The sequence below is a fragment of the Leuresthes tenuis genome, unplaced genomic scaffold (assembly GCF_036924035.1).
Source record: "Leuresthes tenuis unplaced genomic scaffold, fLeuTen1.0.hap1 SCAF_7, whole genome shotgun sequence".
Lineage (NCBI taxonomy): Eukaryota > Metazoa > Chordata > Actinopteri > Atheriniformes > Atherinopsidae > Leuresthes > Leuresthes tenuis.
The window spans coordinates 4,558,529-4,702,707 of NW_027325361.1; the positions used below are offsets into that span (position 1 = coordinate 4,558,529).

The window sequence follows — 144,179 nt, forward strand, 5'->3', positions numbered from 1 at the left end:
TGCAGTGACCCGAACAGTTCTGGTGCACCTAGCAGACCATATCTCCTCGAACACTTAAAAACTCCCATGAATGTCTCTGTCTTCTCCCACACCAGTTTTTAAATGAAGAGGACAAAAAAAGACTTGCTTGTGACGTTGTCTCATTCTGTGGAAAGCTAAGTGGCAACCATGTCTCCACAGGGGTGCCGTGATGAAGTCACTTTTTCTGACGGTACAGAGTTCAAATTGCCTGATGGCCAAGTTTTCAAAGGTCTCCAAGGCCAACAAATGCTTATGGTTCAAATTTTCGCAGTCTGCTTGGAGACAGATCATTCCTACATTTAATTTGAACATTTCCCTTCTCGTTCTAATTATGAGGAGCTTAGTTCAGTAACAAGAAAAGCAAGGAATCCAGCAACAGTTGGTATTCTCCCCACAGAGCTCTGATCAGCACTGAGTCAAACAGTCTGTGATAACGAGTACTGTCATAGACTCTGATTACTTACAATATACAGATAAGGGAAACTGCATATCACTTTTAGATGGACAAAAAACTAAGTTATCATTCCTTTCCTCCATATACACCAGTTTTACTATACACCACTTAGAGCCCCTTATAAGATACCTTTTTGCTGTCATCTTTAAAAATAACATGGTCAAAAGTCTTACATCCTTTTAATCTGAATCCATCTGCATCTTTTCACCATCACTTCTTAGCTTTATGAATATAATTTTTTTGTACTTTTCTTTCTATCAAAAGCTTATTCCTAACATCTTGTCACGAAGGAACTCAGTTAACAAGTACAGCAACAGATGAGCGTTATCTCTTTTATATTACAAATAGATTAGCAAGTAAAAGATGATGTAGACTCTAAGACCAAGATAGCATAGAAGGAATATTGTCTGGGAAGTGCTCATTAAGTGGAGGATGTGCCGTCTTACATGGATGAGCACGAGGCATTCACCATCTTATATCAAACACAAGGTGGTGCTGCACAACAATGCAATGTCAGACCAACAACCAACACACACACACAGAGATGAGTTATAATTGTTGTTTGTTGTTGAAATAGACATAAACTGAATGACATTGCAGGAAAAATAAAACTATCAAATACACAGCAAAACCACATAAGCCTCGGAGAAACTGACGCTGTTTGACATCAATTACCATATGTGAGGTCAGCACTTCAAGGATTCAGATTAGAGGCTGCGTCATTGATCAGTGGATTTCTAAACAATGATACGGAACAGAGGGCTGTTGGCAGTTATATGAGGAACAACTGTGGCTATTGGCACAGAGTCATGACGGAGAAACAGTCTCAGTTTCAGGTCTAACTCCTTACACAGGGAGTATATAATGACCTCTTCCGTGTTCCCGAGATCTGGACAGTTTACAGGCACGGTTGATGACATCATGCATGTGATTTTTATAGTTATGTATTAAATTTCAAAGTAAAAAGCTTTGCAGAGTGAGAGAAGAAACATGTGTGCAAGGGCTAATACTGTACTCAAAATTCACGTGTTTGGATGTTTTTCAGACAAATCCTGTCCTGTTTACACACATGATTTACTATAACTAGTCCTGCCACAGCGTTTACAGTGTTGCTGATTGTGAAATGAAACCATGCCAATATGAAGTCTTCAATCACTCAAACTTGACTCCTTATATAGACATTCTGATGCAATCCAAAAACCTGTCTTCGTGTTCAAGTGCTCACATGCCTGGCACTCTACTGTAAGTCTCCACTGAGGGCCTATTTTCAGAAAACAATCAAGCTTCCAAGAGTTTTTGGCACTTTAGATGTTCAAATACACTTAATATACCATCAGGAAAGCATCTGGTTGGTCTGTAGCAGCACAATAAGAATCCAAAATCGAATGTTAAAAACATAAAAAAGTGTATACTGTGACAGGAAGGACAAGGAGTCCTGCAGCAGATAATTTGTCCCCACAGAGCCTCGATTGAGTCAATCAGACGGAGATTAAAAGAAGTGACAGAATGAGCTGATATGGCTTAATTCTACTGGTGGCTTCCCAAACCACAATGTGCACCTTACCTACAACAAACAAGTGACAACTGTAGAGACTTAAGGTCGTTTTTCTCAGCAGCAAATGTCCGATTCTTCTTGTTTACCATAGTCCTGTAAAACCCAAATCAAATGACCTGGAAACCTGAAACTTGATGTTTTTCACTATTGTGGAAATGGTCCCACATATGGTCACAATTTAGAGCTCAAATACAGAATGCATTGGTGGCCCTGGAATAATCAAGTTGTGATTATAATGAAAATGCAACAAATCCTCTAACTGAAACGATCATATTGGTACTTTGTTCATAACCTTAAATAAAACCCATAATGGTGATACTGTAAAGTACTCCAGTAAAGCTAGGGCGGAATAGAGTTATTTTATTAGAGTAGAGTTACTGTCTGGAGATGCTTTATGCGACCACATATTGACATGCAGCCTTAATGGGTGCAGCAATATGAACCACATGGCTGCATGTGATGTGAGATTGACACCGAAGTCTTTCAATCGAAGACATGACTTTTTTTCCCCTTCCAGGTTGGGTTAACGTTACTTGGTAAGATCATAGAGGTTAAAGCATTATTAGGTTAGACTTCATCTACCTGCTTGGACAAACATCACATGGGCCCATTCTCTTGGAATGAGCACAGTCTCCTATAAAGGCCTTGACCCATGGTCAAAATGATTAAAAAATCCTTAATTTGAATTATTCTGTAGATGTCCATGTAGATTCTCTGTGAAATTCTTTACAGCTTTGAAACATTGCAAATTGTTCAAAATCTGTCAGAGATACACGTGCATTCTGTGAGTATCTATGCTAGCTATTGTTAAATATCCTCACAATACCTTTAAAAACTGAACTCCAGCAGAGTGGATATGGAAATGTTTCTGTTTGTTGACTTTACATAAAAATGAAGGTGGATTTTCAGTTTATAGAACATGCAATGATTTTTTACATGAATAGATTCAATATGAAAATAAGAATGTGGGTAACATATATTACAATGTTGCACAGCAGGGACTTTTTCTCTCAAATAAACGTCTACCTGCTGTTTTAAAGACTCTATTGTCAGAATCTGCTACCTTCGTAGTGATGGTGAAAGTATTCTGCCAGATAAATCTGATATCTTAGAAAAACACAGTCAACAAAAACATTTCCATTAGAACCAGTACAGGTCACATGACGACGAAACCCTGCCTTCTGGGGACATATTGGCCCGTTTTGTAGCACAAACTAAATGTTTTGGATCAGTTATTCAGTTCTGAAGTAATGAAATGGAATAAACTTTGATGTCCAATGAAAGTTGCGACAGTCGAGGTATCAGTTTAAAGAATGTTGGGATGTTAAGACCTTGTAGATGAAAAACAAGCAAAAAAAAAGCTAAAGTGATAGAGACAAGCTTTAAGTCACTGATATTTCCCATTGCTGTTCTTCTGAGATCAAGTGTTCGTTGTGCTGGTGAGCCAGTCCTCCCTCGAGGAGATACAGCTCAGGTCAGTGAACGTACTCTGGTACTGTTTGTGATCACCACAACTTCTCATGAGCTTAACATAAGATGCGCTAATCTAATTTATTTTGTGTGTGACTGTAATATATAAAACAAGTTCTTCTGGTTTATAGCCTTGTTAAAATCTCAATATTAAGTTTTTTTTGCCTTTTTTCTAGAGTGATACAGGACAAATCAATGGCTGGGGATTTCTGCTTTCATCTGCAGACCGTCACCTACAATGTCGGAAAGCCAAACTCAGGCAAGCCTGTGCGTTCAATGCAGATAACTGGAGTTACCAGTTACTCGTTGCGGGTTGGAGCTGTGCTGGCGCCGGCTACTTGCAGCCAGGACTCAGTCTGACCAAGCCTGCAAGCACTTACGCCAGTAGTTGGCTTGAATGTGAGCAGGAGCTGAATGGCAGATTCATAGATCCTCATTCCCTGAAAGAGAAAGAACACGCAGAATTATACAGTTTAACAGTTTAAAGAAAGTTTCACCTTATCCTGTGAATAAAGCAATACCTACAACAATATAGGAAGAGAAACACTGGACAATTTTGGAGCCAAGGAAGTGTAGTTATTTTACCAATTTTGATCTCTCATTGTAAAACTACAATGTTTTGTGTTGCAGACCAGAGAAGACCTGATACATATTTCACAGTTAGACTAAGCTATGTATGCTTTTTCAGGGTTTTCTGTAGCACCAGCTTGCTTGACTACGTGTTTGACATGCACATGTGCTGCACGAATGAGTGTGAATGTGAATGTTGTGTTGTGTAACAGCTCTTTCAGTGGTAAACAAGATTAGAAAAGTGCAGGTGCTGTCCATTTCATTGGGTGATAGTGTATCAGTGTGTGAGTTTGTTTGCCATGAAGAAGTCAGACCCTGATGGATGTACCTTTAATACGTTAACAGTTCAACTCTGACAGGAGCCATTCCTTACATGGTAACGTTGACATGGAGATGGTAATCTTTACATACGTGAACTTATTACAGAAGTATTATTTCCTGCCATGTTAGAGATTCTCTGTCAAAGAAGGGGTTTGAATGGCAACTTTCCCTGCTGGCTGTTTGAATCCTTACCTGCAACCTCACCAGCCATGTAGGAAGTGAAGCTAACATGAAGTCACTCATTGACAAAGTAACTCCTCAGTAATGTATACAGGAACAAAATCTACTTGTTGATCTAAAAAAGGTGTGCTTTTCTCTTCTGAACTGAATCACAGATGCTTGGATTAGTTAACTGCATGAATTTAAATACATTTGGACCCTAGTGGTTCAACTATTTCCTTGTTTTGCCATTAAATCCTGTCAGTTTTTTTTCTTACATCAGTGTTTAAGTACACATTAAATCTTCATTGTTGTGTAAAGTGCTGTTGCCCTTAAATGTGACGATGAACCACAGTTCAAACGAATAGGCCTGAAATAGCTTTTTCCATTACGAACAGCGAGCCAACATCATGACAGCAGCCTATAATGCCCCAAATTGCACACCTCGTGACAGGCTAATGGAGGACTTTGTGTGACAATTTAATTTGGCTGTGAGTGGACACACACACTTACATAAGCACAGTCACGTTCATTCATACAGACAAAAAGGATACTTGAATTACAATTTCCTTTTTTTTTTTAAAAAAACATTGCTTTATGCAGAGAAACTCAAACGGAAAGAATTACCCTACAAAATAAATCAGTCTATTAACAATCACTACCTGAACATAGATGATAAATGGGCCACATTATTCACATATAGCCAACAGATTATTGTTAACTAGCTCAATCCTATAGTTACAGTACACTAACTTGACTGAAGTTTCAATCATTGACAGAGAAGAAGAACATTTAAAAAACGGCTGCAGACCACAAGTTTTTCTTTTCTTTTTAAGTTAAAATAATCATGTTTATCTCTGAATTCTTGCTGTCAGGCAGTCCAGGGGATATCCAAATACATAGCATGGAAAATACATGCCACCTACGTTGGGACTAGATAATTACCATGCTCTGCATCATGCTGCAAGCAATATCAATACAGCCACATTGCATTACAAGCTGTTTACTTTCCTTCCTTCTCTGTTATTTACCTCTGATATATTGCACTGGACAGAAATACAAGGTCTGACAGGTAATCACTGATATTAAAAACATGGTGGATGCACAGTAAACCATATGTGGACTGACAATATCATCATAAGCATAGATTGCCTTTTTCCTTCCTGTCACATTGCACAGACCATGTCCCAGAACAACAGCTGCGGCCTGTGGTTACAAGATGCCGGTCTGTTGGTCACATGGCACTTAAAAGCCTTACAGGCTATGTCCAGACTCCCGGTCTTAAAGTTTGTCTCTGGAGGGGTCTGTGGTCAGTCTGGCTCCAATTGTACTCAGTGTTTGTGTGACATAACCACAATTGTAATGACATTCAGCAGAGGATGGGGTGTGTGTTTTCTACAACTACAGCATCAGCGTTGAGGGCCCTTATACTGCTATCACCTGAGCAGTTTTGAAGAGCTGCTTTTGTTTTATACAATGAATGTTGTAGACAGCAACATAATGTAATGACCAGTAAATTAATTAAACTCTGTGCTCATTTTCTACTGTATATTTTCACAACAGGGCCATGTTTCCCACTGTTCACTGTACGTGTTTGGGAACTGAGGAGACCATCACTAAGATCTCAATAACTTTGTCATTATGGCAAGTTTCAAAAGGATATTTCTTTTTATTTTAAAGATTAATCCATTAAAGTATTACACAAAAAAAGCAAAAGGACCAGCTTTGTGCAGATAGTGATTTCCAGTATGGAATTGGCTTTAAGTGGTCATTTTCTAAGTGGTCAATTTCTGATGAGGAGAGTTGTGGTAAACAAACTATCCAGGCTAATTAAATGTGAGAAGCGTCCAACCCACAGCTCCCAATTTTGTGCCGATGTAGAGCTTTGTTGGCAAAAAATTACATCATATAATCTGGTATAAATCTAAACACACAGGGATAAGTAGACATAACCTCATGGTCTGATGAATGAGACCTATGTGGAAGTGCCCATGAATGAGTATTCATGTAACTGAACTGAACTGAACAACAAGCAGGGAACTCCTCTACTCGATTTTTTACAAAGTTAAACAGTTTTCTGGTGAATTTCTGGTGTCAGTCACCTCTCCCTTTCTCCAATTTAGTGATGGTTTTTTTTGTAAAACATGATCTTATTCGAAGTAAAGTAGACGTTAAAGTAGGATATCATCTTAGCATTTAATGTGGTGATTTGGTGTGTCAGTTGCAACCCCTAAAGGATAGCTGGCAATAAGCAGCTGTAGAGTAGTCCCATCTTCATCAGGAAGTGACTCTAAAGGAGTATCCAGTGCCTTAAAAAATGGACTCAAAGTGGTTATAGCCAAGTCAGTCTGTAATGAGTTGGGAATTAGAATGTAGGTGCTTGTGTTTGATGTACCGGGGATGATGCCCAACTCAGTGCTTTATAGGAGCTAACAGATTATGTCATGGTGACGTTGTTCACTACCTTTATACACAGTCTTAGGAATCAGCAGTGCAATGACAATGAAAATTGACATTGAAGCTTTTGAAGAAAAAAAGTCCAACCTTGAGGATTGTTTCATCATTTATCACAATTCAAAAGTGTTTTCCATTGACGAAGTGTGCATGACTTCTTGACAAAGAGACAAAACATTCTATAGAGCACTTGATCATCCTCCAAAGACATACAATTACACAAAAATGTATGCAGGCGTGCATGCAAGCTTACCAATTTCTGCACAGCACCAAGCACTTAAAATTTACACAGATATAGTATGCTCACAAGCACTCGCATCTCAGTGATGCATCTATCATCGCACTGTCACCACGTGAGATCAAAGCTGTGAATAAGGGCCATCTAGCAACAACCTTTTTAGATAATCTGCATGCTGTTCCTCACGTAGCCTCATCACGGCTCATTATGGCCGGACACGAATGACTTAGTGACCAGGCCTGTAAACAATCACTGCAGTAGCCCTTTGCATAAGCACTGTGAGTTCTGCGATATAGGTAATTTAACTGTGGCTGGAACAGTCTACTCCACTGTTTGGGTTTGATATGCATCCTGTGACGGCTGAGAGTGCACAAAGTAATCCTTTTTAATTAGAAGCAGTAAGTGTTTGAACCATCATGCCAGAAATCCTTTCTCTGACAGGACAACTGTTCTTGTCCTGTCTAGGTCCTGATGTGGATAGCTTTAGGAGACCAAAATACAATCAGATCATTAAAAGATTCTAGAAATTTTACATTAATGGGTTACAGAATAATAAATAACAGATAGTCTATGAGAGCAAAGTGTACAAAAACCAAAGCTAGCCAGACAGTTGAGATGAATATGTCTAAAGGCAAGGTTCTTACTTTCTTTGCATGTCATTTGGTTTGTTTAATTTTCTACATCCAGGGTCTGAAAGGCTCTTTTATTGATAACTGGTGGGATACAGTTTTTCTCTTTGATTGTTTCATATTGTTTTTTCAATCACATTAAAAAACATCCCAGATATTAGTACTAGTCAGCAGGAGTCCGTGGACGTAAAGAGTAACCATGAACTAGTCTCAGTAGCTTGTTGTAGCAATAATTCACTAGGGAGTATATTTTCTTTTTTAGTGGTAGTGTAACTGCCAATCAGATGATCACTCAGCCAAAGCCCTTTGTACTCTGGTCACAAACCCTCCCCAGCATCCATTAACATTAGGCTTTGGAGTGCATTTGTATTAAATCAGTATTTGGTTCTGGGTCAAATGACTGAGATATTAATGAGCTCTAGCTCTGATCAGCATTGATGAGAAAAGAATACAGGTCTACATGCTGATTTTCAGTGAGAGTGCTGTGCTTCAGCCGTAAGAATGAGCAGAGCTCCCTTTTTCTTTGGCCGTTAAACACAAATTTATTGATCAGGGTTGTTGGCTGCGCATACTCAGCTGTGATCCTTAGGCGATGATACCACAGGGCTTTGTCCTTGGCTTGATCTGCTATATTGTGTTTATGCATAACTGCTTCACATTCACTTGTCCAACAGCATTGTTACATTTTCAATAAACAGCCTCTGTAGGATTCTTATGAACTGATGTACAATCTGAACCTCAACATAACTAGGAGCCAGGAAATTATCACGGACTTCAAAAAATCAAGAGACTTTGGACCCACAGTCATTCATGTCAGCGGTGAGGAAGTGGTTGGAGGGCACAGCTTCAGGTGTTTGGGAGTCTACATCTCTGCAGACCGCATGTGTTCTCCGCATGTCTTTTAACATTAATCACCAGGCCCAGTAGAGACTTTACTTCCTTGGGAAGTTAAAGCAGTTACACCCATTTCAACAATGACACAGTGCTGACACACTGCTGCACAGTATGGTCTGGAGACTGCATTCAGTGGAACAGGAAGGATCTGAGACACATAAAGCCAGCTCAGCAACAGACTAAAAAGCTTTTTTTCCCCAAAAGATAAGCTCTGTCATCTTATGTTTACCCACTTCACAATCTGCAAGTAATTTTATTGATTTATCTTTTATTCTGATCAATTTCATTTGCAAGACAACTGGCAGCTCACTTTCAGTCCTGCTGTGTGGGGCTGATGTCCAGTCAAAAACAATAGACTGTCATGATTATTTTAGCAAGTGCTTTTCAGAAACTGTGGTCCAACACAACTTGCAGGATATAATGCAATGCCAAACAAAACCACATTAGTTGTCAGTATTAGTGTCCTAGTAGTTATTGAGAGGATTGAAACAGTATTTTGTACACATTACTAAGATCAACAGAAGATGAACGTAATATCTTCAGAATTTCAGAGCACATTGTCACGATCTAATATGACCCAATAAAGACCTGATACAGTCGCTGAGGTGTTGTTTTCATCGCTAATTGTTGATCTATGAACAGGATGATGCAAAAATTATATTCATTTTCATAAGGCTTTTTTGATGAACCTTCATTTCTGGTGTGTTCTTTCTTTAAAGATAAGGTCTTTGTTGGAACTTGTGATTATGAGGTAAATGTCACTACAGAATATAATAGCCCCAGGATAATGACACCGACACTTTTAGATTGGATTCCATTATGCCTCATTGACACTGTGCAAATCTTTCTGGCACCGGGTTCATGGTCTGGTCTCACAGGTGAATGAGGACGAAAACATGATTGAATATGTTCTGCCTTTTGATTTTCAGATGAATAAGTATCAACTATCACTCTCTTCCTCAGAGTGCAAGTCTGTGATCTGCACATTTAGTCGACGTTCAGATTGGATCATGTGGATATAGGTAGAAACTGGCTTTACAACAATATAGAGCAGTGTTGAACTAATAAGACCAAAATTCTCCTGTGACCATGACAGTCATTTTATTACTTACTCACACTTCTTTCTCAGGTTCAATTATTATTTGGATGTAAAGATTTGAAATGGGAGGATGTATTGACTGGTCGAGCTGTAATTGCCGGGCTAAAGGTTAAAAGGTCGTAAAGTGTATGCTGTGCTGACGCAACTTCCCATGGAATCATACATAGAGAAAACTGAGAGGAAACGTTTGCATTCACTTCGTGCACTGTTCATTAGGACATTATCTTGTTCTTAAATTGGACTATAGACAGGACTTTTTGATTGTTAAAAGTAATGTGAACCACTTCTACTAACTGTAGTCAGTCAGAAAAAAGCAACTGTAAACAGAATGCAGTTAACAGCCAAAGTGAACTGACTGCTCTTTCTTTATATTTCTACTTGAGATTAACCCATCACGTTGAATGGTTCACATGCAGCTCTTGAACACATGCAATTACCCTTTGATAACTTCCCTCCACCAAACTGATGACAATGAGGCCCAATCATGCCCCCTGTGAGGGGTTGTTATATCAGTGGAGTTGAGGAGAGGCCTGGATGGGATAATTGACTGAGACTGAGCCACTTTATCGAGGCCATTATCTGTCACCTGCTCTGGTTTATGAGCGTCCATATCCTGCACCCTGATGCTACCTTGACTGCTCTTGACCTTTAGAACCATTATTGGAATAGTAAATTTGATGCGCTCCACAGACTATTAAACATAAGGTATTTAAACTGATAACAGTTATCCTACAAGTGTGTTACCTAAAATAACTTCCAGTGTTAGGAATGGTATCAGTGCTGGTGAAAACAAAACTCAAGGCTCACAGGAACAACTCAGCTGAGGTGATTTTGTTTTGGAAACACATTCTGCTGTAAATTCATCCATCCATCTTCTACACTGCTTAATCCAACTGTAGGGTGGTGGGGGGCTGGAGCCTATCCCAGCCATCATTGGGCGAGAGGTGGGGTACACCCTGGACAGGTCGCCAGTCCATCTTAGGGCCACACAGAGACAAACGAGACAAACAACCATGCACACTCACACTCACTCCTAGGGACACCAACTAACCTAATGTGCATGTTTTTGGGGGGATGGGAGGAAGCCAGAGTACCCAGAGAGAACCCATGCATACACGGGGAGAACATACAAACTCCACACAGAAAGGCCCCTGCGGGGAATTGAACCTGGCACTGTCTTGCTGTGAGGTGACATACTAACCACCAGGCCATCGTGCAGCGCCTGCTCTAAATTCTTTCACAAAATCAGACCTGAAACGTGTTTTTACGTGTTGGAAGAAGGAACAAATCAATACAGAGAGAATGAATGTGTTTTTCCCTCCTTTTTAACAAGTGACATAGCAAAAATAAACAATATCAAAGTGTAAAATAACAATTATTGCAAAAATAACCAAAGAAAGCACACTGTGCACTTCCTGTTTTGTTTGGGACTCCTCGGGAGGTGCAAATATGTTGCAACCGCTTTCAGAAAGGAAAGGAAACGTGATTTGGCAATGTCCAAAAATGCTTTCTCATATTAAAGGTTGACTGTGTCGTTCTGATCTGGCATGTTCTTTGTCAAATATCCTCATTTTTTGTGTGCATGGTAAAAATGAACCTGGTGAACTCAGCCCTGGCTCTCTACATGGTAAAAAACACATCTCGACATCTCGTGGACAGTGTACAGTGTACAGTGGACATCTCGATTAAATCTGCTGTGCTGGTGTACTTCACTTTGGCTAGTTTAGATGTTGTCTGTGTACCATTTTCAGTAAAATGTGTGGTTAAAAGAAAAGTTGGTGCATCACGCTGTGAACTTTAAAAAGCTTACATCCTCCTAACAACCACTAAACTTCTCAGTTTTAAGATTAGATTAGTCATCGTAGTAAATTCCATTAGCTATGTTCTAAATAATTTAAATGAATGGATGGTTCTACAGATTTTTTCGGAGACTGGGTTGCATTTCCTTTCACTGAAAAACAGCCCGAGTGAAGCACCAGAATTAAAGAACCATGTCTGAGAACTTTAATCCATCAGCACTGGAGGTCGTTTCCTCACATTACCTGCAGTCAAAGGTACTATGAGATAATAAAGTTGATACAGTAACATCGGATTAAAGTGGTGATTTTGTAAAAAGAAAGAGAAAAAAGTGTAAGTACTTTGGGTGGTAAATACGTTGCTTTACCATCGGACAGCATCATACATCAAAATGATCGTTATCCTCCTCAATGCAACTGGCATTACATGACTGGCTTTTATCACATGCATGTTTTTGTTTCAGTTGGATCTTGATCCTCTGGTCTTTGGTATGAAAATCAGCTGAACATCATCTTCCACATGAACTGAGAATATATAGATTATAGAATATAGAATAACTACATTATAGGTTGATAGATTCCATATAACGCTTTTCCTGTCATGTTCCAACAAAAGACCTGACAGCTGAGAAAGAGGCCCCTCCGAGCTCTGCAGAAGGGGAATGGGACAGGCTACAGTGGTGGGACGGCGGCACGGACTCTTCAAGAAGAAGGTTGTATAGTTTTTGTAATGAAGTTGAATCAATCGTTACTTTTGTTTTGTTTGTACATATTTTAAGGGGGTTTGTTTTAGTCGGTAATGTTGTAGTATTTTGTCCAAACTTTCCCTCTTTTGTTTTTCTCTCTGGTTATATAACCCCCACATTTATGTATCATTTGTCAGGTCAGTTTTTTCACTTTTACTGATTTTCTTAGCTGACCTCACTTTTAGTTGGATTCGAATGTGATCAATTCCTTTGCCTAGAATGTTGTATTATATTAAGATTTCAAGAAAATATTTGTCATTTGTTACTGGTTTTCATCAAATAGACCAACATTCGATCTGGCACATATTTGTGCCGGTTTGCAAGGTCACTGAAAACGATTCAATACTTTATACAGGCAACATATTGGTAAGTTATTTGATTATAAACCTCATGTAAATTTTCCATCTGAGTAATGTCAGTGTAAAATATATTGTTCTAGCAGCACAGTTCATGCATTTCATATGACCCACTTCTTTCATTGGCACAGTTTAATCCACAAATTGTTAAAGGTTTGTGAAGAGAAGATGACAGAAGGTTTTGTGATGATTAAGGTGAGTGTAAGCTGTTTTTGTGGAAAGCAAGTTCAACATCAAGAGTCTTTCTTTTACCTCATAGACATAAAATATCAAATCTTTAAGAAAATGTCACACTGATCAACATAACCATTGAAACAATAAACTATAACATCACTTTATACCAACTATACAAAGTGCTGGAACCAAAGGTTTGATTTTCCATCTCTGCAGCTGAAACTGATTCTGGGAAAATTTCACTGTTTTCTGTGCATGTTCCCTGTGACACCCGCAGGTCTGTGCGTGTTTGTGTGTGCTTGTGTATGAAAGGGATAAACACACAGAGCCATCATCACCTCGCTGCTGTGTAAGCCTGGCCTCTGCTGTTCTAATTACATCTCTGGATCAGTGCTGGTTAGCAGCAGGAGGCTGCGAGGCTAGATTAATAATCAACTCCACACTGACAGAAACCCAACAGACATCTTTCATGCAGCCCATCATCATTGTTTTGAAAACCAAACCATGAGGAGAAAAAATTATATCGTAGTCTGCCATATCGAAACAAATCCTGCTCATCTGGACGAGCCAAAGGCTTGAATATCTTAATAAATGCTCCGTTACTTACCTTTTGCGTGAGTGGTTCAGCTCTACAGGAGGTGATATGTTGCCCCCTTTCCGTCCCTTGGTGACAGTAAAGTAATGGAAAAATAATTGCACTGACCACAGTGTCAACATCTTTCACTGCCCTGGTTATGAGAACAAATGGCTTAAATGACCCTGACAAAATCTTTCAGCCACACAACGTGAAAGACAGCTCTGAATCCGTCTTCTGTGCATGTCACATGGCTAGTAAGTGAACCTTGAGCTGAATACTTTGTCACGCCGGAATGATTTCAAAATAACAAAATAATGTTTCAGTCTGCTTCATGGGATTATCATGGGAAGATAGCTTTAGTCACTATTTTTCTTACCCAAAATAAATAATTAAAAGTTTCTTCATGTTGAGCATGTCACTTTTTCACTCATCAAAATGAAAATTAAAGCCCATTTTCCCATGGCTCTTAGGTTGTTGAGGTTACCTCCTGAAGTTGCATGTTAGGGGGGTTAAAATCTGAGTAAAATTAGCCGCTCTATTTGAAACCTTTCTTCAGAAGGAACCCTTGGCTGTTCTCCATGGTTTAAATGCTTACATGTGTTGTGTGCTTTTACGCATTTTGATGTGCGTAACAGAGGCGACAGGAAACAGAATGACAGAAGTGATAGCTACAGTCGTGCATTAATCAGACTTTGAACTTACATCTGCTTGCTTATCACTTAATCTATTATTTATTGCCTGGGAGAAAGGCTGCAGATGTTGAATAGATTTGTCCTTTCAGGTCAAGATGAGGTTGCTGATCAAAGCAGTCCACTCTGCTCAGTGTTACTGGGAGGTGACACTCTCTTAAGAGAGATGTATCAAAGGATGATATTACACATTCTACACATCTCAAGCATGATTTCATTGAATTATTACAAATATTTCTGCTTAGTTAAGGATTTAATAATTTTTTAATGGAAAAAAAAAAACAAGCCAAAAGAATGAGGTTTGTAATCGAGGTCTTCCACCTGCACCCCTGCAGGTAATTCACTATCCGAACGGTGTTGTTGTGCACAAGGCTGCAGCAGGTGTTAACTGGGAAAATGATGGCCACTTTAATGGCATACATTAAAGTTTCAACTTTAATGTATGCCATATAAATTGCAATGGGATTTATACTTCATACAGGACAGAAGAGGCATTTGCACATTTTTTTCCCCCTCGTGACAGAACGACCTCTAAAGAACTTGAATCCAGTGTCATAAGTGTGGCTGATGGAACTTTGTCTGCATCAGTGCACCGTGAAGACGCACCATGTTGTTAAAACCTCAAGTGTGCATTGATTCCCACAAGGCTGTTCTCCATCAGACAACAGATATCCTCATTTGCAAATTAACAAACCAAATATCTTCAGTCACATCCTGTAGCAGTTAAACAGAGCATGATGTGTGCTTGAGACCTTCCGTCTACTTTGTTGTCAGGACAAAACTGTCAATGTGCATAACAAAAATGATTGATATAGTTACTCTTCTAACAGGAAAATTAGAAGCAGTGCTGCAGCAAAAAGCATTTCATGGGTTTCATTCAGCGGAATGATTTTCAGTTTCAGTTGTTTTGGCGATAGCTCCCATTACTTTATGTTATATCATCAACCTCAGCACTTTCTTTTACACAGAAGGTTCTCATAATATTTGGAAAAAAATGACTGACAAAATGAAAATAAGCTTGACAACATCCTCAGAAACCACTTCAGACTATTTTCAGACTGGTCATGAATGTTTAGAAATGCAAAGTAAGTGGATTATCTGCCAAAGTACATATAAAAGCCACAGATCCACAAAGTCCATCCATCTGGAAGTTGGAAGACTAAATGTCTCTGATCTCAATGGATAAGAAAGGATCTGATAAATGCAAGCTGTTGTTACACATTCTATTGGATTTTATGAGGCATTAATGTTGTGCTGGTATGGGAATATTTAGTGAGAGAACACAGCAAGATAAGTTATATATCTTATTTTTTAAAGAGCACCCAGTGTTTGTGTGTAAACCCTCAGTTTCATATCGTTTGGTGGAATGTGTTCCAATTAATGGGTTAGCTTTGCCAAAAGTCAACTGATGGATATTGGTGCCTTCTTGATGTATTTCAGATCATCAAATGATGAAACCGACACTAATTACTGCTGCCCCAGGAAAGATACATTTAAAGTTTGTCGCACTGCAGAAGAGAGGTTCATTATTGTTGCCATCTTCAGAAGTTTCCATTTAATAGCATGTCCAATTAGAGACAACATCAAGTCTTGCCAAAGTTCAGACACATGTCAACATCAAATGTTTGGCCGAGGATGCATGAATAAAGCCATAATAGCCAAGTACTTCACAGACATTAGTACTGAGGAAAATAATTCATCAGTCTGAGAAACAAATGGAAAGAACACAGGAAAAACAATCATCAGACTCAATCAGGACTTTGGCTAAACAAATCCCAATGTGGGATCTTTTGGAGGTAAATAACTGGTCTTTTTATTCATATTTAACAAACACCCACCTCTTAAAATTCTGCCTCTCCTGGAGTGGGTACCAGTAGTCCTGAATATCTTCCAGTTGTAAACTAGCAAGCTGAGGATCGGTGAAGTCAAAATGCTTCTGTTAGTGTTTTGTAATCTTCTCCAGTGAATGAGCATCAACCGACTCTTTGTCTGGGTCCTCAGAAATTTCCTTTGCTTGTGCTAGGATAGACTCAAACAAGGGCACTAACACCTGATTGTAATTCTATTCATTAAACCCTCTGAACCTACTTCTGCTTTGGATTTAGCTGCTTATCTTTGTACTTCACTGTACCTTCCTGAGATACTTTAAAGCATGATAGAAAAAGGAAAAGGAAAATGACCCAATGCAGAACTTACGACAGAGTTGTTATCATGAATAACACGAGATGCTGCAAAGGCAGGGAATGACATAGGATTAACCTGAAAACTGAAAAAAAAGACTGACTGATTGACTGACAAAGGGGGAAGCTATGACGAAGAAAATAATCTGGTGCTAAACAAAGGGAAACCTGGAGAACATATTCTGACGGAGGCGATTACCAACAAGGAGCAGGTGAGGCAATCACTAACCGACACCCAGGTTAAAAGAGCAGATTACACAGAAGACCAAACCTTCTAAGACAACACAGGGTGTAAGGTAACTAATGAGTAAGAAGTAAACTGGTAAACCAAATGAAGGAAAGGAGAGGGTGTTCAAAGTTCCCCACCAGCCCCTCAAAAACTTTTGTTCTTCTCAAGAGTGGCAAATACCATCAGGATCACGTTGTGAGCATCAACATCATCACACTGCGAGACGAGTGCAAATGTAAGAGCTGTATTGCACTGGAGAACTGAGGAAGCAGCATGTAGACACAATGTTTTGTAACACTGCTACATAATACTTGTATGGAGACCAACATGTATGTTTTATGATCATGTAATGAGATCATTTTACACTGAAAGCAACTCTATGAGCCCTCCTGCCACCTTGTGAGGATTTATTGGCTCATTAGATGACAGATTTGAGCCTAACTCATCCGGAAATGTTCATTTGAGTTGTATTTCTACTTGTGGGGTGATACTTGAATGGATGCCATTATGTGTTGTGGGTATGCACAAACTATCCCTATGGTTAGTCCTCTCAATGTTGTTTTTAGATGGGAAAAATCTCATGTTGTTTTATGTCAAATGAACACAAAATGGTTTCACACGCTGATCTCATCACAGTAATGTAGTGAAAAAAGAAAAACAACCCTGGAAACCAGCACAAAACATGACATTAATCAGTGTGAAACTCAAGCACAAAGACTGTGTTACTGAAGGGAAACCTCTGTCTGCTCCTAACTGAATCACAAGTGAACCCTCTATCAAACCAAATGACAACGCTTTCCTGCCGAAGCCTCTCTGAATGCAGTAAACTCAGCTCTGCAGACCTCTGACCGTATTGATGCTCGGGTTTTATCTTTGCCCTGCTTGATAAAGCGCTCTGTTTTTTTCCACACGGAGTTGACTTCACAAGTTTCTCAAATTCCTGAATCACCTCACTCTGACAAAAGCACCTTTTGTTGGGGTTAAATAGGATCCCATCTGTTGTAAATTTCCTGCATATTCTTTCTCTCCTCCCTCTCTCTTCTCTGCCTTTCTTTCGGTCTCTCCCTTGCTGCGTGTATTGTGATTGGCCAGTTTCCTCTTCATGCAACATGTTGGTATAAATCGCTGCTGGGGGTGGAGAAAAGTGCAGCCTGTTGTCTAACCCTGGAGGACGCTACTATAAAAACTCTGCTGCTCACATCTGTACAGTTCCCTCCTTGTTGACTTTCTCAGCAGTACTGACTTTGGATTTTTAACATTTGACTATGTGCAAAGGACTCGCAACACTCCCTGCAACATGCTTGAAAAGGTAAGCCCAGTATAGTTGTCACACAAGTGAGCATAAGTGTATTCCTGGAAAAATAACTCATTTATTTACATGCTGGATCTTTAAATGATCTATTTATTCTCCATGAGACCAAAAATGTATATTTAAAACCTGTACATTTTATTCTATTCAATGTAGAATGAAATCTCATACTCTTGTTTACTTAAAGCAAATCTTCAAATAAAGGGGCCTTTGAGTAGACATTAATACAAACAAAGTGAAATGTTCTTAAATGTGTTTCTCCACAGTGCCAAAGACATCAAGCACAAAATAAGCTTTTTACTCCAGAAGCCTGAACCACAAGCAGCAGATCAGAAGGAGACAAAAGAGAAAACTGCCACTGCTGCTGCAAAAAGGTCAGAAAGAAATTATCTGTGTATGTGTGTGTATGATATATTGTTTAAAAAGTTGGGCTTGCATTTACTTTAAGTCCCTCAAAAAGAAAATCTAACCATATTCATATTCTGAATAAAACTGCAAATGGTCCATTAAACACGAACAGCTGCATATTTCCATCCAGACAAAGATTGTGGGAAACACTTGGGGAGATAAAATAGGATTAAAATGGGATTGTCCTCAGATATGAAATTATCAATGCTACTTAATAATGAATACTGAATAAACTGAACATTTTGTCTTTAATCACATAAGGAATCTTAATGACCTCATCTTGAGGTTTGGACCCAGGACACACAACTTGATCACCAATCTTAACCTAAACTTCTTAAAAAGAAAATGGTTCCCTTGACTTGGCTAAAGATTTGTCAGGCGTGTTTATCTCACGGCCTTAAAATCTTCAAACTGTACATCTTCAATATTGATGATCCTTTTAGCTGAGATTTCATGCAGTTGTCTGAGGTTTGTTTGGAGAGAGATGAAGAGGTGATGAGAGAAGAGAAGGTCTGTTTCATGTGGAAAGAGTTACTCAGTTGGAAAGCATGTTTTACTGAGTGGGAAATAGATGATTTTCTGCCTGATGTCATACTTGCTCATGTGGCTTTGCTCTTGTCTCTTTGCACTTGTGTAATCTGGAGTAAACCGATTAAACCTTTATTATGATTGATACATTAATGTTTCGCCTGAGGAATCAAATCTGGCTGATTCTTTTTGGAAGAGTGGATTTTGTTTTGGCCCGCAGGTTGCGTTCCCATGGGAAGCCTTTTATTGTCGTTTATGAGACTGCTCTGACCTTTCCTTTTCACTAACATATTATCCATCCAGTGAAACGGACAGATAATCAATATTTAGATGATGTAAGTCATGTACATGCATACGGATTACTGTGTTGATATCATCGAGCTGTGTCCAAGGTCATAGAATCTTTAAGGACATTATGCTTTGTGTTTTACCACCTAAATGACAGGTGATGAATGGAGATTTGATGAGAAATGTTATGATCGCTGATTATTAAAATGGTGCTGCTGGATTATGGGTAAACCCCTTTAATTTAGATCAAAAGAAAAGCCTCTTGTCTTATCTTTCTCTGCATTTCAAGTGCAGGTTTTTTAGGTGTGATGGCGGAAAGCAAAAAAGGTGTATTTTCCCTCAATGGGTAAAAATATTCCACAATATTATCTGATTTATATTTATTTATCATCACAGTGGAAATGAAAATGAAAGACACATAAGAAAAATTTCTGTGTAGAATTCAAATGAAAAGCCTAAAATTAGGCTTAAAAATGAAAATGAAAATGAAAAATCAAAACAGAATTAAAATTGACATAGTTTTCATCTTCATTTTGCTATATTGAGTCTTTTTTCTTTGTTTTAGGTTGCCTGATGCGGCTGAAGTGGAGAAGTGGAAGGAGTCTTTCAGCCACGTGATGACCAGTGACAGTAAGTCACATCTATCAAAAGAAATCACTCTTTGCTCAAATCAAGCAAAAAATGGATCAAACCCAAAGTAAACAAGAACAACTTTGCCTTATCCTAATGATACTGACAGCAACAGCCAGGCAGCAGAAAGTCTGGGTTTATAAGTGATGATTATTCTCATGTGACATAATGGTGATCATGGGAATGCTATCAGAAAACACCCAGACCAACATACTCATCATGCATGGTAGCCAATAAGGTTTAGTCCATCACAAATTGATCTTTGCTTCACAGTTTGAAAGCACAATGTTGAAAATAACTAGATACAGAGCAACTAATGGATTGTTGTTCCCCTGTAAGGGGCATCACATCACTCAGATAACAGCTTAAAGTGGTTTTCTTATCAAAGGGTGGTAAAGGAGACTTGGATGTAGGGACATAAAAATGCTAATAGAGCACTCGCTCATACATACGTACACACACTCCTCAACTCATTCTCATGCTCTGGTTTTTTGCTACGTGTCACGAGGCACGTCTGAATGGTCCCACAGGGTGCTCTGACCAGTGCACAGCATATATTTATGTGTGTGTGTGCAAGCCCTCTGAGAATCACACTGTGAATGTGTGGATAAAAAAGAAACAGAGCAATGGCCTTGCGGGAACCAGCTGAGTTCTGACCTGCAACGTTCCATGAACTCATCTTCTGACCTCCACCATCGTCATGTCTTGTCTCTGCCTTAATCTGTCAATTCTCATTGCTCCAGCTTCTTTTGTTTATCATATTGTGACCTAAACGGTCTCTAGAATCTGCTATCTTAGTCATGCAGGACTTTGGACCAGTGCAGCTGTCTCTGTTGAATTTTATAACATTATGACTTTCTGTAAGAGCTCAGATCTATTTGTTCTGTGCTCTTCCATCAGTTGGGGACCCATTGTCAGTCTCAGGGATTGCATGCAGATATCTGGATAAAATATGACATAATTCTGGGCCAAAATCTCCATTAGTAATTGTTTCAATCCATGTAATTCTTAGAAAAAAATAACAGTTTTAATACTGTTAAGATAAGAAGTCATGTCAGTGGGCTATTACACGTCAATATCTGCACTCATGGGTCTGTAAAGTGTGCTGTATTGTAAATAGAAATATCCATTTTTGTTCTTTCTGCTAGCTGGTCGTCTGGTCTTCACTAGCTTCCTGAGGTCAGAGTTCAGCCAGGAAAACATGGACTTCTGGATCGCTTGTGAGGACTACAAGAAGACTCCATCTTCCAAGCTGGCAAGCAGAGCCAAGCAGATCTACCAGCAGTATGTGGAGGCAGATGCTCCTAATGAGGTAATGACTTTGATTTATTTACACAATGTCAAATAAAGTCTGTAAGCATGCTCGGCACAATGAAAAACAAGCAGTAACAGAAATGTAAAAACATTAACATAATAATCCTATAAGCAAAGTCACAAAGTGCAAAACACAGGGGGGATACTGATCCAAAAAATATTCAAAAAAGGTAAGACACAGTAGAAAAGAAATGAATAAAACACAGTAGAAAGCCAAAATCACATTCCTTTTCAGTGAAGTGAAAAGTTAACACTAATTGCAACTGAACTGAGTATGCACATAAATCTTACTGCTAATGACCATCTAGTCATCTTCGTGATCAAAAAACAGTCTGATGATTCATGCTAATCTTAGCAGGAATTTTAGCATCTTGTGGAGTTGAATGGCATGCAGGGATTATGTTTTTGCATTTGGCAGACGCTTTTATCCAAAATGACAGGTAGGCTGTTAGGGTAAAGGGGGTCTTGCCTAAGGATCCCTACTGGAGTTAGTACCTTTCATGCAGGGCATTTGAACCCAAGTCTCTCACACAACAGGTCGAAATCATACCACTACACTAACCAGTCGATGATTAAAGACATGTGGCGTATTTTTTTTATGAAAGTGCTCTCAAAATGCTTATAGATTTAGTCTTAGTTTTTAGTCTTTCCTTTCTTTTAATCATTCAAGGTAAACCTGGATGCAGCAACCAGAGAAAAAACAAAGCAGAAAGTTGAGAGTACCAGCCCATCTTGTTTTGACGAGGCTCAGAAGATGATCTACAACCTGATGGAAAAAGACTCCTACAGGCGTTTCCTCAAATCCAAACTGATTCAGGATCTGTGTGGAAAAGAGATGGACAGTGCTCTGGAGAAGAAAACCTGTAACTGGGCTCACAACAGGCAGGTATTAGCTGGTGGTGCCTAAAGAAGAAAAAAGAAGCAAAGATTTAAAGCAGGTGCCAAAGATTGAAAGTGTACGAGTCAACTAGATTAGGAAAGACTATAGATTAGGAAAACAAAGAGTGGTTTTGGAGAGGACTTTGAAGGTTCATTTTAGAAGAGTTTTACTTCTACTTGCTGTTAAATTACTGAGCGTGTTAGGTAGTATATTCATTAAATAGATATAATGTTTCCCATTTCTGCATTCACAGTCAGCTGTCTCATAATTTTCTGAATCAGAGAAGTTGATAAGGACAGACTGAATGTTTCATTTTTCCATTTACGACTCTGATAACAAGTTTGTAAATATATGTGCATTGACAGAAGAAGCTTCCGGTTTCCCTGCAAAACATAACCTAGTCTCAAACTGGTCAGGCTATAACAATAATAACAATGGAAACAATCAAAAGCTACCTCCAGCCAAAAGACACACTTTCAAAACACTCTGTGAACATGAAGAAACGTAGTCGATGGCAAAAAGATGAAAGAAAAATTAAAGTTTTTCCGCTGACTGTTTGAAGACATCGATTAAATGTTCAAATTTCGTCCATGAATCACTGTAATAGCACTGATAAAAGTGAAAAATTTCACAATTTAACTGTGAAGATAGTGTTTGGAGACTACAGGGATGATAACTAGCTGCAGCTGCACATCCTGTAGTTAATTATTTTCTGAATTCAGAAACCAAATGCAAAATGTAAAGAATGACAAATCTACAAGAAACACAATGAACATACTATCTAACAACAACCACCATAAAAGTAAACGTCAACTGCATCGCTGTCTTTAAAACATATTCAGACCTAAAGAAACGGATGTAACGCTTCCACAGCACAAAAAACAAAGATATGCAAGACATAGAAAGCAGAGTGAAGGCTACGTTCTGAAAGAGCAAAGCAAACTGAAAATGGGCTAATCGATGTCAATAATAATGCTAATAATATTACAGTGCTGTAATTCTAAGCTTCTTCCAAATAATTGAATTACTTCAATTTATCTTATCTGTAAGGGACCAACAACAATAACTTTTTATGGACTGTAGAGGGCAGAGCCTGATGGAGAGAAAACTATGGGAACACATTACAGGCTAACCTACTCTTGATCTAACTGGTCTTACACCACAAATGCATCTTGTAACTTCTGAATAGCTTAAATTTAAGGCCTCTTGTTGACAGTACTTAGTCTATGTTCATCATTTTCAGGACATTTAATATGAAACAAAGACTTGAAGGGTTTTCGTGTAGACCACATTCCTCTTCCCATTGCAATATTATCATTGCATCAATGACTCTTTCAAGCTACAACTGAGCGAATAATCTAAATCCTCACTGACATTTCTGCACAGTGATGTGGCTGCGTATTAAAAAAAAAAGGTAAAAAAAAGTGGTCCTTGAGATTCAGATTCAATTTCACACTGAACTGAGCCTGCTGCCATTATATCAGTGAATTGGAGCAGATCATTCATTTAAAGTGTTGTACAGCATGGTGAATACTCGTATCTCTAATACTGCAAAAGCCATGAAATGAGAGGAATCGGCCAACTTCTCTGGGAATGACACAAAATTTACATAATAGCAGTAAAACTGACAAACCAACCAGTATTAATGGTATTCATCCTAAGCAGATATCTATACAGTCTAAAATATGACTAAATAATAGCACATTGCACCTCACCTTGTTGGATTAAATAAAGAATTATGTATTCATGCACTTTGCTGTTAGTTTTTTCAATTTAAAGTCCCCTCATCCAATAGCTGTTCCTGTTTTTTTTTACAATGTCTGTTTTCATTGCATCGTACATCTCAAAGCTTAACCCTGGTAACAGCTGGCTTTGCTGTATGGACATCTTAAAATGATCTCCACACTGTGAAAATGGTGGCTTTGTCTACTCCTAGTGGGAAATTTGAGCATGCTTTAACGTCAGTGGTAGTGTTTTTCTGTCGCATGCTAAATGGTTTCTATACAGTTGGAGAAATTAGATTGTCAACATGTTAAGTCGAACTATTTTGTTCAAAGACATTTATTACGCAACTCAATGAAGTGTTAACATTATTAGAACATATTATAACGGCCTTGCATACTTTAAATGTTAATGGAAATGCATGCTGTAATGAATAGAAATCTAAAATGTTATAGAATTATCTTTTTGTCCAATCAATGTCATGTCTGTGATTATTAGGAAATAAAATTGTGTGTGGGATAATCAGAACTTGTGGTGTGTGGTTCTTTGTCTTGTTTAAGTTTGTGCAAAGAAAAAGTCCTCTGATGGACTGCCAACCTGTCCAGGGTGTACCCTGCCTCTCGCCCACTGGCATCCGAGATAGACTCCACCTCCCCTGCAACCCTGAATTGGATTTTAGAAAATGGATGGATGAATGGATGTCTCCATGGCATTTCTGAAATACATACTTGCAAAGTACTTAAATTGCTTTATAAATGGGACCGAGTTCACCGACTTGAATACCAAAGTGATTTCATGGCAATGTGGATAGATGACAAGACATTTCATACAGACGAGCCTTTTGTGAGTCACTTCATCCCATTATAACATGACTTGGTTTAAGAGGATTATGCTATTCATAAGACCAGGCTGAAGGATCTCACCCCTTCACAGTTCATGTCATACAAGTGAATATGGTATGAGATGGAACTGGTGTATTATTTATATGCGATTGTATGATGTATGACTTCAGGCTCATATACCGTATATATATATATATATATATATATATATATATATATATATATATATATATGTTATATATAACATTAACATGTTATGAAGTGAGAGTTTAGAACATATGAATAAAGTGAGGAAATAATGATGAAATACTTGTTGGAATGAATTTTTAAGTTTTGCACCGGGACACTGGTGGTCTTTATTTTTCAATGGTGAGACAGAAAGGTGGAAAGGTGGTGACATGCAGCCAAAACCCACAGTTTGAGACTCAAACCTGCACCAGCTATAACGATGAGCTTCAGCCTCATGTGGCGGCTCCTGTGGAGATACCTATTTTAGTGGCAGTGACCTCAGGAGTCTGGTCTGGATTCAAAATCTGAGAGGTCACCAGATAAGGGAGGTTGACAATTTGTTATACATACAGGTGGCAGGCTATGCTTGTCTTTTAATAAAATGTTCAAAACAGGCATGAAAATGGAAACCGAGTCAGTGAGGCAAGAACTGGAGTGATGAGACCAACTGAAGACGAGTTTCAGGTAACCGCCACAGCTGGATTAACTGTGTTCTAAATTAATTGAGATCAAGGGATTCTCAAGAAATTTCAAAGCCTTTGGCCCGAAAGATCTAGCTTGATCCTTGCAACATTACTCAGCTAAATGAAACATGATGGAATGAGCTTTGAAATTTTTGGTTCAAAATGTATCAAAGACTAAACCAACATTTTAGTTTAGTGTAATTTTCTGGTTTGTCTGAGGCCTGTGACGGTCGATAGAAAATTTATCCTGATTGATTCTGCAGGGACCATGAATACCTGGACCAAATTCTTTTAATCATCTCTGGGACATCTTGTGGGACACATGTTGATCTTATTGTGGGTACAATAATTATTGACCTAAGCCAGAGTGCTAATGTTATTGAGAGTTATCTTCATAAAAAAGGTTTCACTGCAATCCATTTGGAGACTCTGGCTTAAGGAAAGTGTTGCAGCAGCAGGCGGCTTGATGATGCAAGCGTATTTTGTTATATTTTCTATGACAGGTCCAGCTGTTATTTAGTTAAATACAGTTCCACACAGAAGGATTTTACACGCAGATGGTCATAGTCAGAGATGTTTACTGTGAATCAGCAACTTTTTCTACTTTTCTGGTGTGACAAAAAAAAACTGGACGTCTGACCGCTAATGTAGGCAAAAAAAATCCATTGAGGGAATATCTTCCTGAGCAATGGTGTCCAGTCCGTTGGATAATCAATAGCTCGACACCTTACAAGGTCACTTTGTTAACTTTTCCTCTGTCGCCCATCTGTACTGAACATTTTTATGACGTGACCATACCTCAGCCCGTCCCCTAATTATCCATAATAGCCGACATGAGGTAGCCTCTGCCATCTCCAGTAGTGACTGCATAGTGTTTTCAGATTATAGATTATTATCTGGATGTAATATAATTAACTCATAACGACCAGAGGACATTTTGCCCTGAAGAAAGAACAAATTTTACATCAAGATGATAATGAATGAAGACCAGGAGCTGAAACAAATGCAACGATTGAAGCAGACTTGAAGTAAAAGTCAGAATTTATTAAAGATGAATCTAACTGATATCATGCAATCAGTAAGTGTGCAAAGTTCACAAGTAAAGAGACAAAAAAAACAAAAAGAATCAGAATGTCAAGAAACCAGAAGCATAATAATGTTGTTAAAGGTGAGGCAAAAAACAGGGAACAGCTGAGGTAAAACGTTATTACAACATGAGGATCAAAAGGCGGGAAAGGTCATCATGAAGGAACTAGCAACACAAGGATCCAGGAGCATCTGTCCAAAGACAATTTGCTTCAGCCTTTTTGGTTTTCCTGTAAACCGCCCTGTGTTTATTTACAAATTCCTCCAAAATGCTGCAAAGGTCGCAGTTGTTTACTTCGACTGTATTCACACAAATAGCCGAACCTCATGCCTTTCTAAGGGCAACACATTTGTGAACACGGTGTGCTTCACAGTAAATAGCCTTGGTTAAATCTAAGCTGCACATCTAACTTTAACAGTTAGGGAAACTACAAGCATGCATAAATATTTACTGCCGGTCATTTTGTCATTCTGCCTTGCTGCTTTGTGAGTGAGTATGTTTTTTTTGCTGAATCTGTAGATGTGTTTTTATTATTTAGCAACACTCTTTTGAAGGAGTTTCAAAGTGCATTTTTACTCCAAGTTCTACACAAATGCTTGAAACTGGTTATCTGCTCCTCGTTGCAGACTCATTTATCCACAGAGAAGGTAGCTGCAGTGAGAAATATAAATGAAATTGAAATATTCTAAAAGAAAAAAATCCACTGAGGGCTGATGTGCATGTATGAATGCTTTTTTGCAATCTAAAAGGAATGAGTGTGTGAGTATTTAAGAGGGCTGCTTAAAGGGACCAACAGCTCGAATCTGGGACAAACCTTGATGTTTTTCTCTACGGTTACAGATGATTGTAGTGTTAAAGGAGGTCTGCACTTGAACATAACTTGAAGGAACGCATACAATAATGAGACTGATTTGTTGTCGACACTGACATGTTTTCATTTTGCAGACACTCTTATCCAAAGTAATGTACAAATGATGAGCACCTCAGCAGCAATATGGAGTTTCGTATCTCACCAAAAGAGACCTCAGATTGGTGGACACCCACAGGAATTCATGTGATCATTAGAGTGAATGCTTTCAGACTCCTTCAGAAAATTAGCTAGTATCCTAATTTGCCCATACATAATAGAATAGTTGTTGACCATGATGCAGTTTTATTTGTTAGGCTGGTTTCAACCCAGCTCTGTGGTGTGTGCAGAATGTTATAGTTTTCATCTTGGCACCTCAGCCACAGCTGGAGCTGCATGGTGGCTACGTGCCATGTAGCTTTCGCTGCTAACATAGCAACATACTGACAACACTCCTTTAACAAATTGCTGTCAATCTGTGTGGGCATCATTGGATACATGTTAAAAATACATTACCTTGATTTCTTACATGGGAAGTCTAAGGCTACAAGAGTAACCCTGCTGTAGTTAAAGCAATGTCAAAGTCATTTTGGGTTCACCCTACAGTTGTGTGGGAAAACAAACCATCATGTACAGCCCCAGACACACATTTGTTGTGGTGTTGAAGAAGCAACAAAGATGCCATCAAAAGTCACAACTCAAAAGCACATGGTGTTGCTTTAAAGTAAGCCAAAGCAACTAAACCTCAACCAATCAGTTTTCCTTCCCTGTGAAAGGACACAGCTGAACAGATTACATGTTGTAACAGCTTCTTCAACCACTGTGAGATAATCCTGATTTATCACAGGTGGTGTAACTCATTCTGCTGCTCTCCACTGTGACCTTTGATGATTCATTACAAAAATACTGGAAATCGACAGAGAATATTTTACTTTTGGAAACCATATCCGTTCTTGTTTAATTGGCCTGATTTTTAGATCAACGTCTGTGAGCAGAGAAGCTTTTCTGCTTTACATCCAATCAGCTACACACAGCCTTGCAGCCTTTCATCTCACTGCACACACACTTAATCATTAGAAAATGGTTTGTTTTTTGCAGTATTGATTATTCAACTCCATTATAGTTGATTTCAAAGGAAATAACTTCACTAATGTAACAGCTCATTTTTAAACCTAGACCTTATTTCTGGCATGAAATACTTTTATCTACTCACTGAGAACAGTTTGGCGAAAGTCGGCGTCCATCAGAAGCTATTTAGATAACTCGTAATAGGCGTATATCCATAAAACAGCATGAACAGGGCAGGCGCAATACAGCCTCTAAATAATGCAGTATCTGTCTTTATTTCACCAATACTTTAAGACGAATGAATGAACGAACATGAACTATAGCTCTGTTATTTCTACACAGGCACTCTACTGGGACCACTTCATCGCGAGTTATCTAAATAGCTAATTCTGTAAAGTGTCAACCTTAATTTGAGGTTTTTTTCCACACAGTCCAGAGCATTGTGACACATATATGTTTAGGTTAATAACCTTATTCTCCTCCTGTGCATGTGTACTGGGACAGGAACAGAAGCCAAGTCGAGCAGTAACCGACTTAACGGTGTATGTGAAGTCTAACTCCTCTAAATCCTAAAATGGCATTTCAAAATTAAATTACTTGAAAACATCAGTGGCTGACACGTGACCCAAACTCAGCAGTTCCGCTGAACGTCCGTCGTCCACCCCTTCACCGTCCAAATGCAACGTTTTTTGTCTATTATGTGGTGCAACAGTCTTTTCCTAACTATTTCAGAAGAGGGGGTGAAACTTTCTGCTTGGAGACATCGTCCTGGCCTGTCCACTAGTCAAGCCCTCGAATATCTAATTCTGACTCTCCAGTCTATGTCAGATTTTTCAGTCTGCCAACGTGGTTGTTATGCTATGTCCAGTTTAACGTTTGGCATCCTACTGTGATGTTTAAAACTTTCGGATTCTCCCTCTGTTCCTCATGAAGTCCACTCCTTCCCAGTGACCCAGCTTCTCCTGTCTGCTTTGCTTTACTTCGCTTGCTTTACTGTACATTTTGTATCGACTGTTTGGCTGCAATTAAATCAATATTATTTAGTAAGGTATGAACAGTTAAAGTGTGTTGTGGTGTGTGTTTATTCACACCGACAAGCTGGTGATTGACATCAATACACAGTTCCATGATGCTTATTTTAGCATGAAGAATAGGCTGCAGTTGCAGTGTGGCTCATGTGGCTGGTGTGCACAAATTTATCTGTTTACATGGTAACTGAAGTGAACATCCTTGAATTCTGCACACACCATATTTCTGGTGTAACAAGGGGACACAGTTGTTTTGTTTCAAGATGTTTTTTATTTTTCATGAGATGTTCCCTTTCATTTGTTTGGCAGTCTTAGAAATAAGGTAATGTTTGTCTTGGTTTTGGGCTTGCAAGGCACCGGCGACTTGTTCAGTGTTTAACACCCTGCTTATTCCCAATTTAAGCGGGAATAGGCTCCAGCACTTTTGGAGAAAGTGGGTATAGATAATTGTTTGGATGGATGGGTGTTTCTAACAGCTATTCCTGTTGTTTTATGAGGTAAATGAGAAACCATTAGAAAGTAATTAGATCAAATCCACTGCCTTTATACAAATGAGCTAATGGTGCAACCAAAGTCTGATACCTAATGTTGTGTTTCCTTTATTTATAGTCATCATTGTCCTGTTTTTTTCCACAAAAGTACCCAAATGTTATCAGGTAATGTCACTATTCAACCTCAAGTGTTTTCGACATGTATGACTGGCTGACCTCCTCACTTTGACAGGTTCCATCTATACCCCTTTACCCTTCTTTTTAGGCATTTTCAATCACACACAAGTTTCAGTGTGTGCTGCAGGTGCTCTAACAAACTATGTGCTGTTGCATCTTGGAGGTGTACAACTTCATCATAACAATGTCCCTTGACCTTTGACCCTGTTGCTCATTTTTTGTTGCAGGCTGAGGAATGGAATTTGAGTAAAAAATATGAGATTGAAGATGCCTGTGCTCCCTTCAGTATTCAAGCTTGTTTATACTCACGTGACACCTAGATGAAAGTGATGTATCATCTGCTGATCATAGATATTGTTAAGTGGACAGAAAAGCATGTGGGTGTGTGCCAGGTGTTAAGTACCTCTGTATCTCACATTTGAGCCTTTTCCTCCACTGTAACTGGACCTTGCTTTGTGCTCTTTTGACTGTTCTTTGATACTATACCCCTGCCAGTTTCATTGATTGATGAACTGTGTACTGAAGCTTGCCTGAAGCAGAAACTGTTTTTTATTATGTCTGTAATGTGGGGAGTAGTGCTCCTGAGTCTGATCTCTGTATGGTTACCCAGTATTTAGAGTTGCATGAGCTACATTCCAGATGTTAAGAACCATACCAGTTAAAACTGGGACATTGAAAACAGTAATGCATTGGTCACATCAAAAATAAAAAAACAGAGAGCTCTTAATCATTGCCAGCATGTCACACACCACCACTTCCAATACTTTACAGAATATGATTGCAATGCACCACATACTAATAAGCATAACTTTTCTCTCAACTTCCTGAAATTCTGGTCTGTAAACCAAATTAGGAATTAATCTTAATGAATGTAGGCTTTGGCATCATTTGTGTTTCAGGGGTAAAATCCCACATATAGGCTGAGATTCAGCAGATAGATGCAACATGAAAATGTTACACCCAGCAGTGTTTTTTTGTGTTTTTTTAATGCAGTAATTAAGCACTTCTTATGGAAAATCTCAAAACTTTATCGAACGCCTCTGATGTCTTCATTATTGGTACTTCTCGGAGAACCAGAGAAATGGTTAGAGATACTTACTGCTGGTAACAAAGAAAATGAAGAAGTACTTCTGGCCATCTGTCAGTGCTTTGTTGCACTTGTAAGGTTTTTGTAAGAGTGTACCAGTGTAAGAGCTTGTTGTGAAAATGTAGTTGAGGAAATGCTGTGATGACGAAGACCTATTGTAAAAAATATATTAAATTTTTTTCTGTTATGGCCACTCTCAGAAGAGTAAAGGCAAACTAAGCTCTAGTTTAAATAGCCACACCCATTCTTGATTTTCCATTAGTCTCAAACGATTGGAGTTATCCAAGGCTTCCCTAGAATTGTGCCATTTAACCAAATGTACAGAAGAGCTTGTTGTGACTGACCTGACTGCGGCACACAAGAACACTAAAATGATGAGATTTAATAATAACAAGACTTGCATTGTCTGGGGCAGGGCCATACACTGTGGAGCCACTAAACTGTATGGCGTCTCTCTGAGAGAATCCATTTAGACTAAAAGCATTAGAATTAATACAATTGCAAGCAAACTTTTCTATTAGAACACAACCCATCCTGTTTAGAGAGGATACAAATAACTAATAAAAGTGAGACCTATGGCGGCAGTAAGATTTAGCATCCACAGGTGCACACTAAAACTTTCAGAGCTCTTAGTTAAAGCAAGACTAGGACTTAGACTACATCTCTTCCGCATGCTTTTAGGTGCAGACACCAGAGATTCAAGTCCAAAATGCATTAACATTTTCAGCACATGACTTCCTCTCTCTGTTCGCAACAGAGATACTGATACTCATGTCTAGCAGAGCTCATACAGGTCAAGGGAAATTTGTCTTGTTTCTGCAGAGACAGAATACTATCTTACCAGGAAGGTTTCCAAGTGCGATGATAAAGAATTAGAATCAATGAATATAAGAAAACACACGAAAATGGCTTCAACCCACAGTGGATACCATTTTTCCAAGTATGAGATATTGAACCCAACATTCTCCTCTGTGTTTCTCACCTGTCAATGTTCATGAGGTTTCTCATAAAACGGTACTTTTCACAGCCTTGTTCATTAAAAAAGTGTACAGATTCCATAATGATTAGAGACAAAATTTCACACTCACACACACAAAAGAAAAACAATTTCAGCTTATTTGAGCTATTCCGGAAGGCTTTCCTTTGCTCTTAGTTATGCTCAGAGAGGTAGTCTAATGATGTTCAGTGGGTTTCATTTGCTGTTAAGTTCTGTATCATGTATAATTAAACCCTATCAAAAAAAGATAATGCAAGGAAGGCCTTGTCGTCTTCATAGAATGTCAGTAGAAGGGAAATCCCATCACAGTTTTGAGACATTTTTTACAATTTCCAGTTCTTCCCTTCTCTGTTTCTCTTCTGCCAAAACAATGGCTATAACATTCTGTGCGGACACCTGAAGAGATATTTTATCTATGAAGAGGACAGCAGCATTGCTTCTCATCACTCAGTTGTGACTAGAGGAGTGGGGGCCGGTGGTTCATACCACCCTCTAAAACCATATAACCATCATTTATATAACCATATAAATGATAAAACTGCCTCTTCCCTATTGACTCATCCCATCATCAAATGAAAGGTTTAATCACTGAACACAACATTTTCATTTTGAAAGAGGAGAACAAATCTAAGTCATCATGTTTGGATTATATCACACAAGACCTGCTTTTGTGTATGTTTCTATGTCTGCAGCTGTAATAATAGCCTTGGTCTGGACAAGCTCAGTCTCTCAGGTCTGAGAGGAGCTTCATTTGGCGTTAACTTGCTTATCGCTGGATGTTCTCTCCGGCCTTCCAAACGCCAAGCTGCTGTGAGACCTGATAATTGAGACCTGACAGGAGGATCTGGTGCACTAATATGATCATCGATACAAGGAGCCACGTACCCGTTGACACATGCACACGCAAACCACTTATCTCCATCACAACAATACGCATGCACTCCGTACACACAGAGCCTACATCCCTGGGGCTGCATGTCTGGATGTCGGGTTTATTTTGTAGACAAGACAGGGCCACATTGAGTTTACAGAATAAATGTTCCTGCTGCTGAAATCAGCATAGTTTTTTATGTTGGGGCTTTATTGACCTTTTTGCTGTTGGTAATAACAGTTTTTCAGAAAGGGACTTCCTCCTTCTTGTCAAAACTGACAGTTAAAATGAATAATGAAGAGAACATGGAAATAGAAATCTGCCCCATTTGGAAACACACATCCGAAGTGATATGCTTTTGATTACAGAGTGAGGACGTTTTAGTTTGTGAATGCAGCACCAGAGCGACTAGATTATTGAATAGATAGAGCTGTGTGTATATAATCAACTGTGCTTCCATGGAAAACATTATTCTAACAGATCTTTCCAAATGATGCTTTCATGGCAACATACAAAGGTTCAGATGTTTTTAAATAATGAAGTGTGATTTACATAAGAAATGGCAAAAAGCTGGTTCATATTCTATTTATTTATTTTTTGTAATACTGAAAATATTTAACTTCAAAATTGTAATCTCCAAAAACAAGCTTAACAGGAAGTGTGTCGCATGAAACCAAATGAATACTTAATTAAAATGAATGAATATCACTAAAGCCAATCAACATTTTAGTCAAAGACGGAAGTCTGAAACTAACTTTCGGACAAACCAACAGCTACAGCCTGAAGACCAGCGCAAATGACTATTAAATATCCATCAAGTTTGGAGTAAAATGTAAATTACTGCTCCCTGCAGTTGGTCCTAACTCCAACCTGGCTCAACTTACTGTTCAGCATTTGCCCCAGAGATGCTTATTAGCATATCGATAAATATTTATCCGCAGAACCTTTTTCCCTCATTTTTCTGTTCATAAGCTTTTGTGTCGATGTTGGAACACTTTAAATAAAATTTGTGCGCTTTTTATCAAAGACAAACAGTTGAAAGACAAATCTCCAGAGAACCCAAATTGGTTTGTTAAGTGAATTTTAAAGACCGTTAATGCATTAATACGTTTTTATGCATGCAAAAGGTCCCCAATTGCCTGACTGCTCAACTGCAAGATCATGCTCCTCAACTGTCTGAGACCTCTCCTTTGTAGCCCAGGCTGTTGTGCCTGTGCGAAAGGACATGATCATGAAACAGGTTTGCATTACTCCTACCAAGTGGCAAGCTTGGCAGACCCCAAATGAAAGGTTTCACTGGCGCACTTTGGCCTGCAGACGTCCAACCTGTTACGTAGACCCATAAAGTAAAAATGATGTACATGATTGGATGAGAGATTCTGCATAATTATTTTGGCCTACTGTCTCAGAAAGAAATATTATACACTTATAAAACACAAAGCTGAAATGAGCTTTGATGCAATGCGGAAATTAGCTGCTGTAACAATGAGGCGTTTTTTGTTAAAAGTTTTAACAAACAGGAAACTTTACATTCTGCATCAAAACAGCAGAATCTTAATAATTCACATTTGTCATCTGTCATAGATCTGACGATACGTGTACTTTTAAGCTGAAACAATGTGGGTGGATTTGTCATACTTTCAAACTTTTGTTTTCCATAATGGTTTGATGTGATTTATCTATGTTGTTCAGACAACTTTTACATGAACACTAATTTGTTAATAGCTTTAAATAATGCCACCTACCATTCTTTATGTTTTAATTTGACCAGATTTGTGTTGGGATGAAGCTCAGTTTGTAGCAATGAGATAGTAGTTAAGTCCAGTTCAGTTCTGGCTGGTAACCTGGTCTAATCAGGTTTGGGTCCAGTTCTGTGGACCTGTGAAGATCTTGATGAGCAACTGTCTTGCGCTTAACAATTTTAGATCAATCAGTGGGCCAATCAGAAAATTGAGCTTTTTCAGAAGAAGAGCTTTAAAGAATCACAAACTCAAACAAAGATGACAAGTTGTCCTTTAACAATGCATAGTATGAACATAAAAATACTATCTATACTAACCTATTCTAGTTTTCTCACAAATCCATTAATAAGCATATTGTAGGGTTTTAAAATATACAAGATGCTTAATCAAACAATAAAATGCAGCTGGCTGAGCAGGCGGCAGGTCAGGAGCTGGTTAGCTGATAAGTGGCAGGTGTGAAGGCCAGGCAGACAAACAGAGGGCAGCTGGTGGATAGGAGAGACAGGACTGGATATGGCAAATAAGAAACCTGTCCACTCCTCTACAGATTGTCACTCCAGATCAAGTCAGAATAGCAGCTGTGAAGAACACACTCTATTGCCAAGCAAGATAGGAATCAACAAGTAAACTATGAGCCATGCTCTGCACAAGGCAGTTCTGCCTTCATCACCATGGAAACTATGGACACTCTGCTCCTATAATGTTGATTGATTTTATCACGTGCTATGTCCCCGTAAGAAATAAAAAAACAGTGACTGTGATTTCAGCATAAATTACTTTACAAACTTGTATACACAACTGTATGATATTGGTGAAGCTGAAATTTGGCAATTCAATTTAGACAATATCCTCTTCAGTTTCTAGTTCAAGGGCTTGCTGTTATGTGACCGTATTTGATATGTAGGCCAACACCACTGCTGACTCACTGTCGGAAGGCTTTCAGTTTGCTTTCCGCCAATGCCATCTGCTTTGAGTTAATATGAGAAACACGCAAAGGACGAATTGGACGAGAGGTCATCGCTGCCCTCATTTTGTACACAGATGGTTCGTCACTTTTACGTAATTTCCAATGGAAATGATTTGGATAGCAATGAAACCATGATCGTACCATGCAATATTCTATTCTTCTATTTATTTTCGGGTGTCTTCTTTATTTTACTTAATTACTCTTTGAACCAATCACCGAAACAAATTCCTTGGCAATAAAACTGGCAATAAAACTGATTCTGACCATACTTACTACTATAATATATAACCAAACCATACTAACACAAGCAAAACTTCATATTATACTTTATACATTACTTGAAAAGAGGGCTGTCACCTGGGAAAGGCCAGGTGAAGAACGGCCTCCCTGATCTGAATCTGAGTGTTGTTTATTTTTTTTGGACTTCATGGAGTGTCCATTACAAACACCAAGTTCAAGCAAAGGGTGGTTCATAAGTGTACCTGCTACCAGGAAACCTTAGGCCGCAGGTCGATGATTGACTTTGTATTCGTGTCATAAGACCTGCGGCCGTATGTCTTGGACACTCGGGTGAAGAGGTGGGCAGAGTTGTCAACTGAGCTGCCGGACAGATCTGGTAGGCCCAAGTGAGTAATGAGGGTGCATTGGCAACATCTGGTGGATGCCCCTCTCCACGACGTCTTACACCTCTGGGAGAATTTTTCTCACACTCCAGGGAGGTTGCTGACATGGAATCTAGAGATGGACGGACGGATTGGGGCTTCGTCAGCTGTAATGAGGGCGCTGCTCTGGTCTGTGGTAAAGGGGCAAAGCTTTTCATTTGGTCCATCTTTGTTCCAACCCTCACCTGTGGCCAGAGATCAAGGTAGTGACCGAAAGAACGAGATACAAGCGGCTGAAATGGCTTTCCTTCGGAGAGTGGCTGGGCTCAGCCTTAGAGATAGAGTGGGGAGCTTGGTTGGTTCAAGTGGTTCGGGTATGTGGTTAGGATGCCTCCTGGTCGCCTCCCTTTGGACGTTTTCCAGGCATGTCTTGCTGGGAGGAGGCCCCGGGGAGATTGGATGATTATCTTTTCCTGCCTTCTTGCTGCTCTCCTGTGACGTTGTGTGTTGTTGCAGGGGTTAATCATCAAACCATAGAAATTCTTATGTTTGAGAGTTGCCAATGCTCTGAAGAATTATGATGCATCAAATTGATTTTTAATTTCATGCACTGTGGGAGAAAGACACATTGCTCTCAGGAAGATTTGGGAGGTCTCCTTTTGTGTCCTAAATTCACAGTATGCTAAAAGGAAATCTAATTTCTGAATACTCCTACATATAATGTGTGTATGTAGTGAATTCTATTTTTCCCATGCCGCACAGTTACTGTTCTCCCATTCCTTGACACTCCTGGAAATGTTAGATTCATCTGTTCTCTGGAATAACTGGAGCTCTGTAAGCTTTTAAACAGATTTTTGTTTTGGTTACCTCTGAGTCATTTCTAAGCATCATTACTCAAACAATCACCAAATCAGAATCTAGTCGTGTTGGCAGTCTCCTTGCAACTGTATTCCCAAAACTGAAACCTAAATACCATCACAGACACTATCCATTTTAGGGAATAACATCAGTTGAGGGGAACATCTGTCTCATGTGAAAACAAATGGAAGCACATGGCTTCAGTCTTCAGTGAGCAGAATTTCATTTTCAGCTCAAAGGGTTTAGACCTTGATCCCCTGAGGGGTGGACTGTGGACAGACACCCAGTGGACGTGGCCTTGTTCAGAGTTGGACCTCACTGGAGAGTTCACAGAATTCTATATATTTTTGTATTATTTTATACAGAAAAAAGTCCTGAAGCAATGAGTTTTAAAGTTTTGTTCAATGAGAAACTAAGTGGGCACTTACTCTTCTTTTTGTGTGCTAATCGGTTCAAAAGCACCTGAGCCCTCTTGCCTTTTAATGATGCTTGAGTAAAAAAAAACAGCATTGCATAGTTTTATGGTCCTTATCCATCAACAAAGATTATTTTCACTGTGTTCACTCTGGGTACTTTTTTTTATCACTTCCTTCACTCGTATCCTTTCCTCATGATTACAAGGAAAGGCCTCTGTTTTCTTGCTCTATTCTCCACTAGAAGGCGGTTCACTTTGTTCTGTCTTCTTGAGGTGCATTCAAGAAACTGGAAGATTGTCCGTGACGATGTCAGGGGGACATGAAAAAGAAGCAAAATCTTAAAGTAGTAGATTTTAGTAGTAAAGAGACTATGCCAGGCATAGATGCCAGGCATCCACTGTCCTTGTGGGATGGTGTGGATTTATGTAAATTTATAGTATGTGAAAGTTTGCATTCTGTTGACAGAGACCAAAGTTATATTTAGCACCTGGGTGAGGAAATATTAAAACATTAGCATGTGCGTGTGTGTGTTGGTTAGAATTTGTCCTTTCAGCTGATCTGTATGTCACTCTCTGTTCTCTCTCTGCTGTTGTGGATACATATAGGGACATGCAGTACTCACATCAACAAAATAAGGGGTCTGTATGTAGTGCATCTCCCTTAAAAATCTCTGGTATATATGTGCATGAATGGACAAGACAGCAAAGCAGAGCAGGTTTTCTCTGCAGAGAAATAACCCACCATACACTTCTACTGGGCCATGAAACGTGATTGAAGGCTATTCAATTCATAGACAACTTTGATCTGAGATAAACCTCAGTACGTGATAACCAGAGATTGCTGTTTGTCCATTGATGACAGGTTGATTACAAAAGCAGCTTTGGGTAGCAAACCAGTATCTAACGGGACTTACATGTTTCAAAAAGCAATAATTAATGTATTCCATTATGTGGTGTTAGAAGGACTTTACGAATGAGGAAATGAAACTGTTCAGGCATCGTCAGGGCTTGAGAAGAATAGAAAAACTCAGTTTGTTGAGGAAAACTGGTGAGCAAGTGTGTTACCATTGTAACTGATGCAGAATTACAATGTAGTGAAGAGTGAAGGGTCTAGTTCTGGGATGTCAAACACTGCTCCTCAAGGGCCATTGTCCTGCAGGTCTTAGATATTTCCCTGCTCCAACACACCTGATTCAGATTGATGCCTCATTAGCTGGTTTATGCAGAATGTAACAATTTTTTGAAGAGATCCATTTAGTTTGGAGTTTGACATTCCTGGTCTAGTTGCTTTTTATTGTTTGTACTCATTTTGTCTGTTTTAATTTGGTGTTATAGAAGCCAGCCTGAGCAAATGAGTGGAATAAAACACTTTTTTTTATTTACTGTTGTATGAAAACAGACATTTTCGGTGAGTTAAGCTTCCAAGCCTAACGACGTCCCTTCTCTCCTGGTGAATTTGGAGAAAAGTCAGTTTATGTATTAGCTCAAATGAATGAAGGAGCTGGTCAATGGTTCCAATCAGACAACCAACGTGTTAGTAGTTGGGTTTTATTAGAACTTTAATTTGCTAGTACATATATGTTCTACTAGCACACTGTTTTAAGAGCAGTGATAGGTACTGGTTGGCTACAGAATAACTTATTTAGAAATTTAAACGTTTCAGAACAACATAATCCAAGAGATCAGACCACTGAGACACCTGGAAATGTGACAGTATAGTGCACATGTAAATGCTCAACTATGTGTTTGTCAGAAATGTCACTCAACTCCCTGTGGGACCAAAGGCATGTGACCTTTTCCATTAATTCTAAGAACTGCTGTAATAACGGATGTGTCCATGTAAGCTTGTGACAGTGTTTGTGTTGGCAGGCGGCTCCTCAGCTACATCTGTTTCCGCTCTGCTCTGCAGTCATCACTGACGCTTTTTAGTTGCACAGTTTTCCAGTTAAATTTTGAAAGAGAAATTGAAATGCTTTCTCAAATTCAAAAATTAACTGAGAAAATGGAGCAGAACACTTACAAGAGATGTGCCTTTTAAGGAGGATAGGGGTCACCTTCTGATAATTCCCTTAAGAAAATGCTGATAACAATTTGAGAGGTTTTTTTCTACTCTGGCCATGAAGGAGTGTAATAGCTATATTCGTGAAGAGCTAAAACATAATGCAGTTTAACAACAATAGGCTAAAACATTTCACCATGATTATGGTTTTCTAACTCATTTCACTTCATGTGAAATGTTAATGTGATGTCCACAACAGACTACACATACGCTGCCTTTTCTGGATTTTCAACCCTGACTTGTGATGTTGGTCTGTGAGCAAGCTGAATAGAGAAGATGATGAGAGGCAAAGTTCAGCCGGGCAGTACAGCTAATGCTGTTTGTTGATTACAACCATTAAGGCTGATGGAGCACATTCATTTCAATTAAAAACATTAACACAGTGAATTACTTATTAGATACCTTCAGGAATTAATTTCCACTCCTAAGCCAATGGACATCGAGTACACATCTGGACCACTGAACACACAAGTAAATCACACTGATGCCGTATGTGCTGCAGGATAGCCAATGCAGGGAGGTGTTAATAATGATTAATAATTAAATAAACTACGATGATTAGATATTACAAATCTGGTAAAGATCTGTGTAGATAATGGCACAAATATATTTTCACAAGGCCAGTGGTAGTAGATCTGCAGGCTCCAACTTTTCAGATAAAATGTTTTCTATGTTCAACTTCTGAGGACAGAATGCTAAAACTTGCTAATCAGCACAAAAGACAGATGCACCTGAAGCGTTTGGTCAAACCAAGAAATCTCATGCTTTGAAAATTTGTTCCAAATCAATTTTAAGATAATGGTGCCACGTATTCTCTCTTTACGACAGCTTTTCATTGTAATCACAGAAGAGTCCATATACACAAACTTTACAAAAAGTTATCTAATAAAACAACAAAAACAAAGTGACAGTTGAAGGTAAAATATTATGTCCTTTATAACAGTGAAAAGACCCAGAGAAGAGTCTTAGCCAGCTCCATTGTTGTATTTTAGAATAACTTAGTAGTTATTTACACACATATAAATAAATACATCTTCAGAAATTGTATGCATATATATTTTTATGTGATCCACTACAAAACGTACATGCAAACTACATTGAACAATACATACTAAGCACTGTTAAAACCCTCATTGAATTTATTTTTCTTTGACGTTGCAACAGTTCAGGCTATGACATCAGACTGGTCAATCTGTGTCATAAGAAACCCTTATCAAAGATATTCAAGATTTATAAGCCATTTTTAATTTTTTTTGGATCCAATGCACCTTTAAGCAATACATTCAGAAACTAAAAGAATACATTGAAAAGTTAGGAAATACATCATTTCTGATGTTTGTGCGACATAACTGCATTTTAGGGAGAAATAAGGGCTAAAACTGCTGAATATGTAGATCATATTTGTGTTGGTTAAAACATAATGTTAAATATGAGAAAAATTAGAAGAGTAAATGCAATAACACTTCATAATTGCTACATTCAACTAAATGTGTATATTCGGACACATTACACACTAACACTGATTCCTGCATTACATCTGTTCATGCTTCATCCAAGTGTCAGCTGGTAACGAGTGTTTTGTTTCAGTATAGAAGAGTGATTAATAACTTGTTGTTGAACATTAAAATGGTTCACCTGGAAAAGTAACATGAAAAGTAGGTGTAAGTTTGGTTTAAACTGTTTTTCATTACAGTGCTCCTACACATTTTCTCACCAGCTTAGAATTTTGATTTGAAATTTTCAATATGTGCCGCATGACTTGTCATTGAAAGCTAATACTCTGATGATTATTTATACATGCGAGGATTATCAAGTGCTGCAAACTTTCAAATTCTGTCTCCCATGTTTTAGTCTGGACCTTTTTAAGGGACTCATGTATACATACAACTTTGGTATCATCACATGGGAAAAAGAGCTTTCATCGCATAAAACCACTGCTGTGTTTATTCCTTTTTCTGAGATTCCCTCCTACTTGATTTTCCCATCTTAGCAACTTGCAGTTTAGTGGCAGCCAAGGAGCTACACCACTGAGCCGACTAGCCAGCACTGTCCTCAAGAATGGCTCCCACAGGATATATTTCTACCAAAAGGTGGGGTTTGGTGACAGTCCAAATTTGAGTGAGAAAGCGCAGCAGACAACAGAAAAAGTTGATATTTAATAGTTGATAATCACCGGCCATGTGTCAACTACTGCGTTTTTTAACCACAAGCACAAAGAGTGGTATGTGATGAAAATATTTTTAAAGATTTAACTGCCTCCGCTGTGTTACAGCTTCCACAGTAATCAGAATTATAGGTCATGTCTTTTCCAGGCACTAAAATTAGCATAAGATGTTCGAGTCTTCTTGAGAAAGCCACATAAAACAGTTTAAACAATTTGACATTTCTAACATTGAGGATGAACCTCAAGGTCATACTATTTCCATACAAATTTTGTGATATTTCAGTTAGATCATGTCCTTTTAACTTGTCTACAGTATGTGTCTTACAGTAACAGTTTACCTTGTGTTAAAAACAACTGACCATTTTCTTGAGTTGTGCATGAAGGCATGTTTGTGTGTAGGCATAACTGTGGGAGGCAGGTGTTGCAGGCTGATGTGGAGTAGCTATTTACTGAATCCTAATGCGACAAAAAATGTTTTATGTAGACAGCCCTGAATTAAGGCTAATTTACCTCAGAGGGTTGTGGTTCTTAAAACTGCTTCCTTCTTGTAACTACATTATGTAACATGCCCAGCTGCACCTGTGATGTCGCTTTTCAAAACTGTCACCTGTGTGATACTTTGAACTGTAATTGGTCCACTAGGGATGATTTTGTAGACCAAAGAGTATTTGCTGATGGTGAGATCTTATTTCCACACTGGGACACTCAAATCTCAAACCTCTTCTTTTTAGGTGGTATTGTTTCTGCTTTGACTCAAAAAGTAATTTCTGAAGTCTAATTTGACTATAAATCTGTCAAACTGTCAACACTTTGATGCACATTATGTGGAGTGATGTCTTCAGGGGATTATTTCAGGAGCATATTATGTTCATGCATCCTAAAGTTAGATAACCGAATTTATGGCCTCATTACAAAGACTATGTTCCTGTACTTTTACGTTTCACATGTCAAAATGTTTTGTTTCATAAATTAATATTATTCTGGGAGAAATTGGGAATGTATGTTATCAATGGTCCTAATTTGGATAGAAATTCAGGAACAATTGAGGGAGCTGGGGGAAATGGGGCTATTTCAAAGTGCAGTTTATTACTTTTGCTAAATTTGAAATATAATTTTGTACAATTTGAATTTTGTAAAATAAAAGTCTTCAAGCTGTCTTACACAATGGTAGTTTATTCAATTTAGAAATCATCATTTGTTTCTGATTATTTTCAGTTAATAATCAACTGCTATTTGAAACCTCCCCACCACCCCACCCAAGCTCCCCAGACTGCTGCTAAGGCTTAGTTGACCAGGAGCTCCTGGTACTGCTCAGACCGGAGAAAACGGCCGAAGGAGTCTTTCTCCATCAGGGCAAAAATCCTCTTCTGGGCCAGGTCAAAGGTTGCAGGGGAGAGATCCACCAGATTCCTCAGGGTCACATCCTTGGTGAAGTGATCAATGTTCACCTATCGAGGGAAAGATCTGCTGTTAGAGGCAGGAGGGACAATCAGGCAGTGACAAATAATATCAAACCTGATAAAACAGGATTATACATATGATTATCAGCCCAAAAGAAAGACCTCAGGGAGATGAAGGGTAAGAAAGTGTTTCCATGTTATCATTGTGCAGTTTTAACTGGAATTATGTTGTGATATTCAATAATTCAGTCTGTTTTAACTGTTCACGTGTTACAAGTTTCTTTGTAGAACTTAAAAATAATATAAGTCACTGAATTTTTGTGTGGACTTGGTTGAAATGCTTGAAACACAGCTTTGGCCTTGGCAGAGGATGCCCCATCTTAATGTTTTTTTTGTTTCAGTTTTTTTCATCAAGAGCATAGTGCAGATAAAACTGAAATTGTAGGAGAGGGTTAAGCAATGACTTTCCTCACAGGCTTGTGTATCTTGGAAAACCTGCATCTTTTTCTCTACCTATTTGTTTTTGTGGACCCTCTCCAACCTCCCAGCTTGAATAACCTGCAGGAAGCAAACCCATCCACAGAGACTTAATCTAAACACCTACAGGATGCAAACGATCTATAGCTCACATCCCAGAAACAGACACTCCAGGACTCCTCTCATGTTCTTTACACACGCTCAAACTCGTCAGAAAGCACAAGGAGGACCCAGTCGATATTAGGTGAGTGGTCATGAAGTTAGCACTGATCTTTGCAGTAGATCATGTATGTAGAATTGAATATTGAATCTCATTTTATCTTATTGGACTTGACATTAAAAGCCTTATTTGGGAGAAGATCAGACTATTCCATAAAAAGATAAAAGGTGTTTCTGTTTTTGTCTTTAGAAAACAGAACATTTTTCTCATCCTCTTTTATACTGAGTAAACTAATCCAGGAGTGAGTTGTACATTTAGTATCACTCATTGCACCATGCTTACAAACATCCCTACTCTCAAGGATTGCTCCTTCACTGAGAGCATCTTATGAGGACCAGGGATTTATATTGTAGAACTACAGAACTGGAAAATATTTGCTTTTTATTGAGTAAAATTGTAAATCCATGCTGTCGCTTAAGTTAATTTCTAACTTCAGATTTAGAAAATGGGTGGTCTGAATCAGTTCTTGTACTATATTATCTAAAATTTGATGTTGCAGCCAAGTAATGGGCAAAGCAGTCTCAGTGAGCATGTTTCTCATTTAAGTAAAAACTCAGAAGTAAAACACTGGGGCCCGTTAGCCTTTGCAAACTGTATGATTAACTTGAAAATGAGCTCTTTATATTCCATGTAGAGTACAGGTAATAAAAAAGGGCAAAGTCAGAAGGGTTCCTGACCTCTCTGGGTCCCTCAGACTGGATGAAGTCCTCATAGATCTTCTTGGCCTTGGCAGCCATTTTCAAAGGGCTCTTGATCTTCTTGAAGTCCTCACAGGACATCCAGAACTCAATGTTCTCATCACTGAACTCAGACTGCAAAAAGCTGCGGAAAGCAGCCAGGCCATCTGATGGTAGGTGATGAACAGATTCATTATAAGGCATACAATTTCCCAATGCATATTTAGCTATAAAAGATGTGAGCCAAAGTTTCATAATACCCACATCACTTTAACTTGGCTTGCACAATTGTGAGCATAATGTCACAATCATGAGACGACCACAACAGCACAAGAATAAAATAAATCGTAATTTAATTAGGAGACTGTGAATCATAACTACATTGTTGATGAGTTCTCGTATTGTTGAAACATGATGAGTACCAAAAAATTTACTCATCATATTTATTCCCATGGTGAAAAAGGAAAAGGGCGCTCAGACAACCATAGCAACCACTTCTCATCACTATTATTAATGCTAAATAACAGAAATGACAACTTTTTACGAAGACTGCTGTGACCATTTAGAAAAACCCTTCAGTCACCAGTTTATTTCTCTCAGATTTGTCTCTGCTTGAAGTTGGACTGTAAAATGCACAGCAACGCTGCAAATGATTCTGTTTAGATCGTAAAATAGTATTCAGCATCAGAAACTACAGCAGAACAAGAACCTGTGAGAAAAGTCACACCTGTTATCAAGCAGTGATTCTGTTGCCTCTCACATACCAGAAACCAAACATCACTGGAGCATTTTTCCATTACGGTGAAGTCATGTTTGAGCAGAACCATCATAGTACATTTACAGAACAGTCACTTAGAGGCCGTTATTTGATATATAACACGGGCAATGTTACACATTCTGTCTCTGAAAAGGTTGTGTGTGATTTTCAGAAGTGAAGCAGAAATAAGAGTCAACATAGCTAAATTGTGAAATCAGTGGTGTTCTTGTTTCATAACACAAATCGACCCAAAAAAGATATAAAAACAATATTTCACACAACATAAACAGTGTTCTCAATGTTTATGTGGTGTGTATTTTCCAGTGACTTCTTTACACTACAGCAGTAATTACAGAAATCAAACCACATGTTACTCCAGAGTTATGTTTACAAATCCTTTTCTGGTGAAAATTAATCGAAGAAGGGGTTTAGTTAGTCCAAGAACAAGCTCAATAAAACAGCCACTCATTTCAGTCAGGGCCATTGTAATTCAACACAATGCCTTTGAAAGCTCCTATTGTCTGAACAAGCATGTGCTGCAGATGATAAGCATACTGTGACGGCCTCAGGCTTTTATCTTCAATCTAAATTGCTAGCAAGGCTCAAAATAGCACACAGTGGTAATCAAGCTTCACCTTTTTTATTTTCTTTTTTTGATAGACCTTCAGTACAAGGACTCACAAAAAGAGAAGCACACATGCATAGGCACTGATGACAAGCAGTTAATGTATCAGAGCATATGACCTTATGTGCAGTTTTAATGGTTTCTTACTTCAATTTCAGCAGAATTTAATGACAATGTCATGTTAGTTTTAATTAGCTTCACTACATTTATTCTAACTGCTTCCAAAAGTGTTTTAAAAAAAGTAACACTGAAAAATGTATGTAATTAAAACTGCACAAAAGTCAGCTTGGAAATTAGATACAAGTTTGCTGGAGTCATACATTCACTGTGTTTGCTGCTACATTACGCCATTTGTAAGTTGAGAAGCAAGGAAGCGGGCAGTTCCATATATGAGAGAAAATAACTCACTAAAACTCCCATGAGAATTAACAAGGAAAAAGCTATAAAGAATACTGTTACTGCAAAATGTCATGTAGATAAATAATCATGTCACAGCAGTTAGCAGCAACTGTGCAATAAATCAGCACTGGTGGAATCATTTAGACTTGTCCCCAGAGATGTAACAATAACACACATTCAACCTTCATGAGCTGGTATACGCGTACGAATGTATACGCACATTCATTTGAGCATACAAACACTTTACAAACTTTTCTCTCTGCCTTGTACTGTGCTGAAGGAGCCACTTAGAAAAGAATTTTGCCACCCACTGAGCTCCTCAAAGAAAATGTTTATCTGTGCACGTTAGCTGGTCAGTGACATCTGTACGTGTTGAAATGCAAGGCGGCATCGAGTGACTGATTAGCTGAAGAGTTTAAAGTATGGCTAAATACCATTAACCATTAGAGTTAATCATCAGTCTTGCTGACTCTCAGACACTGAGCACTTTATGAGGTAAACAGTGAAGCCAGAGGTTGGTTTCTGGTATGTTAGTTGATTGTAAATGTGTTTTCCCCTCTTCAGCATTGCTTAGATTTTCTTTTAGCCTCCACCTAAAATATCTGTTTTGCACTTTAACCTTTAGAAATGAAGTCATTATGTAACTATTTCATTTTCTAAAACCTGTTTTCTTCTTTTTGCAGCAGTGACTGTGGATCTCAATCCCAATAGAAACTATGTAGAATATGTTTATCCACATGTTCAAAATATGGAATATGGAAGTGTTACCAATTCAATCCCACTTTGAGCTAAAATACATTTTTTGTACAATATGACCCTCATCGTCATGGATACCATTTTATGGGTTATTTGGCTTTAAACTGTAACATCACTCGATCAGAGATAAAATCCAAGCTACTTGGTTAGGGTTAGAATATAATCGTGGTGGGCAGGGCTAAAATACATTATTTTTTCAATGCAACTTGGACATCATGAGAGACAATTTTTTTGTGTTTTCTTTGTGAAACTAATGTTTTGCAATGGGGTAAATTTAGCTATTAAACATTTAGTCTTGAAATCAGTTTTGGTTGTGCATTACTTCATTACAGAATAATAATCAATGTTACATCTGTCTTGCCTTGAATGGGCTTAAGTTGAAATAAATGATTGGTTATGACTGACAGATGAAAAAAAAATATTTTTGTGAGGATTTCATGGAATTGTAAAATTTGAATTCTGGTTGTTTGACCTAGAACATTTGAATGGGCATTCTTTAATTTATGTGGAATTATTATTTGGAAAATTTGCTGTTTGTTGTGTCCTGTGAGCTCTGGTCATACAATAATTACAAGCATGAGGCAATGAAAATAATTCTCTATCTATTCAAACCACAATGGTCACATGAATGTCTAATTAACCATACATGTTGCACAGTTTTGATGGAAACCAAAGCCTGCATGGTCTGCTGTACCTGTTTATTAGACAGACACCAGACATCAGGGGAGATGTGTTTTTCCATGTGACACTGGTTGGAGTGAGCAGTTACATAACATAGACCCCAGGTTGGATAGTATGAAATCATGATGCTCTTTAAAAGTCCCTTTTTTGTAATACTCTCCACAATGTTTTCGATTTTGGGCTTTCAGCCAGGAAAATTGTTTAAACATCTAAAAAAAAAAGATAAAAAAGTAACAAAAGAAACAAACGAAAAACATCAAAGAAGCAACCAAACATCTTGTGATGAAATTAATTATTTCATTATTATTGATAATGAAAGAATTATATTATTTTATACAAAAACAAAGAGTTATCTACATCAGCCTAAAAAGAAAATATTCTAATTTGGCATTAAAGTCTACTTGTTTGAAGCTTTTGAAAGGAAAAAAAAAATCTTTTACATTTACATTATTACAGACTCATAAGCTCCTCTATCAAACTACACAAAATGTGAGGATCGGCGTTTCAGGTTGGATTCTATATTCTCAACAATAATTGTGTAAAGTGTGATTGTTTGTTTGTGTGCGGATGAGTGAGATTATGAAAGATCAAATAGAAACAAAGGAAGAGAGGAGAGACCTACAGCTGTTATTCAGGACTCTGTCCAGACTCTCACGCCACTGAGCAGCCTCCTCAGGAGTGGGCCTGAAAAAAAAAAGATGAAACAAAAATACTTCAGTTCAGCTGCGGGAAAACTGACCGAAAGTAGCACAGAAGCTCACTAAAGTGCAAAACTGACCTGTGGTGGGAAAAGATTTGTTTAGGGAAAGCAGGTTTTATCTGTTGTTAGCACTGGCTGCCAGTTGAGACTAACAGCTTGAATTTAAGATTAAACAAGCTGCTGCTAAAGAGCAACACACTGGAAGACAGCAAGTTGAAATTAGAAATGACGAATGTTCTAATTATTTGTAAAGACAAAATTAATTACAATAAGCTTTTGAAAAAGGCAATTTGTTTTGGTGCTTGGAGAGATAAATCAGCTCCCAAAATGTATTGAATTGAATTGAATTAGACCACTTTAGCAGTTTGATTGTCAGCTGGAAAAACATTACCACACATTACATAACATTACCATCTGATATAAGGAAAAAACTTATCTCTTCATCCACAAACGTAAGCTATGATTATTCATATATCTTACATATACGTATAAACACTCAATGAATGTATCGAGCGTCAAAGAGAGAGACTCAGACCTTCGATCTCAGCATCTGCCAATTGATTTAAGTCTGGAAAAAACTTGTGTACATGTGTGTTTGTCTTGTATACACTAGGATTTAGATACTGAGCTGAAACTTTGAACTAGCTCAAAGGGGTGTTATGGATATTTAAGTTGAGGCTCGATTCTGAAACAATGAGGCCCTTTTGTTGTCTGTATGGCAAGCTTTTCAAAGAGTCTGCAATGTCTGACACTCAGCTGGAAAGAACAGTAACAGGCTCATGATTGGTGAGACTGCGTGTCTTACGGGAGCACATTCTCATTTCCAATTTGTCTCATACTGAGAAGGGTTGCTTACTGGGCTGGCTGTGCAAAAAAGAGATGTCACTGCAGATCAACAGTGCTGAGATAAGTGGAAAGTTCCTGCATGTGCACAATCTGAGCTTGAATCAAATCATATGGATTAATGGCTATTCATGGGTATAATTACTCATTCTGCTCTGAGCTGAATGACCTTCCACGATCTCTTGAGTCAATCTAAATAAAGAGGTCAAACAAGTTGCAAGAAAAATAAATATCAAACCAAAATATAGCCTCAACTTAATTCTCACCGGCTTTCCCCAAAGCTGCTCTCCAGCAGATCTTTAGATAAAAAAATATTCTGCTCACTTCAAACTAAATCACAGAATGTGTCTGTTTAACCAGCTCAGCTGAAGGGCTTTATCTTTATTCATATTTAATTTTTTGATAGTGTTAAAGTCAAGGAAAGTACAAAGTAGAAAAAGCTCCCACAAGACTAAAAGAAGAAAACGAGCAGAGCTCAACATCTAAATAATCCATCTCCTGGCAGTCTCCTCAAGGTAATGCTGTTTGAGGTATCTGCTTTGTACCATCTCACGCTGACATCTGAGCCCACTCGGTGTCTGGAGAGGTTTAATCTCTTTTGATCTGCACATTTTGCGACTGCTTGCGGCTCTGTTCCCCCACTCTAACATCAGTTATCTGGTTAACCTTCAGGCAAACATTGTCCACCTCACAGACCCTTGTTTTTCAGGAATAAACACTCACTTCTGAAGCTTCTCCGGCTTCTTCTCAGTCTTCTCAGGATAAGGGATGATGAGGTCAATGGCATTTTCTGGCTTCTGCAGCAAAACTCCCAATTTTGTCTTGATCTCTTTAGCCCTGGGGGATGGAAAGCAGAAACAGATGTAAAGTCTTTGTTTAACCCCTTTGGCAGGTAATAAGATTCGCAGTGAACTTTTAATATATCTAACATCTTCTCTCTAACATGACATGGTAGTTAAGTTCACCAGTCTATCAGCTGGCTTATTTATGATTTCAAACAGTAACAATCCAGATTTATAACTTTTTGAATAAAGAAGCAACACAAGGGTGAAACCTTTCAGCTTTTTCTCTAATTTAGTCGTAAAGTTGCCTTTTTGAATCATAATAATTATCTTTGAAACATTGCATAAATATTTTTGCACTGACTCAGTGGGCTTAGAAAAATGTCTGACCTTCTCCCCAGGTTTGAGTGCCATGTAATTAGATAGAATTATCCTTCTCTAAGTTGTAAAAGATCTGACATGACATGAATAAAAAACCTCCTGTTGTCAAAAGACCATCGCAACAGGATAACTAGAAAATAATAAATTACAGGCAAAAACTTGGAAGTTCACAAAGATTTTCAGATGTTGCTCTTTATCTGTTGTTACTGTTTGACGAAGGATATTCACTCTTAGGGAGTCTGGAACTTTTAGGGACAGAACCCCCAGCAGATGAACAATTGTTACAGGTGGAAATGTAAGATAATGATTCAGGTCTTACCTTTCTAGGCAGGTTTGAGGTAAGGCAGCTAATCCTTTACACATTTTTCAGTTGTAGTATGTCAGAGTGATTTAAATTTTTTCTGTTTGCCTTGTGTAAGTCTCTGTGAGTTCCTTTTGCTCTCTGACTCTGACTTTCAACACTTGGGGAGTTTTATACAGACGCCCTTTGGGCTGTGGGCCAACAGCTAAGCCAATCAGACTGGAATGTGTACAGCGCAAGCAGCGAAGGAGCCTGACTGAGGAAGGGTGGGATTTCTGATGTGAATGCCTGTTTGCTTTGAGGTTTCAATTAACCAACAGATCCTGGACCCTTGTGCAGGATGCAGAAAAGGAAAATGAGTGTGCACTCACTGACATTACATGTTGCTACGGTGTTATCAGTGAACCTTTTTTCTTTTAAGAAAAATAAGGCCGTCCTGTTAATCACTGAATGGTGTTTAAACCAAAGCAGCTTAAACTTTTAAACATTTAAGTTGGTTTGGTACCAAAGACATATTAAAGTTCCATACCACAGCCTCTGTTTAAAAGCCCATTGTGCTGCTTGATGTAAAAAATGATGATAAGCAAGAGCAATGTATTTCAGCAGCCACATCAAAGCTGTCAGCAAGGCAGCTTTTTACCAACTCAGAAACATCAACAGAATTAAATGTTTTCTCTCCCAAAAAGACCAGGAGAAACTCATCCATGCATTCATCTCCAGTAGACTCGATTACTGTATTGGTCTTTTAATTGGACTTCCCAAATAGAGCATCAAACATCTGCAGCTCATCCAGAACACTGCTGCTCGAGTTTTAACCAGGACTAAGAGATCTGAACACATCACACCAATTTTAAACTCTTCACTCTGGCTTCCAATCAGTCACAGAATAGATTTAAAAAAATCCCAGAACAGTTTAGGCCCAAAATACATCTGTGACATGTTCAGAGAATGTAAACCCAGCAGAGCTCTTAGATCCAAGGACTCAGGTCAGCTGGTCCAGTCCAGAGTCCGGACTAAACACGGAGAAGCAGCATTTAGCTGTTATGCTGCAAACAAGTGGAACAAACTGCACCAAATGTAGACATTTTTAAATCCAGGTCAAAAACACAGACTGTTGCTTGTTTTTAATCATTTTAATTCATTTTAATTATTTTATTTGTTTCTCTTTATATTCTTTTATGTATTCTTGATGCTTCTTCCACTCCCATGCTGCAATGCTTTTATTTTATGCAAAGCACTTTGAATTTGCTTTGTAAATTAAATGTGCTACACAAATAAAATTTGACTTGACTATTCATGGAAAAACATTTTCACTGACTTTCCATTGCTAGAGAGCACGTTTTCCATTTGATTCAGAAAACATGAATTAACTTCAGTTAATCAATTAATATTTTCAGGCATTTGGCAATAAATTCTGTCTTTATACACAAAAATGTTCTACAACTGAAAAAAAATTGAATGCTTTCCTTTAGTCATGCCAGTCATAGACAATGTCGAGCACTTAGAAATTACCCCTCTGTTTCTCTGTCATTCATTCAGTTAAATCTACGTGAGGAATTAAGACTTAATCAAATTTCCTCATGTAAAAATGGCTGAATTTAAAGTAGAACCTGTTTTATGCTCACTGATGCCACAACACATGTTTTTTTGGGAAATTTAAACAAGTAAGACCAGCGACGTGTTATTGTAGTTAATACTCTCCATTAAGGCTGCTCAGTATTATCTTCTATCAGTAACTTGACTATGTAATCATGGTTGGACATGTTATTCCTCAACCAAGTCATAACAAAGATAAAAGTGAGAACATTTTCCTTTGATTTGTATGCTGATCACAATTCTAATCTTCTGAAGCATCTTATTTAAAATCTATTGAGTTTGGTTTGAGGCAACTTTATTAAACTCAACATCATTAATCTTTTGTGTATGCATTTAATAAAAACTCTGCCTCAGAGCATCGATGATTAATGTTTTAGACAAAAAAGGAGCTCCTTACATGTCAATGTACTGTAAGGTAACAGCCCAGTTATTATGCTGCAGGATTGTAATTCTGCAACACTACATATGCTGTTAAAAACATACTTTTACCTGTTTTAGGGAGCTGCATCAGCAAAGTGCAACAACCTTGTTTATTCACCAAATATGGCTGACTAACTTGAGAAGATTTATTTTTGTATTTTTTAATTGGATAGTTGGTGTACAGTACAGAACATTGGAAGTAAACAATCTTCTGCTATGGGGATGAACCTCCATCCAAATATATGAACCAGAAGAGCCCTGGAAAATTCTAATTCTCACACAGTTTAACATTACAAGCAAATAAATAAACTGCTTCAGTCCAAAGAACATTCAAAGCACTGAAAATGAGGGTGCAAGTTTCCCAAATGAGCCTGGTGTGTTCTCTTGGCCATGGTTTGCAGCCTTTAGCTATTACAGGGGATCAACTTGTGGGCACAACAACTTGTTCAGAAAGTGTAGAATTCAGCACTGCCTGTACTGCAGCCAAACAATAGAGCCTCGTCAATTACGCAACAGCAGCACTTATCAGAATTGACTGAAATATCAGGCTGACTTGGTATCAGTGTTTTTATCCCACAACTATAAACAAAGTCTGGTCCAGAGCTGATGGCTTAAATTTTCTTAACTGAAAAGACTTGAAAACCTAAACGGTATCTACTGTAGCTTCAGTACATTACTGCTTAACTTAGAAATAACCTAAAAGTCAGTGACTGCATCAAAGTTACCCAAAAAGACGGTGGGATGATTGAGTACCCTCATAAAACTAAATAACTCCAGGAAACAAACTGGATAATATGAAGCTTAATTCCCGTTCGGACTTTTAACAGACTACACAGTTAAATGACTTTCCAATACTCGTAAAAACCATATTGCTTCTAAACTGGAAGCTCTAAACTGTTGCTTTTTTGTTTTTGCTTGGTAGCTTCTGTATTGCCTTAACAGACAAGCCCACAGCTACATAGGACATTTGCTTTCATTATAGAATTTCCTGGAAGCTAAAGTTCAGGAAGGAAAAGCCCTTTGACTGGATGTGTACTCAGGCCAACAGCTATGGCTGGACTGCTGTTCAAATAAACTGGCAGCAGTTGGCATCCAGGTGCTTTGTCCATCATGCTGACAGAAGCTTTACGCTCAATTTATAGATGTAATTGCCATTTTAAAGTGCAGAAAACACCATGTAATTCATGCTTTACCATAGTAATGGCCTCCAAATGGCTCAATACAGACATGCAGGATGAGAAGATAGTTGATCTTCTGGATAATATGTGTAAACAGCATCAGATATGACGCTGTACCACTGTAATGAATTTATGCAAAAGTTACTAAGCTCTTGATCCCAGGATCAGAGCAGTGAACTTGAACGCAAAAGCACATGTAGAAGTTCTTCTAGATTAAGTATAAAAGCTCACTAAAACTGCTAAAATACTAAAAGATAGAACAGAAGTTATGCTCTGAGAGTTGACTGACTACATGTATTTGTTGTTCTTGCATGCAGTAACATCTGGTTTTAGTTCACTGGAGGTAAAAGAACAATCGGCCCTTTGAACTCAAGAGAGCTCTCACTTATCACCCCATTTAAAAACAAGGAGAACAATATTTGCATCACAATCATTGTGTTTTTGTTTGAGCTTGGTATTTGCCATGATTGCGGTCTAGCATAGATGAAACTAAGGTGACTGCTTCATGGTTGCCAGATGCTGTTTTCTTTCCAACAGACAGACAGTCGAGTGTAATCTCGGTCTGACGTTATTCCAAAAATACCAGCGAGATCAAATCCTGTGCTAATCCCTGAGCTCTATTATGACTCTTTGGCTCAGATTCTAGAGATTACACACAGTTCTCCTGACGTTTCACTCCATTCTGACTAAAAGTCAACAATGGATGCTCTGAGAATACACACTGCAAAGCGATGGTGCACTGCAGGAGACTGTAAATGTCTAGATTGGAGGAAAAAAGCTCCGGCAGGGGCTTTGTGTTAGAATGTGTAGAATTGTGTAAAGTCTATTGTTGTCGCTTCCTTTGGCCGAGCCCAGATCAATACTAAGAATGTCTGATGCATCACAGTAGACAGTTCGGTCAACACATTGTGGAGATAATGTCTGTGTTAAAAGCTCTTTTTGGAAAAACAGGAGTTAATGAATTGGATGTAATTAGCTGCACACAAAATTAGCATGATTTCAGAATCTGTGAAAATGATTTAATTGGAAAATTTTGACAAATTAAAGGAAATCGGCAGTGAATGCACTCTTGCCTCAGTTATCATGTTATTCCGACAGAACATAGAAGTGCTTTAAAAGCTCTTTGTTAACAAGACTGCATAACTGAACACAAACAGTATAAGACGCAAGTATAAACGTATAAAGTATAAAAGTTTCCAGCTCACTCCATGTTTAACAGATTACTTCCAGCTACACCCAGCAAAGCAAAGTGTTACATGCTTCCTCTGACTGAGCATGATTCCTCTCCCAGAGACAGACCTGAAAATAAAGACGGTTAATTGGCTGCAGGAAATGGGGTCCCTTTGAGACCCCGAGCCAGCAGGCTCACAACACTAGCAAACAGAAAAGAAACATTTAAAAACTAATACTTATTCATTAAACTATTATGGCTACTTGTACAAGATGAGACCATAACACATAAAAAGAAAATAAAAGACCCATGACAATTTACCACTCAAAAGGCAAAAGAAGGTTTTTGTGACGTTAGCCCCTTTTTTGGTGTAAGGTTTGATCAACGATTCCTTAAAAATGTTGACTGAAAGTTCACGTGTCACCCAGACTTTCCCAGGACTGGCAGTATAAATAAAAATAACCTATTTGGGAATCATGTGGTGGAAGCCACAAACCTTGTAGAGATTTTTGCACCAGTCACAGGCATAAATTCAATAAATAGCTGAGTTAAAAAAAGGTGGGGTTTGCCAGCTGAATGAGAAATATGTAATAGATTAATTTTTACAGCAGAGAGACACGGGGGGCCACCTGTAACATAAGGTGAATTTTTGTTTTGGCCTTGCTGCATGTTCACCAACTCTGTCCTCTCTTGAGTCATGCAGGCACGCTTCATATAATTCAATCTGCTGTCTTACTCCTGCACCTGATTTTGCTGCACAACTGCTGGTCTGTTTTCTTAGTTTTTTTTAGATGTAGGCTATGACATGTTGTGGCTGCTGGTTGTTCTTGAAATTGCATTTCTTTTTTCACTCACAGCTGAAGTTACCTCTTGTTAGTGGGATATTAGTTGTGAGTCTGAAGCGTTTTTCATTCAGCCTCTGCTGGCTAATATGCTTTCATAAATTTGTCTAGACTTGTCCTAAAATCACACTTTGCATATGAGTATCTGAATGCTTCTTGATGTAGAGACATATATGCATTTAATGAGATGGCCACAGGGCCAATGTTCCTTTACTTAATAGTACTCCATAACACAATGTACCATATGAAGGGGAGAATTAAGAAGAGGCTGTTATAATTGGCTTTGTTCTTAGACATTATGTATTCATATTCTATATTTTATTAAATAACCTATGTTCCTAGCTGGTACTTTTCCACTCTGCTCGTACTGCACAATAGATGACCTTAAACAGTCCAAGACTTTAGGATGACATAGCAAGACGAAACAACTGGGTCAGACAAAACATCTCTATTGGAGTAGATAGGTCTGGTACATTAGATCCACGCCTAAAACAGCACTCACACACACACACTGTTTATCACTTCCAAAGAACACAACGAGGACAGTGTTTGGCCTGTTCAGGCCACTAAAAACTGGCCAATTATACAAGTGTGAGAGAAAGCTGAATATAAATATGGAATGCTTCTGAAAATCGGGGCTTGGCCTGACGGGTTTCCGGCGGGAGCTCTGTCACTCCGAGTCTAGCGCTGCAATATACTTTACACGTGACCACTAATAAATACTTTGTTTAATAAAAGATTTCTCCAGCTTGTTCTTGGGCTTCCAATGAAAGAATCGGGCTGACAAGGTCATGGAAAAAGTGACGAATCAACGTGAAATGTTTAATTTTGACCGTGAACCTAAACTTGCACTACACTGACTATATTACTGCTCTTAGGGAGCGTTCTGTCTCTGGATTATTTGAAAATGAATTTGTGAAATCATGCGAAATGTTTGCTATTCGTTTCTGTGCAACAAGATATATACCACCTTCACATCAAACATGAAGTTCCTGCTCATATGCTTCACACCAGAAGGCTTAATCCGTTTACATCTAAACTTTTAACTGCCCCCTTAAGAGTGTCCTGGATGCATCTTTTTGGCAGCCAACAGCTTGCATATTTGCATATTATATCGCCTTTTGATTATGTTTATGCATTTAGCAGACACTTTTTATCCAAAGTAACTTACAAATGAGGAAATAACATTACAGCTAACATCAAAGCTAACAATAAGCTACATAGAAGGGAACTACTAGTCAGAGTCTGTCAGAGGTGACAGTGTATAGAGGGAAGTACAAGGTAGGAGATGCTCTCCCAAGAACTGGGTCTCCAAGAGTTTCTTGAAGATAGACAGGGATGCCCCTGTTCTTGTAGAGCTTCCACCATCATTCCACCATCATGGAACGACACATGTAAAGAGTCTGGATTGTCTTAAGCGTGGTGTAGGCACTGCAAGATGACAATCGAAGTGACCGAGTCGTGAAGTAGATGGGAGCTGTTCCATTAAGCACTTTGTAGGCTAACATCAGTGACTTGAATTTGATGCAGCTAAGGGCAGCCTTTAATGATTAATCTTAACATCTTAATATGAACTAATACCATGTCTCTTTCAACTCAAAACTGAACAAAGTCATCATGTGTTTTCAACATGTTGATATTAAAACACTTCTTAGATGTTCAGATGGCAAATCTGTTCTCAAACAAAACAGTGAACTCTGCTCTAAGTATAGGCTTATTTTGTGCCTATACTGTTGTTTGAGTGATACATAAGTTAAGTAGTAAGGACTAAACTGTTTGGAGATATTTCCAGCTAAATTAGGGTTACAACTATTTTTGTCTGACTGTCTGCAGTGTTGATTTAGTCTTTTTTTAAATCATAAGTTATATTGTTATGCTCCCTGTTTGCAGTGCAGGCTGAATAATACTGGATGCAATTGCATTTATTTATACAAAGGCAGCGATAATATGGATATCTTCCAGTTTATTAGTTTCTTCTGGAGTAAAAGGCTGACAAGAAATAAACAACAAGACAAAAACAAAACAAGACAACAACCATAAATCCACTCCAATACCTTGATTTCCTTTCCTGTCCTCTATGAGAGAACATGCGTTTTAAATAAAGAACATTGTGTGCTGCAGTTAATTCCCCAATGCACAGGATGTGATATAACTACCCCATGTGTTAGAAAGAGAGGGAAGTGGGTCACATAGGTTATCATTAAAACCATTAAAGTCATGACACATTTAGCATATTCATAGTGATTCTTCTACATGTTCGTGCTCTGATTTGTCTTTTTATTGATTATCAAACTGAATAGAAATTAAGGGCAAATGTCAGGATCTGCTGAGGTGGCCAAGCTCAAGTTCAGGCATGAGGCTGACTGAATAAGGAGGTGTCCAATTTCTCAGTGCTCTGTCCACGGAACCACGAGAGGAAATTAAATCGCTTTTCCCACAGCTCCATTAATTGCTTTCGTTAAGTTGTTTATTTGCAAAGGCTTTTCCGGTGAATCTGAAGCTTAAACGGGGCACAGCAAAGCTACAAGTCATGTTTTCTCTTGAATTATGAAGAGTTTGTCTGTGGCTGGTGGCCTGAACACGGGGGGGGGGGGGGGGGGGGGGGGGGGGGGTATCTGGGGATAAATACTTACACTGACTTGTATTAGTTTGCATTTTTGCCTTAGAGAAATAAATTGCATCTTTGTGAAGAGAGAACATTGATTTTCCATTGGAAGGTCACCCTTCATGCTCACAGTGGAACTGTTGCTGAGCTGCTTTTATATAACATAGCTAAACATACCCTCCACACTTAGAGCATCACATTAAACCCAATTCCTCTTTTTTGCAGTACTTGTGCATTCAGAAACTTCTGATTCAAGTTGTTTCGAACTATTTCAATGTAAGCTTAAGTTATATTAAACAATTACAGCTAAAGCGTGTAACAAAAGTGTTGAGACACACCTCATTCCTTCGTATATTGCTGGGAAAACAAGACATCGGTGCAACGATGTATCAAAATTTGTGCAAACAAATCAAGGCAAAAACTTAGTTTGTACAACTTTTAACAAGCTTCATGGTCAGTACTTGGTATGAGCATCTTTATCCCTCAGCCTGAAGGCTCTTAGACCAGCCTTTTGGTAACTTCTTTATGTAGTCTTCAGGAATAGTTCTTCAGGCTTCTTAAGGACATCCTAAAGCTAAAGGGGGATTTTTTTTCCCCCATTTGTTTGAGGACATCACTTTCAGATACTGTTAATCTGCTTTAAATAGTTTTTCTTCCATTTTATTCAAATTTGTTTTTGGAAAAGAGCTTTCTGGGAATCACTTTGTGCAAAAATATTACTTTATGTCTGTAAAACCGTGTTATCACTGACTTTCTTCATAGATGCAACTAAAGAAATGGGAACAGTTTATGTGTTTTTGCAACACAGTAACAAAGTACATAAGGACACAATTTAAATTTGGTTCTTTACTAAATTCTGTTACTTGTACAACAACACTAGTGCTTTCTTAGAGTGAGGTGCCTTTTTCATGCTTGAGTGATTCATTGGTCAGTCTTAAGTGGCACAAAAAGAACAACACATCCTCTGAAAATGGTCAGGGACTCAGTGACTGCACTGAAAGCCTGGAGAGAAACTTAAAACGATTTCAAGAAAGTCTGGCACAATTAAGTGAGGAGTGGCTTCAGACTTTTACACAGTAATGTGTGTGAAACTTTGACAGTAAAAATACACCGGAAAGCTTGTATGTCTGGACAAATAGCCTCCACATTCATTTTCAGATACTGATTTAAACTGCTAATTTAAATGAACAATGATTATCACATTGTTTAATTATCCTGTATTCTAACTGTGTTTGCTTCTCATAAATCTGACCACAAATCAGACCAAAAAGCCAGAAAATTGGAAACAAAACAACAAGCCAAACCAAACATTATGGTGAACTTAAGCCAGGGTTCAAAACATAGCAGCAGTCTGAGGTGAAGCTTACGGCATGGAGGAGTTTTTCACCATGTGGTGGGAAAGCCTGTTTCCTATGGAGCTCACGTACATTATGTTTGTCATGTTAACATTGTTGAGGGGTTAATGCACTGAAGAGCAATTCAAGAGGAGGTTAGAACTGGTGGCTGCTTCAGCGTGCATGGTTACTCATTGTAGGTCTGCGCTGTGTGTTATTGTATTCGTCACTAATGGGCTCAAAGATGGGAACTCAAACAGTGATGTTGATGTTGTCTCAGGCAGAAAAGGTCTTTTTTCCTTTCAGACTGAGAGGTGCATTTTCCAGTCATCAGTCACACAGTACGGACAGTAATGATTCTACCTGAAGTCAATTTTTTACAATCCAAGGATATTGCTGTAATTAATTATCAAAATTTGGTAAAGGAAATTTCAAACATGTCATATACATATATTCTCTTTTACTAATAATAATGTCCAGCCTTTGTGCAGAGAAAGCAAGACTCCCACATCAAACGTTTGATAATCATTCATTTATAGACGCGCATAGAGAGGCTTCATGTTGAAATGCCGAACATGAATTGTTACCACAAGTTGAGCAAACCTGTCGCCAGGTAAGACTGTCTATACTATTCATCAGTCTCATGTTAAAGAAATATGCTGAATGAGCACAACTTTTTGACTCCACTTTTAAAATGATGTGTCTGTTCCGCAGACAGAAGCAAGCGTCTCCTCTATTGACAGCTTGTGTGTGAAGTTGTGCCTTCTTTTTCATGCTTGGTCACCATGGTTACTGACTATTTCTGGTGTGGATGCATTCAAGTGAATATTTTGACACTTGTAAAGCAACAGTTGTGTTAGAATGTGTTCTAAGTTACTCAAAAGTGTTATTCTTTGTGCAGCTGTCAGTCTCATGGGGTTTCATATCTGTTTCGTTAGATTACTGTTGGCAGCAACAATAGCAACAATTGCAGCATGAGTAAAAGTGTTCATCCAGTTGATAAAGTCCTGTTCGTGTTCTATAAAGACTGTCTAAATCTGTGATAGAAATTAATTTAGTAATTTCATCATTGCCTAAACCAATTTAAGCTTGGCACTGTATTATTCAATTGTACAACTTCCAACATTGTATTGAACACCTCTTCTACACATATATGCTCGCAGTCCGCTTTACAGATGAAATGTTATCATCTTGCAGAAAGTGTCGTAATACTTGCCACAGAATACTTCATGCATCCATAAAATAAATAAATAATTAAATAAAAGTGTGCTGGATGCTTTGCTCTGGAATATCCATGCAAAGCCATGGTAAACTTCGCTAACTTTACCTGGAAGGGTTTGTACTGAATGACATTTTGATTTGTGACTTTTGAAGGAGTTCCAGACAGAAGTGTTTGATGGACGAGGTTTTTGCTTTGTGTGTTTCTTTTGTTCGAGCACCATTTGCATCTACGCTCAGGGAAAGATAAGTTGAACTGGAGCGTGAAGCAATCTGTTGTTGTTTTCATGGCAGTTTACCAAATGACTCTGTGATTACTGCCACCTTGTGGTGGTAGTAACACACTACTACCAGTGGCCGTTAAAATATAATAGCTCTACAGCAACAAATTTATACGTAGTTATAATTTCTATAGCATTATAGATCAGTTACTCTTTGAATTGCCCATCCCTTCTTCCCTCACTAATGGGTTTTTAAAGAGATTATGTTTATCTGTGTAGATTATATTGGTAATTATTCAGGAAATCCCAACTTCTTCTCACTTTCTATAGTCCTTATATGTTACAGTTAGATAAAGGTTGTGGGCATGGCAAAAGAGATGGTTACGAACATCGTAAGGTTTTTAACTTCTTTATGTGCTCATAAATAAATAGAAAATTGAAATTTTTCACAAATTGAAGTTTTTCACACAAGAAAATGGTTTTCTTTTGGTGCCAAGAAATTCTGTTGCGTCAGATCCTTTAGTTTGGGTTTGGTCACCATGAAATCTTGAGTTGATTACAACTATTTCTCAGGGCTCTGGCTCAGTTTCATAGGGTTGGTTGAAGTGATGCTACATTAGTTAAGTTAGTTTTCATCCGGTCAACAAGACTTAACAGAGACAAAATATTTGCTCATAGAACAAGATTCGGTATGTTGACCTAACCCTTATTTTTAGGAGGACACAACAGCATTAAGTTTATTAAGTTGTTACATATTTTTCAGTCCCTGCAGTTTAAATTGCCTGTATACAGAAATTTCACGTGAATTATGAGGACTAAACTGCCTGCAATGTATCATTAAGATTTTCTCATAATTCCTATTCAACCATCTCTGAATCAAACCATGAAAAAGTACAAGATCCACAAAACAAAGCGTCCATAAAACAAAATCCAGAATTAAAGTACTTTTTGTCCTAGCATTATTTAAAAACAGCTAATGAAAATACATCTCTTATACAGAACTGGTGGATAAAATGGCAGTTTGCATATACAAACTCTGGTTAGTTTGTATATGCAATAAACAGTACGGCAATGTTAGAGGTGGAAATTTACAAAACAAACCCAAAAAAATAAGAAAAACAAAAAAATATGTGAGGCACATGCGTGAGGCACACAAAAGCAAAGGTTTATATTCCAACTTTACTCCGACAACACAGGAGTGTAAATGACTGAAGTTGTAGTTCAGCTGTGTGAGAGATCCTGTTGATGTGTCCTCAGTGAGCTTTGGCCACTGTTCCTTTCTGCTGATGCAGATTGCGTTACAAGCTGTCATAATTTTCCAGACCATTGACCTTTGCCACATTACATAACATGCAACATAGCATTTTGCTGAACCAAAAAAACAGGCAAATTCTGTTTTGGCCTCATCTGAACTTTGAGTGCTGTCTAATTCCCACACATGTTTACTATTTGACTTTGTTTAAATGTTTTTTTATTTGTATCCTGATACATTAAATTAATTTGACACTTGAGTAAGCTCTTGGTTCTATCTGCAACGTTGCTTAATTGATAAACGTGCAAGAGGAATTTCTTCTTCTGGTCATAGTTATTGAAGCCTCAACAACAGAAATATGTCAACATTAGCGCTCTACGATGTGATTAAGATTTTTAAGATCAAGATTTAGACTTTATCATCATGACGACATGTAAATACACAAAATTACTCCTCCACATTTAACCCATCCAGGTTGGCACCTGTTCAACACACACATGGTCACACACTCATACAGACACATGCCATACCTTCTGGTTATTGGACGACCCATTCTAACCACTGAGCCTCCCATTTTAAGATTAGAACTGGTATTCACAAATGTTCAGAGTAATGACCAGAAAGATATCACGTACACACACGAGAGCAGAGATTTTAACAGAGATTAAATAAACAAATATACTTTTTTGTCCTTGAGGAAAGTTTGGGCTAGAAAACCATTACATTCCCCCTGAAACAAGTGTAAAACTTTCCCAGCATGCAATGCTCAATACAACTTTTAGAAAGCGTCTTAAAGTTGAATTAGGTGAAAAGTGAAGACAGAAAAGCAGAAGTGAAATGTCTCCGTTCCTGGATTCATATGCAGCAACACTCTGCTGCAGTTCTGTCCAAAGTAATTCAATTACCTCCTGTTGATACGAAGGATCTTTACCCAAGAATGTGTGATGTAGAATGTCCAGGCCAGTTTGTTTGGTTTCTCTGCTTGATCTTTCACAACTTTTTATGAAACCGCCTCTTTATCATAGCTTCGTGTATCGTTTGCTGACAAGATGAGAATGTTTCTGATGCTTCAGAGTGAGAAAATGATGAGTGGTTTAATATACAATTGAGCTGTTTGGTCTAGTGGTGACTAATGTGGGTTACTCACCCCTTTGAGAAGCTCACAATATAGAGTGAATGGAGTGAAAAATAAGACAAAACAATATCTTTCTTCCCAAAGTTTGAGATATTTTTGAGATGGATGAGGCAAAATACTCTTTGAATCACTTTTTTTTCATTGTTGACACTCAGAAATACTGAGAGTCACTCATTTAATCTTCAACAATAAAATGTATCTTAGACGCTTACAAAAACATACTAATTTAACCCTCTACCATCTGGTAGAGCACATAATTCACTGACTATACCTTATCAAAGATTAGAGGAGGTGAACCTACCTCAACCATCTCTAAAAATACTTTTTTTAGCCAAATTCGTGCAGAAGTTCAAGGGTTAATATAAGATTATTATTCAAATACTGAGGCACCAACTTTAAGAGATTGTGAGCTGATAAAGTTGAGAGGAAAGACAATTATAGACAGTTCTAATATAGAGATCTGTTAAAATGTTTTCTAGTCTTTTATTTTTAATCATTTGAGCATGTATTGAAAGAAAATCCTTTTTTCAAAAGAGAAGAAAAAGCTTTTTGATGGGGCTGTTTACTCAAATAGACCACAGCATCGCTGCATCATACATATCTCGGTCAATAACTCAGTTTCTCTCCTGTGCATGTAAACAGAAGGTTAAATAAAATGGCGAACTCCAACTCGCCTGTGCATGTTAGTGTGCTCTGCGATACCAAAAGTCAAAGAAGAGGACAAGATTTCCAGCTGTTTCCTGCAGGAGTTGAACTTGAGTCACTCAGGTAAGTATTTGCAGCCATCACATGTCCCTTGTGTACCCTCTGATTAGCACTTATTTGTTGCTTGATAAAGGTAATGGTCAAATTTTTGGTCAAAAAAAGGATTAGTTTTATTTCGCATGTAGAAGATGAAAGTAATTGTGGTTATATGAAAACATAACTTGGCAACATGTTTCGCTGGTGTGAAATGCAATAGAAAATCATTTATATCCTTCTAAAATGAAGAGAACTGGAAGAATAAACCTCCAAATTTCACTCAAATGCAGATCTTAAACAATAATACCTTAATAAAAAAGCTTGAATGAAGCCTTCAGCCTTCACATTATACCCTACTGCCGATTATAAGCCAGTTTTAAGGACTTACTGTCCAACTTTCCAGAGAATTTACTTCTGTGAATTACATACAATGTTCGATTTCATTACAAACCATACACAAATAAGGACTGTCAAGTATTTGAGTCTGTGACAGCTTTTCTTTGCTTTAGGCTTGAGTCTGATCCTAAGAGGACAGAGGATGTGAACCCCGAAGAACTGGAAGTTGCTAGAAGGAACAGTCTTTCCTTTTCACTAGGGACCCGCACCAGGAGATTTCCCACGCTTGCGATATTATGTTGCTGTTACATCCCTTGACTCTTATCTCCCTGTTCTCGCCCACTCATCTAATATGGTTACCACGAAACATCTTGTCTCTCTCCACTCCTTCCTTCATATTTTAGTTCTTAATTATTACGTTTCACCTCTCCTTTTCGGGGTTTAACAAATACTGTATGACAAGCTACTGTTTCTTTTTGACAAATGTGGAGTGGAAAGAGAAGGTTTCAGCATTTGTGAAAAATGATTTTCTTCATCTAAACTGTGAAATGATGTTTGCCCTTCTGGTGTTGTTTTACAACCCAGAGTATAGAATATCTAATGGACTGTCTAATGATAATTACATGATTTAGTGATGCAGGTGGCACAAAATCAATCAGTTATCGGAGATGTTTTAATAGGGATTAAGAACAATTTAAAAATTATTTAAACATTGAGATGGGAGGGAAACATGAAGAGAGTAAGAGAAAACTCCTTGGAGGTCTGGGCCACACTGAGGTGCGTATGCACAGCACATGTCCAGCCCTGGGGGAGACAAAGAGGAATGTGCCCACTGTGTTATCAACTCCAGATTTGCTTCTTCATGGCCATCAAGGGGGTCGTGTAGCTGTCTTGATGATACATATGGGATTTTGTGTGTTTGCAGTACCTATTTTAATCTTAAGGCCACTGAGATCAGTACAAGCTATACGAAAATGATCATGGCCGACCTAAGGATGGACATTACATGCACATGAGTATGCTGGCTGTTAATAGTCAGGCTGCAACCAACATTCAGGCACGGTGCACATGTCCCCTGTGTTTTCTTTAATGTCTGTTTCTTCTCTTCACACATATAATCTTTATCCTTTTCATTTCATTTAGGACATGATTAATGAGAACGCCAGTGAAATTGTGCATACTTTGAGCACGCAATTTAAGTTGATATTTTTAGTCTGTTTTAGTCTATCCTACACCTCTGCTCAATATATTACCCATTCTCTTTTGATACACAGTTAAAGGTAAGAAATATAGGACAAACAGACAAATTAGGGCAGTGTGTTAAGTTTGTTGTGCAGTTTTTACTGCCCCCCAGTGGATACAGGGGAACCTGTTTTATGGAAGTAAGCCCCTCTTTATTGATAGACTTGCTAACTTGTGAACATAAATGTGCAAAGCTAATATTTATTGTATATTCCCTTGTTTGGCAACATTTTTATCTTTATTATGAGACACATTTTTAAAAGCTAAAATTTGTGATAAAAGAAAAAAAGTGTTAAATAAATTAATTAAATAGGCAAATACAACTAATGCAAACGGTGTATTATACTTTTATAGCTTAAATGGGAACTCCAGTATTTTTAAACCTAGACCTTATTTCTGGCATGAAATACGTTCATCTACTCACCGAGAACAGTTTGGTGAAAGTCGGTGTCCTTCGGAAGATATTCAGATTCCTCGAGATCCATATAAAGGAGTGAACGGGGCTTAGACGATGCAGCCTCTAAATAAGGCATTATCTGTCTTTATTTCAATCTAGGTTAAAAGATATCGGAGTTCCCCTTCAAATCCTTACATATGAGCTAATACCGGCTTTATCAAATGCAGATTTTATAACCTCAATATCGAAGACATTTTTCTCCCTCATAATGTTTAAGTGTCAAAAAGCAAAATGTTTGGTAAAAAGACTGCTATCAATTAAAACACTCTCTGTCACACAGGTAATGTTACATGACAATTTTATCTGGAAAACTGGAGCATCAAACAACAATGTTTAAAGGGGAAATCCTATTTGATAAAGCGAGTGGTTTATTAATTGTTGTAATAACGATACAAACCACTAGAGGTCAGTGTGATTTCATATTTAAATAGACGCTACTGCTGCGGGAGGGACAACCCTTTACAAAGCGTGTTATGTACTTTAACTTATAGCTGTGTGAAATCCTGCATCATACAAAATGCCAGATTTAGTTACTGTGAACACAGGACTCTTGTATTATTCTTTTTGATCATATGGTACAGAAAAGCTCACAAGTACGACAATACTGTAATAATCATAATTTCAGAGGCTAGTCATAACCTCATGCTATAGTGTCAGTTTTCTGGAGGAGCTGGCTCAGCTGAGTGTTAGCTTGGAGCACAATGGATGCTATTTATAGGAATACAGTACATGCAGCAAAAGATGAAGGGTACAATTGTGTTCCATTCATTCCAGTCTTAACAGCATGTGAATTAAACTCTGAATTTTCATAATGTCTTTATTGTTAGACAAAATTATTTCATCACTTATTCATTAAGTGCTTGAATTACATTTTAATATTAATCTGACTAAGTGCTGTCTGACCAAATCTGTCTGAGACTGGTAATGTCCCAGATGTCTGTTTCCCCCCACCGACGACAGGAAAAGATTTTATACCAGGACTGCCCTGCTCGAGAGTTATTTTTAGTTGAAAAGAGATGAAATGGCATCTGTTCACATAGGATTTGTGGTCAGATTGAGGTTTAGTTCTTCTTAAAAGCAAGCAAATGCTTTGGTGAGTAGAGAGCTTTGTAAAAAATCAAGGGGCAGCCCAGTGTCACCACGGTCCACAACACAAAACCAAGTAATTGGTAATCTCTTTGGTTATATATACAGTTAGGGCAGGTCATGCCCTCCAGACATTATTGAAGAACTGAAAATGAGCTTTTTAATGTGTAACAAACATCGTGAAACAGTCTATATGTGCTTTGCATCATGCTAACGTGTCTCACTCACTTGATTCCACACATACTTCTTCAAAATCCTCACTTGGAAAAGCCAAGATACAGAAAAGCAAAGAAAAAAAAGACCTTAAGAAGCCTTTTGGATAAGAGCTGAAACAGCTTCAAGATCCAAGAAGGAGTCCAGTTGCCCTTATTCAAGTTCTTAGGACGGGGCAAAAAGTGCAATATGACAAATCATTGGTTGAATTCCACTCTAAAACAACATCAAAATGTGCAGAGAACATAGAGTTATATTTATTTGGACTCACCTTCCATCCATTTTATATACCCGGTTAATCCGTTTCAGGGTCGCAGGGGGGCTGGAGCCTATCTGAGCTGTTAGTGGGCGAGAGGAGGGCTACACCCTGGACAGGGCACACTAATAGTATCTAATTTGATGTTTCTGAACAATATTCAAGCTTGAGCTTCATCAACTCCTCCTTGCTAATTTATCAGCTGTTCTTTTTTGCAAATAGTTAGATGATCTTGGAGTTTAACATTTCACTGTACATTAAATAGCTTCATTTGGCATTACAAACTAAATTAAATCATTTTGCTGACCCCTACATTGGTTATTTCTTATTAAGTGTCTGAACTAACTGAAGCCAGTATCACTATTGGTCATTGCTGTGTGTGGATCTAGATAAAAATGTCAAAGGGTTAATATGGAAAAGGAGGCAGTATTATGAGATGTACATATGGATCAGACCTGTGGACCAGCTGTTGTCCACCAAATAATGGCTCCACTCTACACTGATGACATCTGAATACACAAACTTGACATTCAGCCACATTTTGTGCTCTGCCTGTGGTCAAGATACACTGTACCAAAGAAATCATGATGGTAATAGATTACATTTTAATGAGAGCAAATTATATAAGCAGCATCAGCGTTGTAGTCACAAGCATTATTATCTAACTACCGGCTGTGGAGAGCTTTGTATTATCCCTCTGTTATGACTTGTGTCCGCTTGTTTGGTTGGCAAGCAGCAGCTGTTGTGTTTTAGTCAGGTAGCAACTTCCCTGCAATTTATTATCTGATGTTGATGACACGGGCAAACAGTATCTAAGGTATTAACAAAGTTTTACGGCTCTTCCTATTACGTTCATGCTGTCACATCACCTCTCGTGCTTCCTGTTTGCCAGAAAGCTCTCTCATTCATTGGATGCTGGACAGAAAGCCCAGAGCAGGATTCTTTATGACACCGAGTAGAGGCGTTTCCAAGGTGAACAACAGTTTTGTTCATCTACAGAATGAGTCATAAAGATGATAAATACCGTATGTCATTGTCATTTGTAGATTCAATAAGATCACACAAGCTGTCTCTGTGTATTTGTACAAATTACGTACAAACCTGTTTGTATTAAATGTTTCATCTGTGTCACTAGGGTAAATGAGATCCTAAAGATAGCCACGATGAGGCCGAAAAGCATCATTAACTGGTTTATCGATCAGACTACTGTGTTGCAACTAAATATGTAGCTCTGCTAAGCAACTAATCTTATTGATTTTGTTCAATGAGGACAATAAAGTTATGCATTTCCACACTTTATTTTTCAAATATTTCAACTGATTTTCTTGTAGGTAAAAAAGACAATCATATAAATATCATATACATTAAATAGCACATTTTCTTCTTTGTTTGGTAAAAATGTAACAATAATAAAAAATAAATACAAGTACTCCACAGGTCTGGTAAACATAGAAGTGTACAACTTTGACAGAACATTTCACATCACAACTAAAAAAAAGTTTGCCTAATGGCAAATGAAAGTGCTTTTCCCACTTCTGCTCTTCTTCTTTGTGATTGTCAGTCTGTTTATCTTTCTCATGACCTCACCCTCCTAACTCCATGCGGACTGGCCCGTCAGTCGACTTTACGACAGCAGCCTTCAACTCTGCAGCCTCCCCTCGTCTTCAAAGAGACGGCCTCTGCAGTACAGGGCCATCCTCTGCGGCTTTCATTGTTGCAACCTCTGCGTCGGCTTCACAATGCCATGCCTTTTTTTGCATTCTCACATTTTCAGGTGACTAACAGTCCCTCTTAAGCTCACGGAGAGATTTCACACCTTTTTTTCTTGCTGTGACTGCTTGGTGGCCTTGGTGCTTGGTTTGGCTTGGCATACTAAATCTCTGTAGGCTGGAGAGCGGAGGAAGCGAGGGTAGCAATCTTTGGCCATTAGCATGTAGATCTTGTACTGTGCTTGATCAAAAGTAGAAGGTGACGGGGCTTGCATGTTGGCTTTGGTGATGTCACGGGTTTCATGGTCAATATTTATCTTGAAAAAGAAAGAAAGGGGCACAAAGTTAGACTGAGTTTCATTTAAGATTTTGAGAAGAATCTTAGCCATGAGAATTTTTTTCTTAGCTGTGAGATTTGGTGCCTCCTTACCTCTCGAGGAGCTTCACTGCCGATGAATTCATCATAGATCTTCTGGGCTTTAGCAGGCAGTTTGGCAGCACACTTGGTTCTCCTGTAATCCTCACAGGCAAAGTAGAAAGCAATGTTCTCCTCGCTGAACTCTGTTATGAGGAAGGTTGTGAAGGCACACAGTCCATCTGTAAAGAGACAAAAATGTGATTACTAATTATACACAATGGGTCTAGATGCTGCATAACTGTGTGTGCGTGCGTGTGCAAGCACAATTTACTGGAAATTCAACACACTTCTTTCAGTTTGACAAATGCACAGATCTGAAGGTTTACTTACATTTGCTGCACAGGAGTTTTTCAAAGGACTCTTTCCACCTAAGACATTCCTCCAGGGTTGGCCTGAAAATAGGAGAAGCATGTTTAGATGTAACCTAAAATTATATCAAACACTGAACTATAATCTCGTCTTGCTGCTGCTGTACTCACTTATTCTTTCCTATCTTGGAACAGGATAGAGTCCAGCTGGGTTTCTGTAAAATGCTTCCCAGCCTTGCTTTCAGCTCCTTGGCCCTGAGAAATAATGAAAACAGCTTAGATACATTTTTCAAATGATCTTACTTGCATATCCACAGAAAAGCCTATGCAGGTTGAAAGACTTTAGCTTTTCAAAGGCTTACAGACAGATGTAAGGCTGCCTCTATATCATATGATCCATATCTGAAAACATCACTCTTTGCATGAAGCAGGATGTACCTTTCCAAGCAGCAGGTAGGCAGTGATGCAAGTCCTTTACACATAGCAGCAGGTTGGAGCTGATGCGGGTGGTGTCTCGAACAGGTGGTGCTTAAGTATCCGTTTAGTAAAGCTCAGTCAGCAGCTCAGTTGTCTGTGCCTGAACGGAGTCGGAGCAGAAGCTTTATAGTCATGCCGCCCCCCTGCCTCTGACGCGCTATCAGCCCTGTGAACCAATAAAAGGGAAGCAGAGAGACCCACAGTGAGAAACACTCGCATGCACACACAAACACTCAGACTTAGAAAATAGGAGAGGATACACAAGGACAAAGCTGGGAAATTACACGACAAAACATCCAATGTTTTCACCCTTCTCTTTCAAACTAATACTGTATGTCAATACAGAGTGTTTTTCTTTGCAGATAAACTATAGTAATCTCTCAGTAAAAACATTTTTTTCAGTTCTAGATGTACATATATGCTTTTACATATTTATACCACTAAAAAGGTATAAATCTCATACTATTCATAAACCTTTTCACATGTGTTGAGTTCCCAAATTCAATCACCTACTGAATGTGACTCAAGTGGCTCCTTTTTTAAAATATTATTCATGAAACTGAATCTTTAGCAGCTTTTAGGTAGCTTAGTTTGGGACAGTGGCTGGAACGGATTACATTGTTGGCATGAACTGCACTTTTTATATAAACGAATAAGTCATCACGGACCAGTGGAAGGAATCTGGAATCATATAGGGAGAGTTTAGGGTGTCCTGTACTACAGTATGTTTATGTAAGGGTCATCATTCAGAAATACAGTTACAGTACAGTTTATACCAAAACTAACATTTTATGATTGAGCCATTTCATCAGAGTCAACAAGAATTTACACACAGTGAAGATGTATTTTTATTCAGGAGGTTTATTACGATCCTATGACTACCAACCACAGTCTGTGCCGCCTGTATATGTATGCATCTAGTTATGTTTATAAGCAAGAAACATGCCTATAAATGATATTTGTTTACCAGATGAGAATGCCTGGTGAGCAAATATCATGCCTCTGTTTCCATTACAAAAATATCTTTGTTTTCATTTTCTTTGCGACACGTCACACAGAGTAAGAAATCAATATAAAAGGCAGTGAAGGATATTCATATAGGCCTGTATTGATTTCCCGCTAAACATAGGCCCTATGACTAAAAGGAATGGTGAAACTATGATGGTATAGCCAATAGCAACACAATTTTTTTTCTTAGTTAAATAAATATCTGCAGAATACACAATGATGCCTCAAGCAAAACAGGTGGCAGTTGCTAAAACATTACCTGTTAAACTGAACAAAAATGACTTGGTAATATTTATATAAAGCACACATGACTGAATATAGCAGACAGTGAAACACAGGATTATCCCCTGCTGCTAACTACTGATATAATCAAATAATAAAGATTAAACTATATTACAAGCTGTCAAAGGAGCTATAATGTCAATGAAAAGTACATTTACAAGAATTAAGGAGGAGACACACTGGCTTTGATGAACATTTAGTATCAGCCCGTTGCTTCTTTAGAGCTCTTTAATGCCTGGTTTATCATTCTTTAGTGTTAAAGACAATCACATTTATGATGTTCATGGGCCCTGGTGAAGGTATTCATGCCCAATAATGAAAATACTGTGGTAACAACAATTATTGTCTGTGTTTGAAAAACATTACTGAAAGCAGACAGGATGCACATCCAGCCGCTGCACACAATATAGCTTAATTGAGACGGTTTACCACTGTTTACTGCAAAATACAGAGTACTTTACCCGGAACAATTAGGTTTAATCTCTATGGGGTGGACTAAACTGGCAAAGGCTTCAATATAACATATTCATTCACATGTAGAATTTCTGTGTAGGAAGCAGAATGATTCATTTAAAGAGAACATTTTTACTGAAGGAAGCACTTTAGATGCCACATCACTGTTTAAAAAAACAGTATCTAAAAAAAGTGATAAAAGAATTATAATACATATGTCAAATTTAACGCGATAACGTATATATATATATCTATAGATCTGTGTGTGTGTGTATATATATATATGTATATGTGTATATATAATCTGTAAGGCTCATCACGAGGGTCATTTCAGATAGTGCTGACAAATTCAAAACTTAAAAAGTTAGGTTAAATCATTATAGTCCAGACTGAGGACTGTAAAGGCAAAAAAATACTGCCCATAACACAAAAGCACTGAACAGGGAAGCTCACATTGTACCAAGCCCAGGCACCGATGATTAGATTGCGTCAGCTAATGTTGTGGGGATGGCTTTGGCTGGGAAGAGAGATAGCTGCACGGAATTACCCAACCTGTCTAGATTCATTTTGGAGGATTTAATTGCAACATTTGTCACCTTAAGAGAACAAAGGTTTGCCTGTGGAGCCTGGGGGAAGCCGACTACCTACTCACCCACTTACCCTGTGACATCAGCATGTTCCCTTTATTCAGAGAGACAAAGGCAGAAACAATTGTAAGGGTGACAAAAAATTAAATAAGGATTGTGTAATATTGTTGAACAGCATGCTATGACCATGCCAAGGTTATAAATGACTATGAGAATATATCAAATATCACCTTTACTTTGGTTTTTGCTTTTAAATTTGTGTGTAATCAAGGTTACAAAACCGACAGGTTCAATATGTGGGACAGAGCTTTGAAAGGAAGCTTTAACATCTAAATTCTTTGAAATTCTTGCAGTGAATAGCAACACTGTCTTTTGTTGTTTGATCATTCACCATCTTGTGATGCATTTGGGTCGTTTTGAATTATTTCACACTTGCATATGACATTACCACAAAATAAGCCTTTCATAGCAGATTTGCTGTCTGATGAAAATAGCAATGCTCCCTCTGCCCTCTGTTTTAACTGGACTGAGGCTGTTATTATAACACCCCCTCAAGTGAGTTAACCGGTGATTTAGGATAGTTGTTTTATCTAATAAAAGGTCTTTATATAATAAAAAAGATGGGATGGGAGTAAACCTGTCAACTTCATTACAGACACATAAAATGTTCTCTTTTTTTGTTCATGGGTTTCGGAGCCTCCATGTGAAACATTGGAGCCAGTAAACACATGTTTCTGTAAAGATAACGTGAGCCTTACCCTTTTTTTAAAATACCTGTGATTATTGTAGAATCAATTTGACAGAGAAAGGACTTATGATGGGTAAACAGAGCTGAAAGATGATAAGAACAGGGTTACCTGTGTTAAAGCATGTTCAACATTGAATAAAGAAAATGTAATGACCACCTGAGGCAAAAATCACGCTGCATACATGTTATTCATTGCATTCACTCAAACAACAATGAAAGTTTTAGGTTTAAGTTATTTCTAGCTGGCGTGAATTAGCTCCTCTCTTGTGAAAGGCAGCATTGAGCTTGACTTGCCACCAGTGATTCTGTGTGATTCTCCAAACTGAGAGTGCTCTTTAAAAAAAATAAGAATAAAAATACTCCTATGAGAAATAAGATTTTTAATTAAAGTGATTACAGATTATACTGTTCTGTTATTTTTTAAATTGTCTCAGCTGTTTGATAGCTGTTGGCTTTGGGTTGGACGCAGCTATAACAGGGCCTTTATAACTTTTAGTTAGGTTCACTCAGAGTTATCTTTTAATAGATATACTGCTTGGAGTTAAGGCTTTGAACACAGCAGTATTTATTTTGTGTAAAAATGTTAGCCCAGTCATGTTGTGAGGAAGGTCTTAGTCATTTCTCTTCTCAAAATAGTGCAAAAGACCTTAAGAGATGAGGTAGCTGTGTGTTTGCCGGAATAATACCCTTATTCAAAGCTGTTTGTTCAAAGCTGTGAGGCCAAAACATTAAATGGAGGGATTTAGAAGCCCATGGCTCAGCCCTTAAATCAGCTGCCTTCCTGGATGCAGTGTTCTTGATGCCTGTTTGACATATGAAAGATACTTACAAGTTTTAACAGTTGAAAAAATCCAGAGCTTCTTTCATCTCACGTCTTTTTTACGGCTGCTTTCGTTTTAAACTGTTTACTTTCACTACCACTTGCTGTATGTTTAGGTCTAAGAACCTAAGGTTTAGGTTTTAAAACTATTTTAGGCTTAGAAATGCATCATAGCTTACTTTAAAATAGACTCTCTAATTATGTCGACCACATGTTACTGATCTACTTCGCCTAACATGCTGCAGCCACAGAGGATAAAGCTCACTGTAATACATTATTCTGTAAGCATGAATATCGTATTTTTTGTTTTGTGTCGCTCATGTGTTACCATGAGACCAGGCTGGGCTTAAAGGACATATTATTTTTTCAAGTTTTCAAAATGGCACAATGAGAAAAAAAAAAATCTTAAATGTGTCAAATTAGACTCGCGAATGGCACCAAGGCAGAACAATCCTGATAAACTCGGACTGACATTTACCTGAACAAATGCATTTCAGACAAAAGGTCGCATCTTACTCCAAGCTTCACTTCAATTCTGGAAAAAAGTCTTGGCTGGGGCCAGTTTAGGACACATAAATCTTGTGGCCTTACCTAAACCAGAATCCATATCTCTTTAAGGCTTTTTACCTCATGCAACCTAACATTTGATATCCTTTATCCTCACTGGCTGTCCATCTCGAGCCTCTCAGTTTCATTTTGGCTCAGCTCTCCCCAACAATAAGCTAATTTTCAACTCAGTGGGCTCCTTTCACAGTTCACTCTCATGTGGCTCCTGTTGCGAAGATGAGAAGGTTGGTTTGGGATCATCCTCTCATTAGGGGATGCTCTTATGGTGTCTCCCCCCAACTTCTGCTGCCAAAGAGAAAACAACAAATAAGAGGAAGTCGCTGATTTTATTACTTTCTCCACCTCACATGACACACAAAACATAATCTGTAGGCACTGATTCAAAGTTTTTCACCCAGATTGTTGAGTACGTTTCTTTTTATTTATGAATCCCCCTAACTAAGCAGTATCAAAAGACTGCTACAGCAGTTTTGAAACTGTTTGAAACGGAAACTGGCTAATTCAGAAAAATGGTTTTCATTCTCATGAAAACACAATCACATGCTGTTTGAAGTAATGCAATAATGCAGAAGATTATTAACATTTTTGTTTGAGACCTACGACAGACAACAGAGTATCTGGGCTCTCCAATGAAACCCAGTATCATGAGTCTAAAACACTCATAAAATTAAATTCACACATTTATGGCCTTAGAGAGAACGACAAATCACAAATGGGATTGATTCCTGTTAAAAAGACTCACACTGTCCATACAAGGATGTTCAATAGATTAATAATAATAATCCATTTTATTTGTATTGCACTTTATATTTAAAAATCTCAAAGTGCTATATAAAAGATATTTTAGCAGTAAGCTTTCTTAAAAAGGTGAGTTTCTCGGTCACGTTTAAAAGCCTCTGCAGCCTGTGGGGCCCTCAGATGGTCTGGGAGGGTGTTCCACAGCCTCGGAGCTGCAGGGGAAAAGGCCCGACCGCCCATAGAGCGGAGCTTGGTTCTGGATATTTGGAGGGTGTAGAACGGAGGGCGCATGAGGAGGTCTGGAGGGTGAGTAGGTCTTTTAGGTATTGGGGGGCATGTCCGTAAATGGATTGATGAGTGAGGATGAGCTTGTACTCAATTCTGAGTGGGATGGGGAGCCAGTGTAATGATTTTAGGGGTGATGTGGTCGTATTGTGGATTGTGGTGAAAAAACAAGGAGATTGTCAAAAAATGGTCCCTTACATGATGCACAAATCATTTGATTTTATTGTTATGCTTGAAGTACCCGGATGATTTGTTTTGGAAAAGGAAAAGATCTCGGTTTGCTTAAAATATAAACTCATAATAAAGTCTGCTGCTTGTTGGAACATTATGTTGTACATTACCAGATTAAACACTCCTACTCAATTTAAAAACACAATAAAAGAAAGCTTCTGCTTTCCATAAAGAACATGGCAGCACAGCTTAGGTTCGGAAAAGTTTAATCTGAACAAACTGCAAGATTGCTGGTCTCGTTTATTGTATGCTTTATTCTAACATTCATATCTAAGAGGTACATGCAAGTATAAACCAGTAAAATGCAACCCATTCCAAAAGAGTCCCAGCTACAGTCTCTTGAAAAATTCCGCCCAGTGCCATGGTAAATGATTTAATTACTCATCACAGAGTAAGCCGGGGAAAGAAGATTTGTGCTCTACAAGTTTAGGGCAAGCCAAGCTGTTTTCATTATCCTGACCGAGTAGTTTTTGATATCTAAACCTAACAAAGCAGAGAGTGAAAAGTACAGGGTCAGACAGGAGACAGGGGGGGGAGGTGTTATGTAAACTGGGTGAAATTTTCCTTGAGGCAAAAAACAAAAAGCCCCTTGAATAAAAGGTGTTTTCAGTTTTCTTCTGATCAATACAGCCAGAACATTGTGTAACAGCTGACGTGTTTCTATTGAAAAGAAAATTACAAACGTCTTGCTTCTTATGTTTTCATTGATGTTGACTGCAAAGCTTTAAAAAAAGAAAGCTTCACTGTCAAACTTTGGTAAGAGTAAAAATAAAGTAAAAATAAAACTATGGTGCTCTTGGGGACAATTCCACTTGCTGAGGCAGGGAAGATGAGCCCTTTTGTTACTAATCGCACATCACTTCTACAATACAGAGTGTACACATTAGACTGAAAACAAGAACACCACACAGCTGTTTTGATGACACACTCCAAGTTAACTGAACAGTTTATCTTATGTTTAACCTTCCAGCACGCTGCCTGACCACTGATGCATGTGTACAACATCTCTGTGGGCTGAACAGAAGATACACACAAACATGGACGCACCTCTCTGCAGCTGCACTGTGTCTCTGTTACTGCTTTTTTCAACCTGTCCCCCAGAAATAGACAGTTGAGAGCCCCGTGTTTCCTGCCTTCTGGTGTGTATTCATGGCCTGTATCTGCTGGAAAAAAGGAGGCAAGATAGCAAAAAACCAAACAAACATCCTAGTGTCAGGTCAGTGCCACAGGAAGTGACTGTAATGTTTCCCGACATTACATTTGCTTGTTTTGCTTTGTTTCGAAGGCCCCTCAGAGCAGTGACTCAGTACAGATGGGGACAGCTGTGTCTGTGAATGGAAAGATTTCTAAAGCAAAGATGAATTACAGGGAAATCCTCGCCACTGAATCAGCCCAAAGTATAAGAGTCGAGTGTTTTAAATGGAATTTTAAAAAAGAAATTCTGAGTGGATAATTCGATCATCTAAGGTTGGGTATTCATTATAAGAAAACATGTGTTTATCATCCTTGAGAATAAATGGTTATTCTGAATAATGAAGTTTCATAACTTTTGCTGATGTCAGCATATCGATCTTGAATTAGCTTCATGTTTTAACAACTTAGTCTTTTGAAATGTGAGTTATCTGCAACTTTATAACACTTGGATACCTTAATAGTGCTGTCACGTGTCCTTACATAACCCTTTAACTTGATTCTCCATTCCAAATCTATCGTTTTGGAAAATTTGCATCACATGTATAACTTCATTAGCATTTCACAGTCTTTTAGTACAAAACATTCTTGGAAACTTGTAAGCCTGCAGCTATGCAACAATCGCTCATTGTTTTCAAATATAGCCATGTTTGAACCATAATGTCTTCATTGATAAACGTTAATCTACAAAGACTATTACACATCTTTGCTTAGAAATCAGGTTGAAGCAGACTGTCTTCATACACATCTATGTATAAGGTAGCGAATACCAGCCATCCATCAACTGTAAGAAAAAGGTTTTATTTTGGAGGAAAAACTCTTGCCTATAATAAAATCTTCAACTTCTCAGAGACCTTCCTCTTTAAGTTTTTATGCTCAGCTGACAGGATTCAGACTTTTGCCTCATATTTAAATAGATAAATTAGCTACACTGCTCTATAAATAGCATTTAAGTAAACATAGAAGAGGAAACACATGATTTAATTGACATGATTCATGGAAATGTAAAATGTCACAATATAGTTACACCTTCAAATGAGGCGCAGTTACTGTTTGCACGGATTTTTTAATGGACCTCAAATGTCACGGATGTGTGAGTCATGCATGTTTACAAGGCTCTCCTCCCTGTTATATTCACATGTTCCAATCATCCTGTTTGTGATTATCCTCGGTGTAGGTTTTCCAACAAACCTATCGGTTTTCACCGGAGTAATGGCTGACGCGTGTTGTCCAAAACAAAACGAAGAAAAGTGTGTCCTCCGCGATGGCTGATTTTACAGGTTTATTCGCCAAATTACAAAAAAAAGCACAAGTTTTCCACGGGCACGATAACTAATAATCCCTGGACACACACACCCACTCCAAAACAGGTCTTCCACGATTTCCAACACGATATCAACACGGTCAGAAAAAACGTGCGCTCCTGTGACTCTCCCGTGATCCACCCAGTTCCTAAACACCGTGCCTTCAACTGCTACCTGCTTAAAGAAACAGGTGCTTACTGTTATCTTCTTCACTGAAACTAATCATGACATTAAACAATGGATTATGAGTGTTTATGTGCAAATAATAATTAAATAATAATAATCATGACTTCAATTAACTTATTTTTAAATGCAAATGCATTCTCCATAATGAACTGAAATTTACTGTGAATTATTTATCAATCATTAATCATTAATCAATCACCAATAACTTCTTAATTGTTGCTAAATAAAACATATATTAGAAATTGGAATTGGGAAAAGAATGGAGGTAAAAAGACTTGAAAACATGTATGAGTCTCATGTAACATCCCATTATAAGAATGACGTAATTTCGATTAAAACATTGAAAGTTTTAAGGACAAATGACAGTTTTGTTAGATATGTAAGTATCTTGATAACAGTAATCCACGCAGGCAGAACTCTTCACTCACTAAGCAAAAGTACTGGGATTTGTGCTTACACTCATTTGTGAAGTGGCCAAGTTAGTCTCTGTGGGAGTATGTCTGGCAATGTGCATGAATTAGCCTCAGGTTGCTCATCTGTCTGAGCATCCTCTGGAGAGAAGAGGAGCAGCCTGCCGCAGGCCCAGCCAGATGCTCACAGTGGCTGTTAAATAATAACCACTGGAGTGTACTCCCCTCAGCAACATTGTGATGTACAACTACTCCACAAGGGTTGTGCAGAAAGAGGTCAGGGGAGCCGACAATATACAGGAAGATGTTCTGGGCCTTAGAGTAACAATATGTGAAGTTTTTCAGTTTCTCATTGATAGAATTCATTACTATAGAAATTTCCCAAAGATTTTGTTCTCTGTTTTTACATTTTTCCAGTTGAAGTTGGAGTTTGAGTGCTTTTCTTTCTCTGTAAAGTTATATAAAATGTTTTACGGGCACAAATACTTTTAAAACTAACTTCAGGTTATAGAATTTTTTCCATAAAATGAGAAGCAGTTGCATCTTTGAGTAGTTGTTACTGAACATGAACACCGCTTTGTAATTTCTTGCACATGGTAATACACGATACAGCCCACTGTACTTCTGCCTTCAAGTGTCTTTCACGATTTTAATCAAAGCCTCTCAATTTACCTTGGAATGATAGCTTTAGCCAATCAAAACAGCCGTTACCGTTTTAGTGCTGTGGCACTGCTGTCTCTCCTTCAATAGGCTTTGCCATTAGTGTTGTGGAGCTGTACTCAGCTTGTAGGTGCCTCTTCACATCAGAAGTATGGCTCTTAGCAACTGGGATCCAACCAGCAACAGTTTTCATTTCCCTATCTTATTTTTCTCCTAAAACAGTGTGAATATCTACACTTAAATGAGAGGCAGAAGCGTGTAGGTGGTCCTTTAGCAGCAGAGCATGCACCCGAGAAATCACAAAAAAAAATCATTAACTTGAGGCTGGATGGTTCCGATATTTCTGCTTTACCTCAGTGGTGAGCTCGCAAAATGTCCCAAACAACAACAGGACTGATGTTTGACTCTGGTCAACATCACATACACACAGTAGTAATGCACCTATGCCATGGAGATCACAACAAACAATCAGCAATGCCAATATCAGGGAGCAGCAGGTATTGTTGTTTCCAAATGCCGTGTGACTAAAAATAAAAGGTAGCACCCAAATCTTGTTATTCATGAATCTCATTGAAGAGATGTTGTTTAAAGTGATGCTTTTACCTTCAGCAGTTTATATTGTATGCAAAGAACAACGAAGCACGTTCCTTTACAACAGGGGAATTTACTGGAGAAGATGGAAACAGATGTGGTGACTCTAAATGGTTTTCATTAACTATTTATTAAAGTCCCCCCATGACCTTAAACAGTTGCATGCAAACATTTTTAAAATACAGTTTGCCACAAAAACAGCATCTAAGCCAGCAGCCTATGTGCAGAAAATAACATGCTCTGGATCATGCACAAAGCTCGGACAGCGTGATGATTTTGTTGAGTTGTTGTTAAGAATGAAGAAGGCTTCTATGTTTATGTCTGACAGGTGCATTCTTGCATAAGTTCTCTTGAATGCTATACTGCAAGGGGGCTGTTGCTGTATTCTGGTCTTAACACTGCCCAGAAATTTCTTTAAAAAATGTAATTAATCCTCGCTATAATTTAAAATTTACAGTGAGGATTCAAAGCAGGAACCCTCTTGGTGACGGTGCTAACCACCACACAAACTACACAGGCCCAAGAATAAAATATATGTAAGCTAATACTGTATGTTAACAATGAGTGACTGTGTCTTATTCCTTTACCACCTCACCATTCGCTAATAGCAGACTGGATGGTTATCAAAACTTGTCAAACATACTAATTTAGTCACAGAAGTGTTTGTTGGAATAGAATCATTAACTAGGTATCCACTGCCTTAAAATGTGTCATAACAGGAACATGTGTTATCTAACGAGTCTTACCAATAATAATAAAAGGCTCTAGATGAGATTAAATCTCTGTTGCATTGATAAAGGTGCTGTGAATTATTAAACCTGTACACTGTAACAAATAAGGTTTTTTATATTTACATGTTACATCCTTTCTGAAATGCAGCAGCTGCTAACACAACAAAACCTTTCATTTTTTATTCATCTTGTTATGAAACTCCAAAATCCAATATCAGTTTTTGCTTTTTTCCCCCACACTTGTTTTTCTCAGAGCTGAGCGGGAGGAGTAATCAACTGTTCTCTCATCCTCCCTATGATCCATAGTCATGGCAGTGCTGCACTGTGGGCATTGTGTTTACTATTGATGAAGAGAGCAGAGAATTATAGAGACAGAGAAAGATTATCAGCAGACATACTGTAATGTAGCAGAGGAGAGAGGAACATATTGTGCTAAGACTAAGCATTCGTAGTAGGATTTTATACTTATCGCAGCTTTGAAATGATTGGAAAAACATAAGGTTTGCACAAGAGATCAGTTATCTCACTTGCACTTTGTAAAGTAGTGCATCAGTTGCCTTTCAGGTGAATTTCCCCATTATGTGAAAAATATATCAACAACAATTTGAACATGACATCACCAGCATTAATAATGGTTGACTTAAAAAATAGGCTGCAGGCACCTACAGCAAATAATATTTACACAGTCTATGATGCCCCATTACGTGACTGTAATGCAAACTTTTATAGCTACAGATAAGTTGGACAGGTCATTATGTGCAGAGCTGATTGTCCCGTTGCAATCACTTCCTCTGTGAGATGTGCATGGGCTGTGTTTGCTGTCTACTGGCCCAGTTAGGCTTGTGTTGTGTCTGCTGAGCAGGGCGCTGTACCACATTTACTCTCTCTTCCTTACCAGAGTGACTAACACATTGACCACAACACTAAAGCTAATGGATATGTAATGGCATGGTGGCTGACTCAAACAAGTGTCCCAAATACGGCTGAAAAAGCCTCTCGAGTTGCTGCAAAGTAAAAATAGGGGCATGAATGTTTCATGAATGTTCTGTTTTTAGTTCTCCAAAGGCATAAAGTAAGAATCCAGCTATGACAACACACGTGTGACTCATCTCTTGTAAACCCGCTGGAACGTCAGGTGTAGGATTAAATTAAATGTAGTTTTAAGATGTTGAGAAGAGATTTGAACACTCTGTGGGGCCATTAACTGACTATGTTGCATAGATAGATAAATACTTTATTAATCCCGAGGGAAATTCAAACTGTGTGGCATTCACAGTTATTCTAATTTGATTGCATTTCTTTCATTCAATATTTCCAGCTGAATGGTTGACTAAGAATAGAGACTAAAACCCAAAATTAGTTCTCAAAGAAAGCGTGTTTTGACATAGTTATGAATAACCCAGACATTTTTCACACTCATTTCATTATAGCTATAAAATGATACTGGAAATCAGGTCAGTCTGTCTGTCTGATGAGTGAATGAAAGCATTTTCATAACACTAACACGCCTTTGGCAGTATGAGAAGGAAGTCACATGATAAACCATACAGATGCAGGATAATTTTTAATCAAAATGAAGGAGGTTACATTCATATGGAACACAGTAACATACCACATATGGTAATATGTTATGCTTAAACAGGTTGGCCAATATGGTACACATGCATGTAAAGAAAGGTATTTCCATCAGCCCATCCACAGGTGTGCAAATGCTCGCCATGCAAAAAACTTGTGTTTTTTTGCTGTAATTTCTATAACATGAAAGACAAAATAAAGTCATGGGCATTCTGGGCATCGGATTGACTCTTTCAGTGCAGCACAAACAGGATTGGGTATTAGTGTTTCATATTCAGTTAAACAGAGTGCTGACTGCTGATTAGAAAGCATAATTCATCATTTTAGTTCTGGAATCCACTAAATTTTCCACGTGGTTTTACAGTATTTGTATTCATTTCCCATCAGTACTTCCACATTCTGAAATAATGATGCATTGCGTCAAACTTGCTTGCTAATCAGTACAAATAATCAGAGTCCTGTTAATGATTGTGGCTGGAGTAAAAATTACAATCAATAATAATGTGATGAATCTTAAACAATATCAAAAAAGTTAAATAATGACATCTTCATTTCTTAGCAATCTGAACGTAAAAGAAATCAAATGTTGCTCAATACTCCACATTTAATATCACATAGGATACCTGCAATGATTTACAACACATAGGATTATGTAATATCAATATTTAAGCAAAACGTATTATTTTGGCACGACTGCAGATATTAAGTTCTCACTCACTTTGTTGTAAACACACAAACTATCACAACAGTTCCAGTCACTTTCCTAGAGGCTCTAGTTGACAGAGAAAGTAAGATGGTGGCAGAGTTGAGCACTAAAATGATACAGAATTATGTGGATACACTTTTCTAAATATACAAACAAATTGCAAAGCACAAATAAATCTCTTCGAGTTGAATAACTGTAAAGTGAATAGGAAAATAAAGCGTACAGAGAAAAATCAACCACCTTCCATTGTGAATGCATATACACTGCAGAATGAGAGAATGCATGTTTATCAGTGAAAAATATTCATTCCAAACCACAGGTTTGATGTGGGTTTTTCCAGTTTTACGGTCAAAACACTCCAAACATCTGCTGTAATGAGATTGTTCTATAAACAGCCCAGTCTGTCATTTGCTCAAGCAGCTTGGTTTGACCCATAGTTACCTACTGTATGTTTCACTGTGACAGCAACCCCCGTTGCCATAGTAATAGTATGTGAGCAAAAGGAGGAAGAGTGGTGACATATAACCACAATGTCCAGAAATGGAGGAAATATGCATAATAGGAGGCCACTGTTAATATTGAATTTCCTTAACAAAAACCTTTGTTGTGTGTCAGATCGCTGGTAGTGACAACATAGTATCTGTGTATACTTCTATTATTTTGAGTGCAGAAGTATGTTTACACTGAAAAAGTAATGTAAGAAGCAGTAAATATGAGCACCCAGTTGATATATATCAATGACTCATAACAGGTGAAAAAGATAAGTAACAATTCTCAACCTAAAGTGTTTGAAAACATCCAACTGTGGATAAATGCTCTCAGGAATATTTATTTATTACCTCACAGTGACATTTCAAGCATGACTGCTCTTTATCAAAACAGCTTTATTTGTGCCTAAAACATTACTGTGAGGTAATAATTAAAGATATTCCAGTGGGCAGCACCTGGATTTAATATAAAAAGTCTCACTTGTTACCATATTAAGAATGTGAAGTTGATGTCGAGCTGTCTCAAATTTCGGGTTTGTTTAAACACTGTATTTAAGGATCTCTTAATCCTGAGACAGTCCATTATATGCAGGGATTTTGCATACTAAGATAACCATTACTATCTAGTTGTTCTACACACTGTAGAACTATATCATAAAATCACGTCTCAGCCAATTGCAACTAAACATATAGAATTGCTTCTGAACATCTTATGTTTTAAACATGTGTATACAGTAAATATCGTGACTGATGAAACCCTGTCTATGACTGCATAAAATGAACAAAAAAAGTAAAATGTTTGCTTTAATACATGGGTCAAAAATTGATGGTTGAGTTTTCCAGTGGATCAGATTAGGTGCAACACTGGCTTTATAAGTTAGCAAATCTTACAGCCATTTTTAACTTTTAAAGTCATGCAAAGTCCACAATCCAAGTTTGCAATGTGCAGGAATGTGAGCAGAGGTACGTAGTTCAGTAATCCAGTGTAGAGGACCTATGATGTTTATCTTCTTCTTTCTTGGCAGTACAATAAAATGTTTCCGCATTGAGCTCCCTTTCCTCTTTTTTCCAGTCTCAAGCTTTCCTTCTCTGCCATTTGACAATTATGAACACATTCTACAGAAAATCAAACCAGGTTCTAATGTTACCAAAAGCAGGAAAGGTAAAACTGTTCCTTATAAGACGCTGATCCTGTCCCAACATGCAACATGGCGTGACATACCTTTGTATTCTCTATTAACTACAAGGGGCGAGGGCAGAAACCATCATCCCATTTTCGGTGGTTAGGATGAGGATGCGTTTACTGTGCCAGTGGAGACAGTAAATCTTAGTTCACTAGCTAACACCAGTAGATTTTAATCAAGCACTGATCAACTGTGTCGTTGCATTGTTTGGTGTTTATCCACATTAAATAACGGTCTTCTCTGTGGTATGAAATGACCGGTAGGATGTGCTACAAAATGTAAATAATTGCAAAATGCAGCAGCCAGTGTGATAATCCTGACTATATTTCGTGATTTTGTTTTTCCAGTAAGTGTACAACTTTACGTGTTTGATTGACATAGTGCACACAACAGAAGTATCCATTAAATCCATTTTAACACAAACCTAGACCTTTCCCTACAGCTGTTTGTTAATGCCAACACCTAATCAAACAAAGATTAAAAAAAGTGCAGTGGAGCACCTTTGTGTAGCAGTAACTATCTTTCATAGTTTTTAGAACATGAGCAGAAATGGGAGATATTGTGATAAACATAATTACTGCAAGATATGATAACTTCATTTGGATGTTTTTTTTATCATTCAGTAATCTCCTCACTTTACAGTGCAGTCCAGAGACATGTCTTATCTAAAGGGATTGCATGCATGGAGCTGGTGTTGACAAAGGAAACAATCGAGCATGTCACCCCACCCTTGTCGATTCACAGTATTAAGAGATGGTGTCAAAGGGTTAATTAATGATCTACAGTGTATAGGTCCTGTTTTATGTCCACTGTGCTCTTCGGATTTGGTCAGACCGATCTCCGCTGGCCTTGCGCATGTGCCCTGTTGACCATATCCTGGTACATCTTGGACCTGAGAAATCGTGGGTAGGAGTCCTTCTCCATGAGGCTGTAGATTTTACCTTGGACCTCGTTGAGACTGGTTGGGGAGGGATCTGTCAGGCTCTGCTTAGTCTTTTCCCTGGTGCGATAGTCAATGTTTACCTGTTTGGACAAGGGAGGCAAAGAACACATCATTTTTATACATACTTCCACATGTGGTTTTAAAGAACATTTGAACTCTGCATTATAAAACATAGATGGTAACAGCTAATTTAAAAAAAAAAACTTGTGACTTTTAGCTATTTTGAGTAGGATGCTAAACTTTTGCAATCATTCTTGGCCAGCAACGGAGAAATAACATTGCCAATATGAAAGAATAATTGCAACACTGGGAATACAGAAAAGAAAAGGTCCTGACAACAACATGACAGTTTTGATGGTGTCTTGTTCCTTGAAGTCTTTTGTCCAGCTGGAACACTCTTGGCAATCAGTTTCATAGAGCATTTCATTATGGTGTGGCCTTAAATAAGCCTTGAAATGAAAACTATTACTTTTATATATATATTTTGATGTTTAAGCCATCAGCAAATAAATGCACTGACAGCAGTCACACAAACACACCTCTCTTGGTGACTGAACCTCAATGAACTCCTTAAATATCTTGTTTGCTTTTGACACAAGCTTAGTTGAGCTCTTGATCTTTTTGTACTCCTCGCAGGCCATCCAAAATTCAATATTCTCATCGCTGAACTCAGACTTGAGAAACGTCCTGAATGCAGCCAGCCCATCTGGAAAGAACACATGAATAATGTGATGGTTAAAAAGGAGAAGTAAAACCAAACAAAAACATATGACAAGCACGATACCGCAGCTGAGCGTTTCCTCTTCCGTGCAATTTATTCCCTCTCGTTTTCATACAAAGTAAATTGCTCATGTGATAAGTGATAGTATCGCTCATCCTATGTTGATATTTTTCCAATGAACACACACTAAGAAAGCAGGAAATGGTCTCATTGTAAGAACACAAACAAATCATTACCAAATACTCCCACAAAGAGATTTATTTTTTTTGTTTTCATCAGTGAAGATTAATGATGAATTAATGTGCTTACGATTAACCGAGGAAGGGCATGTTTTTCTATGAGCTTGTATCATGTTGACATGTTATTTCCATCCCTATCATTTGTGCTATTTACCTCACATTGCTCATACAGAAACATGCAATCATTTGAACTACATGGGCACAAGGCCACACATGGAATAAACACCAGTCTGCTGTTGGAAAACATCCCAAAATAAGTGCTGGCCAAACGAAAAGCTTCAAAATCAAAGTGTTCCTCTTTTTAAAAGTGTAGATAAGTGGAAATGTTCCAACTACAGGAGATCATGCTTGTCAGTCTCCTTGGGAAAGTCTATGTCAGGTGGAGGTAAGAGTGTAGCCAGGTAGTTAAACCTGGAATTCAGAGCAAGCTACTTGTTTTTTGTCCCGGACAAGCGCTTGGTTTAGGACACTAAACACTGCTCTTTGTTACAGGTTCTATTCATAACCACGGACAGAAATCCAAAGCAAAGCCAAGTAGTGGAGGATTGCATTTTTGCCTTTTGCAGATAACATGGTCATATTGGCCTCATCAAGCAGAAACCTCCAGCGCACATTGAGGGTTTGCTGCTGTGAATCGGCCAGGCCAAGCGAGATTAAGCATTTCCTTGTCTGAGGCCAGGGTTCTTAGTTAAATATAGTTGTCGTCTGTCATAAAGAATAGAGAGCTTACCCACAACAGACCATAATGTGAAGCTGTAAGTTCATGAGTAGATCTAAGTTCCAAGCCTTATGAATGGTCATTAGCTGTGAGTAGTGTCCAAAACAATGGGACAGTAAATAACCCTAACTCTCCAAAGGGTGGCTGGCCTCACCATTAGGGACAGGGCAAGTAGCTCGGTCATCTGGGGGAAGCACAGACTAGAGTTGCTGCACTCCAGATAGTTGAGATGGTTTAGACATCTAGTCAAGATGCCTTGTGAAAGTCTTCCAGGCAACTGTAGCTTGGAAGGTATGCGTGGTAGTCTACAGCATACATGTTGGAGTGTAGTTGGGCAAGAAACTACCTACTAATATATTCCTCAATGATTTTAGAGGCTTTAGATGGAGATCTGGGGAGGGGATCCTTACTCAGAATGTTACCCCCTCCTAACACGGTCCCAGTTATGCCATTGAACATGGATGAATGAATGGATCGACGGATGGTTGCTATAAGGTTTAAATAGCGTCTACAGAAAATGTTGCATATGCACATGAATCAGAGTTTGTGCAGGACCATCAATTTACAGTTAAATATTTCCTGTACCGTTAGTCAAATTCATTACTGGAGTTTCTGGTCAAGTGTTTGAAGTGGTCAGTCATGCTAAATGAACAGTTTGACAATTATCTGTACTTACCACATGGACAAGCTCTCAAATAAAGTGCTCTCTATGCCTCTACAGTTATTGATATAATTTCTATCTTTTGATTTGCTACAGTTTTTATCATGAAACATTTGCTCAACTGAAATACAGTTTGTTGAATTAATAAAAACATAATAACAACTATATTTCATCCCTTCCCCACCTAACACTCAGGTGCCATTTAGAGATAGTAAAGATTTTGTACAATTTTTGCTACTTTTCATTTGAAAAGTCCAAGAGAAAAGGAAGACAGGATAGGCATCATGATTATGTTGAAGGTTAGACTTGAGTATTATGAAAGCAGTGGTTAACAGTCTGGGAATATTCAGAGAGTCGGCATGGTTATATGTTTTTCTGAGTTGAGTTGGGCCACCTAATTGGACCTAATTGAACTTCCCTTTAATTGTTGATATTCTCCGATTCAAGTTATTGGTTGAAATATGTCTGATGTTACGATGGTGTGAACTGTGTCTGCTGTTTCTAACTTTCTCCGTGGGAGACCATCACCACATAGAAGTTCAGCCAAATAAACTACACATATATTACTTTTAAGTTATTTTCATTCTGGTATTGTTAGATTATTCTATGATGATAAAATCTGTTTTATGTTATGTTAGAGCAGAGCGACTGTCTGAAAATGCTTTGAGTGACCACGAATCAGCACATATTCTTCATGGTCTGATTTCCAATCATAAGTTCTGACATAAAATAAGCAGAAAATAGTGTGAATGAGGGAAGCTTTATTAGTAATTTGGCTGTACTAATAAAAACTTATGTTACAAAAATATGCACACTTCTGCCCAATTGAGTATAGCTAAGCATATACATGAAAGGATAACTTAAGTCATATTATTTTATTGCGTTAGCTTGGGATATTGGTCAGACTAATGTGTTTTATATGCATTTTAACTGCTTGGTTTTTTTTCATACTAATACAATTATTAACTTTTTCTCGTGCCATCTAATAGTACTGTCAGGCTGTCAGAGAAGTATAGGTGAAGCCTGAGTTGAGGCCAGTATTCAGATGTGTTTACAAGCAAGTTAGCAGGAAGATTCACCACAAGAGAGGCATGATTACGCTGCTGTTTAATGAACTGATGATACAGTCCAGAGACTAAAGATTTTTGTAAATACATCAGTACAATCGATACAGCTTAGAAAAATAAGAACAATGCAGCTGAGGCTGAGGCACCCAGTGGATATTCTGCATTGACTTTGTGGTAATTTGGAAGCATCAAAGCTGAGATCCAAACTGTAACCCTGATGTAGTATGAAAAGCAAAGATCTGTCTTTGACAGCTTTACAGTCATCTTTACCAACCAAGCTTGTAAAAGCTGTCAGTAAGGGCAGGTTAGGCTCCCGGGAATCAGCTTAATGGACTGAAGAATGACTCTACACTGCAGTCAGGTGTGATGAACATTTAATCCTTTTCAATAAAATTAGGCTTGTGCGAATGCAACATTCTGCCAAGGGAACATTCGGTTCTATGCTGGCATAGTATTGTCATTAGTTATGTAATGTATAAAAGTGTGTGTGTGCCCATGTACATGTTGTGGTGAACTTCTCGAATGCTTGGTCAACTGAAACAGGATGTGCAGGTGTGTCATAGACTCTCCGCCTGGGAAAGATCTATTCTTGCCTCTGTAACGGTCTTCCTGCTTTCTCTGGGTAACATTATTTTTCTACTGTTGATGTGTCCAACCAGTGTGTTATATCATAACCTCAGTCCAAACAAAACAGGATGATTTTCACCAACCACTTTGCTGGCATGGGGCTCATTATGATGAGTTAATCGCTTTGATGAAAACACTAATAATTTTGTATTCTTAGAGTTATTAAAATGTACCAGATTTTCTTGAGATTTTGACTTGGATTCCCTCCCAAGCCCAGAATCCCTAAAATCTCTCGGAGGCAAGATTTTTTTTTTTCAAACAACAGGGTACCAAAGCAGAACAGGTTAGACAACTGGTCACAACTGCAAAAACTGCATAGTCCATCAAAAATGGTTAAACTAGCACTGATTAACCCAATTTCAGGTTTGAAAAATCAAGTCATTTAAAGTCTCAGGTTAATAGTAATAATGAAAATATATTGCAGGGATCCTCAAATCCTGTAAAAAATGTGCAAATGTCAAAAACATCTGGAAAAAATTACTGAAATGATTAAGAAAACAGAGTCAGCGAACTCTTAATAATGCTCTGAAAATATCCTCACTAATCATCCTTGATGGAATAGTGAGGCAAATTCTCGTAGTTTTTTAAATATAATTTGCATCTGGCAGAATGGTGAAGATAGTAAATTATAGCTTGAGTAATGAACTCTATACCATTGCATAGGAACAGTGAGACAAAGCGCTGTTATGATAAAATATCAAACAGTTGTCATAAATATTCAAGGTATCACTAAACTTTTCATACTATTGTTTTAGCTCCCACTTATCCGGGTCAAATTTCAACATAAACCTAACCTGGATATTTTGATTCATCACCTCAAAAAATGTGTATCTCTTAAAAATGGGTTTTGTTCACATTATATAAGTAAATTAATCTAAAGGCAAAGTTCAGGAATCTGACCTTAAAAGGCAAGAGGGCAGGAATCTGTTTGAATAGGATTCGACTTCAATCTCCTAAAATTTACATGCTCTAAATACACTTGGTTTTCTCTTTAATCCGTCAGTTAAATGAGTTTGAGGTCATAGATGATACTTCATCTAGCTTGTTAAAAGATAACACATGACCTGTCTGTGCAGATGGATATGACTGGGTAAGTTTGTCCCAGTGTGGGTTTGTCTAAGGGGAGGGTGAAAGAAGTACGTGACTCATTATGTGGTAAGAAGCCCCCATAAATCACAAATGGGAATCTTACATAAGGTGGGCTTGAAAGGGGGACAGTTGACTTTGCAAGTACAGAGAGAAAATAGAAACTATTGAAAAAAGAACAGGACTTTTTTCCTGCTCCATTAAGATGGCCTTCAATTTCTTTTAAAATGGCTGAAAGGAACTTTTCCCTTGAAAAACAGAAAAAGGGTTCACTTACATTTGTGAGAGAGAAGGTGATCAAATGACTCAGACCATCGTACAACCTCATCCGTTGACAGTCTGTTGGAGAGACAGCCAAAGGCAACTGCCTGATTAAGATGTTAACCAACTGCTGTCCTTTCATGCATTTTTAACACAAGATGGTACTGAATGTATTATTGACAGGCAGCTGAATTTAATGCATGATTTATCTTCAACTCAAAGTGGTTCTTCCTTCCAAGGCTGTAAGGCAAGGCAAGGCAAGGCAAGTTTATTTGTATAGCACAATTCAACAACAAGGTGATTCAAAGTGCTTCACAGAGACATTAAAACAGAAGAAATAAAAAGCATGATTTAAAATTTAAACAAAAGAAGGAAATAAGAACAATAGATAAAATCAGAAAAAATTATATATATGAAAGATAAAGTCAATAGTTAAAACATGATTCCGTTTTGAAACTCAAGCTTATTCAAATGCAGCTGAAAATAGATGTTTCTTCAACCTAGACTTAAATACACTGAGTGTTTCAGCTGATCTGAGGCTTTCTGGGAGTTTGTTCCAGACATGTGGAGCATAGAAGCTGAATGCAGCTTCTCCATGTCTGGTTTTGACTCTGGGAACTGATAAAAACCGGATCTAGATGACCTGAGGGGTCTGGAAGGTTCATAGTGGGTCAGGAGGTCACTGATGTATTTTGGTCCTTGACCATTCAGAGCTTTATAGACCAGCATCAGAACTTTAAAGTCTATCCTCTGATGGACAGGCAGCCAGTGTAAAGACTTCAGAGCTGGACTGATGTGCTCCACTTTTTTGGTCTTAGTGAGGACTCGAGCAGCTGAGTTCTGGATGAGCTGCAGTTGTCTAACTGACTTTTTAGGCAGACCTGTAAAGATGCTATTACAATAATCAAGCCTACTAAAGATGAATGAATGGACTAGTTTTTCCAGGTCCTGCTGAGACATCAGATCTTTTAGCCTTGATATATTCTTAAGGTCATAGTAGGCTGACTTTGTTATTGCCTTAATGTGTTTGTCCAAATTTAGGTCTGAGTCCATCACTACACCCAGATTTCTGGCCTGGTTGGTCGTTTTTTGATTTATAGATTGAAGCTCTGTGGTGACTTTCAATTGTTTATCTTTGGCTCCAAAGACAATTACCTGAAATATCTGGTTACGTTTAGAGAATGATGACAGCACCAGCTAACCTTTCCTTAACTTTCGTAAGTAGTGAATCTCGGGGATTAGGCATCAGTGTTTTTTTTTTACTTCTTTAGCTTTGTGGATGAAGCTAAATATTACAGTATTCATATCTGAAACCAATGTCATAAGTTTCTCAATTAAAGTTCATTACATAAATAGAGTTACATTACCTCACAGGGTTATATTGCATGGAATTAGTTGTACTGATTGTTTAATTGAAGTATTTTAAGATGTTTTAGGTTTGCTTGACTAAAATTAATAGCGTAATAAATAAAGTTAAAGTATTAATGACATTAACTGCAAACGGGTATGGTCTCTAATATATCACATTCACAATGGCAAGACTTTAGGCAGCTACAGTTTAAAACAATATTTTCTTAATGCCAAAGTCACTTTTAGTTAAGGGTACAAAATTATTCCTAATTTGTTGTGAAAAAGTTCAAAGAGTTAAATTAAGAGACAAAAATTCGTAAAATTGTTTCATGAAAGTGTTTGGAATGATGAAAAAATGACGTGTTGTGAGCAGGCAGTTTCACATGAGGAATAAATGACACAAGAATTCTGACGAAGATACTGAAAAATTAAACAAACAATCCTACATCTTATGTCTCATCTACCTTCTATGGTCACTTTACACAACAGGAGGTTCATTTTCAAATTGATATGAAATTACAGTCACATAAACATCTGGCAGACTCACTTCAGACACCTGGCTGTGGTCTCATGAGCAGGAGGCAGGAATTCAGAAAAGTCATTGTAGGAGTCTGATTTCTTGGACAGGCAGCCTAGTCTGGTCTTCATTGTGCAGAGCCTGTTGAAAAAGCACACTTTTACTTAATAATGTTCTTTTGATCGTCTTCTGTTCTGCACATAGATCACACTTTATTACCCTCACATGTACAAAGAGAAACAAGTCCTCCACCTCCCCAGAACAAAGGGTTGCGATCATTCAAGTACAAGTGGAAGAACGTGAAACCAAAACTGATTTAAAATCAATGGAACCCTCAGGAACTGTGTGGTGCTGCATTAACGTTAACCCTCAGGACAATAGGAACAGTATGGATGTTCAACAACATTAACAACATACTGCAGTTTAGTGTTTCTTTTGGTTGCACATACAACATTGTTTCAAGGAAGTTTGTGAAATTCGCCTTAAAGTAACACTGAAGAATTTGACAAAATGTTTTCTCTTTGGCTCCCCCTGCAATTGTGAGATATAACATCGTTGTCATAGAAACAAATCACTAAAATAACTGCACCAAGGACAGCAGTCAAATGGCATTTCATTAAACTTTCACAAAAGGAGTGATTGTCTGATTAGGTAGTTTGCAGTAGTTTGCATTTGGGGGTTGAAAGGGTGTGGTATTTGAGGTATGTTCTTAACTTTGTACTTGTTTTATGCTCAGCGGATGTTTGGTTAGGTTCAGCAATTAAAATAACTGATTACAGTCAGATGGATACTTGATTGGGTAAGGAGAAAATGATGGTTTGCGTTATGACTCACTCTCTTTTAGCATATCATGCATTAATAATCTTATTCTGTCTTATCGGCTGATGAGTCACTCAATAAAAGACAGGAAACATGCAGGAGACATCTACTGAGAGACATTACTTTAAAAAATGATGCCGGGTGACAAGAATACAGAGAGATTTTAGTTTCATCACCGTTTCATGTTTAGCTGTCAAACCAGATTGGCACATCATGTGTTCTGGCTCGTGCATTCAGTCTACTCCCTTAGATGTTATTATGCATTCGTTATTAAATATTTAAAGGAAACCTGCTGAATAAACTAATGCAGAAAGAAAAAGGTTAAGCCAACTGATTGGATGAGACAGAACTGAATGTGGAAAACAGGTGCCACTCCATATACAGACAAGTTAAGACAGTAAGGCTCAGCTTAGCTCACAGTGAAGCTTCAGACATCCTGGATACCTTTCCTGACAAGGTCCATACAGTCTTACATGTATAGAAAAAATCCATTTCTTATATCTTATCTTGTGTTTTTTTTTTTTTTTTACCAGCATCACACATATATATATACACTCCAATTTCTACTTCAAGAAACTTTTCTGAAAAGACCAAATTAAAAGCGCTGTACTAGTCAACAATGATCAAACAGAGTAGAATGACTGAAATATATACTGGTTGGGTTTATTTAACAATATGAATAGATAATTCCTTATATTTTGTACTTTTTGGAGACCGCCCTAAATGAAAAGGGACCATCAAGAAAAGCCGTTTTGTATCAGCTGTGATGTTAAAGATCCAAATAATCACACTTCTATCAAGCAAGGATTTCAAAGCACTGAAATCAGCTATACTCCCATTTCTCATCTGTCCTAACTCATTTGTACACTGCTGCTGTCATGTACTATTTGTCACTGTTCTGCCTCTGGGACACATGGGTCACGCCAGATGGGGCACGGTTATAAAGCCACACATTTCTACAAAAGTAGGTCTGTTTTGCAGAGAAAAAGAGTATTCCATTACTAAGTCTGCCATTGAGCGCTTCCAAGATTTGATTTTGAACGTAAAGTGACGTTTTATTTAGCATTTTCTGTCATAGTCGTTTAGTCGTTCAAGTCATTGTTGTATAATGAAATGGAACTTCAAATGTTAGACCCTCAACATTTATTTTTGGGGTACTCGTATCCAGGAATGAAAGGAAGAAAAATGTGGGAATGACACTTATTACTTAACACTTAACATTCAATTTCAGGCAGTGAAATGCAATTAGACACGTTGCTAACAATTTGTTTCATTGATAGTTATGGTCTACAGTTTATTTCAAGTGTAGAATTCTTCGCTGCGGACCCTCAGGATGCTGTCAAAGGATCTCTCAGTGCAAATGAAACAGCCTATCTTTAAGCCAAACTGAACAAACCCTTCTTCTCAAACCCCAGCTGGTCGAGGCGAATGGCCACCCTTCCTGAGTCTGGTTCTGCCAGAGGTTTCTTCCTGTTAAAAGGGAGTCGTTCCTTTCCACAGTCGCCTCAGGCTCAGGATGGGAGATCGGACTGAAGACAAGTTTCGGTGCAATCTGTTGGTTTCCTTAGCTAGGATATTATTTTTTGAATTGGCTCTATATGAATGAATTAGATTATGATTACAATGAATTTAATTCCAATTGGCTTGAATTGGACTATATTATTTAAGTGCCTTGAGATGACAATTGTTGTAATTTGGCGCTATATAAATACAATTGAATTGAATTGAATTGAACAACACAAACGTTAGAAGTAGCTAATTCAACACTTTGTACATCCTGAGACATGGAAATGTACTGGCGAGAGCCCAGCAATATAAAAGCACTTGCACATCCAAGGCAGGAAATGAATCATGGATTGGTCTTGGTCACATCATCCATCCATTACAGATGTGTAAACGCCATAATTGCACTATTAAATACTAGCACAGTTTACATGAGAACTGCTGCCACTATGTTGCTTATTGATGCATGCTTTAAGCTCCAGAGTTTTTTGGCTCGTCTTCTTTGTTAAAGAACTGGTTGCTTGTTTCTGTCTAAAGATCTGGCAACAGTGGCTCCAGCAGAGTTCGGAAGACTGCAGTAAAAAGCGCTGCTGTAGAAAATGTACTCGGTTTTAAGTATTTATTTTAAACCAAGCTGTATACACAATGTTTCCTTGGCTTTTGAAGCAGGTCTGTTACATACAGGTCACCAGAATAATCATAAACAACAACAAGCTTTAGAGTGACTAAAGCAACTTATTTAGGTCATCTATTCATTGATTTTTATTTGCTCACTGATGGTAAAAGAAAACCCTATTTCAGTATTTCTGAGGGGCATCCCCTTCTCTTTGATGATATCACAGTTGAAGAATTGAAGCAATGGATTGTTTTGATGCTGGGGCTTTGAATTGGGAACATTGCATAAAATGTACTGCTCTTTACCCAGCTGAAAGCCATTTGCTACTATTAATGAGCTTTATCCACCAAATGAATTCCAATGCTTTATAAAATGTCACTTTGTGCTCTCCATTTACATGTGACAGGATGTTCTGATGAGCTACCTGTGTGTGGGAAAGAACATTTTTCTTTGGACTGGACTAATTGTGTATCTGGTACTGCGTATTAATGAAAATTGCTTTTGAGTCTGCTTTGCCATCAGGAGTGCGAGGCGAGTCAGTTGAGTAAATATATCTTCACAGATGAAAACACGAAATCAACTTTTCCATCCGAACAAATATGCTTCTCAGAACACTCTACAACTTGTCCCAGTTGAACAGAAGAGATGACACATGTTATGTATCAGAGGCAATTAATTACAAGATGGTTTGCATGCTCTCTACATGAGTCACAATCTCAAGTTGCACTCCATTTCTTAATGAATAGTTATTTTCAGAAAGGATGGCAAAAATAATAGACAGATAATCTAAGTTTAGCAGACTAAGTATGTATTTTGAACCAACTACAGTCATTCGTGAGGGCTGAGTTTTACTTCAGTTCCCAAGAAGGTTATAAAAGAAAGTTGCTCGGATAAATTTCTGATAGAATGATAATAGAAGCACCACAACCACTTAATCAAAAGAAAACAGGCTAAAATAAAGGCTGAAACAGATATTAATTTGCATATTATAAAATGTGTTACTGAACCTAAAGACGGTAGTTTAAAAAAGCTCTAATTAGCTGTAGTATAGCTGTTGACATTATCATATAATCTCCCCCTGCACATGACAAGATATATCTTAAAATAGCTCAATTTAGAACTAATCAAAAGCTTCAGAAAAAAAACTATTATTATGGCCGAACTCCAGTGATGGATGGACGATCAAAGTGACATAGTTGATGGAGTTGATCCCTTATCATAAGTAGCATGCATACAGATCTATTTCAGTATCACATCATTTCAGTTTACAGCTTAACTTAAGATGTATTGTCTTTAAGCCCTGTAATCAAATATAATTTGAAACATTCATTCATATCTGACACTTCATTGTAATTCATTTTCTAATTCTATGCGAGCTAAATTAAAGCAAAACGAGAGTTTCTACCGCTTAATGTTTAAGTTTGGTCATTATTTCTCATAAAACAAATCAGCTGTCCATGTTAGATAATTCCTAAATGTTATAGTTTTGAGAAAATCGTTGCTATATTAAGTTTAAGCCACATTTATTGAGGATGGGTCACAGTTTTTACTCTATTTCAAACAATTTAAGGGTCATTACAAAAGTGTAATGATGGGGTTACGTAAAATTAGCCCTCATCACTTTGCTAATGGGGATACAAATGTGTACATATGGTATATATAAATAGTTATGCACTGGTCAGCAGACACATTTCATCAGGATTTTTGTCTCAGGCATCCAATCAAATAATGATTTTCTTTTTTTTTTTTTTTGTTCAACAAATATTCTGATTTACAATTTATTCTCCCCTTAAAATAATGAAATGTACAGCACTGTCTTAATTTTTCGCGAAACGTGGTGCACAAATATAGGGTAAAAGGAGCTTATGTGGTTTTTACCCCGTTCCCTGATGGCTTTATTTTTATCAAGTGGTCACACTGTTTTTTTAAGCTCTTTTTAACCTCCTTTGCCACAGTGTACCAAGGGTAGCCTGTCTGTCACGTTACTTTTGAGACTGAAAGACCCACAAAACTGACTAAGCCTTAAGAGTCAAGTCAGGTCAGAAGAAAAATCAATAAAGTGAAATCAAAATCATTAAAAACAAGCAACATTCTAGATAAGTTAAAAGATATCGTGCAGATTTCATGCATAGACACATGAGAAAAGAAATGTATTTAACCTGGATTTAAAAATGTCTACATTTGGTGCAGTTTGTTCCACTTGTTTGCAGCATAACAGCTAAATTCTGCTTCTCCAGGTTTAGTCTGGACTCTGGACTGGATCAGCTGACCTGAGTCCTTGAGAGGTGGCAGGGGTCATATAAATCCAAGGACTTTCCTGAAGTCATGGTACCTTTATGTTTTCAGTTTGTTTAGCTCTCTTTTCTTTCACTTATATTATAGTTTCAGTTATAGTTGTAGACAGTTTCATATTCATTTTAGACTTGACATGTATCAATGGCATTAATTTTTGTTTGAACTACAGTTAGTTTGTTAGATTTAGAAAAGTGTTATGTTTGGGTTCACTCTCTCACACTGTTTACTTAATTTTGCATAGATTCATTTTTAATCTGGTGCCAGGGTGATGTGACAAGTCCTGTCCCCGCAATGAACCTGGACAAATTTATCAATCCCACAGTTTTTAATGCATTTATTCCAAATCTATGATGTTTGCTGTGCTGCTCTAACACATCTTGATGTCAGACATATAGGTGGGTATCCTCAATTATGGTTGATTAAAAAGTAACAGGGGGTATTAGATACTGTCATCATGGGAAGAGATTATGTCATTATTATTGTCATAAGAGGAAAGATGTGGTGGAGAGATAATAATGACTCTGTTTAGTGTATATCAAATTGTAAATAATAAAAGGCATCTCTCCATCCGTCTTCTCCCATCTCCTCCCCTGTTCTGACAAGTCACTATCTCCATGGCTTTTGAGGGCTACATTCTTAGTCTGGGGTATGCTGCAGACACGTGCTGCTGAGCTATTTATAAAAATCCCTGACAAATCCATGTAGTCAGGAGGAAGCAGTGCATGTTCTATTCAGCCATGCAGCAAGGCCAGCAGCTCCTGGAGGAAATAGGCTAAAAACAGCAACAGCACTCCAATGTCTCAGATATACACGAGTATTCCTCATTAATCTAAAAGTACAGGCAACATCCGCTCAACCTCCTCTATCTGAGATGCCTGACAGGGTTGGTAAATTAAGAGGTGAAAACCTGGGTCCTGGAAGTTGCGTTAATGTGTGCGTGTCTATGAATATCTTTGATGTTACCTAACTTGGTGCAATGCAGGCTTTCAGATCTCTCTCCATGTCCTCATTTCTGACAAGAAACAACAAACACTGTTCTACATTGTAGATGTGTGTAAATAACACTATCAAACAGTTGTTCGAATGGATTAGACTGATGAATACAGTGCAAGTTCACATCAAAATAAGCTGTCTCTACAGGAAAACAATATATATATATATATTTGTTTATGTAAAAATACATAATCTACGTGTCTGTTGGAGGACAGCATTGGTTAAAGATTAATACTATACACAGGATGACTACATATGCATGGATGCCCAGGTCCATAAACTCCCTGTGGAGTTGGCTTTGCTGTAAAAAGAGAGTGCATGCTGGTGTCAGGTCATCTCTTAAGTTAAAAGACTATCTTCCCTGCTCTTGTTCTTGCTTGGTGCAAACAAAAATAGTACTTGTCAAATAAAACTTTTAGTGTCTTTCACTGTACTCATTTATAACAGGTTCCATTTGTATCCAGTGAAAAGCACTGTGCTGCATTAGTATCATGCTGCTCATTTCCTAAAAAGAAAATGTTGTCATTGTCCAAAACCCAGGCCACACAGAATTATAGATGAACAGGATGTTAACAACTAACATGGACATGACAAAGAAATAAGTGGATGGTTGATGTTAAGATCACTGCAGAAAAAGAGACAGCTACGTAATTGTAGGCTGTAGATGTTATTTGATTCCCCTAGATTAAAAAAGAATGTTGTATATCTGAGCACATTTACCTGTACATTGCCTCTACAGGTCACCTTTAGAATGTGTCTTACTTATGTGTAATTGTATTGTTTTAGAAGGCGAGCACAATAAATGATTTTGTTATGAAATGCAGACCTCCTCAGGTAGGAGTACATGCGTAAATGTAATTCAAAGCACGCATATTCTCAGCCTAATGTGGTACAATGTGGTACAAATACAAACAAGCATATTCTGACAACTGTGAAACTCTTCTTTAAGTGTTATTTCTTCCAGTATAACTGTACCTGCGTAAGAGTCTGACAGAAGTTTCGTGTCCTACAGCATGACTGATTGAGTGGGGGATTGAATTGAGGAGATTATTTTATGCAATCCATTGGTTTCCGCAGCTATGCAATTCTTTTTATGATTTGGCGACATATGAATAAACTAATTTGGATTTTGAATTTTAATTGTGAATTAGCATTTGACAAATAAAATGAATTACACTGAATAGATACAAAGGAAAACAATTCGGAATAAGATATTCTAGCCCAATCAGTTTCATTTTTGCATTTCACAAGTTTCATTTGTATGTGTTGGGTTACAACTTTAACTTATTATTTAGCTTTTGATAATATATCAAAGCTTTTTAATCCATAGGTCACTGGCTCAGGAGAACTTCGAGATTAGCAGAGACCTTCATGCTCATATGAGGTGAAAAGAATTAAGAATAACAAGCATGAGGTTCACAGAAGAGCGGTTTAAAGAGATGGAATGACATGGCTCGATTGAGGCTCTCTGACTGTGGAAAAAGCAGATTTTTAATTTTTTTAGCGGCTGACTGTAGCCATATACATGGAACTGCTTTGGTCAGAAAGGGGTGTATGTATGAGGAGCCTGGATTGTTGGACTCATACAGGTGAACAGGAGTTTCTTGATAAACTTTATTGTCTTTTAAATGTCAGTTTTGCTAACTTAATGATCGTTCAGTTTAGAGTTAGATATTTCACTTACATGGTCAGGGTTGCCACGTGTTAGAAATGTAGTTCTGCCTCATCTGCAAAAGATACAAATGTGTTGCAGGCACGGGGGAAACTTCCGACGGATTTTCATTATTCTAAAATTCATGCTGGATGACAGAAAGAAAATTCACAATTTGTGTACACCTGCAGGAATATAATGATTTCAATTTGTACCATGAGACTGAGCTGACCTGTTCTTCCTCCCTATAGACCCTGAAATCCAGACACTAAACGTCTTCCACATGTCCATTATTAATGACTCATTGAGCTTGTTAATTAGCTCAATCGCTCAGCACCAGCCTCTCTGCTCCTTGCCCACACGGAAACAGTAATTTGCTACTCTTATCTCTGCCTGTGATTCAGGTGTTTTCCCTTTGACAGCTTTAACCTCATTTTGTCAACTTCTTGTTTCTTAGAAAATGATGGTGTACTGATTAAAAACTACAGAATTGCACTCATAATGGAGAACTGGATATCTTTCAAATGTATGTATAATCACTGCCAAATTTGCAAAAGCAGTGAAAATTCTCTAGCTTTTGCTCTATATTTATTCTATGAGTCAGATTCTGTTGTTTTCAGGCTTATTAAGATGCACTCTGACTCAGACGAGGAGTTATCAAGGGTGACTAACAGTAGTTCAGCTTTGGCAAGTAAGCGCATGTCCGTTTCCACTCTGCTGCCAAGTTGTCAGATTTGGGACTTCAGTCACAGGCGCACAACTGTGTTCTTGCACTTGTGTGTTTGTTTGTGTGTATACGTGCTCTGCCCGGAGAGTGGAAGCTTGCTGCTTCCAGAAATATGTATAGGACCATCTGATATGTTGCTACTTTTAGCAACAACAGAAGGAGAAACCATCGCTGATTTGGGGTTTATTTCCATTTTCAAAGATGTCTGTGCCCTGGTGGCTCAAGCAGGTCTGTGGACAGGGTGATTCACCACACACTTTGCCTTGAGGAGCTGCTTAGTGATACTCTGATCCAGAGACTTTTTCAGTGATAAACACACAGGATTCTTAAAGACTCGTTGTAGGAAGTCTGTTTATATGACACTAGAGAATCAGCTAAATATTGCATTAGTCAGATCAGACCTGCTACATGCTGGTTTGACCAAACTTCCACATTATCAACGCTCTGATAGCCAGACTAACACACTCAGATAATGCAATTGGGGGTTAAATCACTTGGCACCCAGCACATGCTCCAATGTTAATCTTCTTTTTTGCTATATTTGTGGGAAGCAAATCACACCCCCAAATTTTTGTTATTATTATTTTGCAGTAGATTCTAAAGATATTTGTTTAGAATTTTGTATACTATAAAAGTGTATACTTTCTTTTTATAAAACCATAAATTGAGGAGAAAATATTGCTTTGAATCTAATTTACTCAAAATCTAAGAAGAACACAGCAGTGGGATTTGTAAGGAGAGCAGCGAGAGGAGTATTTTAAATTGAATTTCTTTCCCCACATGTTATCCTGGCATTGATTAAAATATCAGACCATTTCTGACACTCTTTGTGTATCATTTTAAATGCATTCTAAGCTTTTTGCATGTATTTTATGCCACTAACATTGCAAGCTAAATGGTTAGAGTAAAATTTCAGGAGAGTGTCATTCTTTCACAGGACATTGTGTCCAATAAAGTGAGGACGTGTCATAAACCTGGTGCATTACTAAAATGTGTTTTCATGAGTTCAGGCTGGTTTATGAGGCTACACTTAATGAATGGTTTTATCAGCCTTTTCAATGATTTAAAAACCTTTGAAATTTGTACAAATTGACATTTTCAGGGGAGCTCACATCTACAGTAAACAAAGAGAAGCTTAATTTCCTTGCGTGCAAACTGTGATGCTTAGTGGAAAGACTGGTCTACAATGCAAATTCTGTGTATACACTTAAATGAAATGACTCAAAACTATGAGGGAACTTATGTCAAATCCAGTCACTGTAGTAGAATATGGCCTTAGATATATGTTTCCTCACTACCAGGCTCTGTAGATTCCACAAAACGCAAATTTTATTAAACTTCTTTAAAGGAATTAAGCCTTTTTCCCCATTTTTTCCCCATTTATTTTCGTATTTCCAAGTGCCGGTCCTTTCAGGAATATACACATTGTGGAGGGAAATAGTCAGTGATTAATGATGCTATGAATCTAATGTGAGTGTATAAACTCAAGTTATTTACTGTTCAAAGGTAATTTTTTCTGATTTGGTTTACTTACAGAGCATACGTTTTCCACTATCTGCTGGAGTTTTTTTTAGGTCTGCTTTGCAAAACTTATGTTTACATGATGACCAAAATGTCACCATTCTTATGGCGTTTCAGGGCGAAATAAAAGGGGTGCTATATATAGTTAAGGCTGTGAGTAGCAGTTGCATGTAAAGCTGTTTTGACATTGTTGGGAAGCCCGATATGGCAGCAAAAGTGCACCTCCCTGCTGTTTTTTATGTCGACTGGTATTTTATAATATCGGTGAAATAAATAAATGAAAATGAAAAAAAGTGATTCTGGTGACCGATTTACACTAAAGTAAAACATCATATTGATTAAAAAAAAGCCTGTAATTATGTCTTTGTGTGTTTTCTTGTAATTTGTATTGTCCTTAAAAATATTTCAACAACAGTGATAGTACTCGCCAGTTATGTTATCTTCAACGTAATCATCAAAAATACAGAAAAAAACCAACACTACTTGTAAAAATAAACTATAGCAATGAGTCCAGAGACAAATTATATGAAAACTCTCAAATCTGGGATTCAAAAGTTGCATATAGTGAATCATGTTCACAACTCCTCTGAGACCTCCTGTGAGGACACCTGAGCTCATTACTCACTTCAGGAGTCAACCTGGGATAAAACTGCCCAGGGGCTTTTCGGCACATAACGTTCCGATGCTATTTTCATCTACTTTCTACCCAGAAAAGGCCCACTCATGTTCAGTTAGATTAATGTCACTCCCCTGCTATGCAGGCCCTATCTATCTATTTATTGTGTGGCAATATAATCCACATCCAGTTCACAAGCTCCAGCAGTTTATCAGTTAATCTCCAAAAGAATACAAATGGACTGCAGAGACCTTGTATGAGCACAATACATTGTTTGTCACTGCAGCCTAGATTTCAGATCTGCTCTACAAATGTTACTATGTTCATAATTTTGTGTCCAGCCTAGAGGTGCTTTAAATTTTTTGTTTCAGTCTTGCACAGAGAGACTTGTTTCTGATGTGGGATCGATTTATTTGAGACTCATTTTCACTGGGTTTTTCTATCTGTCCTGGGTGTGGAAACCTCTTAGCGATTTGTCGGCAGCTTCTTTTGCTAGCTTGTTAACCTTTTAACCAATCAGAGGGCTTATTTATGTTGAACCTAATAATACTACAAAGCTGTTTCAGTTGCAAAGGCCTATTGACCAGCTGGCTGATGAGTATATTGTCTAATGATAAGAAAAGTCAATAGAAAAAGCAAAACTGTGTCACTATGACATTAAAACAATCCAATTTGACATATTTCTTTTAAAATAATTGCCTCAGCTGTAACTATCAAGCTTTAAAGTCACAACAACAAGTCGCTGCTTTTTGAAATCTTTACATACTGTGGTGGTATTATCTAACAGACATCTACTCTTTCACTAAACCTAATTCTGCTACTTGTTGTGTTTACCACTGTCACCCGTTTGAAGCATAATAGGATGGCAAACAAGGCCTTGCAGTCTTTGACATAGTATCTGTGTCACAGCTAACTCAGATTAGGCTCAAATTAATTTGCCTGTCACTGGCTGGACAGGACTATTAAAAGCACATGCATGCCCAGGATGATAAGGGCAAACCAGTGACTTGCATTAGCTACCAGAGAACATTTTGCTAAAATTAGACATTGTCATTTACTGTTGGCAAAATCCGAACATGATGTGATGTAAGTGGGGAGAATGAGCTTTTGTATTGACCTGTTAAATCTCTCATTAGTGCAAATGTTACACTAAATGCACAGTAAGAATTCATTGGTGACATTGTTTTCATTGCGGTTTATGTTTGGCTAATCAATGCAATCAGGAAAAGATACAATTCTAATTCATGCAAGATATTTAAGAAGAGGGAGGTTTGAGCTAAGGTAAGTATAGCTGATTGATATGATAGATATTTGATTTTTGTACTGCTCTTTGGGCTTTTTTTCCTTTTTCTAAAGTAGGTCTATTGGCTAGGATGCCAGAGCACTCTATTATTTGCACATTTAATTGCTCGATGCTACAAACGGAGTGTATGCCTGTTATCGTTCATCCCGCCTTTAGCCTTTTATGTAATCAGTTTGTTCCAGGGATTTGTTTTGAAAGAGGCTTCACTCTGAGGGTTGTTACTACTAAAAGGTTTTCTTTTTAGTGGGATTTACTGTTGTCATATGAATGTAATAGGCACACACAGACCTCATATACTGCTGAGATAGTAGTGCAGTTTTTAACTTACTTGAACCATTGTATGAAGCAACCATGGTGGCATCAAATAATTAATTAATCTTTTAAAATAGTTTTCTATATATAAGATATACATATCCTCTTCTTTTCTTCTCTGGCCTTAGCACTAATTTGCCTATACAGGTATTTGGCTATGCCGATTTTAGCTATCTGCATCATTTATATGAATCGAGGGTAAAATGTTGCTCAAAAGTAAATGTTCTAGTTACTCTGGATAATCCCCAGACATGGACGTAAACAGTTTTCATGTAATCCACTTTCTACCAAACAGAAATCCTGATGAAAACACACACATGTTGTGCACATGTCCAAAATTGCATTACCTTGATTGTAATGCACTTGCATAGAGGAAATATCTGGGATAAGAGTTAGAATTACATTCTTATACAACTAGAGTGTATGAGCAAATAAATTTAGTGGGATATCAGATAGTGCCAGGATTATGAATTTTCTTTAAATTGTTAATCTATTTGATGTTAACTGATGGGGCAGCAGGGAAACATAAAGAGAAAATAAATAAATGAAGAACAGCAAAGGTCACAACATTTACTCCACACAACTCTTGCACAAGGACTCTCCTTGATTAGATTTGAACAAAATAATCCACATTTAATGCACAGCTGAAAACACTGAGCCAGGACATCCCTCCAAAACACTCACATCTGGTGTTTTCTTACCTGAAAATTTGCACAAAAATGTATTGCTATATTTGGTATATTGCACATTTTGGAGGAAAATACTTTTGTTCAGATGGATGTAGGGTAATTATGAACACTGCTGTCACAATCTAATGTGATTTGCTGTCTGTTGTGAGATGTGGAAACGCAGTGGTTCAATGGAGATTCTAAAACCTTGATTGAATTAGGTAGTGGCATGTCTAATCTACTCTGTGAAAAAAACATTAACTTCTTAACAACAATGACTACTAAATATGAAACTAAAATAGCTGAGCTAATACAGTATAATATAATTTCCCTTTGGGATAAAATATTTTTTCATTTAATTTCATAAGCAATTTTTAAGATTGTGTTTATGGATATGCACTTTATATCAGCACATCCCCCAATTGTAACGTTCATAACTGTGTTCATACCCTAGTGTAATTAATAACAGCATGCTGGACAGTAAGGTCCAAAGAAGCGAGGAAGCGTTTACACATCAGTCACATTAATTCTTTTGTATAAGATGTCAGAAAGTCTTCATAAGGGGGAAGGAGATGGGGGGGATGTGGTGGTTAGTAGTTAAACACAGCGCTATTAACTATGATTCTTTGTTGAATGTGTGATCAAGGCTAACATACGTTCCATCAATAACATGACAATGCTTCGCTAAAACACTTTAGTCACTTCCTGGTTGGCTTTGAAGTTAACATTTCTTTGATAGAACTAGCAAACAATCATGGTGAGGGCAAAAATATATTCTTTTTACAATGCAACTGTACTGCCACGGATACACCACACCTCATAGATATGTTTTAGGGAGGAAAACAGGTTCTTTATATGTACGTGTGCATATGAAGTGTCAGACAACCAGTTGGCACAGATTTAGCATATTTAGAGGATCTCACAGAGGCTTATATAGTTCTAATCCCACACAAAGCTATGGCTATCAAGTTATAATAGATCCGATCCCAGCATCCCAATTGAATTCCAAATAGTAATGAGCATGATATCTAATTGCTCTTATTTATTAGAAACAACATTTCAAGAACATTGGTTAAGAATTAAGTTAGTTAAAGTTGATTTTGGAGACCAGGTACATTGAAGCAACACACATTTGCAATCAAAGAAGGATCTGCGTTTTCAATATCTTTGCAGGATAAGTGATGGGGGAGGGTTGGTTCGTTACAGCGCAGGCACAAACCTCATCTGAGCATGTACATCTCACATCAGAACAGCAACTCACATTTAAAGGCAACATAGTAGTTACTGCATCATCTCTAACGCTGCTTAATTAAAACTTTATGAGTTAGAATAGAGTAGAATTCTTTAATTGTCACTATCGAACATTTTGCAACATTTAACAGCTGTTAATAGCTGTTGGTAACTCGTCATCATTCGGAAAAAAAACAAAAGGCAAAGACTTCACTTAAGTGGACAATCATAGAATAAACATCAGGAACACACTTGGTATAAGACAAATAAAAGTAAGCACTAGGAAGAGCAAGAATAAACATTTGGAAGAATTTGGAAGCAACGTTTGGAAGCAAGAGAAATTAATACTGAGATGATATGTACTGACGTGAGTGTATACAAGTAATAAATACTGCAATCTGTATAAATAGGGCTGGACGAATCTATATTGACGTTATGATGTAGTTCAAAAGACCAGCAGTTGTGCAATTGGTAGTAGTAGAGATAGGGTATGTTTAGCAGTGCGCTTTAGAGGGTAGATAGGTTGGTTTACCAGAGACAGAGCCAGGGTAGACATTTTCATCTCTTGCCAGTATTTTTGCTAAACCTAGCTTTTGCAGTAGTTTAATATTTACTATACTGATGGACAGAGTGTTAGTGATCTTCACTCCAAAGGCAGTCAGTGACTTGGAAAGTTGAAATACACATTTTTTTTAAAAATCCTATAAAAATAAGTTCAGTGACCTGGATTAATCTAAAAAATTAATACATTGGATATGGACCCTGTTTAGATTAATATAAGCCTAATTTATTATTTCAAAATCCTTCCATAAATGAGCAAAACTTCTTAACATGCACAATGCTTTAAAATAACATTCCCAGTACCACAGGAAGCAACAAGCTTCTCCTTCATTGACTGAAGCATGTAAAAAAGATGTGCTCATGTCACGTCTGTCAGTCAGAGCTGCCTGCGTGGTTGCCAGGGCGACGAGTCCTGCCCCATGCTCTCAGGCTCACAGCTTCTGTGAAAGGGTCGAAGAATCTTACTTTGAAAGTACAACAGAAATTAAATCGGTCCTTGACCTTTACGTTGGCCTAACCTACCAAACTCTGACCAAACAGTGACTGGATATGGAAAAACCAACATCCAAAAAAAATACTAAAGAATAGGGAAATGGGACAAGATTTGGACATGGGTGAGTCTGGTCTTCTGTTTATTCTGCACCACACCTTCATGCCACAGTCACTTCCTTCACTCACGTTGAGTTTGTTACCTCCCTCAACTGAGCAAGAGAATCTGTGTACATTCAAATTAACAAGTCTACTTTCTGTTGGTATACCATATAATTTTAGCACATTACGTGCCACCATCACATTGTTAGAGAGGTTAAACTAATTTCAGATGTTCCTATAAGATCGAGTGAAATTTATCAGTCGATGGGCTGCTCCCTTCGGTGTGTGGTGGAAAGGTGGGTAGAATTGTAAGTCAGGTATATTGACCCCTTATGTATTATGGTCAAGCATAGGCAATTGGCAAGGATAGGCCAAGGAGGAGTAGACAGGGCCATAACTGAGCCATATAGCTATTAAGTAAGGGTTTGAAAACACCTTACCCTTAGGTGGCACTTGTGTGGGCTTCAAAGCCTTACTCCATCTTTGACAGCCCTAGTGAGTGACATTTACTGGACTGAAAAGACCTCAGAGCAACCAGCATCAAGGGGGGGAAAGTGGGAGGGTGTAAACTACAATTCAGGAGTTTTCACAGGAAATGGTACTGAAAGCATGCGTTAATTAACAATCACTTAGGTAGGAATTTGGACATGCGGATGGATGACAGGTAATTCACCAGAACTGTTGTAGTTTTACAACTATTTTCAATATTTGCCACAAAGGCATCGAATCACTTCTAAATAAACAGCTATCTTTCAGTCAAAGCTACCAGTATTAATTAGTCCTTTGAACCATTAAGAACAACAGAGACAAGGATAATGTATAGAGCTCAGTGTTCACAGCAGAATTACATAACTCTGTCATCCAGTAAATTAATATGGATCCTTTACCTTGAGCCTGGTGTGTGAGAGATCAGCTGGACTCTTTCTCCCCTTCTTATTTATCACTGTCTATCCCCAAAGTGCGTTTTGGCAAGACGCAGCCTCTGTCTGCCCAGTGCTGTGTATTTCTATGCAATTGTACAGCTCAGGACTGAAGATATCTCGTGTTTCTGATGCCAGTGAGTGGGAGCTACATGCAGCACTCTCATTGGTGTGAAATTGTAGGGGGAGAGAGAGCAGCCGAGATGGATAGAAGCAGAGGGGGTGGAATCGGAGAGAGACGATGGGGGAAGAGAGCTTTGTTTGCACAGGGAAATCTCCAAGGACAACACTGAGCACATCTGTGAGGTGGAGAAGTGCTGTTCAGTGATGTTGTATTTGAAGAGATGGACACATTCAAGTGTGGAACCAAAGGAAAGCTGTGGATGTAGAGATCTGTGCTGAGATAAATTAAGGTTTATTGTTAGGGAGGATTCTACCTAAAATGCACAACGGGAAAGTAAACTAATTCAATAATTCGTGGAAAAACTATGATGAACTGATTCATATCAATTATGAACAATTTTGAAAACGTAAAAAAACAACCTATTTACAGATTTTCTCTCAGAGATGGACGCGTCTTCCCTACTTTAAATTTACAGATTTGATATGTTAGATTATGTAATTAATAATAAAATGATTAACAGTAGATAGACAATTTGGTGCAATATTTATGGATACTTTTGATGTTGTGATGCAACTTTCAAAGATAATCCAAATAAATGGAACACGTTGCCGCAGTTAAAATGTCTTCCATCTCTGTCTATTTTTATAATACGAGTCTCCATAACAAATATCTAATGAATAAAATAATTATATATCAGCATTTTGTCGGGGGCCAGCACATTTTTTTCAGTCCATAGAAATAGGCTGTGGTTGTGATACTGCAAGTGAATTTTGGACCAATCAGAAGCCTCCGTGATGCATTATTGATAAGTATCTAAAGTGCCTTAAAGTTCTGCACAGCACCCAAATTCTTTATACTCAGGCTTTCTATATATGGCTCTTGCATAACAAAGTAATATGAAATTCTCACATTTTTATTAAAGACAGAATTTTCATGGTCACTATGAAAGACTTTCACTTTAGGTGTCATTTGGGTCACCATAGTTTGAGTCTTTGTGCAAAAAATATTAAGCAACACAGCATTTACAGTGTTTAGACACAAAAGTGGTGCAGGAGGTAACATGATTTGGTTGTCAAGAGCAACCAGTTTATCTCACAGCATCTTTTATCTGTCTTAATGTTTAAGGTGATATTGCATATATACAAACACAAGAATACCATTTGTACCTTTATTTCTTTGTATTCCAATGCTTATGGAAGATAGCACATGACAAGCACGGAAGCCTATGTAAAAGGTAGAGAAAGTGAACATTAATCTTATTGCAATCTGCAGAGGAAGATGGGCTCTGCAAGGAACTGCGAGTGTAGAGGAGGCGGACTGGCAGAGAACAAATTATTTCTGCCACTGAATAGATAACCAAGTGTTACATAAAATCACACACACACAGTCAAATGCAATGCCTACACACAAATCTTTCTCCTTCTGCCTCTTTCCTCAGATTCAGAGATACATTCACAGAGTAAAATAGTCGGGAGGTAAGACTAATATGATTTAGAAGTTTGTAATTTCCAGTTTCCAGTTATTATTAATAAGTGTATAAAAGAAAAGTGCATCAAAGACAGAATTGAAAAGCCTTTACATGCTATTGCTGTTAGACAACTTGAGAAACACTTTGTGTTTAACCTACTGGAGCCTTGGAGATGTTCAATGTGAGCCTAGAGATAGTGAAATTAAACTGCTTAATTTTCCTTCTTAAGGTTGTCACTAGAATTTTAAATTTAATATGACACTTTAAATAACTTTATTACAACACTTTCATCTTGATCTCATTACTGAAAAATAAATGATGTGGTCATAAATAGACAAGTTACAGAAACAAGCAACCTTCTGTTTGATTTTAGAGGAAGTCATAGTTTACAAGAAAATAAATAAATGAAAAGGCTTCTTTTTTTAAACAGAGGCCAAATATATCAATCCCTTCATATGGTTCCCTGCAATTAAAATTGAATTTTAAGGTATTTCTGTAGGTTAAGTTGTCCCACCAGAATATTTATAATGTAAATTCCAAAAGGAGTTGAGATGCTGTGTAAAATGCTAATAAAAACACAATATTTTATCCAGAATAGAGGTGACACATTTTATATTTGCTCATCTTGAACTTGATAGCAGTTTTTTTTTTCATTCTTGCTCCCTCATGTTAATAAGACACATGATGAAGATTTGAAGAAAAACAAAACTGATGAGGAGGGTCTGTCTGCCTGTGTGAAGCCATGGTGCCATGTTAAGGTGAGTATCAACTCGAGGAAGTGAAGACAGTGCCTTTGGTGTTGATCCTGTTGCAAATATATATCTAATATAGTAATCTTTCTGTCATCAGTCAGTATGCGAGTGTTGAACTCTATTTCCAGTTCACTTCCTTTGTACTTAAAAGTAAAAACAACTGATAAAGAAACCAATTAATCAAATGACAATGATGTTATATGTCATGTGTTTACTGAAGATAATGGTCCAGTATACATGTATACAGTATATCCTGTACGTATTTGCGCAGAAGAAGCATGTCTATTTTTGCTTTCTGAACAGGGTGATTCACTTTAGACATGGAGAGCCTTGTACTTTGTGATTCCACAGATCACAGTGAAGGGGATTTAGGGATACATACTTTTGCCACTTAGTGATATGTAATGCTACATCATTTCTGCATCAAAAAGGAAATGAGCCAGGATTGTATTTGTAAAGTTAGTTTTTTTAAATTGTCTCTTTCGGGACATGGATAAAAAGCTTTTTCTTTGGTCATGTTTGAAAATATTTTTTTTTCGTCACGGCTCACACGGGTTGGACTCAAACGCAGGACTTGGGGATTAAGTTCAACAGGTTTATTTTCACAGGCGTGTGTTAGCAAGTCAATGACAAGGACGAAGTCAGCTACAATGTGGATGAGTTCATAGGTAAGTCGGCTGGAAAGTCACCACAAACATCCACACAGAGGAAACAACCGGTCCGTCCACAGTTGCAAAAATCCACACGAAACGCAAACAACAAAGTAACATTAACTGGAGGCCAAACACTACCCAGGGCTAATGCAACGGTCTGATGTTGAACTGACGTTTTCCTCAGCCTTGAGTAGCAAGTGGATGATAGTTGATTGCAGACAGATGAGTGATTGCCAACTGCAGACAGGTGAACCACTGAGGAGGGCAGGGAGCCCAGAGGGAATCCTGCTCCTGAAACAAACTGGGAGAGTTAGCTGAGTTAGCCACCCCCTTCAGAAGATAACTTCTGGATATCTATAATGAAATGCCATCTACAACCCTCTCGATTCACATCTTGTTTGTAAAGTATAATGAATTTCTCAATTAATTTTATCAAAAACTGTAAAAGATCTGCGTATGTTGACACTTAAAGGGGTATTTAGTTTTTTAAGTAGAACTTTGAGAAGTTCTTCTGAGTAATCAGTTTCATATTTTTAGCAGAATCAGGAAAGATTTTTTTTTAAGGTGGAACTGGTGCTTGGACTCGGACCAACAGAAGAGCTAATATACGTCCATTTCAAAATAACACAAAGCTAAAAAATATTGTAGCCGTTTGAGACTTCACTTTTACATCAAACAATGGTACGGTCTATGTTGCAAAACTGATATTTTGCATTAATGAAAATAGAGTGCTGAAATAAATTAGTGTCTGATGAAAAAGTGACATGATGTAAAAATCCACAATCTAGTATTTTATTTTATGGTGAAAAATTGCTCTTGTGGTGTCCCTGTTGTAAGCATTATTAACTTAGCTTCAAGGTCAGAATCCCCCCCTCGATCTATCTTAACTGAGAATGTGCTGACTAGTCCATAAAAGACACCATCCACTCAGAGCTACTCTAAAAAAGCAGAATTCCCCTTTGATTTGAGACTGGCACGAAAACCCCTTTCAGGCAGATGTGCAACAGCTGTTAGAAGCAGATGTTTCCTAATTAGTCACAACTGCATATTGCAGTTGTAACTAATTTAGAACCAGATGTGCGTGAGCCATCTTAAAGAGCAATTACCGTCTTTAGTTTTGGCAACTTCAGCGTTATTATTGACGTCGACACATCAACTTTAGGAGTTGATTTTGATGTTGTTCATCGACGGTACATTAAAATAATTTGGAGAAAGACTTCATTCACACATCACACCAATAATTAATTTCTGGTAAGAATGACATCAGCTTTATTCTTGATTTCTTATTTGATTTCTTGATTTCTTTTCTGTTCGTTAGCAGGATTACTCAAAAGATGATTGATGGTTTTATTTTTAATAATGTGGGTCATGGCCCAGTTGCGAGATGATTGGAACCAGCGTTGGATCCAAACATTTTTTATTCAGCCTTAATGGAAGTGTTAAACTCTGCTTCTGTTTTATATTTTGCATTTGAGTTAATGTACTCTGCAGTCAGAAGAGAATGGTAAGCTATATGTCAGTTATAAGCAATGCAAGAACACTGAATATGGGCTCCTGACATTTATTGTGGTGAATGTAAACCTTTTTTTAGCACTGTTGAAACAAACTTGAGCTGGAATCGGTGTTGTTAAACTGCTGTGTAGCAGTATAGAGCTCACACGAGATAGGGTATCAAATATCTGAAGTGGAGGTAAGGTTTCAAACTCACATATTGATTATTTTTTCAACATGTCTGAATAATAATGATTTGCATTTTTTTGTTATTCTTACTCACACATTGTACTTGCTGTCACCAAATAAAAGTTCATATCTGTATAAAAGACTCTCTTTCAGACAGATTTTGACCACTGTAACCAGTACAAACACCAGCAGCTTTCTGTTCTTTTGGGACTACCCCATAAAGTACTGCATTGTGATGTACATAGAAACAACTAATCAGTCACTAAATGAATGAATAAATAAATGATCAGATTTGAATATTAACCTTGAGGAAGGAAATTACGCTCACATTTGAGGTCTTGAAATCAGATGTGGCACCATTCGTTTGTTCTACAGTGTGCGTGACGTAGTAATTACAAACATTACAGTGAGCAAAAAAATCAAATGCGTAATTCAAAGCCATTTTCAAATGGGAGGAGGAAACCTACAAAGGGAGAGTGATGAAAAATATCCACCCACATAAATGACCAGGGGTGTTTGTCCTTTGTGAAGCTGCAGCTGGAAAGCTGCTTGTGTCATAGGTTTTAAAGCTGTCTTTGTATCCGTCTCTCTGGATTAATCATCAGAAATCCTCTCCTGGAAGCGGAAAGTCTCACATTTCCTAATTTCATCATTTAGTAATTTGTCTTTCACCCTGCACGACACATACGGTCCCCCAGCTCTGGCACACACACACATTTCCAATGTACCAGACTGAGATTTTAATATTGATCAGATAAATAGGAATATTGGATAATGATGCAGAAAAGACTGGAGTGGGCCAAGGACCATTTACATTGGGCTGAGCATGATGGAATATTGAGGACAGATTATTCAAATTTTCTCCATTTAAATTACATCTTTGCAAAAGTTTTCCTCCTTCTTTATACTGATTGACTTAACCAGTGACAGTAGTGAACAGATTTGGTAATCCAATTGAATATGTTAAGAATATTCACCACTGCTAACAGAGTTTAACCCCAGCCCCGGCCTCTAATGCAGATCATTTATCAGATTTGAGCAGTGTTGTGTGGCAGCTCATTTGAGGCAGTCTGTGGAGCAGAGAGACATTCTCTTTCAGCACATTTCACTTAAATATCAAATCTGTGTGGAACATACAGTTCAGAGGACTGACATTCATTGCAAAGATATACTAAACCGACCTTATATTAATAATAGCCAGCAGCTAAACAAAGGTTAACTAATAAACAATGCAGTCAGAAACATTGTAATGGAGAGACCTGCCAAAAAAAAAAATCCCAAAAATCTACAAGAGAATTCCACATACTAGAAGTTGCAAATGCATCACAACATCACAACACAGTCGAGTGTGTTGTGGCAGGGTACCGAAGCAGTTCAAATAGAAATTAATACGCAGTGAATAGAGGCACATCGTATTATAAATGAAGGTAAAACCTACTTAGGTCAGTTCACTACGTCACTTCTGAAGCAAAAGCTATTGAGCGAATGTGTAGGGTTCTTCTGAGTAGTCAGAAAAAGATGACTTCTGCCTTTTCCTAAACACTTTCAGAAAGCATCATGAGGTCAAAGACAGATGGGATGAATTTTAAAGTACTTAAAAAAAGTACTTTAAAAGTGCTTAAAAACTATTCTTCAAAAACCACCTGCTTAATGCATCCTTATTGTGCTGTTTCACAGATCATATGAAGATGTAAAATACAAAATATTTGATACTTACAAAAGCCATAAAAGTTAAATATTATGTTGTCACTGGTTACTCAAAGTCACTCTCTTAAAGGGGGATTTTGTCAGTTTTGGTCTTCAAAAAACGATCGTTACAAGAGGGCAGAGTTTTACAAGATAAGTAATTTTACCATTTATGATTAATCTATTCATCGTTGGTTCTCTTGCCTGTTGATTACACCTTTCATTTTAACTGAAAATAGGACGAGCATAGGCTACTGCTGTTTGATCTTAATGCTGACAAGGTGTAGGCTAGGCACGATAACACAGCTACCTTTACACGTGTATAGTGTCCTTTTAACAATTTGCTTGGAGTTTAGGCCAACTATAGTAGCAAACACAACACTGTAGCCTTTTTCAAAAAAAAGGTTCTGCTTTATTACAAAAAACTAGAAGCCACATTAACTCATTCATACACACACACACACTCATTCAGCAACTGCTCTATGCCGTGTCACAGGTAACACAGTGCTTTTTATTGATCGCACACCAAAAAATCTAATTTTGGGGGTTGTGTTGACCTATGTGCCAGCAAAGTGTGAAGATTAAGATAATTTCTTGCTTTTACGCTTCTTTCGTCTTTTTTCCTTTTGTGTTTGTGATAGATGGTGGTGTGAACCGGTTTCCTTGTTCTATCATTTTAACCGTAGATGATGACTGTTCCTTACATAGAACTAATGAGACTGATAAGTCACAAAAAGGGCTGTTTTATGTGAAAGCTTGAATTCTTTTTGTAAGGACAAATATAACACCCTCTAAAACTGCTAATTTTAACTCTTGAAACAATAAATGATGTAGAAAAGAGGCAAAAGCAGAAAGACCTAGTGAATCCTGTTTCAAATGTGCAGACTTCCTTCCTTGTAATATGTCACGATGAACTGAACGGCTTTGGGTTCTGGACTGGTGGAAAAGTAAGAAATTGCTTGAGAAAATCACGATTGTTTAAGATGTTTTATCAGCGCATTAGTTACTGTGTGTTCATGACTAATGGAAATGTTCTTTCATTGAAGAATTGCATCCCACAAACCGAGTAGTTTTAGAATTTAACTAAACTTATCCAACAAAATTGCGGTTATAAAAGCTACTGAAATTGTGTCACTTGTGAACAGCTTTGATGTCGGGACACAACATGATACATTTGTAGTATGATCTACCCTTGGTGCATGTAAAAAAGAAAGTATATATAAACATTTCAGAAAGTCAGAGAAATAAAAACTTTTTTTTTTTTTAAATGTACAAAAATTTTGCAAATGGGAATTTTTAATGTAGCGGCTTATATTAACAGTATATCAGGCATAAACCAAGAAGTGTTTAGTTGATGCCGATAAGCAAGAACTGTGCATTTAATTCTGTACGAGGACTGATGAGTAGTGGCTAAGTATTTAGCTGCACTGTGCAGAGTTTCAGTGCAGGGTAACAGGCTCTGGAGAAAGGGTGCTGGGAGCAGATTGGGCCAGGTAGGAAAATTAGATGAACTGACTGGAGTAGGTGATGGTCTCTGGAAACAGAGTCAAATGGACTGCAGGAAAGACAGAGAACTCGAGTAATGCAAATACTGAATTGCTAAGAAAAGGGCCAGATGAAGGTGCGCTAACTGGAAGCAGAGACTGTGCTATGGCTTAATGATTGTGGCAGAACTGAGCATTTGCAAAGGGATTTGATTACGGAATGATTTGCAGCTGTTGAAACTCAGATTAGATCAATTCAGATTGGGTTAACCTGTTTCTACTACTGCGATCATGCACACACAAAGAGAAGAGCGCTTTCATGGTCTTATCCACACAAATGAACATTTCTACAAACACAGATTTTTCTGCACATTTACACAATGCACAACTACTGGGTAAATAATCTTAACTGTGCTCCATGAACATCTGACAGCACAAATTAACCAGTTTGCTAATGGAGAGGAACCTTCCAGGATGGTTAGACCAAGGCTTGACAGTCCTGATCATAAAAGATCCCCAGAAGGGGGTGATTCTATCCAATAACGAGCCCATAACCTGCCTCTGTACAACATGGAAGCTCCTGTCAGGCATCTTAAGGCAGATAATATGACTCAGGACATAACTCAATATACGAGTAGAAACTAGAGGAAAACCAGTGAAGCTAAACACCAGTTGCTGCTCGACAGAACCATCATAAGATGAGATATATGAATCTGACAACAAGAATGCCATCAACTCAGTGCCACAACCATGGACGCTGATTTGCTTGGAACTCTCTGACATCATCAGGACACTATTTCTGTTTTTTTTGTTTTTTAAATCCATCCATCTAAAAGACCATTAAGATAACCCCCCAGCTTGATCCTCTTCTTCTGTTTCTTTGAACACATTCCATATGCACATGCATGCCGGTGAACCTAAAAATAATTGTTGTCTGATACCTATTATGAACTGCAGATTTTTACCTTTTCCATTATTGATATAAACAAGATTTTATTTTGGTATAGTTCCATTTTCATCACCACTATTATCCCCTTTGGTAATATGATCTATTAAATCATCACTATACCACTTCATCCCCATGACATTTGTTGTGATTTGGCGCTATATAAATAAAACTCAGTTGAATTGAATTGAATTAAACGTGAGGCTTTGTTTGGCTTGTTTTATATTCCTCACTGCTACTGCATAACTTAAGTTTTCATTTTTCAGAGGCTGAATTTCTGCCACTTCCTGACTTCACAACCTCCATTATGTTTCCTTGTGTTAACCACAACTGCAACATTTGTCCTGCATGTCATGCCCACAGTCCTCTGTTGTGTGCTCCCCCTCATATTTTGGACAACTCTGTTTTCTTACACAGAATGCAGCTACGTGTTCATATATTTGGCATGTGTGACCTGGAAAAGAGGATGGAACTGCATCCTTAAATCTTTCAGAATTGTTGCAGAATTTTCCAGAGGAACATATAAGCTATCATCAACCATTTTACCTTTAATTGTCTTTTGCAGTCTCTTCATCCTTCCATGTCAACACCACAAATTTCTGGTTTGGACTGCAGACCCGTCCAGGGTGTACACCGCCTGTTGCCCGATGGCAGCTGGAATAGGCTCCAACACCCCCATTACCCTGAATTGGATTGAGCAGGCATAGAAGATGGATGAATGAATGCTGGGGTTTGAGTTTTTCTTTCCAGTCAGAATGCCAGTTGTAACTCCCTAAAATATTCTAGTTTCACCTAAAACCATATCCTCCTCACCAAGTTTCTTTTCTATTCTCACAGCTAATGATCTATGATTAATGTGGTCATCCTCCTTCCTGTACTTAATTTTTTTCCCTTACAATCCTCTTATGCGCGATAGCATTACCAACACCTTATCTGAGGTGTTCTCTTCTAGATACCTTTTGCTACTTTGACCCCATGATTCTCACTCAGACTGACTGCCACGTCCTTTTCCTCATTTTATTATACTAGAAACTAGAGTCCAGTCATTGAAAACTGTCTACTACCTACGCTGCTATACCAATCTATTAACAAACCAGTTTTATACCAACCACTAGTCCAAAATCCAAAACTGTGGTATAGATTTCAGTCTTTTGCATATCTCCCACCATCCTGCTGGAACATCCCTTCAGCCTCACAGTTATACACTAAAACTGTTTGTACTGACTCAGCCTCACCTGCAGTTGGGATGCACCATCTGCTCAGCTGAACACATGAGCAAGTTAAACTACTGCCTTTCAAAGAGCAGCAGTATTTATTAAAAAACAAATATAAACTCCCTTAGCCATTTTGTAAATTTGAGCAAACACAAATGATTATGGATAAGAAATAACACTGTATATATACATTTCTCAGTCATAGCTGTGAAGAGTAAAGAAGCAGCTTTTTTACAATGCTTTTGATAAGGGCAGTTCACAAAACCAAGGGATGTGTCATTGCCAAGTGACTATCAATTAGATGCTGTGACATACATGAAATGTCAGCTCATTCCAAGTAATAGCAGAACCTATTATCCATCAAGCAATCTTGATTATCTTACTGTAATTATGTATTATAGGTGAGGCATGACCATTCATGCATCAGAGAATTACTAAGGTTGGGACATTTCCTTTTTTTTTTCTTCAGACAGTCAGCCTGACATGTATGCTGTTTACAAATGATTAAATCAAATTACTAACTGCTTAATATCATGAACCTGCAGAATTAGATCATCAGGCTACATACCACCTACTGAGAAGCCCAGCATGGTGTTGAATTTCAGGACGACAGTGGTTACAGCACTTGTTTACTCTTACTTCTTAGGATTTATTTCCAGGAAACATAAACATAGCTAGTCCTGCGATGGACTGGCGACCTGTCCAGGGTGTGCCTCTCGCCCAATGACTGCTGGGATAGGCTCTCACTTGTTTTTGCTCCCAGTACTTACTTTGGATGGAGCATCGGATCGTTAGCAACAAGCTCAGAAGGGTTTAGGGATTTGAGATGCTGTAGTGGGTTTTCTCTGGAAAGATACCTGCAGCTTATTATCAGAGCAGGCTGACTGCAGCAGATTTTTTTTATTTGTAAATTTATCAACAGTGAAATGGAAAAAAATATCTGTATTTTTATATATATATAATATTTTAGTCCAAAGGACAAATATTTCTTTATCAAATATACATGATTTTTGACAAGTCTTGAATAACTTTGCTGGTTCGAATTGAATTGGCAAACCTGACTGTTACCAAACATTTGTTCTGTAACTTCAATTCAATTGGACCTTATTGGATTGAAGTTGGTTGCTTGTAATTGTAGTTGAATTAAACTTGTTTGCTTTTTAATTTTTCCAGATTCAAAGAGTCAGTATGTCTAGGACTCCAACAGTCCAGATCTGGCACTGATATCCAGGCACTTAGTCTGACACACAGCTTATAGTTCTATTATAAACATTGACTATGTACAGAAATTCAATTTCTGTGTTAAACTAGAACAAACCAACCATTCAGTGTTTTGCGTGTTTTAAAATGTACTTATACTGCCATCTAGTGGCTTTATGAAAATGCTGCACTTCCACTGTTTGAGTCTCACCACTTCTGTATTTTAGTACTGCTGACGATAGGCTGGAAAATGTACTATTCAGTCATTCTTTGATAGACAGAATGTCTTAAGGTACATCTAAATATAATGTATCCGTTTCTGCTGATTGCTCCTGCAGCAGTGATCGTGACAGCTATAATAATCCTAATTTTTTCACATGTCACACATGCTAAACATAGGTGTTAGTTCTTTGGCAAGTTTTTGGCTCCCTTTGCCTGGTTCCCTGCTGTGGGACATTTCAAGTGGAACATGGTAAACAAAGACTCTTCTGACTATGAACAGCAGGGAAATGGCAACAAAACATGGATGAGCCACTGAAAAGACACGTGAGGATTACTTGCACCGTTGGTGATTTGTGGACGTTGAATTTAGGCATGTGTTTTTTAATAAGTTCTCACTCTATTGCATATATTACATTGCGCTGTCTTTTTGAGGAGAATTGGGAGACTGAGAATAAATGGCTAATATGTGAGTGGAAATACAAAGGTCAGGAAAAGGTGAGGTATTATTTTGAGGTGCGGAATACTGAGTAATACTTTTATTGTTAATTAAACAAACCCACAGCGAACCTTTTAGATTTTGCCATATTTCTTTTTTTATTCTTAATCTACCTTCTTATTAACTTTGTTTCTACAGTCCTGTGTGGTCAGGATAGCACAAACTTACTTAAATTCTGGATAAAATGTCAGTGTCAAATTATTTAATCAAAGGGTCTTTCACCAGATGAGCAAAAGGTTTTGTAAATTCATCCAGTTATTGAGATTAGTGAGAATGTTTAGGATAGGGCTTCATTTTATGCACAAATTTGGCTGAAATGTGCCCTGCTGTGTCACTAGTGCAAAGAGGAGTAAAACCCCCAAGCCATCACACGAGGTGCATGCACTGACACGTCAAATCAGTCGAGTGAGTTTGAGAGAAGTGGAAAGAAGGGTCATATTCGGTCATCTGTGATACTGCACGCATTGCTTAAATCTGACCAATCACTGCTCAGAGCAGGGCACTTCTGCAGGTGAAGAAAATATGAGTAAAAGAATTTGACCTTATTATTTAATTTCCTACCTGAAACATTTTAATTTAATTCCTGCAACTAAGGCCATGCTTCACAAAAGTCCAGTCTGCTCTGCCTGGTCTGATAGCCAAACAGAACAGGCAAAAACAAGGCAGTTTTGTGCACCATAATTGCTATGTGTGGTCCTATAAAAAATTCTGACAGGTAACAAACCCTCAGCATTCAATCATACATCTTTCAGACTCTGATCAATAATGCAGAGACATCTAATTATATGAATACTCTCACTATGAGAGACCAAGCTCAGATACATTCAAATCAAGATACTCTGTTTTGTCAGTGTGAAAAATATGATATTAATTCACCCGAAAACCTTGAAAAAAAAACAGAAAAAAAACAGATGGAAAACAAAAAAAGTAACACCACGCAGATTAGAGAAAATGAAAGAGACTATTTCACTGATCTAAACACGGCTGCAGTGGAACCAGCCGTGACACGCTTGATATAACTTTGAACTGATGTTGAATGATTCTGAAAAAATGCAACTGACTTACTGTTTTCTAGGTACGTGTTCAGATATTTTTGTGTGAAGTACAAAAAGCTAAATCATTGTTTAACTTTTAGATATAATCTGGGAATCAACAGAGAGGGTTTATGGGCTTTTTGACATATAGTATCTGCTTGTGAAAAAGCTTTGGTGTTGGATACAAAACAAGGATGATCTGTAGTATGCTGTATGTATTGTGTTAGACACATATTATGTTACCCATAGTTTGTTTTCAACTGATTAATCTCATATATGATATTAATAGCTTAATTGAAACTGTATCTCTGCACTTTTGTTTCACCTCCAAATGTTTTTTTTTCCCCAAAAGCTTATATCCAGTGTTTAAAGTGATTAGAAAATAGATCTGGTAACACAGATTTGGGAAAGTAACTTTTCTCATTTTAGCCACAAGGTGGCACAATACAGGCGTGACCAACTCCAAGGCTCCATTTACCAAATCCCTGTAAGGAGTTATAAGACCTTTATCGCTGTGAATTGATGTGAAATCGCATGGGGACTTCATAGAGTGGATCTTTGGAGCATTGATCATTGATCACCTTCTTTCATCCATTTTCATCTTCTGTTTTGTTCCTTTATTTGTTCTCTCTTCTCACATCTGTTGAACATCTTTGCTATATATTCACCACCCCTCCCATCAACTACAGCAGCCACACCAAATGCTGCAGCTAATTGCTAAAATGTAAATATAAATAAACCTGACTCACAATTGGTGAGGCATGTGAATACAGAATGCCCTGAATCCCAAGAGACCCAGATCCTCCTACTCAGAGCCCTTCATCTACTGAAATGTAAACAAAGTCTGTGTATATCCTAGTTAATTTCTGATCAATCAGTGCTAATAGCCTAACATACACACAGCCTGGGCCAGTATGTGTATCTAATATGTACTTAATCAATCCCACTGGCTTTGATTTGCAGAGGGTCAAATGGAGACTAAATAATTAGAGCAGTTTCCAGAGCAGTGTCAATTGGAGGCTTAGGGAGGTCATCAGGAACTAGCTGTGGAGCTTCACAGAGAGGGATCAATAATGTAGGAAGGGTGTGTGCAGTGGTTATACTGCAGGAGTCCTGACTGAGCTGATGCACACACCTCAATTTAATTAGATGTCATTTCTATACTATAACACTTGTGAGAATACATAAGAACTTTAGGATCCTATAAGTGGACACTATAATAGATCATATCCCTATTTGTCTTTCAAATGTTATGTGTTTTGCATAATATTTGACTGTTTAATAGGTTTGTGGTGGTAGATTAGTCCAGTGAATAAAATTCTGATGCACTACAATGGACAGCATCACATTCTACATCGATCAGTCTAACATTATGACCACCTGCCTAAGTAGAGTGTGCTCTCCTCATCCTGCCAAAGAGCTTTGACAAGTCAAGGCGTGGTCAAAGAACACGTCCTGGAGAGTCTTGTACCTTCCCAGGATATTTTGGGTCCAGTGGGTTATGGGGAAGGTCTTCATGTATTGGGCTTGCTTCCCAAGGATGCTATCTCAGGTTCTTAGACATCCTTCCTAAACTGTTTTTGCAAGGCTCAGGGCTGTCCCTATTTTTCAGGGTCACCTGAACCATCCCTAACTATAAGCTTTATCAAAAATGAAAGTTTTAAGCCTAATCTTAAAGTTACAGAGGGTGTCTGCTTCCCAGACATATACTGGCACCTGGTTCCACAAGAATACTTCAGTGGTTCATCACTGTAGTACTACAAGCCAAGTAAATTCCATCTAGAGTCACTATAGACAATTTCTCCCTGAAGTGCTCAGGTCCAAAGATAACAACTTCAGTTTTGTCTGAATTTAGCAGAATTTGAAAGAGTCAACCAGGTCTTTATGTCTTTAAGACATGCTTGTAGTCTGACCAACCTATTGGGGTCATCTGGTTTCATAGATAAGTACAGCTGAGTATCATCAGCATAGCAATGGAAATTTATGCCATGCTGTCTAATAATGTTACCTAATGGAAGCATGTACAAAGTAAAAAGAATTGGTCGGAGCACAGAACCCTCTGGAACGCCATTACTCTGGTGTGTGAGGACGAGTCTTCATTTACAAGAATAAACTGGAATCTATCAGATAAATATATCTTAATCCCACTTAGATGTTCAACTCTGTGGAATAGAATGGTGTGATCGATAGTATCAAATGCAGCACTAAAAGCCAAGAGGAGATCATTGGTAACTTTTACCAGTGCTGTTTCAGTACTGTGATGCACTCTGTATCCTGACTGAAACTCTTCAAATGGATTATTTCTGTCAGGACCTTGAGTACACAGGACACAGATACAGGATCGAGTTCAATGCAATAATGTTTATTTTTAAACAACAGGTTGAGGATCTCCCCACAGAGCAAATGAAAGGGCTGTGAAACTCCTGAGCACTCTCCTCAATAACTATGGCTTGAGGAGAGTGCAGCTAAGAAAATGACCAAACCAAAACCTCTCGACTCTAGGAGGAAAACAAAGGGCTATTAAAGATAACAAAATAAACTCACGCTCTCCTACTGAGGCGGACTTAAACAAAAGACGCCCTCTCAAAAACCGAGGCACTATGAAAGTTTAACAATTAACTTAAAGCACTCCTTTAATGAAGGCCCAGCAGGATCACTGAAATACAAAACACAAAATCACTCCGAAAACGGAGGAACAGTAACGGACAATATAATTTACCGTCGTATAAACTGAAGCTATGGAATAATTTTACAAAACAAAGGATACGCTCTGCAGGAGGATCGCTCGACTGCAGGCTCAAGGAATCTATGGCTGTGGAAACTGTGGAACAAAGACCCTAGTAGTGAAGCTCAAAGGGAAACAGAGTACACACACGGGCACAAGACAAGGGAGACGCAGACTATTTGAGCACATGAGGAGCCATGGGGAACAGGTGGAAACACTTTGGGAATCAGGGAAGACAATGAGACACTCGACACAGGAGAAAGAGCAAGATACCTGAAACGAGAGGGAAGTTAATATTTCAAAATAAAACAGGAAATGACGAGACAAGACATGAATCAAAGCATAAATCAATTTTTGTGTAAGTGATCACAAAGTTGAGCTGCAATTATTTTTTCAAGAACTTCAGACAGGACCTTCAGACAGGACAGCAACCTTAAAAGTCTGAAGTACATATCCTGTCAACAAAGACCGATTGATCAAATCCAATATGGAAGTGTCAATTAAGGGGAAAACCTCCTTGAACAGTCTGGTTGGGATTGGGTCTAAAATACAAGTTGATGGTTTAGAAGAGACTATTGCTGTTGTTAGCTCAGAAAGATCAACTGGACAGAAGCTGTCTAAATACAAATCAGGTTCTAAAAATACTGCTAAAGCTGCTGCATTTGAATTATTGACAATAGTGGGAAGGATTCCATTCATCTTCTCTCTAATGGAAACAATTTTATTGGTAAAGAAGCTCAAGAAATCATCACTGCTGAGAGTTAAAGGAATACATGGCTCAACAGAGCTCGGACTCTTTGTCAGCCTAGCTACAGTGCTGAAAAGAAAGCTGGGATTGTTCTTATTCTCTTCAATTAATGATAAATTATAAGCAGTTCTAGCTTTACGAATGGATTTCTTATATGCTATCAAACTATCTTTGCAGACTAATTGAGACTAAATTTGAGGAACGCCACTGTCTCTCCAGCTTTCTTGCAGTCTGCTTTAAAGCACACAGCTGGGAATTATACCGAGGAGCCAACCTCTTCTGATTAATTATCCTCCTGTTCAGAGAGGCAACATTATACGATGTTGTACACATTCAATTTGTAGTGCTGTCAACAAGAGAGTCAAGTTTTATTGGAGAAAAGTTTAGGTAGCTGCCCTCTGTCATATTTGCACATGGCAGTGAAGAAAAGGATGATGGAATTAACTTTAAATCTGGTGACAGCATTCTCAGATTGACACCTTCTTCAAAGCAAACAAAACTAACATTGCTCTGGTTTTTTAGCACTCTTATTACTGTGGTACCAAAAAGTTTTTTTCTAACTTCAGGGCATCCAGTCATTAATATCATGAATATAAGAGTAGGAAATGATGTTGTGCTTTGCCATCTTATTTTATTTGGGTGGCAATCCATATTCATATATTCCCTATCGGTTTCCACCAGGTTTTTTCCTTCGGGATGTTCATGTGTGGAATCGAAAAAAAGAACTGAACAGGAATCTTTTGGGAAATATTGGACACGGGCCCTGCAGCTTGAATGCATGTTGGGTGGAACCATTTACAAGTGAAAAGCATACAGCTGGATGTGGTTTACACAGAATAATTGCCTTTGGTTTCAGGGGAATATAAAGATGCATCAGTGCTGTAATCAATAAAAGTGTACTGGCTGGATGGCAGCAGCTGCTCTACCCATATGGGGATGACGGTAGGCAATTAAATAAACTAATTAATGATATTGCTATTGTCTCATGTGCTTTTGGGGTTATGAAGTACTAATATTACACAGGGGTTATGTTTTTTTTTCCATCTGTTTATTCACTTAAATTTTTGGACTGGAATTTATTTAATTCCTGTAGCTCTCTCTATCGTTGTGTCCAGTAATGTGTATTGCAGTGTTTCTATTTTCTCAATCTTTTCTAATTACAGCCCTGTGTCTGCTGCTGTAATATCTTTAACTAAACTGGTGCTTTTTTCTTGAAAAAACTTTAAAATTGCACATATGTGTATCCTTTACGTCTATTTGTGTGGGCCACAATATGAAAGACTTCACATCTATTGCTGTTTTTAGGACACTTCTACCTAGGAAATCTACCTTCATATTTATTTGTTTGCAATGTTTTAATCTAACTTGGAACTTTATCAGGTTTGATAAACAATTTGAACAACAGCTAAAAATATTTACATATAAATGAGAGCAATTTAGAATACTTTCTGCCTTAATATTTAAAAGAAAATGTTTGATTTCCTACTCTTAATTGAGACTTTTTGGAGTGGGTATCTGATGTTATAGATAAAAAAAATGATTCTTGTGAAGTAACAGGGTATGATAATCTTTTCTGCTTCCAGGTATTCTGATTGCTGATGGGGATGCCGGGAGTGCACGGGTGGGGATGCTGAATCGTAAGCCTCCCTACAGGAAAATGTCACTACTTTATGCTAGAAATGAACTTTCTCTCAGTTATAGTAAATATTGTTTTAATGCTGACATACCAATTGTTTTTTTTTTTAAATAACAGGGATGTCCATCCTTGTGTTTCTGGTCTGCAACTGGTTGAAAAGTCATAGAATGATGCAGTGTATGGATCTATCATCGATAAACCTTTGACTTGACTTTGAGTTTATCTTCTTAATGAGACATTATTTTAACGATGATATACTGAATACTATTTTTAGATATTGCTGATTTTGAGTCCACTTACATATCATTATGAATGGTGGGTATTGTATGTATTTTTGTGTACGTATTCTAAATTTTTTAATGCTGTTTGGAATTTCGATTCGACCGGGCTGGCTCAATATTCTTGCACATCATTATTCCAAACATCTTCTTATTTGTCTGTATAGCAGTAATTGGGGTTGGATTATCTGTCCTTTCACATTTACTGACACTAACTTGGGCTACAGACCCACTTATAGAACTTGAGTTACAACAGCACTTTGGCATTTCTGTTTAGAATGAGCACAGAAGTATTAAACTTTATGACTGGAGCTTTAAACAGTGATTTGATATTATTGATGGTACACACAATTATTTTGGTGTGCTGCCAAATTTCCTGAATGCAACAATGAAAAAAAACAAAAACTGGACTTTGTCAGTTGGTTTCTTTTTTGCCCTTACCAGTCAGTGAAATAATTTCTGTTAATAAAGAGGCTGCTTTCGCCAGAAACTGTTTAACGAACAGTGTGAAATTTCTGCTGCTTGGGTTTTCCTAGTGAGAGCCATGCCATGTTCCGACTGGGAAAAACATCAAAAGACATAATTTGATGATGTTATGAAGTAGCATGCTGAGAATGACCTGCTTGACACATATGACAGGCAGAAATTATGTTCACACTTGGTCTCAGAGTAACGATATGCCATGTTTTAAATTAAGTAGCAGCAATTACCATTAGCAAACAAAATATTTATGGTTAATTTACCATAAAATGAGATGATAATCTATTCAGATATATAAGTTATTGTACAATAGGTTGGAATGAACAGACATTTGAGGGGGCACTCCCCCTCTTTTCTTCGTGGTTTGTGAGAAGTGCCTGTTTTGGCTAACACGAAAGCTGACTGCTGCAGCATGATTAGTGCTTTTGCATTTTGATTTGATTTAACTGGACATTACTATTACAAAAGCCATAGGCCATGGGTGCATGGGTTAAATTGATTTGAAAATGCATTACTTTGGCTAATGCAATATAACCATATACATATCGATATGTGTCATACACCAATCACTGACAACAGTGACAATACCTGCCTAATATTGCATAGGCTCTCATAATGGTGCCAAAACTGCTCTGACCTGTTGGAGCATGCAAGACTGCTGAGGGCAGACTGTGGTATAGCACATTGTTTAATTCCTGGAAGCTGTGAAGTCCTACAGTTTTTGCAGTGTGACAGGAATATCTGCTGAAAGAAGTCTCTCCTGTCAGACAATTGCCTCAAGTCTCTCCTGTCAGACAACAGCCCACTCTACCCCCTACCATGTAGGCGACGTCATGCTGCCTTTGCGGGGTGGCCCCTTTCTGCTTCCATCTGGGCCCCTTATAGATAATACACTTGCACATGGTTTGTCCACATGATGTAAAAGAAAATATGAGCCACCATCTTCCATCGCTCCAATTTTCAAGCTCAAGTGCCCATTTATAGCCACTTTCAGAGGTGAGCATGGTACGAGAAACTGATCCTTCTGCAGCTACAAAGCCCAAATACATTAAGCTGTTATGCACTGTGTGTTCTAACACCTTTAAATCAGAACAAGTATTGTTCACTGATTGGGAATTTTGAAGTTCTTCTGTAGATTCATACAGAACAGGCTACAACCTACATGCAATTGCACAGGAGCCTGTTGCACTTTGTCAGACCACCGGAGAACACACCATAAGATCTGTTGCCGAGGAAGAGATGTGACACCTAAAGTGGTACCATTATTACAAGTCTAGTTATAGTTCACTAAATCAGTTATTTTCTTGAAAAGTTTTGATTTTGTCTCATCTTTGTATATTCAATTACCCCCCTTTTTCTTCATTCACATACAATGATATTAAGTATATTTACATCATACTAACATCTAAACTAACTATGTATACAGTTTTCATTTATCTGTTAATTTTATAGCAGTCACAAACAAGCCTGCTGCACTACATGGATACTGAAATATCCAAAAGCGCATAGATCTGAATAGCCACTGAGAACAACTTGTTGGAAAGGTCATTTGCATCACATATGGTTGAGTTTTAAATGAGAGCACCTCAAGTTTACCTGCTACAGTTTGTGTGAAGAATGTAGATTGCATTCTGCCTTAATTGTGCATTACAAAGTGATTGTCATTGCAGAGGTGTGAAGGACCCCATTTTCTTCTTAATGCCACCATTGAAGCATGATACTGTAAAGTCTCTCCTTAGCTACCCTGTTTCAAACTTTATGTCACCTCTCATTTTTCTCACTGTCACATAAATGTGACATTTGAGTATAATTTATGCTGAAATCACTTTGCTCCAATGATACATGAATCTTTCATGAATGGGAAGAAAATAACTTGTTGCTTAATAATAAAAAGAGGTAATAAATATTACAATATGGATCATTCATTTAAGATGAAATGGTAAATGATTGATACAACATGGGATGACTTTGGTGCTTAAATTGGCTAATCTGAAAACGTCAAGTATTTTGCACATTGCCGCATGAGACAGAAGGGTAAGTCACTCTTTTTGTCCAACACTTAAATTCACTCTTGGGTAAAATTTAGGAAATAACACGACACCCCCTTTCTAACACGTTTTGTCACTTACTGGTTGATATAAACAACATCATCATCTGGTTAGGGGTTATATTTAAGACTACTTGATTAGGGGGGCTGGAGCCTTTCCAAGCTGTCATTGGGTGAGAGGTAGGATACATCCTGGATGGGTTGCCATGGGTTGCCCATCACAGGGCCACATAGAGACAAATGAGACAAACAACTGTGCATGCTCACATTCACTCTTAGGGTAAATTTTGGATCACCAATGAATCTAACATGCAAGCCAGAGAACCCACACATACATGGGGAGGGTGCCAACTCCACACAGAAAGGCCGAAGATGGGATTCAAACTGTTGCTGTGAGGCCACAGTATAAAGGTGTGTACAACCTATAATTACATTCAAAGAACATATGGCCTCTAGTGGTAATAAATGTAACTGCATGTGAAGCGTGACATCTTTTAGTTATGCTCCTATCAGCCTAGACTGCTGGGATATCTCCCATGCTGCACATTTCCTCACACTGCTCTCTTTTACTTTCAATGCACGTATGACATTATTGTTGCCATTAACTTGTGTTTCTTTTGCAGCGGGTATCCCTGGCCTGGTGTAATGGTGCTTGCTGTTGAACCCTCTCTCCTGTCCTATCAACCCCCAAAAGGTCAAGTCAGATGGCGTTCCCTCCTGAGTCTGGTTCTGCTGGAGGTTTCTTCCTGTCTAGAGTCACCTTGTGCGTTATTGAGTCATAGGACTGTCTGAGCTGGGCAACTATTTTTCTTTTAAAAGACATCCTAGGACTTTGATTTGATTGGAATATAATTGGGTTGAATTGGACTGTAAGTGTAAAGTGCCTTAAGGTGACATTTGTTGTGATTTGTCATTATATAAAGAAAAAAACAATTGTGACACTGTCCTATTTGCTGTGAAGCCTCAAAATCCAGAGATAATAGATCCAAATAGTTTTTATTTGCACAGTGGACCACCATTATCTGCTACTGTTGCTTTAAATATTTGTTTATTACATAGCTAATGTTTCTTTGGTTTCGCTCACGTCAAAGTCAAAAGAAGGAAGCAAACAAAAAAAAGAAAAGCCTTTGGATATGATGTGGGAGTTTATTCGGTGCATTAGATAAAACCTTCTCACAGTCACTGAGCAGCCCTGTCATGAAGGCCTATATGGGCCTCAACATAAAGAAGAAACCATAGATGCAGAGCAACACAGTGGGCCCACCCATTCGGCATGGCAGGCCGTAAAATGACTTGCCCGGCAAGTCTGTTGCCACACTCTTTGCTCCGGCAAAAACCCTCTCCCTAGGGATGTCTGGCTGCACCGGTGAGAGCGCAGTCTAATGTAGGCAGTTTAATCAGTTGAGATATGGAAGCCCTAGATAAGGCCAAGGTGAGACCGAATGCGAGAACCAAGTCACCTGCTCTGCTATTGTTGTTTCCTCTGAAGTTTTCCTGGCTACAGCAAGACAGGAAAAAAAATGCGAGGCTGTGAGTGAAGATATATTAAGTTGAAATATGAGGTGGTGAGCCCCTGGGGCTTCGGTAGGTTATAATATATACTGTCTCCTATTCTGTCTTTATACAAAAACACATCTTCAGTCCTGTAGATATTATGAAAGGGGTGGAAGTCAAGCAGAGGAATACATATGAGTCTGTGTGGAGCGGTATGGTGGTGTGTTTTCCCACGCTAAATACACACCTACATTTAATGCATTAGACTTAACTGTCTTAGGAGATAGAGTTAAATATATGGATAACTGTCTGGAGACAACCACGAATAACCCTCCAAATTTATCTTAACCATGATTATTTTTTAGAGTATGTCATCTGGTTAAATCACCTTAACATTCTGCAGTTTGTATATATGGCTAATAAAAGTAACAAGTCAATAACTTTCAATGAGTTTTGGAGTTTACTGAGTGGCTTTCTTCGTGGATACTTAATACTTAGAGAAAGAAATGAGCGAGGCAACAATTCCCAAGATGAGAATTACTGTAGTCCATAATTTAAAATATCCAGCAGCGAATTATGAGTCACCAGCAGGGTGTCAACAGAAAGCTCAGCCTCAGCTTCAACTGTCAGACTGCCTCCAGGACTTTCTCAACATCAAGGTCACAGCAGAGAAAATGTTATTCATACACTATATTTCTGATTTAGTGTTGTCACATCTTTTAGTAAATGATTTACAGTGACTATGGCTGGAGGTAAACATTTGAAAATGCTGACCTTTATAATGTCAAAGTAATATAATACAGATAGCGTATTTGTGTTTTTTTCTTTAATTATCAGTGCGTATTAGTTCTCTTATAGTTGATTTTGGGCTTCAGTTAAACATTGTCCATCACATTAATAAGGCCTTAAACAATTTGGGGCTCCAGAATACCTCTATGGATTTTAAGGCCGTATTCTGCTTGTATTATTTTTGTAAAGCTCTTTGTAAAGTGTCAACATTTTAAAGTTTAACTCAGATGTTCATCAAGAATATTTCTTGATGGAACTAACTCTGCAGTGGACCTCTGCAGTGGTCATATGATAATATAAATAAATGCATGCAATTCTATTATTTCGCTGTTACAAAATCAAACAAACAATAAGAAAAATTTACAAAACAATGTTAAAATTATGTATAACCTTGAATAAAAACTGTATATTTTAAATATCTACTAACTGTCACTATGTCTTAACAGTAATACCTGAGACTATCTGTGAAAAAAAACAGATTCCTCTTGCCTATTGTTCTTAATTTGATTTGCAGGAATCAGCCATGTCTGTATGAAAACCACTAACTAGATCCAGGAGGAACTGCTCTGAGCAACAAGTGTAGAACTCGGTGTGATAGAAACCAACCTGTTTTTTTAGTTTTGAATAAAAAAGTACACTCAAGCTTCTGATTTACTTAGTGGCTGCAAGTTAAAAGGTCCTATTCAAATGTTCTTCATTTTCACATTTATCGTCACCGAGTGTTTTTTCTTCAGGAAACTTTCCTCTCTCCGTAATAGTTTCAGTTCAGAGCAATTAGACCTGAAGTTGTTGTGGTGGAATCGAGGCATTTGAAATAAAACTTCTAACTTTTGCTGAAAATTGTCTCAAAACAAATTAAATGGAAACTTTATTTAAATTTTTGTTCAATTTCTATTATAAAAGGTAGAAAAATGGAAAATTACTGTCAAACTTTGATGTTGCTTATGTCATTCTCAAATGGAAGCTCAATAACAGTGCATATTGCTTTTTAGGTGTTCAGAATATGACTTAAACTTGAGCTGTACAACTTGAATCATTACCAAAAATGTATGCTAAACAAAGATAATCAGATGTGAAACCATCATTCTAATCTCTGAATGTTTTGCACTGATTATGCTTGCGATATATGACTGTAGGTCAGAATGAGATGTTTAAATATTACTCATTCTCATTCTGAGTAGCCAGCTCATTTTCTTTTCTTGATAATATTTGCTGCGACTGAAGGTATAATCAAAGGTATATAAGCTCCATTTCTTCCTGCTCACTATGTGGTAGACTGTCTTACGATAACTCCAGCAGTGTGCAAACTATGGGCTGCACTGATAGGCAATGTTTGAATTTGCCTGCTGTGCACAGTTGAGCCAAATGGAGCGCAGCATGACGAAGGACTTCTAAAGGCTTATTGCACTTTTTCCTGTTCGTCACTTGCACCTGCTCCAAGCAAAAAAAAAAAAAAACATAAAAGAGGCCATGTGAAATTTGATTTTGGTGTGAACATGTTCTGAGATTGACACTTTACTGAATAAACTCTGAAATGCCCTTGTTGACCCCTGTTACGTTTACTTTCCAAACAGTTTTTTCCTAAAACTTCAGTTTAAATGCACAGTGCAGAGGAAAAAGACAAATCTTCTCTGCAAGAAATCCCTCTTAAAAGCTCAGCTTCATCAAAGGAAAATCTTTTACTACTTGGGTAATTTAATTTTCTGTCTCTGCCCTCACTTAATATTTCAATTAACCTATTTATCCTTACTTCCTCCTCGCGTCTGAATTGCATCATCTGACATAGCAAGCATTCGAAGTAAAACCCAGTTGCATTGATTCCTAATGCTTCACAAACCCTTCATCCTGCAATCTCCTTTTTTCTTTGTTGCTGGCAAATCATGTGAGTCTGCTGCAGTCAGGAGCTTGACTTTGAAACAGCATGTGTGTAAGGTTTGGGGATGTGGGTGATGGGTTTTTATATTAAGGTGTTTGCGAGGCTCAGATAAGCATGTGTGCAGCGGTTCAGCAGCAAAACAGAATTCCCACTGTGTTGACTTGATAAGACGTGGAGGCAAGGCTTTTTGGACTTTTCTTAAAAAAAAAAAATCTTTGTCTTTTGTTGATTTCATTGGACAATAAGTTGTTCTTAGGTAGCTGCAAAAATCTTATCTAAATTGATATTTGACAAGTTGTCATATGCTTGTATCCTGCTTGAAATGATGAAATAATTATGATCCCAAACCATCCCTGACCTAGGTCTCACAGAGGAAAAAACATAATAAATAACCATGTCATTTGTAAGTTTAGTTTGAGGACTTTTATAATCTCGACCTGAAATAATCTTTCAGAACAGAAAATTGAATTAAATCCAGATGTTTTCTGCCTTTCTGCTACAATCATCAGGCTGATTTTAAGGACACTTTTATGACAGAGGTGCAGTTCATGATGAACACAACACTAGATGGAGCTCTTGCTTCATACACCTGTGACATCACTGATCTGTAAGAATCAGGGTCCTCCTGGTGTATTTGTGACAGTGGTGACAGTCTCAATCTCAAGATTGACATGCTGATGGACAGACAAACAGTGGAAATCTCAAAGCCAGCTGTCCTTGCCATATCTCCATCTGTCGTTTTCTGTCTAATTGGATGACGGGTGCTCCGATTGGAATGTTGGCTTGCTGAATATTTGTCCCCATATGTTTTGAGTAATCTTTTCAGTGTTTCTATACAATTGCAACGTATGTACTAGAATTGTTAACAATAATGTCAGCATGAGTATACAATCAATAGATTACATCTTTAGCTGACAGCAGCTAAGATCTATTGACATGCTTGTGGTGAAGATATAACTTGATCCACAGAATCAGATAAAGCGCTGTGTCATTGGCTTACAGCTAAGCCCCTCTGACATTTGGCTCATTCAGCCATAGGGTAGCATTTCCCAGTGCTCAGAATTATTGTAAAGCTTCAGGATTCCACAGGATGCAGTATTCACCTTTCAGAAATATCAACAAAAAAAAGGTTGTTTCATCCCTAAAACGCTGACCTGAATCTATAATATGATGGACACCTCCATCTGGATAGCACTACAGTGATCAATAGCAAGTTCCTCTATCTCATTTTTCCTCAGTCAGGAAAGATAAAAGTAGAAAAAAACCCACCTTTTTTTCTAATCAAGCACCATCTTTGGCAGTCCTGATGATAACCAAAATAACTTTTGTTTATGACATGCATAAAAGGTATTCTCAGTTTTCAGTGGAGGCACTGTGATGCCAAAACTCCGGCTAATTTTTTACAGTGGGCTCCAAAGTAATTTAGCAAATGTGGTCGTATTATATTGCAGTGATATCGGAATAAAGGTCGTCAAAAGTAATATTGATAAAGCAGGAAAGAGAAAAAACTTGGAATTCAAATGTTACTATATGGCTGCTTCTGGCCAACCCAATTTCAGCTGAGTGGACCTATGACTTTCAGTACTGAACCTAATTCTATGACAAGACCATTGTAGTCATCATCACGAAATCTGTCCAGAGCCTAAGTGAGCAGATCTCATATGGCACTCATTGTTCTATCACCACTTAAAATCGGTCCAAGACATTGTCAAATTGGCCAGATAAGCTTCAGCTCCTGGATTCTACCCAGAGCTTCTCCAACAACTCTTGAAAAGAGTCATTTGGCTAAGAGTAAGTGTCATCAAAACAACGATGTAAGTCAGGCTAAGCTAAAAGAGGTAAGATGGGAGCCAACACAGTGTTCCTGAGGTTTGTAAAGTCCATGTGTAAACAGCTCAGGTCATAAAGAAGAAGCAGCTTCTTTCACAGATGGCTTGGTATTTCCATTAGCACAGCACTGCAAGTGCACTCTCATGCTGGAATATTGCTAAAATGTTCTCAGCAAAACAATTTAAAGAGCATTAAAAGTTTGCATACTATTAAACTGGCACAACTATAATGTTTGCTACTAACACTTCAAAGTAGGTGTGATGTTGGTGGCATTAATCCACAAAGTTTTCTCACTGAAAGGACCTGGGTTGGAGCTCTGTCCACAATTTTCTGTTATCTAAAATATTTTTGGGTTGTTGTTGCCTTTATTTGAAAGTTTAAAGGGATATTACACAGGCACAGACATGCAGTAAAGGGCAACATAACTTTTAAACACTAACTACACCGGGGGCTTTCAACCCTGTGTACCATAACTTTAATAAGCGATTATTTCGATAATCAAGTATTCTATTGATTAATCGAGTAATCAGATAAGAAATACTTCTGCAATAATAACTTATTAAAAGAGAAAAAAGACAAGTGTCTCAACATGAACCATTCATTGGTTTATTTATCAGGAGATGCAACAAATGTAAGTATTGAACGCTGTGTTTAGGTTCAAATCATAATCGGGGTTACATATTGAACTTATGTTGTTAGGTTTTGTTGTAAAAAAACACATGACTAGATTTATAAATTGGAAATGACATAGTGAGGATTTGGCATTGCACCACATGAATACTGCCATGAAGAAAACAGTTGCCATCCAACAGTTTTTACAGGCCTTATTGTGATTATCTACATTTTGGTGCTATGCACAAACACAGAGATGACAGAGATTTGACGTTAAACTAAACTTAACTCGACTCAACTCGATTTTGTTTGTGTTGCACTTTTCAAACACAAGTGTAACACAAAGAGCTTGACAAAAAAAGCAACAAAGATTAAAACTGCTTGTAAAAGCAATTTGCATGTAGTAATATAATGAATTATACAACAAAAAAACCATTTCATTACAGAAACTCAAATGACTCCCTCCACAGTCACAGTTGAGAGGAGAGAAATTTTAAGAAATGCAACAGTCACAGAGGCACACAGGGAAGTACACAAAGGGAGTATGCAAGGGCTGCTGGGATGATAAGGCTGAATTGTGAGGTATTGTGCAAGTCAATGATGATATGAGCACAATAGTGTAACAGTTTCCTTAATGCACAGTAATAGCGTAAAGGGTGCAGAATGTCATTCATACAGAAAAATAGTGCACATTTTTCACTTATTTGTGTGAAAAGTTAGGAAGGTGCATAACAGGCCAAAAAACACCAAAGCATCAGTTTTGACAGTGTTTCAGATTACTTATTTTTAAATCGACCTGATGATGCCATCTGCTGAAAAATGGCAAACTAAAACACAAATTACAATTCATCTGAAGAGGATCATGAATACTTCTGATCATACAAAGGTGATAAATCACTTCAAGTTCTAAACATAAATGGGCAGAATAAACCAATCACAAAGGTAATATCTATGCTAGTTGGTAAAAACCAATTAAAAGCCCTGCAATAAACCTCATGAGAGCTCATTTGGAAAGCATGGGAGATCTTTGGCATCAGACAATCAAGGTCACTTTAAAGATGATCCCATGCCATGGCTGGAGGGCTCTTAAACTGATGAGTGTTAGCGGCTTGTTGTGATCGTTGCAGGGTTAATGTTCACTGGGCTCTCCTCACTCCCCTACTCCACACTGATGAGGGCTGCTCTGAGAGAGAGTGATGCAAGATGGGGAAGAAAATAAAAGCTAACATATCAGCACCCTATCTGTATCTTGTCAGAGTTGTCCTCTTTTGCCCCAATCCAATATCCAAAACCTCTTGATCCCTTTCACCCTGTCTAGTCCCCATTCTCATAAGTTGATCAGAGTAGCTCTGAAGAGAGTTCCTAACACTGGCTTCCTGTGTGGGGGTGCAAATACAATAATCACACATGCATGTTTATGTGCAGGTAATATTTTTTACTTAATTTCCCCTTTACTGGTGCCTCTTTTCATTTACCCGCTGTCTTTTTCTCTTTCCACCCTACATTCTCTGTGCATTTTGCTTTTGATGCAGTCATTGTGACAGAGGAGGTGGAGTGAGAAGGGGAAGAATGGAACAAAGAAGGAGAAAGAGGAGATTAGCTTAACAGTTATTTGGTGTGTTAGGATTCTTTCTTGTCAGTTGCTTTTTTGGTTTCGAGCAAAGCCATCTGTTTAACTACTATTCCCCAGAACCTTCATGGTGCTTCCTTCTACAAATCAACTAATTATATACACACATGCATGTATATATATATATGTTTTTTGCTGTGTTGCAATTAGTTGTACTCTTTACTTTTGGCTAACAAGAGAACAGAAAACCGCATTAAGTACTTATCGTTTGATCTGGGAACTTTAAAGCTCAGGCAAGATTTGAATTCTGGTAATAAGTGGCATAAATTAGAGTGTAGAGTCTGACTGGATCTTGACAGTGGATATTTCTTGAAACATGCATTGTTAATCTTAAGCTTCTTACACTATTCCCAGAAAATGTATCACTTTTCTATGTTTTGTCTCTTAATTAGCTGTGCAATTTGCTGCCGCAGCCATTAAACCAGATATGTTAATGGGGAGCATTAAAGATTGCAAAAATAAAAAGCTGGTGAAGATAATCAAGAGTGCATTTTAGGCAGCAGACTTTAAGTGCAGTCCACACTTGGTTTAGGCATTAATTATTCTAATGAGAGCAAGGAGTGTACTTTAAGGTCAAACCAAGCTACTGGCAGATACATTCGGACTGGGAGTCATACTGTATGTTAATTAATACATTCATGTGAGACAGCTAGTGTGCCAAATGCTACTTTCTAATGACCTTGCCAATGACGTCGATTTGCATTACTAATGACTTTACCTCATTATGAATTTTACTGTGGAATTAACCCGCAGAAAAAAGTAAACGATTAATTCTTGATTACTTTCTTTTTCATCACAAAGGAAAGACACTGATGGATTATAGTAGCGTTGTGCTTTTGTTCATGAGACAACTTGTTTATGTTCATGTGCAAATGTTATTTTTTTTTAAATGCAGTACTCTTTTAAGTATACTTAAAATTGAAATGAAGTAGAGAAATACAGCCGTGATATCACCTCTTTACACACGTTCCAGAATTTCTTTGTGGAATTTCTATATTAAAATAGCTTGGGATATCACTTCAGCTCAGGGCTACAGCTACCATTGTTTATCATCGACACAATTATATAGTTGACCAAAACACACATTTTACAACTCAGATGTTCTGGTGATATGTCTTCAATACAATATTCAATGTCATAAGGCTGGGATTTGTACTTTATAGCATCAGTTAAGAATAATAAAGCCTACTCTTGGCTTGAAGTTAGAATGTTTCTTCAACAGTTTTGTCCGATATGCTTTAATTCTCTTTTTAGCTAATAGTACATTTTATTCAATTTGCACAAAGTCTGTGTGCATTACAATATTAAGTGTAAATATTACGTTCAGATAGAGAAAATATACAAAGGCACATTACATATGTGTGCAACCTTTAAACCTGAAGATGCTCAATGTTGCATCAGAGATTCTCACCTTACTTTAGAAATGCACATCGTGCCACATCGACTTGTGAACATGAACATCTGGGATGCTGTCAAGAACAAGTTGCTCTTTGGCAAAGGGGGGAAGTGCATATAACTTTGTGAACTTGTAAAATGTTAGCTTGAACTTTTACACCACTTATGTTCTGCAGTGCTAACAGCTTTGAAGCAGAATTCAGACCCATACTCTGTACTTTCTCAGCCACTTTTTTCATTTCTAATTAATTCTCTGTGGATTTTCACACCTGCGGAGGCCAGTCCAACTCTACCCACTTGTTTCTGGCTACAAGAGACAGTAATAGATGTCCCCCCATACAAAAATAACTATCCTAGGTTATATGGAAAGGGGAAAGCACAGGAAGCACAAAGCTAACAGTAATGCTGCTTTCACAATGGGTTTATTTGTTGTAGTGCAGAGTTTCATTGTCATCTCTACCTCTAACTTTTCTGCTTTACTTTTTTACTTTTAGCCAATAAGATAAGGTGTGTTTCAAATACATTGTACTGATACAGATGGTTCTGAACCAAGAAACTAACACCCAGCATGACTTTAAAAGCAATCTAGTTTAGCTCGCATCTTGCCTGTCCCCCTTTTTTGGTCTTTTGCATATGGATCAGGATTTGTTACTCAGTTAAGTAGAGAAGAGAGTTTTCCATAAAAGTTGTGAGAGAGCGATGATATTTTTTCTTACCATCACTATTAGTATTACTATTCATTCCTGTTAAAAATCACATGGCATGATAGAAGTATTGTGTTAGATATGAAGCAAACTTTTTTCACTGGATGGCATATAATTCCACCACCACATCCTCCAGCCTACTAATATGGACTCCTTTGGTGAATATTTAACAAAAATGACAAAAAATGTTCTAATGTGCTGTCACAGATACACACTAAACAAATCCAGCTTGTTAACATCTAATTGCATTGTAGAGGTAACACACCGGCACTGTGGAAATCTTCTCTTTTGAAGATGTAATCATTTTATATATATCTGTTCCAAGAAAACATCTTAGCCTCCTGTGGATGACCATCTCAGCTGTTCTTCCTGAACTAAAGCTTCAATTCAACAATACTTTATTATTACCCAAAAGGAAATTATGTTGCAGCAGTATAAATCATTGTAGAAGATATGTTATTGTTGATATATCAGGCACCAGTTCCTAGACTATTCAGTGCAACAGAAAGGTGTGGTTGTAATCTTCAACGATAGCCAATAATGGATTAGGATGTTGAAGCTCGGTAACAACTTTGCTGACAAGTACACACACACAGTGTTGGCAGATAATCATGGCAACTTTCTAAGTAGACATCATGGACCAGAACTAACGGCCACCACGTCAACATCTGGGGTGTGAAATGCTCCTTTATGGCGACAAGTTCAGAATTACGTTATCTGTTTTTAACCACTCCCTCGTGGTTACCTTTTTCTCTGCAGTCTCATATATATATATGTGAATGCATGTGAAGCTTTGAACAATCAAGTTAAATTGTAAAGTTGCAATGATCTGGTGGGGTGAGATTTCAGGCAGTCTTTAACTTGGTCATTTGCTTTTCAACATGAGCTGAAAGGTGTCCCACTATCAGTTTCATTAAGGACATGAGCTAATTTGTATTGTCTAATTTTTTCAGGAGTCTATTTAAGTTCACACATGAATAGGGCATAAAAAAGTGAAATGTAATACCCATTTTCCACTGTTGTCCACTGAATCACTGTTCGGGTGATGTAATTGGGCGTGGATTATATCCTGCTCATGTATAAGTTACATATCTTATTCATTATATTCTCCTACAAACACTGCCACTAAAAATATAAACATTAAGGAGTATGAATGCATTCTACTGCACATGTATTACCAAATTTTTAGACAAACCCCTCTGAGATTCAGATGAAAGTGTCAGTGTGAAAGTGCCTTAAAATCGTATATATACCCTTAAACTGTTGGATAAAGATGGTACCTTGGCTGCACTGACTTGGCAGCCAGTTGTTTCTGTCTAGGGATCTTATATTGGAGCCAACAAAGTGGAGCATCTTATTTGATGCTGCCAAGGCTCCATTCCCTCATGCAGACAGAAAAGTGTGAAACATACATGAAAAGCCAAAGAAGACATCTATAATTAGTGAGTCAGTCAAGCTTTACCTCGCTCTAGTGCCACTCTAAGCTGGCCAAGACCCCCAGAATAAACACACAGCCACTCACATCCCACCTCACACTATAAGATTCATCCCGACTCTTACTCTAGTTTGTAATTTCCTCCTAAGTCCGGTTACAGAGAGCCAGCCTATTAGGGGGGCACCAGAGTGGAACATAACATTTTCACTTTCAATTAAGTCTATGTGGGCATACATAATGCACAGGGGAGATTTGGTCCCGTCGGAATGGTGAACCAATGAGCTCACGGTGAAAAGACGCAGTGGTGGTCGAAGAAACTGAGCTGACTGTTTGCCTTGCTGTAAGATTTGTGAGCCTTAAGTGAATTAATGTGTGTTCATTGGAATGTGGAGATAAGTTTCAAGAGAGCATTTGCGACTATGTATGTGAGAGAGAGGCGCTAAGCCATAAAAGTAAGAAATTTGCAGAAGACTGAACTAACTGATTTATATTTAAACTCATGAGACTACAATTACCTTAAGCCAATTTTCAGTCTGAGGTGCAGCAGTCCCTGCTCAATAAAACCTTCTGTCATGTGATGTGCCTCTTGTCCTGAACAATTGTAAAATGCTCACAAATGATATGATATGTCTAAAGCAAAAGTTCCAAGATATGCAGAAGAAATGTGGATTTAAAATCAGTAAACCAGTGCTTCAAATATTAGTTAATGTGCATTTGAATGAAGTTTTAATACTTTGAGATATACATGGTATATGGTAACAGCCAACCAGACAGCTGAAATGAATAATACTGGTCATCTCGTTGGAATCCATGCAATGGTGGGTCTTAGTATATCTGTGGAAACAACACTCCTCAATGGCAGTGGCCTACCCCAGAAGAACAATCATCAAAATCGTCTAAATTCTCTCAGATCCCAATATGATGGGGGCATCCGCGGGGTCTCATGAATGGAAATCCACAGACTAGAAAGGATCCACAGCTAATATCCAGACACCAACATCCATGACACGACAGCTTAAAGCTTTTGTAGTAGCTTTAGGGGGCACATTACACAATATTATATTTGGTGTGCTGTTTTAATCAGCGTATTGTTAGTGACAACCAAAGTATGCTCTGAACATCTTAAAATTAGTTAAAGCAAAGAATTCCTTATACACTCCCCCTCTGCTCCTCTACACAGGGATTTTTCTTCTTTTTGAGGTGGAGCTGTGTGAAGTAATTAGGTAAAGTCAGAGTCTTACCCACAGTACACACCTCTCAGAGTGTTCCCAGTTTCAAAGAATTCTGAGGTAGGGGCCAAGCCACAAGCTACTAAAATTAGGCTTCAAAAAGAGCTAACTTTGCCTTCTAAAACAGCTCAATCCTCAAAACTTTCATGGCAG

At 37.9% G+C, this 144,179-nt stretch overlaps 4 protein-coding genes across 4 annotated transcripts; 1 reads left to right on the forward strand and 3 right to left on the reverse strand.

The window, feature by feature from the left end:
• Positions 1-17,755: 17,755 nt before the first annotated feature.
• rgs4 (regulator of G protein signaling 4) lies at positions 17,756-22,206 on the forward strand. The gene is made up of 5 exons (XM_072388961.1): positions 17,756-17,920; positions 18,187-18,294; positions 19,710-19,774; positions 20,923-21,086; positions 21,759-22,206. Exons 1-5 carry the CDS (start codon positions 17,877-17,879, stop codon positions 21,993-21,995), a joined length of 618 nt encoding a protein of 205 aa, XP_072245062.1. The 5' UTR covers positions 17,756-17,876; the 3' UTR covers positions 21,996-22,206.
• An 18,225-nt stretch (positions 22,207-40,431) lies between these two features.
• LOC140311569 (regulator of G-protein signaling 5-like) lies at positions 40,432-50,827 on the reverse strand. Its single transcript, XM_072388962.1, has 5 exons — positions 50,702-50,827; positions 49,943-50,056; positions 48,299-48,360; positions 44,459-44,625; positions 40,432-43,132 (listed from the first exon to the last, which is right to left on the reverse strand). The coding sequence occupies exons 1-5, from the start codon at positions 50,743-50,745 to the stop codon at positions 42,968-42,970; spliced, it is 552 nt and encodes a 183-aa protein (XP_072245063.1). The 5' UTR covers positions 50,746-50,827; the 3' UTR covers positions 40,432-42,967.
• An 18,450-nt stretch (positions 50,828-69,277) lies between these two features.
• On the reverse strand, positions 69,278-71,005 carry rgs16 (regulator of G protein signaling 16). The gene is made up of 5 exons (XM_072388650.1): positions 70,860-71,005; positions 70,593-70,676; positions 70,444-70,505; positions 70,126-70,292; positions 69,278-70,012 (listed from the first exon to the last, which is right to left on the reverse strand). Exons 1-5 carry the CDS (start codon positions 70,901-70,903, stop codon positions 69,797-69,799), a joined length of 573 nt encoding a protein of 190 aa, XP_072244751.1. The 5' UTR covers positions 70,904-71,005; the 3' UTR covers positions 69,278-69,796.
• Positions 71,006-83,248: 12,243 nt separating this feature from the next.
• Positions 83,249-110,376, reverse strand: LOC140311571 (regulator of G-protein signaling 8-like). Its single transcript, XM_072388963.1, has 5 exons — positions 110,127-110,376; positions 93,864-93,974; positions 91,983-92,044; positions 87,126-87,292; positions 83,249-86,666 (listed from the first exon to the last, which is right to left on the reverse strand). The coding sequence occupies exons 2-5, from the start codon at positions 93,962-93,964 to the stop codon at positions 86,472-86,474; spliced, it is 525 nt and encodes a 174-aa protein (XP_072245064.1). The 5' UTR covers positions 93,965-93,974; positions 110,127-110,376; the 3' UTR covers positions 83,249-86,471.
• Between the last annotated feature and the right edge of the window lie 33,803 nt (positions 110,377-144,179).

Excerpts from the sequence above, each read along its gene's own strand:
- rgs16 (XM_072388650.1), bottom strand. The coding sequence starts at position 70,903 with ATGTGTAAAGGACTTGCATCACTGCCTACCTGCTGCTTGGAAAG. Across the intron at positions 70,506-70,592 it reads TCCAAGATAGGAAAGAATAA|GCCAACCCTGGAGGAATGTC; the intron begins GTGAGTACAGCA and ends TCCTATTTTCAG. Across the intron at positions 70,013-70,125 it reads GCAGTGAAGCTCCTCGAGAG|ATAAATATTGACCATGAAAC; the intron begins GTAAGGAGGCAC and ends TTCTTTTTCAAG.
- rgs4 (XM_072388961.1), top strand. The coding sequence starts at position 17,877 with ATGTGCAAAGGACTCGCAACACTCCCTGCAACATGCTTGAAAAG. Across the intron at positions 17,921-18,186 it reads CCTGCAACATGCTTGAAAAG|TGCCAAAGACATCAAGCACA; the intron begins GTAAGCCCAGTA and ends GTTTCTCCACAG. Across the intron at positions 18,295-19,709 it reads GCCACTGCTGCTGCAAAAAG|GTTGCCTGATGCGGCTGAAG; the intron begins GTCAGAAAGAAA and ends TCTTTGTTTTAG.
- LOC140311571 (XM_072388963.1), bottom strand. The coding sequence starts at position 93,964 with ATGAAGACCAGACTAGGCTGCCTGTCCAAGAAATCAGACTCCTACAAT. Across the intron at positions 87,293-91,982 it reads TCACCTTCTCTCTCACAAAT|ATGGGCTGGCTGCATTCAGG; the intron begins GTAAGTGAACCC and ends TGTTCTTTCCAG. Across the intron at positions 86,667-87,125 it reads AGGTTCAGTCACCAAGAGAG|GTAAACATTGACTATCGCAC; the intron begins GTGTGTTTGTGT and ends TTGTCCAAACAG.
- LOC140311569 (XM_072388962.1), bottom strand. The coding sequence starts at position 50,745 with ATGTGTAAAGGATTAGCTGCCTTACCTCAAACCTGCCTAGAAAG. Across the intron at positions 48,361-49,942 it reads AAGCCGGAGAAGCTTCAGAA|GCCCACTCCTGAGGAGGCTG; the intron begins GTGAGTGTTTAT and ends TTTTTTTTTCAG. Across the intron at positions 44,626-48,298 it reads CAGAGTCCTGAATAACAGCT|ATGGCCTGGCTGCTTTCCGC; the intron begins GTAGGTCTCTCC and ends ACCTACCATCAG.